The 116,699-nt window shown below is 48.9% G+C and overlaps 3 protein-coding genes and 1 long non-coding RNA gene across 17 annotated transcripts; 2 read left to right on the top strand and 2 right to left on the bottom strand.

Moving 5' to 3' along the window:
• The first annotated feature begins 9,869 nt into the window (after positions 1–9,869).
• SPRYD3 (SPRY domain containing 3) lies at positions 9,870–25,064 on the top strand. The gene is made up of 11 exons (XM_008003367.3): positions 9,870–9,994; positions 12,043–12,189; positions 13,479–13,554; positions 14,072–14,196; positions 14,508–14,643; positions 15,812–15,997; positions 21,035–21,184; positions 21,632–21,689; positions 22,971–23,090; positions 23,177–23,349; positions 23,697–25,064. Exons 1-11 carry the CDS (start codon positions 9,972–9,974, stop codon positions 23,829–23,831), a joined length of 1,329 nt encoding a protein of 442 aa, XP_008001558.2. The 5' UTR covers positions 9,870–9,971; the 3' UTR covers positions 23,832–25,064.
• A 242-nt stretch (positions 25,065–25,306) lies between these two features.
• Positions 25,307–45,080, bottom strand: TNS2 (tensin 2). 11 transcript variants are annotated; one of them, XM_073020769.1, is made up of 29 exons: positions 44,886–45,080; positions 37,533–37,641; positions 37,004–37,041; positions 36,052–36,090; positions 35,694–35,732; positions 35,493–35,542; positions 35,066–35,237; positions 34,550–34,600; positions 34,096–34,218; positions 33,941–34,005; positions 32,688–32,771; positions 32,104–32,216; positions 31,952–32,012; positions 31,682–31,757; positions 31,340–31,469; positions 31,155–31,220; positions 30,965–31,078; positions 29,531–30,742; positions 29,239–29,389; positions 28,530–29,119; positions 28,325–28,414; positions 27,840–27,965; positions 27,534–27,626; positions 27,326–27,403; positions 27,082–27,159; positions 26,492–26,660; positions 26,332–26,400; positions 26,093–26,122; positions 25,307–25,944 (listed from the first exon to the last, which is right to left on the bottom strand). In XM_073020769.1, exons 1-29 carry the CDS (start codon positions 44,958–44,960, stop codon positions 25,806–25,808), a joined length of 4,230 nt encoding a protein of 1,409 aa, XP_072876870.1. In that variant the 5' UTR covers positions 44,961–45,080; the 3' UTR covers positions 25,307–25,805. The 11 variants fall into 11 exon arrangements, with proteins under 11 accessions (XP_072876870.1, XP_008001552.3, XP_072876873.1 ...); XM_008003361.3 differs by lacking the exon at positions 44,886–45,080 and adding an exon at positions 42,471–42,571; XM_073020772.1 differs by lacking the exon at positions 44,886–45,080 and adding an exon at positions 42,121–42,210.
• On the top strand, positions 42,576–48,093 carry LOC103238375 (uncharacterized). 3 transcript variants are annotated; one of them, XR_012094502.1, is made up of 5 exons: positions 42,576–42,683; positions 43,471–43,571; positions 43,890–43,953; positions 44,353–44,474; positions 45,986–48,093. It is a non-coding gene; the product is annotated as an uncharacterized lncRNA (long non-coding RNA). The 3 variants fall into 3 exon arrangements; XR_499172.3 differs by lacking the exon at positions 45,986–48,093 and having other exon boundaries at positions 44,353–44,876; XR_005239980.2 differs by lacking the exon at positions 45,986–48,093 and having other exon boundaries at positions 42,677–42,856; positions 44,353–44,876.
• On the bottom strand, positions 47,309–83,073 carry EIF4B (eukaryotic translation initiation factor 4B). Of its 2 annotated transcripts, none has more exons than XM_008003364.3 (15): positions 82,948–83,073; positions 72,666–72,803; positions 70,201–70,409; positions 69,128–69,244; positions 67,283–67,337; positions 66,516–66,650; positions 61,300–61,437; positions 61,028–61,201; positions 55,100–55,328; positions 54,395–54,507; positions 51,749–51,962; positions 51,106–51,161; positions 50,131–50,236; positions 49,767–49,839; positions 47,309–49,384 (listed from the first exon to the last, which is right to left on the bottom strand). In XM_008003364.3, exons 1-15 carry the CDS (start codon positions 82,958–82,960, stop codon positions 49,304–49,306), a joined length of 1,851 nt encoding a protein of 616 aa, XP_008001555.1. In that variant the 5' UTR covers positions 82,961–83,073; the 3' UTR covers positions 47,309–49,303. The 2 variants fall into 2 exon arrangements, with proteins under 2 accessions (XP_008001555.1, XP_008001556.1); XM_008003365.3 differs by having other exon boundaries at positions 54,410–54,507.
• Between the last annotated feature and the right edge of the window lie 33,626 nt (positions 83,074–116,699).

Below are 116,699 nucleotides of genomic sequence, written 5' to 3'. Positions count from 1 at the left end.
GGTGGGGAGGAGCGGAAGAAGGGGAGGACTGGAGTGCAATCCATTTAGTGTGTTTATGTAGGAAGACGAGGGGCATGCAGGGACCCGGTGGGGAGTGAGAAGATGGGGGCTGAAAGGGAACTGAGAAGAGGTGGTGTGTGTGGATCACGAGGAGTGGGCAAATGTGGAGGGACAGAGAAAAGATGGAGAGGGTGGATAACGGGGTCTTGGGAAATTCTGCTGATGGGAGAAGTAGACCGGGGCAGAGGAGAGGAAGGGCAAAATTGGGAAAGTGGTAAGAGAAAGCACCCCTGAGATGTGACTACGGACAAAAGGGGCCTGAGGGGAGCCAGACTGGGGTAAGCCAACAGGGGTGAGGGCCGGGAGGCAGGGAGGGATACACCTGGAATAAACCGTAGGAGACCCTAGCATTGTGGTGGGCGCATGCGGAGTCTGGAAGAGTTGGAGAGGGCTCTGTGCGGGGTGAAAACTCGCTGGGAGGCAGGGAAAGGGGGAAAATTGGCCGGTTGAAACTAGAGAGGGACAGAAATAGAGGAACTCGTATTCTGGATGCTCTTGGGGACAGTGGCCAGAGAGCAGACCCCACCCCCCTTCCCATCCCCATCCTTCAGGTAAGCTCGCTCCTCCATTCCTCTCCTCTCCCAGAATCCGTCTCCTTCCCTCCCAGTCATCCATGGGGTTTTCTAGATTCATCAGACTGTCTTGTGCCCAGGGGGCTTCGGGGGAGGGACTACTCTGAGCATCTTTGCCTGCCTACTTGTCTACCTTCGCTGCAAGGGTCGGCTTCCACCGCTCCCCACCCACCTTCCCTAGGCAGTGTCCCGCCCATCCCAGGCACTCCTAGCCAGGCCTCACAAGAGAAAGGAAGAGGGACTGTTTCCTTCGGCAACCCACACCCATCCAGTTCTGGGTTATGCAACAGGGACCATCTCATTCTTTCCTAAAACAAGGGCTCTGGGCAGTGACTAAGTTTAAATGCTGGGCCTCAAGCAAGAATGTCAGCAAGGACTTCTTGAACTTTTAGGTAAATACGAAATAATACGGACCTCATTGTCAGCACCGCCCCCTTCCACACATTACCCCGGGACCCTAGGACCTGTGTTTGGAGAATGGTGTTTTCCTGTTGCCCTGAGATACTGATGCAGACTGGAGAGGCAGGGAGGAGAGGGTTGTGGGGCAGCTGATGGGAGAAGCTACTGCTGATGGGAAAAGTAGACCAGGGCAGAGGAGAGGAAGGGCAAAAGTGGGAAAGAGGTAAGAGAAAGCACCCCTTCCACCAAGGCTCTTCAACCCCCTGCCCCAAGCTCTGACCAGGCTCCCTGGAACCAAGGCTGGTCAGAGACGGGTTCCAGGGTACTGGGGTCCTGCCCCACCCCCTTTATCACGATTTATTTTGTCCTACACATGGTTCTGGCTAGGGTCTTAGGGTCTTTCTCCTGGACTTCGGGTTGGTGCTCCTGAATAAGGTGGAAAGCCTGTGGGAAGTTGGGAAGGGGAAAGAGATGGCTGTGCTCTTGCAGGATCCCAGTGTGGCTCTTTCTTAAATTTTAATTTAATTTAATTTTAAGTTCTGGGATACATGTGCAGAATGTGCAGGTTTGTTACATAGGTAAATGTGTGCCATGTGGTTTGCTGCCCATCAACCCAACACCTAGGTATTAAGCCCCACATGCCTTAACTATTTGACCTGATGCTTTCTCTCCCCTCGCCACCCCCGCCCCCACAGGCCCCAGTGTGTGTTGTTCCCCTCCCTGTGTCCATGTGTTCTCATTGTTTTCAGCCCCTACTTATGAGTGAGAATATGTGGTGTTTGGTTTTCTGTTCCTGTGTTAGTCTGCTGAGGATAATGGCTTCCAGCTTCATCCATGTCCCTGCAGAGGACATGATCTCATTCCTTTTACTGGCTGCATAGTATTCCATGTATTTGGGTTGGTTCCATGTCTTTGCTATTGTGAATAGTGCTGCAATAAACATACATGTGCATGTATTTTTATAATAGAATGATTTATATGCCCTTGGGTATATACCCAGTAATGGGATCGCTGGGTCAAATGGTGTTTCTGGTCTGGTTCTAGACTTCTTTTTTTTTTTTTTCTTTTGAGGCAGGGTCTCATTTTATTTCCCAGGCTGGAGTGCAGTGACTCCATCACGGCTCATTGTAACCTTGACCTCCTGGGCTCACAAGATCCTCCCACCTTAGCCTCCCAGGTATCTGGGACTACAGGCACACACCACCACACCTGGCTAATTGTATTTTTAGTAGAGATGGGGTTTCGACATGTTGCCCAGGCGTGAGCCACTGCACCCAGCTTGATGTGGCTCTTTAAAGATGTTTGTCATGGTGGCTCATGCCTGTAATCCCAGCATTCTGGGAGACCAAGGCAGGAGGATCACTTGAGCCCAGGAGTTCCAGACCAGCCTGGCAACATGGCCAAACCCCATTTCTACTAAAAATACAAAATATCAGCCAGGCGTGGTGGTGCATGCCTTAGTCTCAGACACTTAGGAGGCTAAGGCGGGAGGGGTGAGCCAAGATCATGCCACTGCATGCCAACCAGAGTGAGACCCTGTCTCAAAAAAAAAAAAAAAAAAAAAATCTGTGCTCCTCCTTTGTAGGTGATCTTTCAGAAAAAGCCCAACACTTTGCCAGCTTCTAACATCCACCACTCCCTCCTCAATCCTCCTCAATTTCCAGCCCCACCTTCCCACACTGCGACCACCACCTCCTCAGATTCTCCCATCTGCCCAGCTCTGTTAGTTTCTAGATTCTAAGCCCAATTGCACAGTCCAGTTCCACCCAGCACCCCAGCATTACACTTCCCTGTTTCCCCCTCCCCCTCTAGCATGATTCCCAGTTGTATGGCCATCAGTGCTGAGGGTCTAACCAGTCTCTTTGCAGATTGAGCCCCTTGAACTCTGCCTTCCTGCCATTGGGATGCCCTCTGCCTTAGTACCCAGGGCAGAAATCTGAAGCACGTGTTTAGCACTCAGACCAAGAGTGTGGGCCAAGGTACAAAACTCTGGGATTCTGTCTGGCCTTTGTGTGAGAAGGGTTTGCTGAGAAGTTTCTTCCAGGCTGAGGAAAGGCTAAATAGCTTGGGCTATCACTTAAGCTTTTCCATAAATAAACTTTGCTGGAACTTCCTCCTCCTCATCTACATTATACACTGGTCTTCTGGTCGCTCATGCTGTGTCTCTCACACTCAACCTGTCCCTCTAAATTCATGGTTCCCCAAGTGCTGACTTCCTTTTGAGAACAAGGGGTAAAGGAAGGGGCCTGCCTGGACCATATTCAGCTTTAAATTTGAAACAAGAAGCAGTGGCACAGTCCACAGACAGAAAGTCCCAGAGAGGAAGTTCAATGACTACATCACAACATGGCCTAAGGCTGATGTGGGCCTGATGGGAACTACTGTGTAAACCTCAGCTGACCTGCAGCCCCTGTTTTCTGCCATCTCTCCCACACATACCATCCAAACTGGTCCTGCTGAAACGTGCTCCTGATCCCCATAATTCTCTTCTCCTCAAGGACTTCAGGGGCCCTTTACTTTTTATTTCTTATTTTTTAAATTTTACTTTAAGTTCCAGGATGTATGTGCAGAACGTGCAGGTTTGTTACATAGGTAAACATGTGCCACAGTGGTTTGCTGCACCCATCAACCTGTCACTTCTGTATTTATGTTTTTGTTTTTCGGTTTTTTTTGAGACAGAGCATAGCTCTGTCGCCCAGGCTGGAGTGCCGTGGCACGAACTTGGCTCACTGCAACTTCTGCCTCCTGGGTTCAAGCGATTCTCCGGCCTCAGCCTCCTGAGTAGCTGGGATTACAGCCACGTGCCACCATGCCAGGCTAATTTTTGTGTTTTTAGTAGAGATGAGGTTTCACTATGTTGGTCATGCTGGTCTCCAACTCCTGATCTCATGATCTGCCCACCCCGGCCTCCTACAATGCTGGGATCACAGGTATGAGCCACCGCGCCCGGCCATATAGTTATGTATTCAGCCCCACATGCCTCAGCTATCTGACCTGATGCTCTTCCTCCCCTCGCCCCCTGACCCCACAGGCCCCGGTGGATATGTGTTGCTCCTCGATGTCCTCCCCGACCACAGAACCTGTGCTCCGCCTGACATTCAGGGCCCCATGGACAATGACCGTGAAACACACTCTGCTTCAGTTAGCTGACTGAATCACCTGCCCCAGAACCCCCTGGTGGTTTCTCATCTTGGGGATTGACATGGGATAAGGGGAAGTGAGGATGAGGCATAGTTGCTCAGAGATCATTTCTTCCCTTGAACTCCAAGCTTTCAGCTTAGAAGGACCCTCCCTTCACTCCCCTCATCACTAGCCACATTCTTTTTTTTTTTTTTTTTGAAACAGGGTCTCACTCTGTCACCCAGGCTGGAGTGCAGTGGCTCAGTCACAGCTCACTACAGCCTCAACCTCAGGGCTCAAGTGATCCTTCCACTTCAGCCTCCAGAGTAGTTGGGACCACAGTCATGCACCGCCACATCTGGCTAATGTTTTAATTTTTTAGGCCAGGCACGGTGGCTCACGCCTGAAATCCCAACATTTTGGGAGGCTGAGGTGGGCAGATCACCTGAGGTCAGGAATTTGAAACCAGCCTGGTGAAACCAACATAGTGAAACCTCGTCTCGGCCGGGCGCGGTGGCTCAAGCCTGTAATCCCAGCACTTTGGGAGGCCGAGACGGGCGGATCACGAGGTCAGGAGATCGAGTCCATCCTGGCTAACACGGTGAAACCCCGTCTCTACTAAAAAATACAAAAAAATAGCCGGGCGAGGTGGTGGGCGCCTGTAGTCCCAGCTACTCGGGAGACTGAGGCAGGAGAATGGCGTAAACCCGGGAGGCGGAGCTTGCAGTGAGCTGAGATCCGGCCACTGCACTCCAGCCCGGGCGACAGAGCGAGACTCCGTCTCAAAAAAAAAAAAAAAAAAAAAAAAAAGAAACCTCGTCTCTACTAAAAATACAAACAAATTAGCCAGGCGTGATGGCACATGCCTGTAATCCCAGCTACTTGGGAGGCTGAGGAAGGAGAATCTCTTGAACCTAGGAGGCGGAGGTTGCAGTGAGCTGAGATCGCACCATTGTACTCCAGCCTGGGCAACAAGAGCAAAACTCTGCCTCAAAAAAATTTTTTTTTAAAAATATAGACAGGATCTTATTATTATATTGTCCAGGCTGGACAATATAGGAGCTTGAGCTCCTAGACTCAAGTGATCCTCCCACCTCAGCCTCCCAAAGTACTGGGATTACAGGCATGAGACACCACACCTAGCCCATCACTAACCAAATTCTGGCACCTCTTCCTCACCTACTTGGCCAGTTGACACCTAGCCCTCCTTGTAATTCATCCACATTATTGTGTTGCTATTTTATATTTTTGTTCCTTTTTTCCTGTGTCATTTTTCCAGTTAGATTGTGGGTGTTTTGGGAATAGGGCCCTCATACTTTTTTTTTTTTTTTTTGAGACGGAGTCTCACTCTGTCGCCCAGGCTGGAGTGCAGTGGCGCAATCTCGGCTCACTGCAAGCTCCGCCTCCCGGGTTCATGCCATTCTCCTGCCTCAGCCTCCTGAGTAGCTGGGACTACTGGCACCCGCCAGCACGCCTGGCTAATTGTTTTGTATTTGTAGTAGAGACAGGGTTTCACCGTATTAGCCAGGATGGTCTCGATCTCCTGACCTCATGATCCGCCCGCCTTGGCCTCCCAAAGTGCTGGGATTATAGGCGTGAGCTACCGTGCCCGGCCCCCCATACCTTTTTTTTATCTCTGGAACTCTAGCTTCCAGCCCATGGAAGTAGTTTAGAATAGACACCAAGAAATATTGGTGTTTTTGGTGGGAGCAAAGGCAGTCCTGGGGGAGGGACAGAGAGGTGATGGAGACACTGTAACTCTTCTGGAGGCTCAGCCATCCTCCTGGACCTCGGTGCCAGCCCAGCCTACTCCAGGGACTCTCTCGGCCCTCTCACCCCTTCAGCGCCTCTTCTCTCTTTTCTTCATCCTCTCCCTGCTCTCAGGTAAAGGCCAATAGTCTGAGGGGCCCAGAGTGCTGTCAGGAGAGGGAAAACTGCCCCCAGGGTAAATCAAACAGGACTTCCCAGGGAATAGGGCTTTACAAGAGAGTTTGGGAGAAGAGATGGATAGGGATGAAGAGAGGGGATGGTGAAAGCATCCCAAGGAGGAAAGCACATCTTTGTGTAATGGTTGTGAAGGTAAAAGGGCAGGGGGAGCAAAACAGCATATGCGTGTTGATGTGTGTGCGCGCATGTGTGCTCCACCTTGGTCCCCAGTGTCTCGGTACATCAGAGGAAGGAGAGCTGGAAAGGGAGCAAGACTTTTCTAGACTGGGCTGGAGCCAGCCAGATGGTTGAGAGTTGGGAATCATTAGTGAACAAAAAGGAGCAACTAAGGATCTGCGTCTTGCTTTCTTTTAATATATAATTAAATTAATAAAAGTATATTCAGTCATTCAATGGATTCATGGGGCACCTATTTATGCAGATGTAACTGGGAGATATGGACATAAGTAGGAATTGTGCTCCCAGAGAGCTTAGTGCTAATATCTGTTTATCCAACGTACGACAAACAACTGAGAAAATCAGCCAGGATGCCAGGGTATTCTGGGCTAGAATGCAGACTGTGACAAATTCATCTAATTATATTATACATCTATGACACACACACTGAGGAGGGTGAGAAGAAAAGGAGCTGACCTAAGTAACTTTGGAAAACAGTGTTTTCACTGGAAACTCTCAAAGGCTAAAAACAAAAAGAAGGATGCACTCTATAGAAACACTGTACTGTAACCGTTACATCTTTTTTTTTTTTTTTTTTGAGATGGAGTCTCGCTCTGGCGCCCAGGCTGGAGTGCAGTGGCCGGATCTCAGCTCACTGCAAGCTCTGCCTCCCGGGTTCACGCCATTCTCCTGCCTCAGCCTCCCAAGTAGCTGGGACTACAGGCGCCCGCCACCTTGCCCGGCTAGTTTTTTTTTTTTTTAATATTTTTTAGTAGAGACAGGGTTTCACCGTGTTAGCCAGGATGGTCTCGATCTCCTAACCTCGTGCTCCACCAGTCTCGGCCTCCCAAAGTGCTAGTATTACAGGCTTGAGCCACTGTGCCCGGCCTAACCATTACATCTATTTCTCATTGGGCTATGGGTTAAAAATTTTGAAAGTGCTTTACAAAAAACAAACAAACAAACAAAAGAAAATGCTTTACATATATATTGGGGTTGAGCAAATAAGTAATGAATGTTGGGAGCCAGGTTTCTCACTGTCAGAGGGAGAAGTCACACACCCACAAGGAGGAAAGGCTAGAATGAACTCTGTGGTACTGGGGTAGCATGGGAGACAGCAGTGTGAAATTGTATTTAGCTTAGTATATAGTCAGATGAATAGATACGGAAATGATTATAGATACCTATATGCACATGGTTAGTATACATACATGTATTACCTAACTCCGTTGCCCCAGAGGGCCTAGAAGCAATGACACTACAATAATAGTAGCATATCTCACAGCTAGATCTTGGTTTCTAAATACCATTCTCCAATAAAAGGAAGAATGTGGAGAACTGGCTGATTCTGGGGCCGGGGCAGGGAAAATTGATGATTTAGAGCATCTTGCAGTACTAGAAAGTAAGGAAGTACCCACTAAACAAAAGGATGGGGGCATATCAAGGGGACAAGGGAATCAACCTGAAAGAGCTCTCAATGACAGAGGCTGAAACAATTTGAGCAACAAAATAGATTACATAGTATTGGATTATAACTGAAGGTATAAAATAAAGACACATGAATACATATTGATTGCATTAGTTTGCTAGGGCTACTGTAACAAAGACCCATAAATTGGGTGGCTAAGACAGGTATACATTGTCTCAGAGTTCTGGAGGCTAGAAGTCCAAAATCAAGGTGTCAGCAGGACCCTGCTCTCGCTGAGACTCAGGGCAGAATGGGCTTTCTTGCCTCTTCCCAGCTGCTAGTGGTGACTGGCAATTTCTGGCATTTCTTGGCTCACAGTTGTGTCAGTTCAATCTCTGTCTCTGACATCACGTGACTGTCTTCGCAGTGTCTTCCTTCTGTGTCTGTCCAAATTTCCCCTTTTTGGGTTTTCTTTTTTTTCTTTTCTTTTTGAGATGGAGTCTCACTCTGTCGCCCAGGCTGGAGTGCAGTGGCATGATCTCGGCTTACTGCAACCTCTGCCTCCCAGGTTCAAGCGATTCTCCTGCTTCAGTTTCCTGAGTAGCTGGGACTACAGGCGCGTGCCACCATGCCCGGCTTATTTTTTGTATTTTTAGTAGAGATGGAGTTTTACCATGTTAGCCAGGATGGTCTCCCATCTCCTGACCTCTTGATCCACCCTCCTTGGCCTCCCAAGGTGCTGCGATTACAGATGTGAGCCACCGTGCCTGGCCCAAATTTCCCCTTTTTATAAGAACACAAGTTATATTGAATTAGAGTCCACCCTCATGACCTTATCCTAGTTTGGTTAAATCTACAAAGACCCTATTTCCAAATAAGGTCACATTCTGGGGTACGGGGGGTTTAGGACCTCAACATATCTTCTTTTGGAGGATACAACTCAATCTATAACACTGATATAAATAAATATTTGAGTCAATAAATAAATAAATTGAGAAGAGAAAACTTTCTTCTAGAAGATTTCCAAATAATTTATGTAGATACTCTGCCTTCCAGAATGTGGAACTTAACACCCCTCCTGCCTTGAAAGTGGGCTAGACAGACCAGGTGCGGTGGCTCACACCTGTAATCCCAGCACTTTAGGAGGCCGAGGCGGGCGGCTCACGAGGTCAGGAGATCGAGACCATCCTGGCTAACACGGTGAAACCCCGTCTCTACTAAAAATAAAAAAAAAATCAGCCAGGCGTGGTGGCGTGCGCCTGTAGTCCCAGTTATTCGGGAGGCTGAGGCAGGAGAATGGTGTGAACCTGGGAGGTGAGCTTGCAGTGAGCCGAGACTCTGCCACTTGCACTCCAGCCTGGGTGACAGAGTGAGACTACGTCTCAAAAAAAAAAAAAAAAAAACAAAAAAAACAGTGTTATAAATAAGTGTTATAAATGAAGTGTTATAAATCTTTCCGTCCAGAAAAGAGAGATATGGTGATGGGAAGGGAGCAAGGAAGTCCTCATCTAGGAGTCCAATCCCCCAGAATGGCAGGTAGACACTCTTTATTAGGTGCTCAATAAATATTTATGTCTTCCTCCCTTCACATTCTGACCCCAGTCTAACTTTCCTTCAGCCTACCAAATCCCTGTGTTCCTCCACAGAACGCCGCTTCGTGCCACTGTTCCTTCTGCATCCCAAGTTCTCTCCTCCTGGAATGGAATGTTCTTGCCAATAATGAGCGAGCAGTGCCATGAAACGGAGCTCGGGAGGGTATACAGCATACAGTAACAGTTAAGCGCGCAGGCTATCGAGGCCAGCCTGTGGCCCATCCGTAAAAAGGAGATAATAAGATTTATTTCATAAGTCTGCATCGTGGATTAAATGGACATTCCGGTAAAGCTTTTAGTTCGGCGCGGAACAAGGGCTCAAATAATACTCGTAATACTTGCAAGGTTTATGCGAGCTTGGCCACCTTCTCCGCCCGTCCCGTCCCGCCCGGCGCCGCTCAGGAGCCGCCCCCTGTCCGCCACAGCGGCGCCCAGGCACCCAGCAGCGTCCGCGCTGCCACGTCGCCTTGGCTCACCCCAGCGACAGCCGGGTTGACTAGACCCGGCCCTGAGCAGGGTACCCAGGGCACCGGGCCGCGCCCCACACCCGGCCTGAGCCCTCCGATTGGCTCCTGCAGGTGCCCGTCGTCAGAGGCCGTTACTGATTGGCTTAGGTGGGGGACGGGGCGGGCCTCGAGGAGCGAGGAAAGGCGGGGACCCGGATGTGTGTGGTGGCGGCGGCCGAAGAGCTTGTGTGCGGAGCTGAGAGGCCTATGGATGAGGAGGACGCGGCGGCCCCGGTAGGCGGGGATCGGGGGCGGGGTCCCGTAGGCCTCGTATCTCCCCGGAGCCTGAAGTGCAAGGCGGGGGTCCTGGGCGGGGGCTACGGGGCCAGGGGCGGGGCCCTGCGCTGTGGTCACTGGGCTTCCTCTGTCGGCGCACCCTCGGCCCAGTGCAGGGCCTGGGGAGACTGGGCGTAGGCACACGGATAGGCTGGGGCCCCGCTGCTCCCGGGTCTCATCTCAGTGATCAAGCTGTGCCCGGGGAGGAGACGGGGCCCAGTAGGGCCGCCACTCGCCGGTGGCAAGGCTATGCGGTCTGGGCAACCAGCATCTACCTGGGGTCGAGCCCAGGCTGAGTGCCTGGGAGTGGAATCTTAGGGCTGTCTGTCCCACAGGTGCCTACTCTTCTGGGCCACGTGGTGGGTTGTAGCTACTGCATAAGAGTCGTAATTTGCGCATTGGGATCAAATTCAGCCCAGCCAAGGCTTACTAAGCACCTACCCTGTGCAAGGCAATGCCAGGCCTTAAGAAACCCCTGTCCCAGGGTTTGGGGAATGGGAAGAGAAGAGTACTTCACCTCTTTCTCACTTTTGACTCCCAGGAAAAATCATTCATTCATTTATATGTAGAAGGTTGTTTAAATACCTGGATCATTCCACTCCCATCCATCAGCGCTGCTACCAACTCAGTGGATGTCATTTCTCATCCGAACTGCTGCAACAACCTCTGAATTGTTTGCCCACATCTGTTCTTGATCCTCTTGTGATCAGTTCTCCAACCAGCAGCTGGAATGATCTTTAGGAACTGAATAAGATCGTGGCCTTTTTTTTTTTTTTTTTGGAGATGGAGTTTCACCCTGTCTCCGAGGTTGGAGTGCAGTAGGACGATCTCAGCTTACTGCAACCTCCACCTCCCAGGTTCAAGCGATTCTCTTACCTCAGCCTTCTGAGTAGCTGGGATTACAGGCACGCACCACCACGCCTGGCTGATTTTTTGGTATTTTTAGTACAGACCATGTTGGTCAGGCTGGTCTTCAACTCCTGACCTCGTGATCCACCCACCTCAGCCTCCCAAAGTGCTGGGATCACAGGCTTGAGCCACCAGGCCCAGGATCATTGCGTTTTTTTTTTTTTTTTTTCTTTTCTTTTTTGAGACAGGGTCTTGCTCTGTCAGCCATGCTGGAGTGCAGTGGCGCAATCAGAACTCACTGCAGCCTTGACCTACCAGACTCAAGCCATCCTCAGTCTCTTTAGTAGCTGGGACTACAGGTGCACACTGCCACACCTGGCTCATTGTTTTAATTTTTGGTAGAGATGAGGTCTCACTGTGTTGCCCCAGCTGGTCTGGAAGTCCTGGCCTCAAGTGATCCTCCCGCCTCAGCCTCCCAAGGTGCTGGGATTGCAGGCATGAGCCATCATACCTGGCCAATCATGGCATTTCCTTGCTACAACCCTCTAGAGGTTTCCATCTTGGAATAAAATCCAAACTCCTTACTATTGTCTGTAAGGCCTTGATCTGACTCCTGCCTTGTTCTCATCTTGTACATTCTCCCTCATATTCCCTTCACACCAGCTGTCCATGCCTTCTTTCTGTTTCTCTACCATGCCAGCTCTCTTCCACCCAAGGACGTGTGGCTGCTTTTCCTGCCTGGAATATGCCTGGCTTGTCATTTGCCTAGCTCCTTTTCAACTCAAATGTCACCTCCTCAGAGAGACCGCCTCTGTCCACTCTGTCCACTGCCTCCAGATTCTTTATCATATCACCCTGTTCTTTTCTGAGCTGCCTGCAATTATGTCTGTTTATTGCCTGTCATGTCCACCTCCCAGCGTGTGAGAATGGGAATTCTGTCCATCTTGTTCACAGCTCTATCACTAGCATGGAGAAGAGTGCACATAGTAGGAGCTTGGTAAATGTTTGTTGAATGAAAGGAAGAAGATGGGGGTTGTTGAGGTCAATCTGGGCAGCTAGCCTCAAGGCCAGTGCCTTCTCTACATTCTGGGTCACACAGGCTAAGGTGCTTTACTCAGGGCCCTGCCTTCTCCTCAATTCCCTTCTCCCCTTGGCAGGTTTGTTCTCATGAACAAGATGGATGACCTCAACCTGCACTACCGGTTTCTGAATTGGCGCCGGCGGATCCGGGAGATTCGAGAGGTCCGAGCTTTCCGATATCAGGAGAGGTTCAAACATATCCTTGTAGATGGAGATACTTTAAGGTGAGTTTAGGGGAGTGCTTCCACATTTTCTTCTCTGTTCCAGATCTTAGAGAGGAAAGGGAATTTTTTTTTTTTTTTCCAGAGAAGGGGACTGTGCACAGGGAAAGGGGGATGCCCTTGACTCCAGAGGCTTTTCTTTTTCTTTTTTTTTTTTTAAGACAGAGTCTCACTCTGTCACCCAGGCTGCAGTGCAGTGGCGTGATCTTGGCTCACTGCAACCTCCGCCTCATGGGTTCAAGCAATTCTCCTGCCTCAGCCTCCCAAGTAGCTGGGATTACAGGCGTGTACCACCACATACGGCTAATATTTTTTGTAATTTTTGTAGAGACAGGGTTTCACCATATCGGCCAGGCAAGTCTCGAATCCTGACCTCAAGTGATCCACCCGCCCAGAGGCCTTTATGAGTGAAGCCGTGTGTGCTGCCTCACCCTGCACTCACCTCTGCCTCTGTCACTGGGTGGCTCTGTCCTCATCCAGCAAGGAGGGGATCCAGCTGGGTAGGGGAAGGGATCATGTCAGACACAGGAGGCTGCTGGGGTCTCAGGAGCTTCGCAGGTGCTTTGTTAAGACTCCAGTGGGGTACCTGAGTCTCCTGCCTCTGTCTCAGGGATTGGGTCTAGCAAAGACTGGCTGTTTCAAAGGCAGTTGATTTCCTATTTGGGGAAGGGCCATTGTACAGTGTACCCTGTCCACCAACTCCTGTATTTCCAGCCCCTTGGCTTGTGTGTGTGTTTCCTCCCTCTTTTCTGGCTTGAACCCCTTCCCTGACTCCTTCTGAGCCCATGCTCTCACAAAGTTCCACTGAAGAGGGGAGAAAGTAGTGCTGTTTAACTAGAGGCAAGAAAGCTGAGGAATGGGAACTGAATCACTGTCTTCCAGTTGATGAAGGGCTTTGGTAAAGAGGATAGAGACCAGCCATTCTCCAGCTCCACTGAGGACAGAGCTAGAGGAAAAGGGCCGAAGCTGCAGCATGAGAGACTGAGGTTAAACAGGGTTGTGAGACCTCTCTTAGGCAAGTAAAGGAGGCTCTACGTTCTTTTCCTCCTGGAAATGAAGAAACCAGGCTTGCACTGGTCTGGTATGGGTTAGATTCCAGCTGGAGACTGTGAGAGAAGTAGGGTGAGGTGACCTTAAGTATCTGGTTACGATGTCTGCCGATGTACTGAAGTGCGGCCTGATGGATTCTCCTGTGTGCTGGCCCTTGCAGGGTAAGGGTGGGAGATGCTGAGGCCCTCCCCCTACTCTTAGGCTAGACTGTTAATGGAATTTCCCCCTCATTCCTCCTTCAGTTACCATGGAAACTCTGGTGAAGTTGGCTGCTACGTGGCTTCTCGACCCCTGACCAAGGACAGCAATTATTTTGAGGTGATCAGGGCAGTGGTTGGGCAGAGCAGGGGATGAGCTTGGGGGTGAGATCATTAAGCCCCAAGGAGCTTCTTTACTAGATGTATGACCTGGGCCTTTTAATTTTCCATCAGGGCTGTCCTGTTGGCTGGGAAATAGGTGCAGGATAGCATGGCCCCTCATTTGAGAGATAGGTGCCCTGGAGACCTGTCACCCTGTCCCTTCTGCTCTCCTGCCCCTTACCTAGGTAGACTTTGACCCATATCCCAGACCTTGACGCATGTCCCCTAACCCAAACCCACCATACAGGGATATGAGTCCTATCTTTCTCCAAAGCTTGGGAGTAATTTTCTAAGTGAAATAGGCACCCACTCTCACCAGTTCCCCCATCTGAGAATCTTATCTTTTTTCCTGATTCCCATGTCCTTTTTCTCTTTGAGCCTCAGCCCCCTTTCATCTCTAAGTCCCCTTCCCCCACCCCCAGCAATTCATCCCATTTTCCAGCCCTGCTGACTGTGCCCTGCTGTCTTCTCTCCAGGTGTCTATTGTGGACAGTGGAGTCCGGGGCACCATTGCTGTGGGGCTGGTCCCTCAGTACTACAGCTTGGATCACCAGCCTGGCTGGTTGCCTGACTCTGTAGCCTACCATGCTGATGATGGCAAGTGAGTTGCCTCCTGTGCAACCTGGCCCTTTTCCTATGAATTTGGGAATCTTAGATCTGAAGAACTACGTTGGGCTGGCTTTTCCCATTCGGTGTTTCATAGACTTTTCTGGGCAGGACAGGGAAGTGGCCTGGCAGCTACCCTTGGAGGCTTACAGACTAGAGGAGGGTGATGCTCATGCCAGGACATAAGTGGGTACCATCACAGAGTGACCAGGAGCAGCAAGATGAGGATGAGGCCTCTGGTGTCAGTCCTGGGGAGAAGTTGGGAGGCCAGGCTCGGGTCCTGTGTCTGTACTATTCTGTCTGCAGGCTGTACAATGGCCGAGCCAAGGGCCGCCAGTTTGGGTCAAAGTGCAACTCCGGGGACCGGATTGGCTGTGGCATTGAGCCTGTGTCCTTTGATGTGCAGACTGCCCAGATCTTCTTCACCAAAAATGGGAAGCGGGTGAGTGGGAAATCGTGGGTGGGATTTATGTGGCTGAAATCTGCCGAAGGATTTGTGGGGAGTGATTAGGAAGAGTCTGCTGGCTGGGGCTTGCCCAGGGACCCTTGCACTGAGTTCCCATCTCCTCCAGTCCAGCCTCAGATTCTCCTGAAGTCTCCTGTGTGTAAGAGAAGATACTTCCCATGGCCAGAGGAAGCTGGGACATTGCCCAGATGGCAGGCAGAGAGAGGCAAGTTAGTGGAGCAGAGGATGAGCAGGAATTGTGGGGAACAGAATTAGGTGATTTGGGGGAAGGTTTTGAGCAGATAAAAGAGAGGGGAAGGTTATGGCCTGGCCATGTGAGCTGGAGGTCCTCTTTGGGTTTTGACTTGAGTGCTTTTGGGGATATGTCCTTTCTGTGTCCTGTTTTCCTTGTTTCACATCTCTTTCACTATCCTCTTCATAGAGAGACTATGCGTGGTGAGGAGATGGGACAGGAGCCAATAGAAGAGAGAGACACTCAGCTCTCTCCCTTCTATCCAATTCCATCTCCCACATTGGGAAACTGGTTTCTCAGGCCTTGGCCAAGGGGTCCTGCTGCCTTAGCATCTGCGCCTCGGCACTCTCCTATCCAGCACACGTACTGAAAGTATTTGGCAGCAAGTCAGGAGACTTGTGTTTGTCTTCTAGCTCTGTAGATACCTTGCCTAGCCAGGAGTACTTAGCACATTTGTAAACTTTTCTGCACCTCTGGGTTGCTTTTTTTTTTTTTGAGACAGAGTCTTGCTCTGTCGCCCAGGCTGGAGTGCAGTGGCCGGATCTCGGCTCACTGCAAGCTCTGCCTCCCGGGTTCACGCCATTCTCCTGCCTCAGCCTCCCGAGTAGCTGGGACTACAGGTGCCCGCCACCTCGCCCGGCTAGTTTTTTGTATTTTTTAGTAGAGACGGGGTTTCACTGTGTTAGCCAGGATGGTCTCGATCTCCTGACCTCGTGATCCGCCCGTCTCGGCCTCCCAAAGTGCTGGGATTACAAGCCTGAGCCACCGCGCCCGGCCTTTTTTTTTTTTTTTTTTAATCTGTCAGTGTGTGCGATAATTATTGGTGCATCATCTTAAAAGTAACCTTATAAGAATTAGGTGAGCTATGGAAAAGCAGGCCAGGCGGCAGCTCCCTCTTTCCCCCCGCTGCAGGTGGGCTCTACCATCATGCCCATGTCCCCAGATGGACTGTTCCCAGCAGTGGGCATGCACTCCCTCGGTGAGGAGGTGCGGCTGCACCTCAACGCTGAGCTGGGCCGTGAGGACGACAGCGTTATGATGGTGGACAGTTACGAGGACGAATGGGGCCGGCTACATGATGTCAGAGTCTGTGGGACTGTAAGTAGCGGGTGGGAGGGTGGGAGGGGCTGGGTTGGAGGAGGCTGGGCAGAACACCTGTGGGCACATGGTCATGTCTGAATTGCTGGGAATGGGGAGTTGGGACAGTGTCTGTGTGGGGTTCGGCAGGATAGCCTGGGCTCTTGACATGAGTCCTTGAGTCCAGATCTGTGTTTTCTTTAGCACGTATTCCCTTTTCTTCACTTCCTCCTCTTTGGGGAACTCAGGTTCGTAGTTTGACCCTGGGAACAAGTAGTTCTGCTTTGCCTTTTTTGGTTCCTTCAGCTTCTGGTGTCTTCTACAGCCCTGCACACCTGCCTTTGAGGGGCTGGGGGCTGATCTGGAGGCAAAATGCCTGGATCACCCTCTTGGCTTGATCCCAGCTCAGCTGGCCCAGGCTTTTCATTCAAAGTGTTGTGGGGCAGGTGTGGTCAGAAGTCCCACACATGTGGTGGAAGGTTCTTAGCCATCTTTTTTGCGGAAGCGTCAGTGTCAGTCTCTGTTGTCTTATCCCTGCATTTGATAGAGGATTAGAATGGAGGCAGATAAAGATTCAGTGAGCATCCTTGCACCTCCAAAGCTTGCTTCATTTATCTTTTCCTCATACCTGCTTTAGTATGGATTTTAAGCTTCGTTGGGAAGCATGTGGAGCTTGAGAAAGGGAAATTCTTCCTCCCTGGATTTTAAGTTTTGTTGGAAAATTCATGAACCTTGAGGAAGGGAAATTCTTCCTATTGGCCTCAATACACTGTGCTGCATTGGGAGTGAAGGGACGCCAAGTCCAGGATCTGGCCCTGACCTCTAGTGGGCTGCTCAGCCCTCCCACTTTGAATTGTCCCTCTGCTACCCCCTTGCTCCTGGCCTGGCCTTTTTCTCCACCCTCTGGCCTTTCCACCCCAACTCAGGCTGTTTTCAACTCAGTCTTTTATAACAAAACAGAAGCAGTGGGGGGTGGGAGTGGATTAGGAGCCAGGCCTCCCCCTGGTAGAGTGGAACTCAGGAAAAATGACAGGAAGTGTGCTCTCCTGCTGCTTCTGACACTCTGCACCCCCTTCTGGCATCAGGGTCCCAGACTGCAGCGACCGAGAACTAAGAGGCCTCAGATGCCCGCTCCGTGACTCTCATGTCTCCTTTTATTCTCTCAATCTACCATCATTCTGACAGTATCTAGAGTTAAACTTGGGGCTGAGCCAGGGCGATGTTCCAGCTCTCATCTCTGACCTCTCCTCAAGAGTTTTTTCCTGGCATCCTTTCTCTGCCTGGACCTGTCCCCACTCTGCTCTCAGCTCCTCCCAGGCAATCTTTTCTAATTGATGCAGAATCCTGTAGACATTTATAAATAGCCTTCCTTCCTCCCCACCCTCCCCCCAACACCTTCAGGCCACTTATTTAGGAGTTTTTTTCTTTTTTAGACATAAGCTGTTGAATTGGGCCCTTCTCTTAGACCCTCACCCCAGCTTGGGCCAGGTGGCAGGGTGGGAGCACTACTCCTGGGGCACGCGTTCCTCTGGGGCCGACTTGGGCATGAACCTCCTGAGGGACATGTGCCTTCTTCCAGTCATGCCAACTTTCCCTTTTTTTTTTTTTTTTTTTAAGACAGGCTCTCACTCTGTCACACAGACTGGAGTGCTGGCTCACTTCAGCCTCCACCTCCCAGGCTCAAGGGATCCTCCCACCTTGACCTCCCAAATTGCTGGGATTAGAGGCATGAGCCACTGCACTGGGCCTCAACATTTGTTAGATTTGAGTCTTTGGATATAGACAGACCTGGCTCTTTCTTGAGTGGAATTCTTCCCCTGCCTCCTGTGGCCTATTTCCCCTCCTAAAGAGTCCACCCCCCCAGAGCTCTGAGGGGGTTGAGGAATTGCTGGGGCACTTGCTCAGGGGTGGGAGTGTTGCCTCTTGCCTCATCCCTGCCCCCAGGCCTCGCAAAGTGAGGTAATGTGGTGGAGGGGAGCTGGGGGCGGTAGGTAACAGCTGGGGGATTAAACTCATTCTGTGTTTGTGCCCTGTTCACAGCTCCTCTGACAACTCCTTAGCGACAGGGGCAACAGCTTTGGTACACACAGGGTGGTGAATGAGGCCCCACCCTTGCAGGGGTCCTCCCCAGACCCAGCCCAGAGGGAGGCCGTGTTGGGGCCTGCGCTGGCCAGTGGAGAGTGTGTACTTGGTTCCTGTTTCAGTTGCTTCTGGGCCCTCAGGGCACTGAGCCCTTTGTTGCTCCTGTCAAGAGGGATTAGGGTCTCTGCTGGCAAGGGGAGGAGGGCGGATACCAGCAGGGGAGAAGAGGCTGGGAAGGTGCTACTGGTAGAGGGAGGGTGTGGAGTGCACGAGACTGTCCACACTCTGGTCTGCAGCCGCCACTCTGTGGCACTGAGTCACCTCTTTGGCTTCTTGGGGCTTTGGTGGTATGGTGTACTGGGGGGACACCCAAAGAAAGGGCTTCCTCTTCCCCCACCAAAAATGCAGAGAAACATTTCTGTTGATCGGACATTGTTTGAGAGGAGGACACGTAGGCTAGAGTTGTCTGGGGAGTGGTCATCGTCCTGGTTGGCCTAAGGGACCATTGTAGTTGGAAGTAATGGCTAAGATGAAAGATCATTTCCTTGTTTGTGATTGGCAGTTCCAGTGTAACCCCATTTCCTGATTTAGGGAGAGGCAGCAATGTGTATTGGTCATTCATTAAGTCTTCCCCTGTTTTTGGAAATCCAGGTAATTTTATCCTGATTTTACTGTTGAAGAAACCAAGGCTTAAGGAGGTGAATGTCATTTGCCTGAGGTTAGCAGCTGTTAAGTAATAGGAGTTAGGATTTGAACCCAGGTCTGTTGGATTCTGAGGCACAGATTGAGGCACCAGCATCAAGATCCTAACAGTTCAGACTCTAAGGGTTAACCTTAACTCCTCCTCTAGGTTCCCAACAGCTGTAGACCAAGGAGGCAGAGGAATGTGTTCAAGAAAGAATCTGTCAGGGAGGCCAAATATTCCCCCCACTTCCACCCCTCTGAGTTCTCTGGGAAGGCTCAGGAGGGGTCAGGGGAACTTTGTCCAGGAGCAGGAGAGTGGATCAGGAGGTTTCTGATGGCTTTCACTGTGAGGGCTGGGCTGCCCCCTCTGAAGAGGGCACGCTGTACCAGCCTCTCCTGTACACTGCACAGGTGCCTAGTTGTTGTCCAGGACATCAGCATTCTGTCTGAAGTGCTCTGTGGTTGGCAGGTGGAGAGTGGGTTTGAGAGACCCATGTTGGGGTAGTCTGTCCTGGCTTTTAGCGTGAGAAAGCACCTCCACCCTATCCGGAGACAGAAATGCAGCAGCTACCCTCTTCTGAGCTGAGGCAAAGGGAAGGGCTGGGCGGGTATTTCCCAAGGATCAGGATCTGGATCGGCTGTGTTTTGGCTCTGGAAATGGAGAACACTGTGTTTCCTACACCGAGGCCAATTGGATAGAATGGGTCAAAGGCAGCTGTGGGGTCCCCCACCCAGTTCTGCAATGCTGGGTGGAGAGGGTGGGATGGGGGCTGCTCTGCCTGGGTGGAGTCTAAACTAGTTCATGTGGATCAAGCCACACCCCTCCGGGCTTGCTGGGGAGAGAGGCAGAGGAGGAACCCAAGCTGAGCAGAAAATACACCATGAACAGAATTCAAACAGTGTGGCCTTGGGGATGGGCTTAGGTGGTCTCCCGTGCATTCTGCTTTCCCCCTCATCCATCCCCAGTTATCTTTGGAGAGGAGGGAAGGATGGACTTGAGGTGGTGGGGCTTTGGGGATGCAGGGCTGAGAAGGGCACCAAGCCCCTCTAGTCCTACTCTCAGAAGGGGTTAGTAGCACCCCACTCTAAGCACCTGAGCTAAGCAGCCGGCCATCTGAGGCTGGGAGTGGGGATGCAGGAGCAGCCTCTGCTGGAGACACACACAGGCTTCTGTGCTGGTGCAGGTGGGCATAATTCCTTTCCTGTTCAGGCAGGCATCTGTGAGAGGTGAGAGGCCAGCGTCCCAGAGCTTGCCAGGGAGACATGGAGGAGGTCCCCAGGCAGCATGTTTCCTTCAGGGCTGCAGGGGCGGGAGGGTAGAAGAAAGTCTTGAGGGGCAGTTGGACTAATTAAAAGGAGATTAAGGAATCCCAGGTAAGGCTGAGGGTGGGGGAAAGAGGGGATGGGGTTGAGTCATCGCCCCACTATTACCATGACAACTAACAAATAAATCCTCCCAGATTGGGGGTTGCCGCCCCGTCGTGCCCAGGCAGGACCATTGTGGGACTGAAGAGTCCCAAGAACCCATCAGTCATCTCCCCTCTCCTACCTCCTTGCCCCTTGAATGAGCAATGAGGGGCTGGGAACAGCTAAGCCTGCCTCTGTCTTCATTTTGACCTCTCCCCTCCCTCACATGAAATGAGGGAGTAGAGCTGGGCATTCTGGGTCCCTGGGCTCCCCTCAGCACCTCCCTGACCCAGCTAAGAACAGCTGTGTTCACAGCCAAGTAAAACAAGGACCTTGAGAAATTATGTCAGGCCCATCCCAGGCAGAATTGGCTTCTGCACTCACCCCCTTCCTCTGAATATCTGGGGTTGGCACCTAACTTCTGCATCCTCCCTGTCCTCATTAGGCCCGCTGAGAAAGTCATCAAGTTTCCTCTCAGCCTAGTCTTGCTTCTCCTTTCCCCTGTGTTCGGGACCCTGGGTGGACCTTTCCCAGCAGGAAAGGCTGCAGGGTTCTTTACCAGGATGAGGATGTTATCTAGAGCCCCCTGGTGTGCCACTCCCCTAGCTGTGCCGCTTTCCCCGGCCTCCCAGAAAGCGTCGCGGGGAGGTGGGCATTCAGCAAGGGGCTCCCCCTGCTCATGCTCTCCCCTTTGCCTCCCACCCCATCCTGCTCTTCCATGCTGGCCTAGAACTTTGGAGCCACATTGTATCTCTAGGATTCTTTCCCTTTTAGCCAGAAGTTTTTGTCAAACCTGGGAAAGTGGGACCCAGACTGTCTTGGGTCCAGGTTTCCAGGGTGGGTGTCAGCCTGTCCCCTGACCCCTGTCTGGCTTTTCCTCCACAGCTGCTGGAGTACTTAGGGAAGGGCAAAAGCATCGTGGATGTGGGGCTGGCCCAGGCCCGGCACCCACTCAGCACCCGCAGCCACTACTTCGAGGTGGAGATCGTGGACCCTGGAGAGAAATGCTACATTGCCCTGGGGCTGGCACGGAAGGTGGGCACAAGGGCTGAGCTTTTTTGCCCATGGAGCTGCTCAGGTCTGGGGCTGTTGGGGCAGTGCCAGGAAGCTCTTAGAAGAAACCAGGGGAGCCCAGACTTTGGAGGGAGGGTGTTAGCTGAGATGGAACACAGTTGTATGTGTCAGCTGTGTAAGAGTACACACCCCATGTGACCAAGGACCTGAGACAGGTCGTGACTGCACCACACACTAAGGCCTGGGAGGTGGGGGTGGGACATGCCATGGCTCTGGCCTTAAAAGCTTAACTCTTTCCTCACCCTCCCTGGTTCCCCTGAAGTCCCGGTGCCTGCAGGGTATGAGAGTGTGCGGGGTTGGCACTGTCTGGGTCATGGCCTGTTCCAGAGGTTCAGATGCCACTCGCCACTCTCCTGTCTTCTTGTTTATGCGTGGGACCACAGATTTTCTTTTTTCTTCTGGATGCAGGACTATCCCAAGAACAGGCACCCTGGCTGGAGCAGAGGGTCTGTGGCTTATCATGCAGGTGAACAGTGGGCTGCCTGGGAAAGGTGGGATGGTGGGAGATGTGGAGGCATAGGGATATCCACTTTCCCCTCTCATGGCCCCTCGCAAATGGCCTCGCTCTTTGCCCTGCTGCTGGCTGACCTCCCCTTCCCAAATCGCTAGTGCTTCCTCCCATCTGTGTTTTCCTCCCAGCTCTGGAAACCGGGGGAGCAGGACAGGAGAAGGAGATCCGGGCCCAGATGGGACATTCCAGGCCTCTGAGCTGGTCCCCTCTGTGCCCTTCCTGCAGATCCTCATTTTCTTGATTTATTTTTATTTTTTGCTGCTTGGTTTCCTTTAGGACTTTAGGACTTTAGAAGAAAACTGAGCCCAGAGTTCCCCGACTCACCTCCCCTTGCCTGCCCTTCCTGGGTGTTCATTCCTTTCCTAGGGCCCCCTCCTCTGACTCCTTTCCTAAGGGTTTCCCCCTTACCCCTTTGAGCAGATGGATACTACGTCTCTTTTTTTTTTTTTTTTTTTTGAGATGGAGTCTCGCACTCTCGCCCAGGCTGGAGTGCAGTGGTGCGATCTTGGCTCACTACAAGCTCTGCCTCCCGGGTTCACGCCATTCTCCTGCCTCAGCCTCCTGAGTAGCTGGGACTACAGGCGCCCGCCATCAGGCCCAGCTAATTTTTCGTATTTTTAGTAGAGACGGAGTTTCACTGTTTTAGCCAGGTTGGTCTCGATCTCCTGACCTTGTAATCCACCCGCCTTGGCCTCCCAAAGTGCTGGGATTACAGGCGTGAGCCACTGCACCTGGCTGATACTACATCTCTTTATTTTTTTGGTGCCCCCTTCCCACATCTCTCTCTCCATCTTTTTCTTTTTTCTTTTTTTTTTTTTGAGACGGAGTCTCACTCTGTTGCCTAGACTGGAGTGCAGTGGCACGATCTTGGCTCACTGCAACCTCTGCCTCCCAGGCTCAAGTGATCCTCCCACCTCAGCCTCCCAAGTAGGTGGGATTACAGACGAGTGCCACCACGCCTGGCTAATTTTTGTATTTTTAGTAGAGACGTTTCGTCATGCTGGCCATACTGGTCTCAAATTCCCGACTTCAGGTGATCCACCCGCCTCGGCCTCCCAAAGTCCTGGGATTCCAGGCGTGAGCCACTGCGCCCAGCCTTTCTCTCCATCTTTGTTTCCGCCCTGACCCTTCCCTTCCTCTGAGGGATGGGAAGTGTTCAGCTTCATGGGGCCGCTTTGGGGGTGTGTTGTCAGCTCTCCTTCCTCAAGTGTGTGTCCTCTCCCCTCCCTCCAACAGACGATGGGAAGATCTTCCATGGCAGCGGTGTGGGGGACCCCTTTGGGCCACGCTGTTACAAAGGGGACATCATGGGCTGTGGAATCATGTTCCCCCGGGACTACATTTTGGACAGTGAGGGTAAGTGGGGTGGGGGTGGCCAACCAGGCTGCTTGGGGCTGAGGGTGGAAAGGCACCACAGGAGCTCAGGTTTCTTGGTCCCCCAGGGGACAGTGATGACAGTTGTGACACAGTGATCCTGTCTCCAACTGCCCGGGCCGTCCGGAACGTGCGGAATGTCATGTACCTGCACCAGGAAGGGGAAGAGGAAGAGGAGGAAGAGGAAGAGGAAGAGGATGGGGAAGAGATAGAGCCAGAGCATGAGGGCAGGAAGGTGGTGGTGAGTAGGGAGAGTTTGGGGTGGGACCAGGGTTCTTGGGTCTGGGCAAAGGGTGGGTATTAGTGGGGAGTAGAACTCACAACCAGGGTGGGAAAGACAGGAAGCTCTGGCGCTGCCCAAGGGCTGTTCCAAGCTCCAGGGGCTGCTGAGATGGGGAGATGGTCTTGGGAGGCTGTTTCCCAGCCTCAGCATGCCCTCTGGTGGTCACTTCCCATATCACCTTAACTGTCCCTCTCCAGCCCCGCTGCAAGCTGGGGTGATTGGGGTTCAGGCCTGTGGAGCTCCAGCATCCTCAGGGAAGAGGCCACAGCCTGCTTGCTCCATTCCTCTCCCCACCTCCTCCCCAGGTTTTCTTCACTCGGAATGGCAAGATCATTGGGAAAAAGGATGCTGTTGTTCCTTCTGGAGGCTTCTTCCCCACCATTGGAATGCTGAGCTGCGGGGAGAAAGTCAAAGTAGATCTGCACCCCTTGAGTGGCTAGGGCCTCCCCTCCAGACCTGCTTCTTCTCCCTGCCCACCCTCTGCTGGGCCAGACACCCAGTTCCTGACTTCCCAGAGGATTCATTTACCCAGCAGGCCCCTGGAGGTGTGTAGTCACTCTGCCCCCACTGGCTCAGGCCCGTCACGCTTCTCTGTGCCCACGTTTCTGACCTGGTGCTGCCACTGTTGTCAGTCCCTGGGCCTGAGTCCCTGGTTGGACAGGAATGGACCCAAAGAATGGTGTTGGTATGTGGGTGGTCCCACTCGCTTCGGTCAGTGGGCTTCTGGATCCCCCTTTCCTTCACTGGCGCCATGTGGGTGGAGAAGCGTGAGCACCCTATCTCAGCTGCTATTTAGGCATGATGCTTTGTAGAGGGTGGAGTAGACAGCCCCCTCCCCTACTCACCATGGTAGTTCTTCTTGAATTCCTCTTTCTTGTTTTCTTTCCTGGTTGTGTGAACCAGTTGCTGCTGTCATACCCCTGGCAGGGCCAGGGGACCTCTCTTTGGTCATCTCTGTCCTTTCACTAGCTGCTGCCCCAGGAAGACTCCTCTAGGCTCTCCATTCTTTCCCTTGAGAGCTGGCTCTCCACCCCAGCCTGCTCAGGCACCACAGAGAATCTGCATCTCTGGCTCCCCATACCTGGACCCACATGGGTGGGTGCCTGTTGCATGTTTAAGAGAGAGGGGCTGTGAGGTGACAGGGCACTAGGACCTTCGCTCCTTTTCCCCTTCCATCCTTTCTTTACCAGTGCCACCCATGTCCCTAACTCCCAGGTACTGGGGCTGAGGCTCTGGGGCCTGTCTCCCTGTCAGCGTGAGGGCAACACCCCAGAGCCTCAGCCGAGCAAGGCCAGAGGGGCAGCGTGGCCTCTCCCTCCCCTTTTCCTGCCCCGTCCCATGCCTCAGCTTGCTGCTTGTGCCAGTTGCCTGTTTCGCTTCAGTGTTTGATTCTAGCACTTATGTGTGTCGTCCCCACCGAGCCCTCTATCTCCTAATCCCTCAACCCCTGACCCCCTCCCCATAACAGTGACTTCTCCATGGAGGAAGAGGGAGCAGGAGCTGTTGGTCTTGGTTTGCACAGAGCGGGTAGGGCTGTGGGGAAAGCGGGTGAGCTGTTGTGCTGCTGGGCCTCCCTTTGGCCCTCGCTTCCTGCCCTATGATGTATGAAATGTATGTACAGACCAGAGATGTTTATACAGCCAATAAAGATGGAGTTTCCGTATTTATCAGTATGACCGGAACCAGGAGCCTTTCCAGTCCACAGGGCTAGGAACAGGACTGCCGGATGGGGGCAGCCGAGGGCAGCTTGCTCGTGGGGTGATCTAGACCAATGTTGGGCCAGGGATGGGAATCATATGTTCTATGGGCCTGGCTGTAGGCCTGGGCCCTGGGATGCCCCCAGGAAGCACAGATACGTCCCCTGGGAGATGAGGCTTTGACCCTCCTGTGAATAAGGGTTGACTCCAACTTTGGCTAAAGTTTATAGAAATTCTTTATTTCTTTATTATTAGACAAAAATAGACTCTCTCTTTTTCCCCTATTCATGTGATCCTACTCTGAATCTCTGCTCAGAGGAGGCAGTGACTTGCTCCCCACCCCTCTCCCATCCCTGCCATGCTGGGACCTGCAGCTGGGTGGAACTGGCAGGGGCTGATCCCCTGGAGGGCTGACGTTTTCCTGCAGGTGGGGCTGCCTGATCTCCTTTGGGGCTCAACTGCTGATGCCTCCTCACCCCTCACACACCCATCTCTGCCATCTGCTCACATGCAAGGTCATCTCGTGGGCCCATCCACTTAACTTAGCCAGCTGGGGGTGGGGAAGGAGAGCAGTGTCCCAGGCCTGATGCCCACTCCTCATTCCTAGGGGAGGGTGCTTTCTCTTGGGTCTCCTGGGTCCAGGCCAGGGGAAGTGAGGGCTGTGGGGTGCTGGGAGGGGTGCAGTGTTGATGTGGGCTCTGAGCTTGTGGCCTTCCTTCATTTTCTCTGGCCCAGTAGAACTTTGGTGATGAAGGTGACAATGGCGCCAGCAGGCTGATCTGGGTCAAGCTCTGCAAAGAGGTGACACACATTCTCCCAGGGGCTTCCCGGCTTCTTGGCCACGAAACCAAAGATCCTAGGGGGACAAAGGGTGGGGAGGGGGCTTAACATTCCTTCCACAAGGAAATGTAGCTGGCCTTGGTGAGATGAATCAAATGCCAGCGTCGAGAGGACGGCAGCACCCTGGTCCCTTGGAGGGAAGAGGCTGAATTCGCGGGGCTTACTTGGAGGTGGTCCCGTCTGGGTTGGTCCATCTGCAGAAGGAGAAGAAGTGTGAAGATGCACACTTCCAGGGGACAGCTGCTGAAGGGGGGCTGGGGCTGGGGCTGGGGGCTGGGGGCTGGGGCTGGGGCTGGGGCTTGGGCTGGGGTGGGAGCTGGGGCTGGGGCTGGGAGCTGGGGCTGGGGCTGGGACCTGGTGGGACCATGGGGGTTTGAGGCAAAGGGTTTGGAGGGAGGGTCACCTCCGGTCTTGAGGGTCAGTGCTGGAGAAGGTGATACTGTTCACTGGATAATGGCGGCGAAAGAATAGCCTGCAAGGAGGAGGGTGGGGAAGGTCACACTCAAAAACGGGGACCCCTAGGGGCCTTAAGCATGGGGTTTCACAGGGCTGAGTACACATACTTCCTTTGGTTGTCCGTCAGTGTAATGCCCTGGGCGGACACCTTGAAGTGGACAACTGCTGGTGTTGGGCGGGGGCTGCAGCTCAGAGCTGCAGAACTGGCCCGGGCCACGGCTTGGGGGCCTGTCAGTGACTCTGTCTCCACTGAGGTCAAGTAGAGCACGCTGCAGGCTATGGGGGCAGGGAGTGGGTCACAGAGGGAGTGCCCATCCTCTAGCCACCCCCACCAGCTCTTGCACATTCCCCAGCTACTGCTGTCACATGCTTTACAATCACATAGGTAACTTGTTAAAAAGGCAGATTCCACGACTTTACCGGAACTACAGTCAGAAGCGAGGCAGAAAAGCCTGAGAATCTACATTCTAACAAGTTTCTCCCTGCTGCCACCCCATGATCCTCTTTCTTGTTCATGAGACTTTGAGACCCTAGGCTGAGGACCCAATTCCTCATCCCCAACAGGATAGGGCTCCCCTGCCCTCATGGGTTGGCCAGGGCTCACCCACCTCAAGGCCTTTCAGTACCCCATGCCCTGTATCCACAATGCCCCCTTGGTGCCCAGGGAGAGGGAGGGGAGCGGAGGGGAAGTCTCTACCAGCACCCTGACGCAGGAGGTCTGCTGCTGTGCTCATGTTGGTGGGCACTGGAGCCTCTGGGGTCTCTTCCAGAGGATCTGAGGGCAATGAGAACCGACAGAGAAGCTCAGAAGGCAGAGCGTTCCCCAAGCTGGAGCACTCCCTCTGCCTCCCCAAGGGAAGGCGGGGAGCCAAGACCTCTGGATCCTGCTTTGGCTGCAGCTGGTGGGGAGAGGTGGGGAGGACAGATGACCAGACACCCACCTTTGCTGGGAATGTGCAGACAGCAAGGCAGGGAGATGGGGGAGATGGAGTGCTGGGAGACCAAGGCGGACAGGCTGCCTGTGGACGAGGAGGTGGGAAAGTCCTGAGGTGCCCAGGGTGCCCCGCCTTTCCCTTCCACCCTCCTGAGATCCCTTGGCGTCTCCCTAAACCGACCCAACGTAGCCTTCCCCAAGCTCCTGCTTCTCACCAAAGTAGGGCTCACTGGGGCAGCCCTTGATCTTCACCCCTTTGGGCCCAGTCTCGATGAGGAAATGGCGGACCAGCTGTTCCAAGGGGTCCCCTGAGAGGAAGAGAGGGGAAGATTGTGGCTTTAGGATTCCAGGTTCCAGCTTCTTCCCTAATGGGATTCTTTCCCAAGTAGCTGAGGTCTTTTCCTGCCTTTCCCCTCCACAGCAGCATGGCCAGCACATCAGCCCCACCCGCCCTGTTACCTTGCCTCTGGCACCACCCCCCAACTTCGTCCCCACCCCACTCAGGTTTGGGCGTTCTGTACCTTTCCAGGGCTGGGCACTGGGTGGCGGTGTGGCCACCTTGAGGGCCAGCCCATAAGCTCCTTGGAATGAATGACTGTCCCTGATCAGGAAGGCCCCAGGGTCCTTGTCCTTCAGCAGGGCAATGGCTGCAGGGTGAGGGGTAGCGGGCAGCGGGGAGGAGTTTTCACAGGGGTGGACTGAGCCCCATGCAGCCCCCCTCCTCCGCTGACAAGCTCCATGGGTCTCGTTTGGCCTGGCCGCTGTGGTGGCAGTCTGAGGTGGTGGCAGTCTGAGGACAGGGCTCTAGGATTCACAGGGCCTTTGACCATGTTGGATCTCACCGCCTCGGCCCAAAGCCCAGAATCACCTGCTGGCAAACGCTCAGCCAAGAGTAAACACAGCTGAGACAGGAGGAGCCAAGAGCTTCAACAGGATGGGACTTAAAACCAAGACAGACACCCGGGAGGGTGGGATGGAGTGGGGTGGGGGCAGGCTGGCTTCTCACCTTGGTCACGGGACAGGTGTGGCTTGTACCAGAACTTGGATGTATCCTGGACAAACTTGACATTGCTTTGGCTCTCTTGTGTAGGAGGCTCTAGGACAGGGAGGGAGTAGGTTCAGACCGCAGGGTACCTGGGTCCCCATTCATGCTATATCCCAGGAAAAAGGGTTCTTTCAAGGTGACCCCAACCCCCTCAAGGCCTTTATACCTGGGGGTTGGGGGACATTATCCGAGAGCAGAGGTGCGAAAGTGACATGGTGACTGATGCCTCTGGCTGGCGATGATGCCCGCTCTGGGCCCCAGGGTCCTGGCTGTTGCCCTGGCCCGGGCAGGTGGCGTTTCTCAGGAAGTGGGGGCTGGGTAAGGCCATTGGTGTCATAGGAGGCAGCCAGGGGGAAAGCAGGTGTGGGTGAGATCTGAGGCGGCTCTGGGCTGGCTACAAGCCAGGGCATCTGGGAAGGCACAGGAGTGAGGGGAGACCCATCTGGGCTGTCTGGGGGGCCTCGAGGGCCTTGCCAGGGGGCGTGGCGGAGGCCAGGAAGTGTGGTAGGCACAGGGCTCCGAGGACTGGCGCCGTCTGAGAGGCCCCCTGGACTCCTTTCCTGAGGCCAGTCACTGGGCGAGCTGGGAGGAAAGGTTGGAGAGACGGGGCTAGGGGCCGGAGGCTCAGGCTCACTTCCCGAAGGCAGCTCAGGGGCCTTTCCGGTGCCTGCCTGGGAAACAGGGGGCAAGGCCTCGCCAGGACTCAGTCTCTGAGTGGGTGCTGAGGTGGGGGACCTGGTGTCCTGTCGCCGGGTGCTGTAGGGTGGAAGGGCAGATGGTCAGCAGAGCCCCCACTGTGGCTGCTCTCACCCCACCTGCCTTCATCAACTGCTTGGACAAGAAAGCACTCGAGTGTCCCCAGCCCCTCTGCATACCTTTCCTTGCCCTGGACTGGGCTGCTGGTATGCAGGGGCGTGGAGGGACCAGACAACTCTGACGAAGCACTGCCTGGGGCATCTCGGGGAGACCGAGGCAGTGTGCTGTGCCCACTGGGGCCCTCCCTCCAGGACACCGGCTCCAGCGACTCTGCAGTGGAGAGGTGGGCTGTGAGCAGGATGGGGCTCTTCTGTCTGGCTTAGTTGTTTCTCACCCTGTTCCCCCTTGACTTTCCCACCACATTCCAGAACCTCCTCTGCCCTGGGCATTCCGCACTCTGGTGCCCCTCACCTGCAGATGCCAAGGGTCCTGCTGAGGCCAGGTGCCCAGGCAATGGGTACCTGTTCCCTCCCTCCTCCGTAGGGATCTCGTAGCTCAGCTTCCTAGATTGTGGATAGGGCGGGCTGCCCGGGGAAATGGAGCCAGCACGTGGGGAGTGGGCACCAGGGCTGGGATACCCTCTGCCCTCTCCTGGAGAGCCACAGCTATGAGGCACGCGGCCATATGCTGGGCAGTAACTGGGAACTGCTCCTCCATAGCTGTATGTCACCAGGGCAGGGTACCCTGGATGCCCATACCTGCCTTCGGGGCACATAGTGTAGGAGCAGCCCTCGTGCCCTTCCTCGCCTGCCTTGGGTGACTTCAGGCAGCTGTAGTCAGGCATCGGGGCATGGTGATGCCCACAGGCAGGCAAGAGCAGAGGCAGTGGGTGCCCAGGCCGCACTGAGTGCAGGAGAGGCTTGCCAGCCTCACTTGCCCACCCTTCTCCAGCCTCCCTCTCCAGCCGCAGTCCATACAAGGCTGCTGTAGGCAGTGCCAGCTTCTCCTCGCAGGCTGGGCATGGGTATAGGGCAGGCAGCCCAGGGTCCTCCAGGATGACCACCTCCCGGTAGCCTGGGGTGCGGTAGCCAAAGTCCCCAGTGGCTGGTTTCCCCATCTCAGGTGGGCAGGGGTATGGCCCTTCTGACAGCGATCGGCAGAGGCGCCTCTTCTCCATCGAGGCCTCAGCGTAGCCCTGGGGGGATCCCTCATAGCCCCCATAGGCCAGTCGCCTCCTCTCCAGGGTTCCCTCTGGCCGGTAGTAGCCCCCATTGGGGACCCCGCAGGACTCCCGGTAGCCCTGGCGGCAGGAGCAGTGGCGGCTGAGGCCAGGCCTGTGGCCTGGATACACTCCGAGGTGGGGGCCTCCGCCCACAGTGGGCTGCTCTTCGTCATCTAGGATGGCCGTCTCTCGCCCAGCCCCCCGGCCCCCACTGGCCACTCCGCAGCCTCCTAGGAGGCGATCCAACTCCTGCCGTTCAGCAGCCGTAGGGGGTGGCCGGCCAGGGGACTCAGCAGCCGGCTCTGTGGTCAGCGTGGAGGAATGGCCCGAGTCGCTGCTGACAGAGAGCATGGGGGGTGGTGGAGGCTCTGGAGAGGGTGCCGGGGGGGTCTGCCGGGGGGGCCGCTGCACCTGGGCATAAGGACTGCCATCCAGGGGACCCCGGGTGTGGGTCAGGGAGCCTGAGTGGGGAAGAGGATCAGGGAGGGAGGGCAAGCAGGGAATAGGGAGGGAGAGAGAGAGTTCATGAGAGGGGATGGCACTGGAGATAGCCATCGGGCCGGGGGTGTCTCTCGAGAGTGGGCTCTGCCTGGGGAGGAGGGAGTGTTCTTCTCCCTGGCCACCGCCCCTCCAGGGCCCTGCCACAACCCTGTACCTCCCACCCTGCAGGCTGCCCTGCGCACCATCCACACTGTCCTCGTGGTGCTGGTTGAAGTTCTCATAGGAGTCCCAGCGCACAGCCGGCTCAGTAGTGTTGTAGTCGACAGAGACCGAGGGGTCATTCCGTGGAGTGCTGCCTGTGGAAGGCCACTCGGGTGTTGGGGAGCAGGGTAGAGGCAGCCGTCAGTCCCCAGCCCATGTCCCTGCTCTTACCTTTGATCTTCTCGGGGCTGGAGGAGAAGACAAACTCCACGGAGGCTTGAAAGGGGAACCTCTCATCTATGGGGAGTGGACAGTGAAGAGCCAGGCCCCTGGCCCATACCACACTCTCCTGCCTGCCTGCCACCTGCCTGCCTGCCACCTGGGCTCCAGCCCCAGGCCACTTGTCTCAGACTCACCAGTCCAGGCCTCGTCCAGCTGGTCCTTGGGGAAAGTAAGCTGTGGTCCGTGAATGGTGCAGGTGTGAAACTGGACTCGGAACACCAGGGTCCGGTCTGTGCCCCGGCCACCCTTGTGATAGCATGTTACCTGGGGGAAGGGCAGGAGGCTGGGAATCAGGCCTCAAGTCCTCTTCTGTGCTTCCACCCTGGGGACTGCCCAGTCACAGCTTCTGCCCTGCCTCGATCTCAAGGTGATCTCTCTACTCGCCCTCCAATCTGTCTCAAATTGGTGACTGTGTGGCTACACCACCAACCCCTGCCCCATCTCTGGGATTCTCCTTGTTGCCAGGACCCCCTCACCATGACATCGCCTTTGAGGAGGAGGGCTGGCTCCAGGCTGATGCAAAGCTGCTGGGGACCAGGGCCTGCAATGTGACTGTGGGGAGAGAGGAGAAGGCAGAGATGAACCAGAGGCTCCTGCGTGCAGAGGCAGCTATGCAGTCAGGGGGAGCCAGGAGACCAGAGTCTGAGCCCTGCCCAGGTGTCTGGGGAGGCTGGAAAAGCAGGAATGCAGGGAGCAAGCGGGGCCCTGGCCATGAAGTGTCAGGGGCCTGGGAATAGAGCACTCACTAGACTCCAGACGTGTAGACGAGCTGCATGGACTGGTAGATTTTAAGGAAGGGCTGGAAGCCTGGAGGGGCAGAGGAGAAGGCGCGGAGGGGTGCTGAGTGGAGGGGCCTGAAGGTGGCTCTCCCTAGGGAGCACATCTCAGGCAGACTCACCTGTGCCGGGTTCAAAGGCTGGCAGCGTGGGGACGAGCACATAGTGCAGGAAGAGAGGGCTGCTGTTCATTCTGATGGAGCCGGACAGCAGCCCACTGAAGTAGCTGATGTATCTGGCAGAGGGCGTGTCGAGGAGAACATAAGCCTTTTCCTCTGGAGGTCACCTTGTATCATTTCAACCATCCACCCTTAGAAAGCTGGCCCTTCTCCTCAGCACCTTCCTTCCCGTCTACCAGGTCACCAGAAAGTTCTTCCTTGCATCTAATCTCAATCCTTCTTGCTCCCCTCTGCCTCAAAGCTCTTTCCCCAGAGCTCTGCTTCACTTTATAGTGGCAGGCCCCGACTGTCCTTCAGGTTCTCTTTATGATGGACCTCCTCGTCTATTTATTCCCAGGTCTACTGTCTTCCATCCTACTAGCATGAAAGCTCCATGAGAGCAGGGGCTTTGTCTGCTTTGGATTCTCAACACCTGGCACAGCGCCTCGCACACTCAGTGAAGGTGTGCTGCATGGATACGAGAGTCTTGGCCTTGGTAGCCATGAAGGGAGCTGCTCCTCTGGCCCATCCCCACCCAGGCTGCTCACCGACGCTGGGAGGGCTGCAGTTCTGTGGCCACCTTGTCCTCGCAGAATTTCCGCATGGTAAGAGTAGCCAGTGCCTGGTCGGCCCTGGGGACAGCAAGGCCAGTGTTGGGGATTAAGGACTAGTCTTCATCCTGGCCTCCCATCCCTGAGCCCCAGGGGAGGGAGGAGAGATATGATCCCCTGAGTCTAGAGGAAGCCCAGAGTGGTGGTAATGAGAATGAGAAGCACCATGTACAGTCACTTTACTAGTTTTTGGGCCCCAGGCAATTAGTCCCTGAACTTTAGTTTTTTCATCTGTAAAATGGGGCAACAAAACCATCTCATGAGTTGAATTATATCCCCCCGAAAGACATGTACCTCAGAATGTGACCTTATTTGGAAATAGGGCCATTGCAGACATAATTAGTTAAGAAGAGCTCATACTGAAGGAGGGTGGACCCTGAATCCAATATGATTGGTGTCCTTATAAGAAGAGAGGAAGAGACACAGACAGAGATGCACAGGGAGAATACCATGTGATGACAGAAGCAGAGATTACAGTGATGTGTCTGCAAACCGAGGAACGCCAAGGCTTGTTGGCCACCACCAGAAGGTAGAATGAGACAAGGAAGGATTCCATCTCGAGTGTCAGAGGAAGCAAGGGCCTGCCGACAGCTTGATTTGGGGCTTCTAGCCTCCAGAACTGTGAGACAGTATATTTCCACCGGTTTTTGTTTTTGTTTTTGTTTTTGTTTTTTTTTTTTGAGATGGAGTCTCACTCTATTGCCCAGGTTGGAGTCCAGTGGCACCATGTGGTCTCACTGCAACCTCTGCCTCCCTCGTTCAAACGATTCTCCTGCCTCAGCCTCCTGAGTAGCTGGGATTACAGGCACCCACCACCACGCCTGGCTAATTTTTATATTTTTAGTAGAGACAGGGTTTCATCATGTTGGCCAGGCTGGTCTCAAACTCCTGACCTCAGGTGATCCGCCCACCTCGGCCTTCCAAAGTGCTGGGATTACAGGTGTGAGCCACGGCACCTGGCCCATTTCCACTGTTTTTACACCACCCTGTTTGTGGCTGCCCTAGGAAACTTTACAGACCATCTGCTGCAGACTGTGTTGCTGTACTAGTGATAAAACGGAGGTGGAAATACTAACTTGACAGCAAAGGACTCTCAATGAAGAGGTGGGCTCCAGGGGAGATGCTTCCTAAGGGGCCAGCTGGAGAAAGGGCCACTGGGGAAGGGGCTACTCCGGTGCTGGGAGCCTCACCCTGCAGAGATCTTGCTGTAGTGCATGTAGGCAGAAACGATGACCCCGAGCTTGCCCTTGCTTCCCTGAGAGACAGAGAGACAGGGATGAGGGTCTGGGGGCTCCAGGCTGACCTGGAGCCTCCAGGCACCAGGGAACCCGAGGTCCTGGCCCACCTTGCAGTATAGTACGACCACGTGCTGTGGGTCAGCACTGAGCCATGTCTCCATGGCTTTGCAGATGGAGCACAGCTTGTCCAGGGGTGGAGCATGCAGCTCAGGCCAGCCGAAGTCTTGAACCTGGGGAGAGTGCAGGGGTGCAACTGGGGCTGGGGCTCACCAACAGAGAGACACAGGCGGTGTGGAAAGGGGACAGGGCATACGGGTCTGGGGGCAAGGTTGGGGATCTGCTGGTTGTCCATGATAACCTCAGCACTTTCCTTATCTATACAATGGGCTGATACCTGCTGCATCACGTTTTGGGGTGTCTCCAGTAATATGTCATGCGAGAGGGGGAAGGTGCTTAAGAGTGAAGTAGATGCCAATCGCTACTATTAATAACGAGGAAGCTGGGGGCTTCTGGGGTAGGGGTGGCTTGGTTTAATGACTGGGCAGGCCATTTCCTTCATACCTTGGGGTTTAAGCGGGTCAGGTCATGCCTTTTCTCTGAAAGGTTGAAGAGCTGAAATAAAGGGGGAGGGCTTTAGACAGAAGGGACCTCCGGCAATGAGGCACGAGGTGGAGGTGGATCCTAAGAATCTTCCTCTAAAAGTGCAGGCCTGGCGCAGTGGCTCACGCCTGCAACCCCAGCACTTTGGAAGACCGAGGCGGGCGGATCACCTCCTGGGCAACAAAGTGAGACCCATCTCAAAAACAAACAAACAAAAAGTAAATAAATAAAGAAAATAAGAAGGTAGTTAAGGCCCGGCCTAGCCAGTCACAGCCAAGTCGCCAGCGTTCCTGGATTCTCCGCTCCGCTCCAGGCGCCACTGCGGGCCCCGCCCCCGCCCCGCCCCCACACCACCCCCACTCCTCTGGTCCCGCCCACTGGCGGCCTCGCCTCCGCTGGTGACGTCAGTGATTAGCCTCGCCCATCTGGACCCCACACCCCTCTCATTGGCTGACTCCTGATGGCCCCGCCCCTCACCAGGTACTTGTCCCGGTGCTTAGATTGCAGCACGTGGGCCAGCTCGCGCAGGTGGCCCCGGTGCCGCTGTTCATCGGGCCGCGCGGGGAAGGCGGCGGCCAAGATGCGCTCCGTCACGTAGGTGAGGTCTAAGTCCCAGCGCCGCTCCATGAGCGGATCCAGGCTGAAGCTCCTGGGGAGGGCGAGCCTACGCATGAACGCAGGGGCAGGGCACCCGGAGGTGGCTAGTGTGATGGGAAGGCTGTCTGTTGGGCAGCAGGTGAAGCCTGGTGGGTCCTGAGGGTGGGTGGGTCGGTCCGGAGGGAGAATACCGCTTTGGGGGTGGGGGGCTGTCCCCGGGAGCTTTGTTGAGGGGCAGCGCCCTGGGCTGAGGTGTGGGGCCGGCGGAAAGGGGGTCATGTGGGACCACCCCTGCACCCTCACTTACCTGGGCAGAGTGCTCCGCTGCTTTGAGTGGTTCAGAGATTTGGTGGATCCCTGGTGGATAACAGACAGTGTCTGGACATCTCTTTGGGTGCCCCCTACTCTAGACTGCCCACTCCAGAGCCATACACTTTTGTCTTCAGGAAGTCTAGATCCTTACTCCCAAAGCTACCTGCTTCCCCCTCCTCCTCCAGCATCACCTTACCAGGTGCTCTATGCGCCTTACTGGGGCCGTGTTTCGCCGCTAGAGGGAGATGGGGGAGGAAAAGGGAGTGGTTACAGCAGGGGCAACGACCAGTGTGGGCCTGGGAACAGTGGAAGGGAATGTCAGTGTCCTGATGAAGGCTGTACTGGACAAGGGGAGAGGAGTTCTATCCCCAGCAGGCCCAAGGGCACAAGATCAGCAGAGGACTTAGACAGTTTTTTCTTTCCTTGTAGGATGAGCAATACCCACAGCACTACATTCGAGGTCATCTCCTGGGGGCCCTCTCTGGAGCCACCAGACCTCTGGACACCATGGCCAGGTTCCTTGCCCTCCCCACCCCATCCCAGAGCGCACTCACCAACTCCGCGGGAGGCAAGGCCTGACAGGCTGAAGTCACCTGGAAGGGGACCGAGCAAGGAACTGAGCTCCTGGTGAAGGGCTCTCCTGGGCTTGAGGATGGGGTAGCCCCTCAGCTTCAGGAGGAAGGTGGAGGGGCCTTCAGCGGATGGGCACAGGCTCCAGCTGAGGTTGTGCTATTTAAGGGCACCTCCCCTCTGGCCTCTTGGTCCCCCACCCCCCAGGCCCCCCACTTGTTGCTCTTGGCGCTCAGCCCCCAGCCCACACAGACCCCCATTCATCCAGCTGCAGGGCAGGAGTTATATATAGAGCACGCAGGCAGGCCATGGCCAGGGACGGACACTGGCCTCTTTCACCGGGAGACCCCGCCCCTGGGCACACAGCTCCCCCAAGCCAGCTCCAGGGCCCTGGGACCCTCCTTCCCTGCCCTGCAGGAAGACCAGGGAACCTCCTCAGAGATAGGGCTGTCTTGGGTGCCCAGTGGACAGTGGGTGCTATCTACAGCTTATTTCTGGAAAGGCCCAGTTTTTCCAGGGCCCAGGACAAGGCCCGCCCAGGCATTTTGAGGACCCTTCCCCAGAGGGAAGGCACAGCCCATCCGGCTGCCCAGTCTCTGAAATCCTGCTCCCCCACCCCCCACCCACCCCACCCTTCCTCCTCCTCATTCTCCTCCTCTTCCCCACCCCCATCCTCTCGCCAGCTGCAGCCTGGGCACAGCACCAAGACAAACGCTGTCTCGCTGTCCACCCGCCTGGGCCGGCCAGCCCTCCAGAAGGCGGAGTACGGTGGTTCTTAAAGGGCCCAGTCAGCACCCCCTCCCACCCAGGAGGGGTTCCCCAGTGGTGAGAGGGGTGGAGGTGGAGGGTTGATGCCAGTGTGGTTGGAGAAGCCTGTTTGGGAGGAGGAAGGGACTCCAGACCCTCTCCCCCTATCAGGTAGAATCAGATACCCACCTTTGCTTCACATTTTCTGTGCGTCGCCACCTTGCAGACTAGGGGAGGTAGGGGGAGGAGAGGGGTTAGCAGGGGCCTGTGGGACAGTGGAAGGAGTGGCCTTCCCTCATCTCCCAGACCCTGGAACCAGATCCTGGGACTTCCAGGATCCCAGCTGGACTGGGCTGGCTAGGGTGGAGGAGCAGGGCTAGGTTTTGAGGGAAGAGTGTGGCAGTGGGGAACTATTGCCCAGGCCAGGGGTAACGTTCCAGGGTGGGTGGAGGTGAGGAGGAAGGGAGGGAAGGAAGACTACAGTCACAAGTCCGGATGGGAAGATGGTGGAGAATACTGGGTCTCCTGGGTTGTGGGGGGTGTCTGTCATGGGGAGCCAGGGCCATCTGAAGGGGAAGGCAGCTGCCTCTTAGGTCCCATTGTGCCTAATCCAGGAGCAGCATATTACATTTGAGATTGTGTGAGTTGGCCTGCTGGAGTTGTGCAACACAGTGGTACTGGGTGGAGGGTCTCAGAGTCACAGGACAGAGCACCTCACCTCTGCACGAAACGCCTGTCCCATCGATGGTCACCTTACATACTGCACAGACTGGAGGTTTCTTCCGGAAAACCTTCTCCCGGAAGCTATGAGGCTCAGCTTTCCTAGGCTGAGGGTGGAAGGACAAACAGAGGTGTGAGTTCCCAGTGGGCCCATCTCCATCTGTGGGACTGGGCAGGAGCCTTGCCTTAGCACTACACTGGTTTCCTCCATCCAGATCAAGCCCTCAAACTTGTAGGACGCACTTGGCCACAGCTGCTTCAGGGCGGTCATTGGGCCTGTCCTCAACTGTGTATGGAATCTGACCCCTTGCATCACCTTTGCTGGGTCAGCTTCTCCCCAGGGGATCACTTGGGCCCCTCACGTGGCCCTGGTATGTGATGCCCTTGTGGAAAGCCCACATGCTCAGGCTTTCCCCCTGGTGCAGTAGGGGTACTCCCTGACTCTTCCCATCTTGTCCTTCCCGCATGGAGACCTGTGTGCAGAGTGAGCAGGGAGGTTCCAGACAAACGTGTTGTATGTTAGTCCTGCAGCACCAGACTGAGCCAGCAGGAGTGGCCTCAGCCAGTCCTGCTCCTTTAGCTCCTGCTGTCCCCACGCTCCAGGCAGCTGACATGCCCTCCTCCCCCACGGTCAGAACAACATGTTTACTCATTGTGCATTGAGGCAGCAGACAGCAATTGGATAAGGGGGGTGGTCATGCTGGAGGGAAACAGAGGCCTGTCACTGGGGAGAGATGTTTAGCTGGTTTTGGATGCTGTGAGCTCTCCCCCGACCCCCTGGCACTTGGGATTCATTCACACACTGAATGAGGAAGGAGTGGACCAGATTCCCTGTTCAGCCCCTCCTGATCCAGAGGTGCAGTGAAGCAGGAGCCTGGGATGCCCCCTTATGGCCCAGGCCTATCTCAGTCCCTTCCCCTCCCACTGTGGGTTCACTCCTCCTATCCTCTGTCTGGGGACAGCTTGTCTCCTTGCCACCTCTCTGTTTTACCCATATTCCCCCTCCTCTGGAGTTCAGACTCCTGCTGTCCTCCTCCCGGGGACCCATCACAGTAGTCTCTCAGGTTGTCCTGAGCTGCTGCTTTTGGGGCAAGGCTGGGAAGTTGGGAAAGGGAGTGATGGGGATGTGGGCAGCATCTCTGGTTTTTTGACTGTCCCTGCAACACTTCTGGGCTGCACCAACTTTGTGGGACCCACTAGGACACTTGGGAGCATGCAGGCATTAGCAGCAGATATGGATGCTGTCAGTGGAAAGCAAACCTCCAGTTTGAAAGCGCTCCTGACTCCCTCTCCTCTCTCCTTTTCTGCCCTGCCACCCCATTTTCCTCAAACTTCCGCGGGCCAGGGAAGGGGCCTGATGATCTCTGAGTCTGCTCTAGGATACCTAGATAGTGCGTGGCAAAGTCCTACAGTGAGGTACCTGGGGCTTAGATTTTGGGGGGCCAGGACCCCCAGGGTTGACCCAGGCTAGAGCAGGGAAGGTGAGAGGAGCCAAAACAGACAGCGGTACCCACTCTAACCCAAACATCCCCTCACACTACAGCCCTGGCCACTCCGGAGGGGATGCTGGGCCAGGAGAGAAGGCTGAGGAAGCTGAAATTGGGAAGAGGGCCTGGCCTGATTCCAGGTCCCCTCCCCCACTGCCCGCACCTCCACCCCTGCCCCTCTTTTGCCCAGCTGGTGGGCACTCCTACCCTGCTTGTGGCCCGGCTGCTGTCCCTCCTCCCCAGGGCTCTGAGCAGCCTCTCCACAGGGCCGCTGGACTTCATGGTGTTCTGCTGGCTGGGGTGCTGGCCCCAGGGCCTGAACAATGCTGGGGCCTGGCCCGGGGCTTCCTGGAAGCGGCCTGGCGGAGGCAGCCGCTTCCCCTGGGCGGAGGGTAGGCTGTCTGGCTGGTGTGAGGAGAAGCCCGGCCCTGGAAGTGGAGGGAAGTGCAGGCGGGAAGGGGGCAGGTCGCTGCTCCAGGAAGTGGAGGGGGGAGGATGTGGGGGAGGCCAGGAGATCAGATTCCCAGGATCTACCCTGCTGGGAGTGTCAGCCTGTGATCTTTTGCTCCCCCCATTCCCCAACTCTGGAGTTGTCCCACACCTGGGACACCACACTCTCCAGGGATCTGCAGGGATCCATGATCTTGAGATCCTGCCCCCAGTGGGGCCGGGTGAGAATTCTGGTCTCAGGGCAGGGCTAAAGGGCAAGTGGGGAACAGTGTGTCCCAGCCAGGCTCCAGCCAGAACTCTCAAGCTCTTGAGGGACTTCCGCTGGGGAGGGAGTGGAGCTGGGAACTACTACCAGCAGGCAGGCCCAGGATCCTGAGTGTGTCCTGAGAGTCAGGTAAAAATGGGACTGGGGGCCCCCTTCCTGTCTCAGTTTCACTCTGTATGAAGTAGGAAAAGGAAAGCATGCACCGCCCACCTTTACCCTCAATACACCTTGCAAGGCCAAGTTCCAGCCACAAGACTGCTTTGCTCAGGTTTGGGGAGTAATCCATTTTCCTGCCACAGCCTAAGGCATATGAGGCCCTTCTCCTGAAAGCCCCCAGGTTTCTGCTCCTGACAGTGCCCCCCACTCACCCATTCCCTGGCTTTGTTTCAGACATGAGCTCACAGATCCCTAGCCCTCTTTCCAGCCCTGCAACTTGGTCTCTCCACCCAAGGGCTGTACCCTCCCCCTGCTGCAACCCCGAAGCCTGAGTACTACCTTCATGGCTCTCCTGGGTCTGCTCTCCTTCCTCAGCAGCTGTCCCAGGGCCTGAGGACTGGACAGGAGGTCCCCCCTCCCAACACATACTCCACCCCCATCCATGGGCCTCCCGCCTCCCTCCTGGGAACATGGCCAACTTCCCGTCCTGGGAGTCAAGGGAGGGAGGTGGATGGGGCCTTGGAAAAGGGGGAGTAATCTCCCTAAAAGCTAAGGGGTTAATGGCCTGGGAGTCTTCAGCCCCAAGCTGTGGACAGCAGCCCCTGGGACCGGCTGTAGCTGTCACTTGAAAGAATGTGCAAATGTGCCCCTCTCATTTGCATGGTATTTGTTGAATGTCCCAGTACTCAGGCAACTCCCACAGCCCTGGCTTCTCCCACGGGATCCCTTCTATTTGCCTCCTGCTCCTTCATACCCGTCAGGAAGGGTTCTCTGGGATGGAGAATCCTGCATTCTCTGGGGTGAGGCCTGCTGTGGGTGCCCACTTGAGACCCTTGTGAGAACCTGACTGGGCTGGGCCTAGCCTGAGACCTCTCCCTTGAAGCTCCAATTTTCCAGGCCAAGAAGTGTGTCCCCAGGATATCCTGGCCAGAAGGTGGCATCTGTGTGGCAGGCCTGGGCCCCCAGCCTGTAACTGGAGAGGAGCATAGGCTCTGCGACCCACCCCCATCCTGCCAGGCTGGCTGTGTCCCAGCACATTCCAGGCCCCTGGCCAGTGTGGGCAACCGGGCCTGGCCTTGTCCAGCCCCCAGTCCTGCTTGGGGGAGATGAGGCAGTGTGACAAGGTGGGCGGTGGGGGTGGCTTTTTTCTGTCCAGTCCCACCTTCTATGGCACATGGCCCTGACCAGGACTCTACAGGATTTGCTCTCCTGCTGCCTCCATAGGGGCTGAAAGTCCCCTCACCTGGAACAGGTCCCCAGACATCCTCTCACCTTCACTGGTCTCACACTCCCCACCCAGACCCAGCAAGGAGATGCCCAAGCAGTGAGTCCGGTGAGGGGTGGGGTGGTCAGGATCCACTGTGGCTGTGAGTCCCTCCCATCCTGTGGCACTCACACCTCGGAAGGGAGGCAGGGATGGAATCCCTATGAGCCAGTCCCCAGGGGAAAAGTAGCTCACTTGAGGAGGGCTGGGAAGGCATCACTAGACCCACTTGGACCCTCACCCTCCTCCCGCCTGTAACATTCCAGAGCCTGTCAACCTCTCCCCCATCCGGGCCCCCTCTTTCTCCGAAGTCTTGGGTTTGTTTGGAGAACCCCCTCCACCCACACCCCCCTTCCTGGAAATAGCTGTGGTTGGAAGGGAGGCTGGGAGCCCGGCCGCCGCGGAGGAGGGGTAAGGCCCAGGGAAGGAGCGAGGGAGGGCAGCGGCTCTGGGGGTGTGCCCAGAAGGGTCTGGAGGATGGAGGCAGAGAAGGAAGGGGGTCGCAGAGCGGGGCTGGCGAGTCGAAGTAGCCTCGTCTGTGCCCGCTTAGGGCCTCAGTGTCCCACATGTGAAGCAGGAAAGGAAAACGTTCGCCCGCACCCTGCCAGGCCGGGTCCCGGGCGCCGCTCCCCGCTGCTGCCGGGTCCCGGGCCTGCGTGTGTGGCACGGCGCGCGGCCCCGTGCGCCCCAGGTGCTGGAAGGCGTGGCGGCCTGATCGAGTAGGACCGCGGCCGCGCCCCGCCCCCTAGTCACTGTCCGGGCCTCCAGCTGCTCCCAGCTCCACGCGGCCAGCCAGAGTCCCTAGCCCCAGTCCCGGGCCGAGCCCCACGCCCTCTCGACCTCCAGCGGCCCCGCGCCCCCTCAACCTCCGGCGGCCCCGCGCCCCCTGGCGCCCGCCCCTGGCACTGCCCGCGCGGCCGTGACGCAGAGGCCGCCACCCGCGCAGCGCGGCGCGGCCACTCACCTGCGGGGGGCGCCCGGCGGGGCGGGGGCGCGGCGGGGCGGGGCAGCAGCAGGGGGAGCCCCTGGGCCAGCCCATCCCGCCCGTGCCCGCGCGAAGCGGACGCGGACGCGGAGGCGGAGGCGGAGGCGGAGGCGGAGGCGGAGGCGGCGGCGGCGGAGGCGGCGGCGGGAGCGGGCGGCAGCGCTCGGCTGGGCTCCTTCCCGCCCCCGCCGCGCCCCGCGCCCCGCGCCCGCGCCCGTGGCCGCCCGCTCCTCCTCCTCCTCCCTCCCGGCTCCAATCCCCACGTTCCGCCCGCTCCCCGCCCCTCGGCCTCCTCTCCTCCCCACCTTCTCCCGCGAACCCACACTCACAAAGAGCCGAGGGGAAAGAGGGAGCGCAGACGGCCAGCGGGGCCGAGCCAGGCACATACTGGAGACAGGAAGTGGCTGAGACGGGGAGAGAGAGTTGGAGAGAGACGGCCGCGGAGGACACGGGGACGGGAAAGTCTCAGAGACGGGGAGAGCCTGACCCGGCGGGACACAGGCAAAAGGAAACACGCGAGCCAGACAGACGCAGAAGAAACGGTGGGCGTAGGTCCAGAAGAAACTAGGAACAAGGGGACAGGGAACTGCCGCGCAGCCTCAGCCTCTCACCCTCCCGACAGGAGTGTGCCTGGTTGGGCCTGACCTGAGAGTACCACCCGTGGCCTACCCTGGTGGTGCTAGCGTCCCCTACCCCAGGCGGGCGCCTGAATCAGGTGAAGACACCTGGTGTTACTTTTGGCCCAAGTCGCTGGACACCCTTCCCTGGTCCTCTGCCTCACAGGAGACCTCCTGGGCTAGTATTCTGAAAGGATTCACAGCTGAGGACCTCTCCATCAGGCTCATGCCCCCATCTCCACCCGCAAGCAGCTCCAGCCATCCCATCCAGTGCCCTGCTTTGTTTATTCATTGAGACGGAGTCTCTGTCGCCCAGGCTGGAGTGCAGTGGCGCGATCTCGGCTCACTGCAACCTCTGCCTCCCAGGCTTAAGCGATCCTCCCACCTCAGCCTCTCTGGTAGCTCGGACTACAGACGGGCGCCACCACGCCCAGCTAATTTTTTGTAGAGATGGGGTTTCGCTTTGTTGCCCAGGTTGGTCTCCAATTCTTGAGCTCAAGCGATTCCCCTTCCTCGGCCTCCCAAAGTGCTGGGATTACAGACGTGAGCCACCATGCCTGGCCCATTGCCCTGTTTTGAAAGAGCTGGACCGTCATTCCCACTCTGCAGGAGACCTCTGAGAAGGTCTTCCTTACATTTAACTTGAGTCCAGGCTTTCCAAATGGAGATGGAAGTTCTTTCTATGGTCTGACTTCATTCTCTTCTTTTGCAGTGCCTGGTACTGGATAGGAACTTTATGGAATGGAGCTAATGGGCCCTAGGGCAGGTTCGAGTCGTGCCACCCTGGAGGGGAAGGTGGAGGGTAGGCATAAGGTAGGGGATATCTTCCTAGAAGTTCTGAACTTATTGCCATTCCTACATTCCCCATCGTCCTTTAGCAGTGAGCACTTCCTGAAACTTTCTCCCTCCTTCACCCTCCCTGCTGGATTTTCCATGATGAAAAGGGGCGGGGGAAGGGAGGTTGGGATTCTGAGAACCCAGTGCCCAGGGCTCAATGTCCAGTGCCTGCCCAAAGCAGCCAGTACTACTGGCTCTAAGGCCTTCTTTCCCTCCCTGTCTCATCTCAGCTGGGTCCCTTCTGTGCTCATCTTGTCTTTGGCAAAGGCTGAGAGGACTGGTTCTCATTTCCAGGGGGTGGAGCACCTGATTCCAATCTTGCAGCAGGGAAGAAGAGTCTGTGAAGTGCGTGATGACGGTGTGTGCCCCCCACCCAGAAATTGGCATTTGGGAGGGGTGGATATGGTTGGGACTGGGAAGCCTTGATCTTACTGCTCTTGGTTGAGTTGGTGTTCAATAGACAGTTTCAGAGGTTAGAGCAGTGGGAGTCACTGGGCACTGGGGACAGGAGAGGAGGGGTTGGGGGGAGCCAGGCAGGAAGGAGTAGGGAGGCACTGGGAAGAGGGGAGAGGCAAGAGTTAGGGGAATACCGAGGAGAGTGGCAGGGATTGGAGGCTTCTGGAGAAAGGGCAGGGCTGAAGGTTGTCCCATGTATTTTGGCCAGATTTGATTACATAATCGAGATACACGAGATAATTAAATGTGTTCATGTCTTTGGAGCCTTCAACCAGCTCTTTTAACATCTTGCTCTTCCCAGCATTCCTTAGGGTCTTTGGCTGGGCCTTGGGATGGATGCTGTGGCAGTACCTTTACCTAAGCTGTAAAGTTACCAATGGAGAGACTGGGACTCAAAGAGGAACTTGATTGGACCTCAGAGAGGTGAGGGGTAAGGGCTAGAACCTCACACATGCTGGTTTTGCTGCTGCCTGGCAGGCCCATGAGAGGAACTTTAAGGTTCCAAGGAATTGGAAAAGGGTCACAAGATGGGTGGTCCAACTCCCAGCTCTGGCTTGATTCCTACTCTCAAACTGGGGATAGTGGGGAAGGGAGCTGCAGGAAGGAAGCTGATGAGAAAGGCTGAGAATAAGAAGTTATGCAGGAGGTAGCTTGGTGGGAGTGAAACAAAAATGAAAGGTTCATGGGCCAGCCAGGCATCCTGATTTCCAGCTCACAGCAGCAGGAGCTTCAGAGAGGAGGGAGAAGGGGAGGAGGAGAAAGCCAGGTTGATATTAATAAAGGCCAAATAATTTCAGGAACACCTCTGGTCTCCCTCCACACAGGTTTTCTTACCTTGACTATGCAGAGGGTGGTCCATCTTGGCACTGAAGGTGGAACCCCCTCTTCCATGGTCTGGGGTGACCCCATGCCTGTTACTGAATGTGCTCAGATCCTTGGGGTGCAGGGACTGTAGGGGGAGGATTTGAAGGTGTGGGATTGTCCTGGCTGGAGACCACTGGGTCAGGAGAACTCCAGTAGAGGGTTTGGGTGCTGGGAACCAGGAAGAGTGGGGGAAGGGGCAGAGCCAACTCCAGAGGCGGATCTCCTGGCTGAGGACAGAGGGTGTATTGTCCAAGCAGGAGGTTGCTGCAGCTGGGCGGGGAGCAGCTCAGCTCGTCTCTTCCAAATTTCTTTTGGGGGAGGGTAAGGGAAGGCAAGTCCCTCTTTACTTGTGGCCCTGGGGGCTACAATGGTTGCTGAGAAACAAGGCTTATTTGACAAATAATGCTTCCCAGGAGCAGATGTGTAGCTCTTTCACTTCCTGAGAAACCAGATGCTGTGAGCTCGCTTAGCACTTGAGGCGACGCCCTCAGCACGAACTGGGACCCTAGTGCCTTGGGATCCAGAGTATAGTGTTTGATTCTATTGAGAAGAAACTAGGCTAATGTGGACTGGGATACACGTGGGACCTAACCAGCCTCAAGTTAGCCCTTGTGAAGTAGGATGCTGTACCTGCACTTTCCCCCTACTTGTCCAGTAGTTCAAGATTTACAAGAGGTTGGCAATGAGGGCTGACCAGTCCTGGGTCCACTTCTGCAGCTGGGAGGCTTCTGGGTGGACCCACACCTTTTTTTTAAAAATTTTTTTTTTGAGACAGGGTCTTGCTCTGTTGCCCAGGCTGGAGTGTAGTGGTGTGATCACAGCTCACTGCAGCCTTGACCTCCTGGGTTCAAGTGATCCTTCCTCCCGAGTAGCTGCGACTATGGGCATACACCACCATACCTGGATAATTTTTCTATTTTTTGTAGAGAAGGGTCTTGCCATGTCGCCCTGACTGGTCTCAAACTCCTAGGCTCAAGCGATCCTCCTGCCTCATCCTCCCAAACTGCTGGGATTACAGATGTGAGCAACCATGCACGGCTAACACACATCTTTTTTTTTTTTTGAGACAGTCTTGCTCTGTCACCCAGGCTGGAGTGCAGTGGTACGATCCCGGTCCACTGCAGCCTCTACTTCCTGAGTTCAAGTGATTCTTCTGCCTCAGCCTCCTGAGTAGCTGGGACTACAGGTGTGTGCCACTACGCCTGGCTAATTTTCATATTTTTAGTAGAGACAGGGTTTCACCATACTGGCCAGGCTGGTCTAGAACTGACCATGTGATCTGCCCTCCTTGGCCTCCCAGAGTGCTGGGATTACAGCCGTGAGTCACTGCACCTGGCCACACACTTTATGAGGATGTGGCCATACACAGGGCCTTCCTCTATACCCTTTCTGTACACAGCCATCATAAACCTCTTTCAACAAGCCTTTCCTATTTTTGTTCCTTCTTTCCATCATTTACCTAAACCTCAGTATTGCACAGCTAAGAGAGTGGCTTGAAACAAAAGCTTGGAGAATGTGACTGAAACTGATTCCAGTGGTAGAGAGGCAGTGAACAAGCATTACCTTGTAGGTTCCCCAGGCAGCCTGGACGATAGGGGCACCTAAAGCCACATTGAAAAGCCTTCACATCATCACAGCTGAGTCTCATATCCCTCAACTTTGCCAATTTTGGAGAACAGAAAAATGCACTGGCCAGAAACTAGAAGAGCAGCTGCTCCAGTTGGCTGGGAAATGCCATTTGTGTTAACTGGCTCCTCCTCTTGGCTCTTAAATCCCCAAAATTGTTGACTGAGGTTTTCCCGGGCTCCTTTGTATGCTCCACCTCCTTGTGACCTTAGGGATTCTCTGCCACTGTCCTAACCCCTTTCCTGCCTTGCAACAATGACCAGTCTGTCCCTAGCTGTTTGGAAAATTCCCACTGAGTCTGTAAGCCTCTGTTCTGGTAACCTTGACCAGGTTGTCACCAGTATCTCTGGTCCACCAGTGCAGTGCTGACTCAAGGGAGCAGTACCTCTCCAGATTGCTGAAGTAAGGGAGGGAGATTATGAGGGAACTGCCCCAAGGACGCAAGGATTCATTCTTAGAGTTCCCACATCTTGATTAAAATAAACAGTACAGGAAATAGACTGCAAGCACATCCAGGTGATTAAATAATTAACACCAGGCCAAAAAACAAGCAAGAGGGGAGCTGGGATGCAAACTGTATTACTGGGCCTCAATAAACATTGTTAATGGATTACCTTGTAACCCCACCCTCTGACCTTGGACAATATGGTATCTAATGCTAAATGAAAACTTCAGAGATGGTGGGGGAAGGAGGAACAGGCGGTCAACGAATCCAGTAGAAACCACTGGGAGTGAAGAGTATATGTCAAAGAATTTCAGCATTACAATGAACTTTAAAGATCAGATTTATTTGGAGAAAACAAAAAACCCACAACCCAAAGGATGGGATTTTACATCAAGACATCTCCCAGGTAATAAGTCTACAGATTACAAATCATTTTCATAGAAGATATTTTTGTACAAATTTTACATGTATTCAGGAGCGGGACATTAATCCCCATTTCTATTTTAATAGGGGGGACAAGGCAGGGGAGAGGGAAAAACAGTTTTGGATATAACTATTTGGAAGGAGAGTAGACATGAAGAGGGCAAACCCTAGCTTTTCATTATCTACAATCAATGGTTTTTCCTTTTTTTTTTTTTTTTTTTTTAAAAAAAAAAACCTTTCAATCTTCAACACTCTTTAAAAGCCCACTTCTTAGCTACTGGCCAATCCACACCAATTATTTAAATTCACTTGGTACACACCTTTGTCAACTGGGTGAATTATATTATGCCCACTGCTGCAGCACGCATAAACCAACACCCCTGCATGGCTGAACAGGGCCTAATCTAGGACTGATGGGAGACGGGCTTGCAAACCAAGATCAAGGTGTCGTTTCTCTGCTAATACTGTCTACCAAGCCGATCCCTACAAAAATGCACATACAAGCAGGCAAGTTTAGCTACTGTGTTGCAAGAGAAACCAGGACCTTGTTAAATAGTTCTCTCCATTACCATTTATTCTCTCAAGGGAAGCTTTAAAAAATAATAATAAAGAAAAACAACACATTGGTCTGGCTACCTCATGAATCCAACAAGCATTGGTGTAGCATTTCAGTGGAGAAGGAAACGTGGGGGGAAAAAACTCATCAAGGTTGTAAAAAAGGCTCCCAATTTAACTGTCCCTGTCCCTATTTATCCACCATCCAAGACCATCCATTATTCTAGAGCACTCTGATCTATAAAAGGGGTCAAAGCATCAGGAGCAGGCAAGGAGTGAGAACCAAAAGACATCAAGAAACCGATTTGCTTGAGAAAAGCAGCGATTCTTCCTTTCACAGCTCTCCATGGCTGAGAGAGAAAATGCCCAAGACATCATCTATGTGACTTAAGAGACTGCTTTTTGGGAGGTTAAGAGTAGCACGAAGAACTTAAGATGACGACAAGAGTCTAAGTTTTTAGTTTCAAGGTTTCAACAGAATGTGGATATATTCAAACTTTCAAAAAGGACAGTGTTTAGAAAGGGTAAAACTAGGACACAGAAAACACTGGGAATTACCACGACCCCCAAGTGCTTCCGGCTCCAGGAAATAACCATTCATGTGTTTGCTGGAGGTCACACAATTTTCCCCTATTACCTGGTACAAAATGACTCATCACTTCCCAAAAGCTTCTTTTCAAACCACGATTTTCCATTTATTTTGGTCCAATGCAGTCCTATTCTTTATGGCCTATAGTCTCACTCCCAACTACCCCCCTGGGGGGTTAAAAAAAAAAAATTCCCCCTAGGCTGGCCCCCAAAACTCAGAATTAAATAAGAGGAGGGGCTTGCAGCCTCCTGGAGACTAAAACAACTTGAGGCTAAATCTACCTTTCCAAGAGTGGAAAATTTATTCAGATAATGTTTTGAGAATTCATATATGCCACAATAGGATAAAAACTAAAAGGTAGAAATCTCACAATTTTCCTTCTACCTCCCTCCCCTACTGCCCAACCAGGTTCCAGACGTTATATCACTGTCATTACCATTTCTGCTAAATGGAGGCCCCTAGGCACTAATCACACTGGCAACTGTGTGGTGACATAACGCACCACAACTCTTCCTCTAAAAAGCTGTAGTCCCTTTCTCTCTGGCTATATTGGCGATTCTCCAGTTACTTCAATACTTTAAAGGCTGCAGCAGCATGCAAAATAATTTCATTTTTTGTTTTTAAAAAAAGGTAAGAAAGGTCTTCAGGAGATGGTGAGTTTTATTTTGTCTTGTCTGGATAGAGGTTTTGATTTGCTCTCGAATGTTCCAGGGTGGAGAGAAACTAGGAGAAAGCACAGGATGTAGAGGTCTATTCGGCATAATCTTCTCCCTCGTTTTCATCTTCACCATCAACAGAGAGAGCAGCATACTTGCTTGCAGAACTGAACTTCTGTAACACAACGAGAGTGACAGGATAATGAAGGCCTTGAATTATCACATCAAAACCCAAGACACAGAATACTGATCCTTTGGCAATGGGGGATGACAGTCAGATGACACCCACTTGCTTAGTCATCAGCATCGTCCACTGGAGAGGAGCTAGGGAAGAGGGTCAGAGGCACATGTGATCTTACTGTAGTCCCATACCACCTCTACACCTTGCAGAAGGGATGAGAACAAAGGAAGGCAGAAACCAGGAAAAAGCTAAACTTCTTGTGCTATTTCAGATAAAGACCAATGTCTTATTTCCAAACACTTTGTATTCCAAATGGAAAGAAGTCCAACAGCAAAAAGTATTCTACGAAAAATTGGGAGCAGCCTTCAACACTTACCGAAGCTGGATTTTCCTCAGGTTTCTTTGGCTCAGGTGCAGATCTGGAGTCTTGATCCTTTTTGCCATCTTTCCTGCAGAGACGTAAGCATAAAACCACATCTTTAGGAAAGGACTCGCCTAATACAAATATGTGCAAGCATACAGTTTCAAGGCACTGAACAGGCACCTCTAGTCAACAGTCCTTGTTGTCTGGACGATGTATTACTTCTAGATTTTCAGAATCTTAACTGTCTTATGTTGGCTGACTTTAGTTTGCTCACAATGAGAGATCTGACAGTGCTTTGAGAACCAAGAACTTAATTTCTTAATTACACAAACATGTGGATCAGAGGAAAGATGATAATGAGAAAGAACAAGCATACCTATCTGACTCCTTCCAGTGGTCTTTGTTCCCTCCGTCTCCTGGTCCACGGCTAGAGGTCCCAGTTTGGCCTTTTGGGACATTCATCCCATCTACTTTATTTTCATCTGTTTGAGCAGTCATGTAAACAAATTAAAGGCAAGTAAAATTATCAATGTCCTTCTCCTAAGATTTCCCCTAAGCTGAAGAAAACTGTGCCCACATGTACTGAGGGAAACTAACCTCACCCCAACCCAGACTTCCTTCCTGAAGCCTTCTTTCCACATCCTCTATAGCACACAAAAATACAAAAACCAAACAAAATCCACTAAAAAGTTCCATGTAGGGATGTGCAATCATGAAAAGCAAGCTGGAAATAAAGACTATGACGCTCTGTAGTGACCTTGGCCTTGCTGATGGTAACATTTCTAATCTGGACTGAAAGTGTTAATTTCCTTCCGATTTTTTTCTCCTCCTGTCAAAGAAATGTTCTACCAGGAAAGGGCAGGGTTTCATACTTTCTCCAAAGAGGCCATTCCTCCCTCTACTGGCAAGAAAAGGTAGATAACCCAATAATTCTTTTTTTATTTTTTGAGATGGAGTCTTGCTCTGTCGCCCAGGCTGGAGTGCAGTGGGGCCATCTCAGCTCACTGCAACTTCCGTCTCGCGGGTTCAAGCAATTCTCCTGCCTCAGCCTTTCCCCAGTAGCTGGGATTACACGCATGTGCCACCACACCCGGCTACTTTTTTTGTATTTTTAGTAGAGACGGGGTTTCGCCATGTTGGCCAGGCTGGTCTCGAACTCCTGACCTGTGATCTGCCCGCCTCGGCCTCCCAAAGTGCTAGGATTACAGGTGTGAGCCACCACGCCCGGCCAACCCAAGAACTCTTAACACGGTATCAGGTGCAAGACACACTGCTCTTCAAAATCTAATTTTGGAGGCCTTTTTATTTAGGCTTCTAGGTGAAAAACCTATTTCCCATACTATGAGCTCACCTTTCCTTGCTGGTCCTTCCTCAGATGGTTGAGCTGGAGCTACTTTTCCCCCACCACTAGAAGGAAAACAGGTAATCACATTCATCAGTTGTTTCAGGGAGAAAACAGCCAAGAAACTTATAATCATCTTCCAAATGCAGTAGGTAAGCTTTACAGAAAACAGAATCATACTAAACGTTATGGAACATTAAAATATGGGAAAGCAAGCAATGAAAGCAGTAATTTGAACACTAAATGCCATATGCTTTCTAATCATCACATCATGCAAGACTAGTATTGCTATTTTCTTTTCTTTTGGAGTCTTAACTCTGTTGCCCAAGCTGGAGTGCAATGGCACATCTTGGCTCACTGCAACCTCCACCTCCCGGGCTCAAGCCTCTGACTTATATTTGCAGATGTATGTGGCACTAGTACTCCCATCATAGCTGATTTCAAGCTACCAAAGTGATGTCAACTGGCTATCAAAACGCCAGAAAATGGAACTAGGTCTTATGAGCCAATTCCAGCACACTAAGAGACTAAAGCCAGCATAACTTGTAAGGCGCTATACAATGCTGGCATCCTGTAGGGCATCTTCTGTCATTACATCACAGTATTTTAGAATCTGCACAGCTAACCAACTACTGTTTCCAAGCTGACTCACCTTGTGGGGGATTGCTGCTCTGTGTCTGAGCTCTGAGATCGAGCTGGAGGGTTAGAACTTCGCTTCACCCAAGCATTCTCCTTTGGTGGAGGGGCTGGCATTACCTTTAGGGGCTGATCAGGTTTGGGAGGTTTAGAAGTTGGAGAGTGACAATCTTCCTCCTTATTGAGTGTTTCATTTTCTAGAGACTTCTCACTCTCTCTCCTTCGTGCATCTGTGAAGCCAGAGTGAAAAGATCAAATTATCAGGCTGCAGATGCTCATGCATCTACTAGGATCTCAACAGTGTGGAAAATGGTCCACATCCAAGTTTTGGCTCCCAAAGATGGATTTATCCCTAAACCAGTGGTTTACAAGTATTTCCAGAACAATGTCTTACTGATGCACAGAGAAATAGGAAAAATAATGACCACGTATACAACTTAAGGGACACCCAGCCATCTGACCTTTTTAGGAATGAGTATCCTTGACAGCCTTTCTGCATTCTCAATGTTAAAGTGTCTTGACCTGGAGAATGTACATATGTGAAGAGGACCTATGATGAAATCCCAAACTGTAGTAACCACTGCTCAACTTCAACTTAAAACTCAACACACATGGACTATGATGCAATCACATTTATGAAAAACAGCTTACTGGCTGGGTGCAGTGGCTCATGCCTGTAATCTTAGGACACTGGGAAGCTGTGGGAGTGGGGGGAATCGTTTCAGCCTAGGAGTTTCAGACCAGCCTGGACAACATGGTGAAACCCCAGCTCTACAAAAAATAGAAAAATTAGCTGAGTGTGGCATGTGCCTGTAGTCCCAGCTACTAGGGATGATGAGGTGAGCTGTGATCGTATCGCTGCACTCCAGCCTGGCTGACAAGAGTGAGACCCCATCTCAAAAAACAAAACAACAACCTACACATGTGTGTTTTTTTAAAAAGGTAATACGTGTCTTCTCAAAACAAGGAGCCTCCTTTGGGAGGCTGAGGCAGGACTGCTTGAAGCCAGGAGTTTGAGACCAGCCTGGGGAGTGTAGTTGAGACCCCCATCTCTAAAAAAAAAATTTTTTTAAATTTAGCCAGATATGGTTGCATGCACCCGTCGTTCACAGCTACTTGGGATACTGGGGCAAGAGGATTGCTTGAGGCCAGGAGTTGGAGGCTGCAGTGAGCTATGATCGCACCACTGCACTCCAGCCTGGGTGAGAATGAGACCCTGTCTTAAAAATAAAAAACTAGGCCGGGAACGGTGGCTCATGCCTGTAATCTCAGCACTTTGGGAGGCCAGGGAGGGCAGAGCATGAGGCCAAGAGATGGAGACAATCCTGGCCAACATGGCGAAACCCCATCTTTACTAAAAATACAAAAAATTAGCTGAGCATGGTGGCGCTCACCTGTAATCCCAGCTACTCAGGAGGCTGAGACAGGAGAACTGCTTGAACCAGGGAGTCAGAAGTTGCAGTGAGCCAAAATTGTGCCACTGCACTCCAGCCTGGTGACAGAGCAAAACTCCATCTCAATAAACAAACAAATAAATAAATAAAAGAAATGCAAGTACAAATCAATTTAGAGGTGGGAGAAAAGACCTTAAAAAACATCGTAGTGGCTGGCACTTTATGAGGCTGAGAGCAGCCTGGGCAACATGGGAAACCATCTCTACAAAAATTTAACTGGGTATAGGCCGGGCGCGGTGACTCACACCTGTAATCCCAGCACTTTGGGAGGCCGAGGTGGGCAGATCATGAGGTCAGGAGATCGAGACCATCCTGGCTAACATGGTGAAACTCTGTCTCTACTAAAAACACAAAAAATTAGCTGTACGTGGTGGCGGGCACCTGTAGTCCCAGTTACTTGGGAGGCTGAGGCAGGAGAATGGCATGAATCTGGGAGGCAGAGCTTGCAGTGAGCCGAGATCGCGCCACTGCACTCCAGCCTGGGAGACAGAGCAAGACTCCATCTCAAAAATAAATAAATATATAAATAAATAAATAAAATTTAGCTCGGTGTAGTGGTGCATGCCTACAGTCCCAGCTACTAGGGAGGCTGAGGTGGGAGGATCACTTGAGTCCAGGAGGTGAGGCTGCAGTGAGCCATCATAATGCCACTGCACTCCAGCCTGTGTGACAGAGTAAGACCCTATCTCAAAACAAAACAAAACAAAACACATCATGGTAAGGGAAGGAGGTATTATAATTGAACCACTGAGGTTTCTAAAACACTAAAAGTGCTTGATCAACCAGTAATAACACTGCTTGAGAACACTGCTCTGGTGATAACATCAAAAAAGGTTGGTCTTGGGACAGCTCATATGAAACTCCAAGCCTTTGACTGTTCTGAATAGACAACATTCTAAGATGTCACGACATAAAATGAAAATACACCAAAAAAAAAAAAAAAAAAAAAAAAAAAAAAAAAAAAAGAGGACATAAATGAAGAGACAAGCCTAACAGTCAAGTATCCGCTTCAGTGGTAGATTATTAAGCAGATCATCTAGGTCTACTCTGGTACCCATTCCTCAAATTCTTTGGAGCAGAAGACATGAAACTCCAATCGGCCCATGCAACTCATATAAAGAGTTCATGACTGAATTTAAATACTACAAAGTCTCTGCATAATTTGGTTATGGACAGTTTACGGAAAACGGCAATAACACAATACCCACCCTGGTCTGACTTACTTCTGCCAGATGTGGCGGAGGTCCCAGTCTGTGATGACTCACTTCCTGTCCTCGACCGTTCCCGTTCCTGAGTTTCTTCACTTCGCCAGCTTGGGTGTCTGTACAAGAGATTTCACAAAACACACATTATGCCTGGCTCAATTTGAAGGCCACCTTAGACCCATGCTGACCCCTCAAGAACCACCATTTATTAATATTCTACCACACTTGCTTCATCTATAGGTGTATGTGCATATAAATTTATCTTTCCCTCAAACTATTTGAAAGCTACAGACATTAAGACACACTTTGGCCCTAATTACTTCAGCAAGAATCAACTAATACGGTTAAGAACACTATCCTACATAATCTACAATACTGCCCTTCTTTAACACGGTTCTACAAGCCACTCACTACCAAGCCTAGTTTTTCAGGGCAATTACTTATTATAGGAGGTCTCTAGCCTTTTAGATGCAATACCAGCTTTTAACAGTAAACACTTTTGTGATGGACAGGAAACAACTCTTCATTGTGTAAAACTGTCCCTAACACTGCATACTAACACCCCCAGCCACAGCCCACTAAATGCTCATCAGTGACAACCAGTGATATGATAATGACACAAATTTCCCAAATGCCCCTGGGGATGTAATGCCCCCATTAAGAACCACTGGATTCCTAGATGGGATATCCATCAAGAAGACAACCTACCTCTCCCGAGGCCGTCGTTCTAGTTTTGGCTCATCCAGCTGACGCTGCAACTTCTCTTGTTCCTTCTGTAGCCGTTCTTCTACTTCTCTTTCTCTAGCAGCTGTGTCAACAGGCTTTGCCCCTCCAAAGATAGAAGCAGCTCGACTGGACTGGGAGGTACTAGCAGAGGAATCATCTTCCTTAGGAGTACTCCGAGGCTTTAGATTCAGTTTGGGTCTTTGAGGGGGACCTAAGTTAAATGAAACTTTAAGTAATAGTTTTCCAAATTGTCAGAAGCTGATGGCTGAAAGCCAGATTCCCAGATACAACTCCTATGAAATGCTATATGAGATTCAAGTTAGTGGCCTAACCAATCCGCAGAAGTCAAATAGGACATCATTAGAAAATGGGTAGCTTAGTCCGGGCGCAGTGGCTCACGCCTGTAATCCCAGCACTTTGGGAGGCTGAGGCGAGTGGATCACGAGGTCAGGAGATCGAGACCATCCTGGCTAACAAGGTGAAACCCCGTCTCTACTAAAACTACAAAAAATTAGCTGGGCGTGGTGGCGGGCACCTGTAGTCCCAGCTACTCAGGAGGCTGAGGCAGGAGAATGGCGTGAACCCAGGAGGCAGAGTTTGCAGTGAGCCGAGATTACGCCACTGCACTCCAGCCTGGTCGATAGAGCGAGACTCTGTCTCAAAAAAAAAAAAAAAAGGTAGCTTAGGCCGGGTGTGGTGGCTCACACCTGTAATCCCGACACTTTGGGAGGCTGAGGCGGACAGATCACCTAGGGTTGGGAGTTCGAGACCAACCTGACCAACATGGAGAAACCCCATCTCTACTAAAAATAAAAAATTAGCCTGGCATGGTGGCGCGTGCCTGTAATCCCAGCTAGTCAGGAGGCTGAGGCAGGAGAATCACTTGAACCTGGGAGGCAGAGTTTGCAGTGAACTGAGATCGCACCCCTGCACTCCAGCCCTCCAGGCTGGGCAACAAAAGCAAAACTCTGCCTAAAATAAATAAATAAATAAAAATAAAAATAGGTGGCATAAATAACCAAGTTCTGGCTGGGCGTGATGGCTCACGCCTGTAAACCCAACACTTTGGGAGGCCGAGGCGGGCAGATCACCTGAGGTTGGGAGTTCGAAACCAGCCTGACCAATATGGAGAAACCCAGTCTCTACTAAAAATACAAAATTAGCCGGGAGTGGTGGCACATGCCTGTAATCCCAGCTACTCGGGAGGCTGAGGCAAGATAATTGCCCGAACCCAGGAGGCAGAGGTTGCAGTGAGCCGAGATTGGTGCCACTGCACTCTAGACTGGGCAACAAAAGCCAAACTCCATCTCAAAAAACAAAACAAACAAACAAAAAACCAATCAACTTCAATTACTCTTGTACCACATCCATGATGTAGTTCAAGACCACAGGAAAGACTAAACATGGTAAACATTAAAGTGATAAATTAAAAAAAAAAAAAAAAAAGAAAAAAATAAGCGAAAGCCGGGCGCGGTGACTCATGCCTGTAATCCCAGCTCTCAGGGAGGCAGAGGCGGGAGGATAGCTTAAGCCCAGGAGTTCGAGACCTGCCTGGGTAATATAGCGAGATCCTGTTCTCCACAAAAAAAAAAAAAAAAAAAAAGACAAAAAAAAAAAGTGATAAATAATCCATTAAGATTTCTTTTATATGGGAAAAAATTTTTGACCATCATTAAACTCCTGGATGAAAGTATCTTGCTCTGAAATCTGTGTGTTAAGAACTAATACAATATGATATGGAAGACTCTAGTTCTTTTTTTATCTTTATTTTTTGAGACAGTCTCGCTCTGTCACCCAGGCGGGAGCGCAGGGGTGTGATCTCAACTCACTGCAACCTCTGCCTCCCTGATTTCCCTGCGTCAGCCACCAGAGTAGCTGGGAGTACAGGCATGTGGCACCACGCCCAGCTAAATTTTGTACGTTTAGTAGAGATGGGGTTTCACCAAGTTGGCCAGGCTGGTCTTGAACTCCTGACCTCAAGTGATTCGCTTGCCTCGGCTTCCCAAAGTGCTGTTACAGGTGTAAGCCACCACGCCCAGCCAGGAAGACTCTTAAATCTTATACCCTTGTCTCTGTGTATAATATAAATTTGGCAGGTGGTTCATGGGGCAAAGCATGTAACATTGAACAAATAAACTCTTAAGGCAGCCTGATTTATTCCTTGATTCAAGTTGTCAGAATACTTTAAAGAGAAACCTAAGTGTTTCAAGGAAGTTAAATTACTAAAAATCATTGTTTGTCCTAAATATTTTGGATATACCAAAGATACAAAGAAAGCCTATCTATACAATCACCTGACTTAAGTAATGTAACCTTAACGAAGAGATAAAACCTCCTGATGACATGACCAGCTGCACTCTGTCCTCTAAATAACCACTAGATGGTGACTTTATCATGCCCACACTTGACTTTATACTTTTACTACGTATGCACATAGTACCTGTAGATAGAGGGTACTGTTTAACAAGATCTAAATTTTCTATGAGGGCTTAAAGTCGACAGTTTATATATGTTCCTAGACGTATTTTAAATCTGTATTATAGCCCTGTCACTTTTATAAGATAAAATGGGGGCTCAGAAAAAGTAGCTCACTTCAGATATTTAAGATATTAATAAAATAATACAGCCGGGCACAGTGGCTCACGCCTGTAACCCCAGCACTTTGGGAGGCCGAGGGCAAGTGGATCACTTGAACTTGAAAGTTTAAAACCAGCCTTGGCAACATGGAGAAACCCCATCTCTATAAAAAATATCAAAATTAGCCAGGCATATGGCATGCACCTATAGTCCCAGTTACTGGGGAGGATGAGGTAGGAGGATCACTTGAGCTCAGAAGGCTGAGGCTACAGTTAGCCATGATTATGTCACTGCACTTTTAGCCTAGGCAACAGAATGAGATCCTGTCTCAAGAAGAAAAAAAAAAAGTAAATGGTGGGCAAACAGTAAAGGCCTGTGTATGTCAGAGGTATAGAGAAAGGGCTATCTTCCAGGTCCTGGGGAAACTAGAAAGATCTAAACAGAGGAGAATAAGGTAATTAGATCTTATGCCAGAAAGACAACTGACAACTGGGGCCAATGTGAAGAACAGAGCAAGGAAGGGAACTCTGTTAGGAGGCAATGGCCAGTAATGTGGGTGCAGCAATGAGGCTTCAACAAAGGTAGCAGCAGCGACTAGAGACAAGACAGCAGATCATAGAGGGAATTGGGGGTAAGAGCAAGAAGAGAAAAAGAAAAAAAATCAGGTATGCAGCTTCTGGTGGGGAGGTAAGGGACAGTGTGAGACAGGAAAAGGTCAGAAGTCAAGGAGAACATGAAGCCCACATCTGAGCCTCCACTTTTCTAACTTGTAATTTTACCTATACCACATAGAAGTCAGAATTAAACAATACTTGTACAAGCACTCAGCTCACAGATGGAACAGAGTAGTTAATAAATGTTAGTTATTATTTTTAGGTTTCTTGCTTGAGGAAATAGCTTTTAAGAATGTAGTTTTTTTGGCCAGGCGCGGTAGCACACACCTGTAATCCCAGCACTTTGGGGAGGCCAAGGCAGGCGGATCACGAGGTCGAGAGATCGAGACCATTCTGGCCAACACGGTGAAACCCCATCTCTACTAAAAATACAAAAATTAGCTGGGCGTGCCGGCACGCCCAGCTATTCAGGAAGCTGAGGCATGAGAATCACTTGAACCTGGGAGGCAGAGGCTGCAGTGAGCCAAGATTGCGCCACTGCACTCTAGCCTCGGCAAGAGAGAGGCTCCGTCTCAAAAAAAAAAAAAAAAAAAAAAGGTAGTTTTTTAAAACCTTTTTTATTATTTATTAGATAGGGTCTCACTATGTTGCCCAAGCTGAAATGAGACCTTGGCTCACTGCAGCTTTGACCTCCCAGGCTCAAGCAACCCTCCCACCTCAGCCTCCTAAGACACTGGGACTACAGGCACATGCTACCACACTCAGCTAACTTTTATATTTTTTGCAGAGATGGGGTCTCACTATATTGCCAGGGCTTGTCTTGAACTCCTCGGCTCCAGTGATCCTCTTGCCTTGGCCTCCCAAAGTGATGGAATCACAAATGTAAGCCACCACCCCGGCCTAAGTTTTTTTTTTTTTTTAAAAAAACAAACAAACATTGAATTATTATTATTATTATTATTTTGAGGAAGGGGTAAAGACTTCACCATTTTTTGAGGGAGGAGGAAAGACTTCACCACAACAGAATTGCCATATGGCTCTGATGAATTTTGTCATCTCACTGTGTTTTATTAGTTGTCCAGATCGATTTTACTTTCTTGGGGAATCACAGGAGATGATGGATATAAAGCCATTGGCACAAAGTTTAGGACTAATACAAAGATGTTAAAGATAGAAAAAATTCAGCCGGGCACGGTGGCTCACACCTGTAATCCCAACACTTTGGGAGGCCAAGACAGGTGGATCATGAGGTCAAGAGATCGAGACCATCCTGGCCAACATGGTGAAACTGCATCTCTACTAGTGACGGTGAAACTCCATGCGCCTGTAGTCCCAGCTACTCGGGGGGCTGAGGCAAGAGAATTGGTTGAACCTAGGAGGCAGAGGTTGCAGTGAGCTGAGATCGTGCCACTGCACTCCAGCCTGGCAACAAACAGAGCGAGACTCTGTCTCAAAAAAAAAAAAAAAAAAAAAAAAAAAAAGAAAAAGAAAAAGAAAAAATTCTGGGTCACATGCCATAACCTTTTATATGACATCACTGAAGTTGGAATGCAAATGGTGGCCATTTATTAGTATTTTCTAACAGGTTAGATTTGTAACAGTTTACATTTTATATCTTATAGTATTAGGGCATGATTTTAGAATAGATGTACCAAAATCTCACCTTTATAATTAATGAACATCAATTATTATGGTATAATGGTACTGAAATCAGCAATGCTTTTTTTTGGAGACAGTCTCACTCTGTCGCGAGGCTGGAGTGCAGTGGTGCGATCTCAGCTCACTGCAACCTCCGCCTCTGGGCTCAAGCAATTCTCCTGCCTCAGCCTCCGGAGTAGCTGGGATGATAGGTGTGTGCCGCTCCGGCCACCTAATTTTTGTATTTTTAGTAGAAACGGGGTTTCACCATGTTGGCCAGGCTGTTCTTGAACTCTTGACCTCAAATGATCTGCCCACCTTGGCCTCCCAAAACGCTGAGATTACAAGTGTGAGTCACTGCACCTACCCTTAATGCTTAGTTTTCAACCCCATAGTACCAGTGATGCGCTACAGGACTACGTTTAATCTGAGTTTCATTTCCCTCACTTGAAAAATGTAGCTAAAACCATCTGCTTTAAGTGTAATTTACTGAGATCACAACATAACAGTATCTGGCAATTTTTTTTTCCATTTCTACTGTTTATTCAATAAATTTTAACTGAAAAAATATATCTGTGAAGGCATATGAGATGAAAGGAATTCGACTGCTGTATTTCCACTGATGTCATCCTTAGCCAATGCTTATTTTTTTTTTCTTTGAGACAGAGTCTCACTCTGTCATCCAGGCTGGAGTGCAGTGGCGTAATCTCCGCTCACTGCAAGCTCCGCTTCCCGAGTTCACGCCATTCTCCTGCCTCAGCCTCCCGAGTAGCTGGGACTATAAGCGCCTGCCACTACGCCTGGCTAACTTTTTCTATTTTTAGTAGAGACGGGCTTTCACCATTAGCCAGGATGCTCTCTATCTCCTGACCTCGTGATGCGCCCGCGTCGGCCTCCCAAATTGCTGGGATTACAGGCGTGAGCCACTGTGCCTGGCCAGCCAATGCTCTACTATGCTTTGCTGCTTCCTGTACAATGTGCAAATTATATCTGTGCCCAACTCAGTGGTTTGTAACACAATCACAAATTTTCCGTAGTTTTCCCAGTTTCTGCTCCATGTAAGTAAAAAGAAAACTATTACCTCTGTCATCGCGCCTATAATCATCCCGAGAGTAATCATCTCTGGAGCTCCATGACCGATCATCCCGTCTGTCGTATCGGTCTTCATAGCGGTCCCCGCCTCCTCTGTAGTCATCATCCCTGCGATACCCACTGCCAAATGCTCTTCTGCCACTGCCTATCCGGGAATCATAGCCTGTAAACATATCCCAAATTATAATCACCACAGCAGAGAGAGAAAAAGCAGCAAAAAGTTACTGAAAGAACAATTCAACATAAACATTTTACAATTACCTCTATCATAGTCTCTGCTGCCTCGGTCATCATAGCGATCCCGGCCACCATATCGATCCATATCCCGGCGTGGGCCATCCCGATACCCATCCCGATACCCATCCCGATACCGGTCTGAATCATAACGATCTCGATACTCTAGAGAAAAGAGACAAGTAACACCATCCCCTTTTCTCTGACACCATTAATAGAAACACGGTAAGCTATCAGACCAGTTTGGAAGAATTTGTGTTTATTTAAATTTTCTATCTGATTTCTTCAAAAAGTTTCTCAGGTGAAATAAATGTTGCTCAGCTAATAATCTGGGAAGGGTGGGTTGGAAATAAAAAAAAATCCCTAAATATTCCATAATGAATTTCCAGAAGGAGAAGAGGTTTATATGCAAAAACAAAAAACAAAACAAACAAACAAAAAAACCAAAGTAAGCACAAGACACTAAAACAACACAGTTGGAATCTTCCATGTGTGATCCCAAAGACCACCTATTTTTTAATTAAAAAAATTGTTTTAGCCGGGCGTGGTGGCTCACGCCTGTAATCCCAGCACTTTGGGAGGCTAAGGTTGGCGGATCACGAGGTCAAGAGATTGAGACCATCCTGGCCAACATGGTGAAACCCCGTCTCTACTAAAAATACAAAAATTAGCTGGGCGTGGTAACGCGCACCTGTAGTCCCGGCTACTTGGGAGGCTGAGACAGGAGAATGTGTGAACACGGGAGGCGGCGGCTGAGCTGAGATCACACCACTGCACTCCAGCCTGGCGACAGAGTGAGACTACGTCTCAAAAAAAAAAAAAAAAAAAAAAAAAAAAAAAAAAAAAAAAAATTTTTTTTTTTTTTGAGAGTCTCTCTATGCTGCCCAGGCTGGTCTTGGACTGCTGGGCTTAAGTAATCCTCCAGCCTTGGCCTCCCAAAGTGCTGGGATTACAGGCCTGAGCCATAACAACCAGCCACAAAGACTACTTTATTTAAGAGGCAAACAAAATGAGAAACAATATATGCAACATATAACAGGACATAATTTTCTATTGAAGTTTAGGAGCTTTAATCAATTTCTGCACTGCTGATCATAATTTTAAACAGTACAAATACACTTTGGGAGGCTGAGGTTGGTGGATCGTCTGAGCTCAGGGGTTTGAGACCAGCCTGGGCAACGTGGCGAAACCACAACTCTATCAAAAATACAAAAAATCAGCCGGGCATGGTGGTGCAGGCCTGTGGTCCCAGCTACTTGGGAGGACGAGGTGGAAGGATCACTTGAGCCAGGGAGGCAGAGGTTGCATTGATCCAAGATTGTGCCAAAGGCACTCCAGCCTGGGCAACAGAGTGAGATTTCTTCTCAAAATAAATAAGTAAATCAATAAATTAGTATAAATACTGAAAGTTGTATTAGAACTATGCATGAAAAGCTTTGAAGTCATGTATACCCTTCTTGGCCAACAATTTAATTTCTTGAAATTCATCCTGAGGAAATAACTGGATGTGTGATAAAGATACATGTACAAAGACATTCGTTGCATTGTTTGTTATAAACTATATTTTACACACACATGTGCATTTCAGTATCAGAGGAATCTAAATACTAGAAATCTGTATAAAGAAATGTAGTAACTCAGATAGCAAACTGGGTAGCATTAAGTTGTCTGTAAAAGGGATAGCTGCTATTTAGCTCCAGTTGACTGTTGCTAGGATCTTCCAATTTTCTGAGAAGCTAGCAGCCCAGATTTTTATGTTAAAAAAAAAAAATCTGAATTTCTAAATATAAATTAACTAACTAAAAAAACCTACAAATATTTTATAAGGCTGATTAATTTACATACAGGGGCCAAACAGGGATCTTTTTCTTTTTTCTTTTTTTTGAGACGGAGTCTCCCTCTGTTGCCCAGGCTAGAGTGCAGTCGCATAATCGTGGGCTCACTGCAACCTCTGCCTTCCGGGTCCAAGTGATTCTCCTGCCTCAGCCTCCCGAGTAGCTGGGGTTACAGACACCTGGCACCACGCCCGGCTAATTTTTTTTTTTTTGTATTTTTAGTAGAGACGGGTTTCACCGTGTTAGCCAGGATGGTCTCAATCTCCTGACTTCATGATCCGCCCACCTCGGCCTCCCAAAGTGCTAGGATTACAGGCGTGAGCCACCGTGCCAGGCCAGGGATCTTTTTCTTGTGGCTACTGTCTTTTAAATATAAATAATGATTTCATTTTGGAAACCACATACTTTTTACTGACCAGACATAACATTTCCCAGTATTATAAACTTTATATATTAAAGAACATGCTAATGTTAGTAAAATGATTATAGAAATGATCTAAAACGGACACAAGAAAATCAGCCCTGTGTTTATTTTGAAATGTGGTTTAATTTCTGCAGATGCGATTTACACTTGATTTTATTTGGATAATACTGAAATTATGATAAGCTTGCATTTATTGAGAAAGCACAGATCCACATTGGAGAAAAACAGCACATGCTATTACTGACATTTCATAGGAATACTTAGTGTAATACCCCCCAACACCCCTCAGGGTTCTGTTTTTGGCCTAATGCTTGGGATAGGAGTCTCTGGATCTTTCATTCAGGTTAACTAAGTTGACTTTGGGGCAGCTTTGGATAACAACAGCACACTCACTCATTATCCATCCTGCTTGCTCTAAATTCAAGGTTTCAGGTGAGAAAAGTCATGCCCCTGGACTCAAAACAGGACCCTTGGTCTGACTGTCTGCTTTTTCTTTCAAGAGCCATTTCTTCCTGTTAACAATAGAATCTCTTGCATAAATGCTGAAGTTAATCACCTCAGGTAGTTCTCCCCAACGCTTTGTTGTGTCAAAGTCATGTAAGAAGTCAGATATAAACTTGCTGATTTACCCTTCTTTCAGACCTATGACCCATTCTTCTTCCTTCTACATCTTAAAAGGTTAAAGACTCTCCTCTAATAGGAATTATATCCCTTATTGCTTCCTCAATTATATTTAGTACAAAGCTCAAAAGGTACCTCACAAAATTAAAATGCTTGTGGCTGGGAGCGCTAGCTCACACCTGTAATCCCAGCATTTTGGGAGGTCAAGTTGGGCAGATCATCTGAGGTAAGGAGTTACAGACCAGCCTGGCCAAGTGAAACCCCATCTCTACTTAAAAATACAAAAATTAGCCAGGTGTGGTGGCACGCATCTGTAATCCCAGCTACTCAGGAGGCTGAGGCACAAGGAACACCCTGAACCTCGCAGGCCCACTGCACTCCAGTCCGGGCAACAGAGCGAGACTCTGTCTCAAAAAAACAAAACAAAGAGCTTGTAAATTTAAGTTTTTCTGTTTTTACTTAAACTATTTCAAACATATAGAAAAGTAAAGAAGCCATTATAACAAACTTATGAACTTATTACTTAGGTTTAGTGAATGTCATATTTTGCCATGTTTATTTCAGTTTTTTGTTTAAAAGAAATATGTTACAGATGTAACATCAGAATTTTCCCTAACCCCACCAACAATCACAAGGGTGGTTAAAATTACCATGCACAGCTTTATATTTTTTACAACTTATGCATTAATACTACATGGTATTGTTTTCAAATTTATACACAATTTTTTTCCCCTTAACGTAACAGATTTTGAATTTTATCCCTGTTGTTATGCTATTAAATATTTGATTACAGACAAAACACTAATTTATTTTTATTAGCTAGTAGCTTCTTTCCATTTTAAAAATAGTGTCGTCTATTTTTGTGTATTTTAATAAAGTTGCATAATTTTCCCAATAAAGGTTTTTGTTAAAGTGATGTATATAATTAATCTCTACTCCTACCCCATATTTCCCACTCTCCTATCTTTCTGCACCCCAACTATTTAATTACTCACACACTCTCTTCCCTCCACTATAATAACATATGCCCAATAAAGACAGGATTTTCTTGTTTTTGTTCACTGCTGTATCTTGAGCATTTAAGTGAATCAATTTTTATTAGAAAAAAATTACACTGCTATATCCTTGTTCACTGCTGTATCTTGAGTATTTTTAACGTGAATCAATATTTTTATTTTAAAAACTTACATTTTAGGCCAGGCGTGGTGGCTCATGCCTGTAATCCTAGCACTTTGGGAGGCTGAGGCAGGAGGATCACCTGAGGTCAGGAGTCCGAGACCAGCCTGACCAACATGGAGAAACTCCATCTCTACTAAAAATACAAATTTAGCCAGGCGTGGCGGTACATGCCTGTAACCCCAGCTACTCGGGAGGCTGAGGCAGAAGAATCACTTGAACCTAGAAGGCGGAGGTTGCGGTGACCTGAGATCATGCCATTGCACTCCAGCCTGGGTAACAAGAGCAAAACTCCGTCTCGGGTAAAAAAAAAAAAAAAAAAAAGTATTTTAATTGTTTGCTACAAGCATATAGTAATGCAACTGATCGGCTGGGCACAGTGGCTCACCTCTGTAATGCCAGCACTTTGGGAGGCCAAGGCAAGCGGATTATGAGGTCAAGAGATTGAGACCATCCTGGTCAACATCGTGAAACCCTCATCTCTACTAAAAATACAAAAATTAGCTGGGTGTGGTGGTGCACGCCTGTGGTTCCAGCTACTTGGGAGGCTGAGGCAGGAGAAATGCTTGAACCCAGGAGGTTGTAGTGAGCCAAGGTCGTGCCACTGCACTACAGCCTGGGCGACAGAGCAAGACTCTGTCTCTTTCTGATTTCAAATAGCTCACTTTGTAGAATGTGTTGGGTTTTTTTTTTTTTTGGAGACAGGGTCTCGCTCTGTCACCCAGTCTAGACCTCCTGGGCTCAAGGAGTCCTCTTGCCTCAGCTTGCTGAATAGCTAGGACTGCAGGTGCGCACTACCACGTCAGCTGTTTTTTTTTTTGGTAGATAGGGTTTTGTCACCCAGGCTGCTCTCAAACTCCTGGCCTCAAGCAATCCACCTGCCTTGACCTCCCAAAGTGTTGGGATTAATAGGTGTGAGACACCATGCCCAGGTTGGGTTTCTTTATAAACAATTGTCTCCAAAAAAAGAGAAATGTCTGTCCCTTTCTTTGGTTAAGTTTCTAAAAAAAATTATTAATTTGTCAAATTCGCTTTCTGCATCTATCAATTCTTTCAGATATTATCCAAAATTTTTCTTAATCTGCTTTCCCCCTCTATCTGTTAATGTGATCATCTGTAACACATTTGGCCTATTACTAAATAGCCTCCCAAAGCACAGAAGAAACTAACTTCATAAAAACACTTACTGTCTCCAAAGCTATCATCACCTCTTCTAGGGGGGTAGTCATCAAAGCTGTCTGTAGCAGGACGAGCCCTCCAGTCTGTATCTGTTTTGTCAGAATCCCGATTTCTATCACGGCCAAAAGAACGATCATCCCTGTCTACAGATACATTAAAACAAAAACCATAAGTTAGCTCATAAAAACTTTGCCCGATGTTTCTCACACATAGAAAAACCCCACTTGACCCTATTTTTCACTTTCACATCACACTGTCATCCCAGTTACCTCAGGCCCCATAAGTACATGCTCCAATTCAACCCGGGTGGTTCTTTTCCTCCCATTTTTTCCTATTGATTTAATGCTTAGCTATCTCAAATTCTGCATAGGCCAGGAGTCCCTGAAACATATACAAATTAGGTCCCCTTTGTGACCAATGTTCTGTTAGGCAGATAATCTATTTATCATCTATTTAATGTTCATCTAGATCAATCAGGCTTCTCAATCTTGACATGCATTTTGGGCTGCATAATTCTTTGTTGATGGGGACTGTCCTATCCCCTACAGAATTAACCCCTGGATTCTACTTATGTCAGCAGCACTCCCTCCAATTGTGACAACCTACATTGTCTTAAAACATTGCCAGAAATCCCCTGTGGGGCAAAACTGATTGAAAACTATTACTGTAGATTCAGGCAGGCCCACCACTACCCCTATTAAAATTTTCTGGGAAAGGATGGTTTGTTGTCATCCTAGGACCATTACCAGTCAGAAATCTCTACCAGTTTCCTTACCTTTATCCTGTGCTTGATCAGCAACGTCCACTCGAATTCTCCTGTTACCTAGAGACTGAGAGCATAGGACCATATTAACCAACCTTTTGCCCCATTATGCACAAATCCCTTGATTGACCTTGAACGTCTGGGCATAGCAGAAGCACTAGGGGAAGGAAGATAAAGGAGAACACTGTAATCTAGCTAACACTCCAATCTGTGGGCTAAAGAGTCCTTTATAAAGACTTAAAAATTCAACAAATTTAAGCTGGCTTTGAATATTAGGTCAATTATCATACTACTTTTACAAAGCTTAATTTCACAGAACAGAATTAACTTTATAACGATCCAAGGTAATTTGTCAAGTGTAGTAAATTCAAAATAATCCTCACATAACTAGCTGAATAAAAGGAATATTTGGTGCCACAGCAATTATTTATCAAAATTTATAGAAGCCAGGTGCAGTGGCATGTACCTACAGTCTCAGCTATTTGGGAGGCTGAAGCGGGAGATCACTTAAGCCCAGGAGTTCAAGTCCAGCCTAGGCAATATAGCGAGACCCTGTCTCCTAAAAATAAAACACCCAACACATTTATAGAGCCCCTACTAGTACTATACACCAGCAAAATTGCATAAAGCATGCTTTGTCTACAATCTTAGGTTCTTTCACTCAGTATTACCTTTGGATAAATCAGTTCTTCCAGAGATACCCTCTGACTTCCCTTTCCCACATCATTATTTACATACTTTGAACCCAATTAATTCTACTGCTGATTTTTCCTCATTTCATAGTAGAATCTACAGTTGAAGAAGGATAACAATGATTTTTAGTTAAAAATACCCAAAACTATATTAAACACCACTATAATGAAATCTTTAGTAACAAAGTAACTCTTAAATATGCACCACAACAATATATTAAGTAATAGTTCATCTAGTAAGCATCAAATAGTTAACAACTGCATGGTATTCTTTTTCTTATCCAGACTGAGTAAGGTTAGAGACCACTGAAGTTAATAAAATCTATAATCCAATAAGAGAAACTCTGGAACAACATTAGACCTTCATATGCTTTAAATTTAACTAAGTACATTAATTTTTATCTCTATTTCACACTGATGACAGATTACGATGATGGTAATTATGAGGCAGCAAAAACTATTTCTAAGAGGTGTTGATTTCAATCATGTCATATGGCAAATTGGGACTTATGGCACGAATTATGGCACAAATGGCACTAGAAATTGCCTTATCAATAAACAATAAGGTGTTTTTGGAGTTAAAGGAGGAAAAAAGTCTTTTTTCTTCTGAGATATAAGCCTCTCAAGTTCTGGGACAGGAAAATATTTTGTAGGCAGTGTTGATAAGCAGGAAGGATTGGATATTTGTCTCTCTCCTATAATATATTCCTTTGTAGGAAATGTTTCCAAATCCTCTTAAATGAACAAACAATACCATCACAACACTTCCCTGAAAATGAGATATGCCTTTCAATACTAAACAAATTTGATTTTTCTATTTGCCTTTATCAGGTCAGATTACTCTGAAAAAGTCATAGGAGTTGAGGCAACACTATGGGTAAACCAATGTGAGACTTTTTTAGAGACATGGTGTGTGGTGCGTTTCTTCCACAATTTTCCACCTAAGTACCTCTCTAAATTATTGGGGCCTACTGAATTTGCTGAAGTGTGACTTGCTAAATGTTGAATGTTAAGTGATATACTGTTAAATAATGCAGGCCTTTATTTGTAGATATGGGAATCTTTGAAGTGAGCCACTCACTCAACCTAAAAAATATCAGTTTGATAAATAAACACGAGATTTGTGAACTTACACCCCTCATATCCCCACTCTTATTTTCTTTACCTCTTCATTGAGACTCAGGGCACTGAGCAGGGAATCCAGGTCCTCAAATTCAGCATAACCAAAACCTTTCAACCTCTCTGGATTGCTGGGTTCACGTGGTAAACGCACTGCACTGATCTGAAGGAATAAGAAACAATAACAAAGTTTCCCAACGTTCTTCATTTGCCATTTTTTGAGAGGAGTACGAAAGCATTACTGTATGTGCATGAATTTTTATGACTACACAAGAACATGGTTGTCTCAGGAGGAAAACTGATACAGAGGGATAGTAGAAACTTTACTAAATGCCCTATTATACCTTCTGAATTTTGAACTATATGAATTTAACCCTTAAAAGAAATATGAATTCAGGCCCGGTGCAGAGGCTCATGCCTGTAGTCCCAGTACTGTGGGAGGCCGAAGCAGGTGGATCATCTGACGTCAGGAGTTCAAGACCAGCCTGACCAACATGGTGAAACCCCATCTCTACTAAATATAAAAAATTAGCTGGGCATGGTGGCACATGCCTGTTATCCCAGCTACTTGGGAGGCTGAGGCAGAACTGCTTGAACCTGGGAGATGGAGGTTGCAGTGAGCTGAGATTGCACCGTTGCACTCCAGCCTGGGCAACAAGAGCGAAACTCCATCTCCAAAAAAAAAAAAAAAAAAAAAAAAAAAAATCTAAATTATATATATATATATATATTTTTTTTGAGACAGAGTCTTATTCTGTCACCCAGGCTGGAGTACAGTGGCGCAATGTCAGCTCACTGCAACCTCTCCCTCTCAGGTTCAAGCAATTCTCCTACCTCAGCCTCCTGAATAGCTGGGATTACAGACGTGTGCCACCATGCCCAGCTAATTTCTGTATTCTTAGTAGAAGAAAACAACATTAGCCAGGCTGGACTCGAACTCCTGACCTCAAATGATCCACCCACCTCTGACTCCCAAAATGCAGGGATTACAGGTGTGAGCCACCATGCCCAGCCTTAAATTGTATTTTTAGTTGTTTAAGAGCAACTGCGATTCCACAATTAGTCTTTTTTAGACACTATCCTCAATATCTAGTTAATTATTACAACTTTTACACTTACATTTAATCCTCTAAAGAATTCCTTAATTGACTCTTCTGTCACATCATAGGGTAGGTTCCCTAGAAAAGCAGTGTAGGGTGGCGATTTGGGAAGACGGCTCCGGTCGATATTGGGTTCCCGAGCAGCCCGTGGAGCAGTGGGAAGGATGGAACGGTCAATTGGAGGCGCCCTGTACACATCGTCGTCATTACTGTGCCACGTTGTTGAAACTAGGATAGAGGAATGAATACAAGAATTAGAAGAAACGTCTCTCACTACTGTCATAGAATAAGAGGACCCATGTTAACTGCCAAATATTAAACATGCTATACAAGGAAACAGACAAAAAAAAAAAGTGGGGGTTCAGTAATAAGGGCACTTTACAAAAAGAAGATGCTTCTGAGATTAATTATGACACCTTAATCCTTATGTAGCAAAGAAATACTATTCCATAAATGTATGGAATTATTCCATAAATACAACTGTTCATGGAATATTACTGTGTGCCAGCTACTTTATATTAATTATATCCCATCTTATGTTTCTAACAGTCCTGAGGTTGTCCCCCATTGTACAGAAAAGCAAACTCAGATTTCACACAGTAATTTGCCCAAGGTCACAGATGGTAAAGCTAGGATTCAAACCTGGGTCCCTCTTACTCCTGGTGTATAACGACTACTGACAACTCTCGTACTCCTAGTGGAGAGGCTGAAGTGAGTATTTTTCTGCATGGTCTATCCTCCCTTAAAAACAACAGGCCCAGCTCGGTGGCTCACGCCTGTAATCCCAGCACTTTGGGAGGCCAAGGTGGGTGGATCTGACGTCAGGAGTTTGAGACCAGCCTGACCAATATGGTGAAACCCTGTCTCTACTAAAAATACAAAAATTAGCCAAGCATGGTGGCGCGTGCCGGTAATCCCAGCTACTTGGGAGGCTGAGACAGGAGAATCGCTTGAACCGGGAGGCGGAGGTTGCAGTGAGCCAAGAGACTGCGCCACTGCACTACAGTGTGGACGACAGAGACTCCGTCTGAAAACAAACAAAAAATACAACAACAACAACAACAACAACAACAACAACAATCTTTCCCTACAGCACTGTCCATGAATTTGTACTTCAGATACCAACACTTATGGGAAGTACAACCTATATAAAATTTCCTGTTTTGGCTGGGTGCGGTGGCTCATGCCTATAATCCCAGCACTTTGGGAGGCTGAGGCAGGTGGATCATGAGGTCAGGAGTTCAAGACCAGCCTGGCCAAAATGGTAAAACCCCAACTCTACTAAAAATACAAAAATTAGCTGGCACGGTGGCAGGCACCTGTAATCCCAGCTACCCAGGTGGCTGAGGTAGGAGAATCGCTTGAACCCCAGGAGCAGAGGTTGTGCTGAGCCGAGAGCGCGCCACTACACTCCAGCCTGGGCGATAAGAGTGAGACTCTGTATCCAAAAAAAAAAAAAAAAAAAAAAATTCCCATTTTTAGGAATTATGAGAACAGGTCACAAGAAAAATTATTCTTTCAGCATGCAATAAAAGATTTTCAGGAAGAAAACAATGGTAATGAGATTTATGTCATACCTGATAATTATAAAAAATAGCTCCTGATTATTTCTGGTGACTCCCTGAAGGTACAGAACTTGTCCAAATGACACTCAATGACTCTTCTTTATTTTCCCACCATAATTAGTGTTCTCATTCCTTTTCCTCAGACCATTTTTGTTTACCCAAGGACACTGATTTTATACTAGTAACTCCTAGAACTAATTATTCCTTGGCTCTGAGTAAACATAGCTGACTCCCAAAATGCAGGGATTACAGCTAACAGATAACATAGCTAACAGATTACACTGAAACATCACTTTTTGTTTTTAATTTTTTTGAGATGGAGTCTCGTTCTGTCACCCACGCTGGAGTACAGTGGCATGATCTCGGCTCACTGCAACCTCCACCTCCTGGGTTCAGCAATTCTCCTGCCCCAGCCTCCCGAGTAGCTGAAATTACAGGCACATGCTACCACACCCAGCTAATTTTTGTATTTTCAGTAGAGACAGGTTTTCACCATGTTGGTCAGGTTAGTCTTGAACTTCTGATCTCACGTGATCTGTCTACCTCGGCCTCCCGAAGTGCTGGGATTACAGGTGTGAGCCATCGTGAGCAGCCTGAAACATCACTTTATGAGGACCCCATAGAATTGCTTACTTTTAAAATGAAGAAAATGAGGCCCAAAAGAATAGTAACTTAAGAAGTCTGTTAATGCAAGAGCAAGAACTAGCAAAGCTCTCTTAAATGACCACTTCAGTCTTCACTGCAAAGTCTGATAGCCCAAACCTCAGAATAAACCTTAGATTCTACAAAATATGTAAGATTTCAGGTGCTAAAAAATGAGTAAGTTCTTTTCAGATTACAAATGATGTGAATTATTATGTAATAGGTTTTCTCTAGAAAATAATAAATATTCCAAACATGATGACAAAAGAAAAATTACCATCTCCTTCCAGGTCATCCGTTTCATCAGCCCAGCTGACTGGTTTGGAAACATAGGTGCTTCCTCCACCAGTACCCCCATCCTCAGCCAGAAAGTCTGTTAGGGAGATAGTCTTCCCCTTCTTATTCTTCTTTTTTGCTGTTTTAAAAGGCAAGAAAAAGATTATTCATCAATACCCAGATATTTACAGAGCTGTACAATGCAATATTATAAAACATTATTTTCAAAGAAAGTAACATGGACACTCCTCAAATGGTTAAATTATGGCATTTCCATGAAGGGGTACTATACAGACATAAATAAGGAGAAAGCACAATATAATGGTACAAAAAGAAGAACCGAACAATAAGAAATTTAAAAGTTGCAGAATATCTATTATGTGTAAACACATGTTTACGTATGGAAAAGGGTCTGGGTGTATGAGATACCCCCTGGAGAGTATGTTTGGAGTGTGGGGGCAACCTTTTATTTTCTACTATATTCACTTATCATCTGAGATCTTTAATTTTGTAAGTACTTCTATTCAGTTACTACTTTCACTGCTCCTTGGATAAAAAAGATGAATAAAAATTCGTATCTCACATAACATATTCTGTATGGCAGTTCTGAAGATTGTTTGACACTTGTAAACAAACCATAGGAGGAAGGAATCACAACTATCCTTTTTCTTTTTTTTGAGACAGAGTCTTGCTCTTGTATCCCAGGCTGGAGTACAATGGTGCCATCTCGGCTCACTGCAACCTCTGCCTCCTGGGTTGAAGAAATTCTCCTGCCTCAGCCTCCTGAGTAGCTGGGATTACAGCATCCGCCACCACGCCCAGCTAACTTTTTTGTGTTTTTAGTAGAGACGGGGTTTCACCACATTGGCCAGGCTGGTCTCAAACTCCTAACCTCAGGTGATCCACCTGCCTCAGCCTCCCAAAGTGCTGGGATTATAGGTGTGAACCACCACACCCAGCCCCATTTTTTTTTTTCTTTTTTGGGACAGGGTCTTGCTCTGTTGTCCAGGCTGTAGTGCAGTGGTGTGGCCATGGCTATCTGCAGCCTCAACCCTCCCAGGCTCGTGTGATCCTCCCACCTCAGCCTCCTCAATAGCTGGGACCACAGAGGTACACCACCATGTCCAGCTGATTTTTAATTTTTTTTTTTTAATTCCCTATGTTGCCTAGGCTGGTCTCAAGTATCCTGGAGGATCCTAGGCTCAAGTGATCCTCCTGCCTCAGTCTCCCAAAATGCTGGGATTACAGGTATGAGTCATGGTGCCTGGCCACAACTATCAATTTATAGAAAAGGAAACTAAGTCTCAGAGAGGTTAAGTGAAACACTAAATGTCTGTAAAGTTAAGAGACATTAGATGGCTAGGCTGAAGATAAAACCCAAGTTTTTTTCATATGAAGTCCAAGGTTCTTTCTATATACCAAAGTATCCTTGCCTCTCAGCAGCTTATTCTATGTCAGATTATCAAAACCATGGTAAAACGTACTGCTATTTGTAGTGTTCAAATGGTAAAAGTCATATTCCCTAGATCTCTCTGCCCTCTAGAAAAAATGTCCTTCTCTACTATAACAACACTGCATATGAGGATATAATGCTAAAAGGAAAACACAAGAAAACCCTAATAACCAACACATTTAAGTGTTTCCCACCATTATGGAATACTTAGTAATCTCCAAATGGTTCAGCTTAGCGAACTGACACTGCTCTTTCTTTTTGGTCCTCAGAATTTCTGATAAGTTACCACCAATCAAGAACTAATTCAGAAGAGCAGAAGGGACTCAGTAAAGTTCCAGAACTGGCCTGATAGCAGACACTACATGATTAAGAAAAAAGCAAGCAGCTTTGTTGTAAAAAAGATTGGCTTCATGGTTTTTATAATCATGAATTTCTCCTCCATGTTCCAACTGTCACCTGATTTTTAATCCAAGAATATCAAACTTGATGTACCCCTTTGTTTAACTGAAGGTTGCTTTCTCAGTTGGTATCTGCCTTTCTTTCAAAATTCAACTTTCAGGAAATAAAGGTAACCAGTTTGCTATGAATGTTAACACACAGCCTTCCAGACACAATCAGAACCTGAAGTATTACGGTCTCAACGTGCAAACCAGATGAACCCGGCTAAAATAATCAAAGTTGACCACGAACATGGTATTTTCCATATCTCTCAAGTGACTTAACATTAATCCAGCTCCGAAAGTATTGTTTATGATCAACCAGATCACATTTTGAATCCATCCTACTTTTTTTTTTTGAGACGGCTGGAGTGCAGTGGTGTGATCTCAGCTCACTGCAACCTCCGCCTCCCGGGTTCAAGTGATTTCTCCTGCCTCAGCCTCCCAAGTAGCTGGGACTACAGGTGCGTGCCACCATGCCAGGCTAATTTTTTTTTTTTTTAGTTTTAGTAGAGACAGGGTTTCACAGTGTTAGCCAGGATGGTCTCGAGCTCCTGACCTTGTGATCGGCCTCCCAAAGTGCTGAAATTATAGATGTGAGCCAATGCGCCCGGCCTGCTATCTTTTTCTTTTCTATTTTTTTTTTTTTGCAGTAGTGCAATCATGGCTCACTGCGGCTTTGACCTTTTGGGCTCAAGCGGTCCTCCCACTATAGCCTCTTGAGTAGCTGGGACTATAGGCATGCACCACCACACCCAGTTAATTTTAAAATTTTTTGTAGAGGCGGGGGTCTTGCTACACTGCCCAGATTGGTCTTCAACTCCTGGCCTCAAGTGGTCCACCCGTCTCAGCCTTCCAAAGTGCTGGGATGAGATGTGAGCCACTGCACTTGGCCTTATTCCATAGCTTTCAAAGAATACAGTTATGTAGATGTTGGGTCTCATAGCACTTTTATTGCTGCAGCTCATATGCAAAAGTTTTTTTTTTTTGAGAGGGAGTCTCACTCTGTTGCCCAGGCTGGAGTGCAGTGGCACCATCTTGACTCACTGCAACCTCTGTCTCCCAAGTTCAAGTGATTCTCCTGCCTCAGTCTCCCGAGTAGCTGGGATTACAGGCACGTGCCACCAAGCCTGGCTAATTTTTGTTATTTTTAGCAGAGACAGGGTTTCACCATGTTGGCCAGGCTAGTCTCGAACTCCTGACCTCAAAGGATCCACCCACCTCGACCTCCCAAAATGCTGGGATTACAGGAATGAGCCACTGTGCGCCCAGCCTCATATGCAAAGATCTACGGGAGAGTTTAATAAGCTAACATGAATAAGACATGAGGTAAACCACTTATAGTGCCTGGGCTTATTTTAGACTTTTTCATATCATTTAATTCAAAAATAGAGCCTGGGATTAACATGATGCTAGCTAGATATCCTTACCCTCATGGGGCTTAATCTGGTATCATCAGCTAATATCCAATTATTAACCTGTCCTTCCACTGGGAGGATAAAAATAGAACTGGTGGTCAGTACAATGAGGTCAAGTTCAACAAAAGAACATAACAATCTGAATAAGGTATCCCTTTCCTCTTTGTTCTATATACGTATCTTCTACCAAAACAGCAGAATGTGGAATTAATCTGCCCTTTAGTCCGATTTGGCTTAAATCAACTTTGTAGATCAGTTTCTCAACTCTTATCCCTTGACTCCTTTGACAAACAAGTTTCTTCTTTAATGTTATTTGAAATTTCCAAACAAATTAAATATCATGACTAAAAAATATTAAAAGCACTTTTAAATCTTAGAATGTCTTTTCAAATCACAAGTCTCCCCCTCATCTGATTGCCACCCACTCCCAGGCCCTCTGGTTAAGAAATTACTGTTGGACGAGTCTTTTTTTTTTTTTTTGAGACAGAGTTTTGCTCTTGTTGCCTAGGCTGCAGTGCAATGGTGCAATCTTGGCTCACCAAAACCTCCATGTCCCAGGGTCAAGCGATTCTCCTGCCTTGGCCTCCCGAGTAGCTGGGATTACAGGCATGCGCCACCACACCTAATTTTGTATTTTTAATAGAGACGGGGTTTCTCCATGTTGGTCAGGCTGGTCTCCAACTCCTGACCCCAGGTGATCCTCCCGCCTCCGTCTCCCAAAGTGCTGGGATTACAGGCGTGAGCCACTGCGCCCCAGCTGTTAGATGAGTCTTTAAAAAAAAAAAAAAAGGCTAAAATTCCGTACAAGATCTTTAACTTATTTAACTGCAGCAGCAGCACTGACTCAGTCACAACATAAGCAGCAGGTTTAAAGGAATTAGCCCTTGAAAAGCAAAATCAATAAGCCTAAAGTAGATGCCTGTGCTTGTTCCACTCCATTTCATTCCAATAACTGAGAAAAGATGTTATCTAAATCCTCCATGCCCTTTGCTCCCCCAATACCTAGGCCCATTACATGTTTAGATATCAACAGTGTTCCCTCTGCCTTATAAGTAAAGCACTGTTTAATGCTCCAGGTTTATCAATCCTTTGCAATTCGACAATGAACTGTCCAATTCTTTAATTTTCTCTAAATCTTATGTGAACTTGTTAAAAAGGTAACAAATCAATTACCTCGCAAAACAAAACGTGTCCCAATTATTTATACATGGTCTACAGTGGGGAAAAGACACCACCAGCTCTTTATATATCCATACAGGTTTAATAGAAGATCTTAAAAACAGAAATATTGCTAAGTCCAGAAGCCCTTAAACAAGAGACAACACATTTATGGTTTTCTTAATAAACAGAATTTGTTATAATAGACACTAAAATAAATACAACCTACTTCTTAACTCAGAGTTTCTCTATTTCAGCACTACTGATATTTTAGCTTAGGTAATTTCTTGTCATGGGGCGATCTTTAGCAGTATCTCTGACTCTGCTCATTAGATGCCAATAGCAACCCCCGAACCCCATTCCACTGTGACAACCAAAAGTGTCTCTGGACACTGCCAAATGCTCTATGGTGGGATGGGGGTTTGGGATGAAAAGACTGTCCCTTAGTTGAGAACCATGTTCTAAGTGATGTTTCACTTCAATGAATAAAAAGATAAATGAAAAGGAAATGTCAGTCCTATACAAAGGACTTTTCTTTGGGGGTGATAAAAAGGTTCTGAAATTAGATAATAATGATGGTTGTACATCTCTGAATACACTAAACCCCACCAAATTGTATAGGGCCTTGCTGTGTCACCCAGGCTGGAGTATAGTAGTGAGATCATGGCTCACTACAGCCTTGACCTCCAGGGCTTAAGCAATCCTCCCACCATAGCCTCCCAAGTAGCTAGGACCACAGGTACATGCCACCATCCCTGGCTAATTTTTAAAAAATTTTTTGTAGAGATGTGGTCTAACCATGTTACTGAGGCTGGTCTTGAATTCCTGGGCCTAAGCGATTCTCCTGCCTTGGCACCCCAAAGTGCTGGGATTACAGGTGTGAGCTACTGCACACAGTCCACACTGTATACTTTAAAAGGGTAAATTTTATGGTATACAAATTACATTGAATAAAGCTGTTATTAAAAGTGAGTTCTGCCAAATTCTCCATAATTAAAGGCTACTTTAGGCCATGCGTGGTGGCTCATGCCTGTAATCCCAGCACTTTGGGAGGCCAAGGTGGGAGGATCACCTGAGGTCAGGAGCTCGAGACCAGCCTGGCTAACACGGTGAAACTCCATCTCTACAAGAACTGCTTGAGCCCAGGAGGTGGAGATTGCAGTGAGCCGAGACCATGCCACTGTACTCCAGCCTGAGCCATAGAGTGAGACTCTGTCTCAAAACAAAAACAAAAACAACAAAACAACAAAAAAAGCTACTTTAAATAATGAATTAATGATTAACAAATGTTTCCCTAAATCAACAACATTGTATAAACACAATCTACCCAAATAGAGTGTCTAGAATTAGACTAATTACATTGGTGTTTAAAGCCCAGCCATGAAAAGACATTTCATGCAATGTAATATCGTAATATTCCACCTTCACCTTTACTGCACTATATAGATGCTCCCCAACTTATGATAAGACTATCAGGATAAACCCATCTCAAGTAAAAAAAAGCATTTACTATCCAGATAAACCCATTGTAAAGTTGAAAAGATCCCAATGCAAACCACCCTTTGATTTAGTTGGGGATTGGGTAAGTTTAGCATAGTAGAGATAAAGACTAAGTCAGAACTCATAAGCTCCACCATCTTGACTCACGTACAGATTCAGTTTCATGACCTCTCTGTGCTCAATTACTTCATTTTGACACAAGAAGAAAGATGCCATACTATCTTTTCCTTATCCCTCCAGGGATACTGAATTTGATCATTTACATAATCAAAGTAAGTGCCCAATGCATGCCATACTAACCATTACACAAAATGGGAGACAGGAGCTACACAAATTCAAATTAAACTTCTTGATTTGAGTACTTTCCTACTATTGGGACCATAGCAGTATCTATTACAAATTTAAGAAACTGGCTCATAAATGTACATAAGGCAAATCTAATTACAAATATGCACTTAAAATACTGTACTCGTCAGTTATTTCCTCTACCATTATGAAAAGAGAATTCCAGAATGTTTTGAGATGAAACATACCTCTTTTTTCAATGACATTACTTAGAAACACTGCTTTATCTTAACTGACAGTATTCTGTATTAGTATTTAAACTTTCAAAAAGAGTTTTAGTTTTGGCCTTCTGGGTATCTTACTCCCAGAATAACATATACATGATGGAGAATGGAATTTGAAACTGGGTAATCTATAAGCAATATATAATGGCAACCCTTAAAACCATTTTACTGTGAGAGTTAGCAGTGTATGAAAACAACCACTGCAGAGCATCTTCTCCCTATAAAAATAATCAAATGAGATGTCACACAGGATGGCATTTTGAAGCATTATGGAAATGAAAGGCCTGTGCACGAGCTTATGTATGTTATTTCCAATTTTAAATTTTTTTTTTTTTTTGAGATGGAGTCTTGCTCTGTCACCCAGGCTGGAGGGCAGTGGTGCAATCTCAATTTACTGCAATCTCTGCCTCCTGGATTATAGGCGTGAGCCATCGTGCCCAGCCCAATACCCCGCTAATTTTTGTATTTTTAGTGGAGACTGGGTTTCACCATGTTGGCCAGGCTGGTCTCGAACTCCTGTTCTCAGGTGTTTTGCCCACCTCGGCTTCCCAAAGTGCTGGGATTACAGGCATGAGCTACTGCACCCTGCCCAATTTGAAAGCATTTTAAATGTTAAACTGTATCAAACACATCTGATTCCCTCTAGGTAAGGGGAGAACAGACAAATAATGACCACTTTCCAGATAAAGAAACTGAGATTCAAGAGGTAACTGGCTTGTAACAAGTCTACTAAAGTAGTCACAATGAAAATTTAAGAGAAATGAAAAACTTCGTATTTTTAAGACTTTTTTTTTTTTTTTTTTTGAGATGGAGTCTTGCTCTTTTGCCCAGGCTGGAGTGCAGTGGCACAATCTCGATTCACTGCAACCTCCGCCTCCCAGATTGAAGTGATTCTCCTGCCTCAGCTTCCTGAGTAGCTGGGATTACAGGCACGTGACACCACACCCAGCTAATTTTTGTATTTTTAATAGAGACAGAGTTTCACCATGTTGGTCAGGTTGGTCTCCAACTCCTGACCTAGTGATCTGCCCGCCTCAGCCTCCCAAAGTGCTGGGATTACAGGTGTGAGCCACCGTGCCAGGCCTTGAAGAATTCTTTCTAAGAAGCAAAGCAAGAAATTAAGTGTACTGGCTCAATGTATCAAGTTTCTAGGAATTCAAACTATCCTCATTCTATAGTTAGTTCTGAGACCTACCTTAGTTCTTGAAGGTCAATAATGGATCACACTGGAAACTGGTATTGCTGCAAAGAATTTTTTGGTCTCATTTAACAGTAAAAGAGGCATATGAAGTTGTTTTATGTATTTTCACACAGAATACATAACATCCATTTCCCTCATTAGGGAATACTGGTTACTTCACAAAGCCAATGTGACTGGAAAAGAGGAGCGGGGAAACCATCCGATAAAACCGATTCCTCAAGGGTAGACTGAAAGACGTGACTTGTGCTCAGATACCAGTACCAGCTAAAAAGATTTACTGAAGTGAATTAAAGGAGATGAGGGTTTTCAAGGGAGTGGAGTAAATATGGAAGAACAAGAAAATGGGACGGCACTGAGTAAATCCCTTTAATCAGTCTGGATTTCCCTCAACTTGGTAAAACAAAGGACATGAATTGCTGTCACGTCTTCCGCCTCTAAAAAAAAAAAAAAACAAAAGTTAAGAAAACACAAATTTTCTTCACTAAATTACTATACTAAACTGTTAAGGTGGCAAATCCAGACCAAGTAAGTACTTTAAGCAATGGTTAGTTTAAAATATATTTAGGCCGGGCGCGGTGGCTCAAGCCTGTAATCCCAGCACTTTGGGAGGCCGAGACGGGCGGATCACGAGGTCAGGAGATCGAGACCATCCTGGTTAACACGGTGAAACCCCGTCTCTACTAAAAAATACAAAAAACTAGCCAGGCGAGGTGGCGGGCGCCTGTAGTCCCAGCTACTCGGGAGGCTGAGGCAGGAGAATGGCGTGAACCCGGGAGGCGGAGCTTGCAGTGAGCTGAGATCTGGCCACTGCACTCCAGCCTGGGCGACAGAGCTAGACTTCGTCTCAAAAAAAAAAAATAAATAAAAAATAAAATAAAATAAAATAAAATATATTTAGGACTTGTACTAGCCCACTGAAGAAAAAAATTTGAACATTTTTGTAAACTTCAGATGCTTTAGGGCAGCGTCCTAAACTGATGATGACACCTTGATACTTTTAAGCTGCTGAGGAGTCTCAAAGATTATGAGCTTGCTCTGCCAGCTGAGAGCAGTGTGGCCTTAAATAATATTCCTCAGCTGGGAAATACCACCAGCTCTCTGCAGTACCTCAGGATCGAAGGAGACAACAATGCACAAAAGTGCTTGGTCAACTGTCAAGTGTTACACCAATGAAAGATCTTCAAACGCACCTCAAATTTCTCAACATTTTCCAAAGCCAACCATAACCCTTAGCTTCTTTGTAACAGAGATGATGAATTACCGGGTAAGAAATGAGCACCCAGAGATAGAAGTTCAAATAATGTTTTGAAGAATGCAAGGTCATGCCAGAGAAAACAAACTATATTCCCCAAACTAAAATCAATGCTACAAGATGTTGGGTCATCACTGCTCTTACAGGCCCATTAGATATATAAGTAGACTTGCAAGGCAACCTCCAAGGTTGTCTAAAGTAGTAAGCAACTCCAGTCACTAGTAATACATAAAGTAAGCAACTCCAGCCACTAGTAATACATAAAGTAAGCAACTCCAATCACTAGTAATACATAAAGCAAGCAACTCCAGCCACTAGTAAGCACTATCTTAAAGTACCTGCTGGTAGTTGTACAGTTACCTTAACAAAAAAAAAAAAAAAAAAAAGCTGAAATCTACCATTGGAGCTATCCAAATTCAACCAACATGGAAGCGCCAGAAGAGAAACCTGATCCTTGCATATAGCTGCGCTGAGTAAAAACGCCTCCAACTGAGTATGAGAAAAAAGCCTAGAAGGAAATCCAGGTGCACACCCGTGCTTCTCAACACGTGGGTGCACCACACTGGGTTCCCCAACCCCCAACAGCACCAACCTCCAAGCCTAACACACATACCCTTGGAAGAATACAGGCACAGGGCCACACTCTAGAAAGGGAAGAGACAACCTAAAAGGACATAAAAAGAGCGCAACACAGGCGCGTTAAAAGCTTCCCATCTGGGTTCTAGCGCAAGGACTGAAGGCGCGCCCGTCTCCACTACCCTCGTGTCTCCCACCGCGCACGCGCACCACTGCCTTCCCCCGCCCCTCCACCGACTCGCGCTCGCATTCCAACTGCTCCCCCCCCACTTATTCCCCTGCCCCCGACTCTGGTCCGCTACAGCCTCGCGCCTTGGAGACGTAGCCTAATGTGCACTCGTCCGCGCAGCAACCGCCTCCTTCCTTCCTCCACGCCTTCACGTGGGCACGGTGCTTCACGTCTACGAAAAGGCCTCGCACCACCCGCACACCTTTCTGCGCCTCCTTCTCCAGTTCAAGCCAGAGTCCACCATTACTGCCTATTCCAATCTCGCGCAGAAAGGGTGAAAAGAGTGTGAGGGGGAGGGGAAGGTGTCCTTCCCCTCCCCCCCAAACATCCCGGGGTAGTAACCTAACATGGCTACGCCGCCAGCCTGCCGCAGCCCTCAATTCAGAAAGGAACCGGTGCCAGCAGTTCCCCGACTTCAGGAAATCAGTGGATCACACTCGGAGGGGGGTTTCCGAGCCCAGTCCTTGGCCGCGCTCGGCTGCTCGCTCACCTGAGGCCGCCATGTTGGGAGAGGGAAAGAGAACGCAAAGGACCCGGATGAGGCAATCACGTGACTATAGCGGGCGCGTCGGGCTAGGAGACGCGAAGCTGGGAGGGGGCGGGGAGGTGAGGACGGAGACAGGAGGCGGGGCGGCGCTGCTCTAGGTTCGTAAAGCTGCGCGGCGAGGTGGCACGGCTTCCGACGGGAAGACATGCGCGACATGTGGCCAAAGGGGTGGGGCCTGGGTTGTCGCGAAACCCCTCACGCTTTACGTAGGGCTACACGCGGGCGCGGGGCTGGGGTTGAGCACTGGCCGGCCTCGTGATGCATAGACTTCCTGCCGGAAGAGTGACGGGAAGGGTGGGGCTTCGCTGCTGGTTCCGCTTACTCTGCACGGAGCCGGTGATGGGTGTGGCGAAATGGATGTTCTGAAAGGGAAGAGTCTGAGTTTAACGTACTTTTTTTTTTGAGACGGAGTTTCGCTCTTGTTGCCCAGGCTGGAGTGCAATGGCGCGCGCGACCTTGGCTCACTGCAACCCCCGCCTCTCAGGTTCAAGCGATTCTCCTGCCTCAGCCTCCGGAGTAGCTGGGATTACAGGCGCCCGCCACTATTCGCTGCTAGTTTTTTGTATTTTTAGTAGAAACGGTATTTCACCATGTTGGCCATGCTGGTCTTGAACTCCTGACCTCAGGCTGTCCACCGCCTCGGCCTCCCAAAATGCTGGAATTACAGGCGTGAGCCACCGCGACCGGCCTAGTTTTTAAAAGCCACATCAGAAATTACTGTTTATTTTTATTTATTTTTATTTTTTGAGACAGGGTCTCGCCTTGTCGCCCAAGCTGGAATGTAGTGGCGCGATCTCGGTTCACTGCAGCCTCAACCTCCGGGGCTCAAATGGTCCTTCCACTTCAGCCTCCCGAGCAGCTGGGACCACAGGCGAGCGCCTCCAGGACCAGCTAATAAAAAAAAAGTTTTTGTGTGGAGACACAGTGGCGGGCGTGGGGGTGGGGGGGTGGGGGCGCTGTATCTCCCTATGTCGCCCGGACTGGTCTCGAACTCCTGGGCTCAAACATTCCTCCCTCTGTGGCCTCCCACAGTGCCGGGATTACAGGCGTGAGTCACTGCTCCCGGCCAGAGTTTGTTTTCAAATTACTTTTTGTAAAGGCAAAACAAATCGAGCGTCTTGTGTAAGAATGGCTTTAATGAGGCATGTTCAGACGGAATAAGAAGGTAACAAATGCTGAAGACTTAATTCCCATGGGCTTTTACCTCATTTAATGCTCCAATTTACTGACTAGGTTTAGTCAAATTTAGGCCTTCAGGATTTCTGAGACTAGGGCTATTCATGCTTCCCCTAGCTGATGTTCCATTTCATTCATTCAATGAAAATTTTTGTTGCTCACCGTGTGCCAGGCACAGGCATTTGTGGGTACAACATGGAATAGAACTGTCCCAAAAGGGGTTATATTCTAGTGGGGGAAGGACAGATATATAAGCAACTAATAAATAAAATATTACAACAAGTATTCTGTGAGTACTTAAAACAAGGTGGTGTAATGAAAAGTGATTGGGTGCAACTTTAGATTGCCTGTCAGAGGAGACCTCTGAGGAAGTGACATTCAGACGGAGATCTAAATTATAAGCTGCCAGCACTGGGAATGTCTTCTGAAGAGGTTTAGGAGAAGACAGGATGCGCAGATGGGATTGCTGCAATATGGTGAGGGTAGAGGAGGGAAGGGTGGTACAGGATGAATCCTGAGAGATAGGGGCTGGATCATGTGAGACTGTGTAACCAGGTTTAGGAGGTGTTTGGATTTTGTCTCAAGGGGATTGGGAAAGTATGGAATGATTTAAAGCAGAGAAATGTCATGACTTGAAATAAAATTTTAAAAAGGATTATTTAGTATCCTGATGTGAGTGGTGGTTACATGGGTGTATATCTAGAATTCATTTACTTAAGATTTGTGTACTTTATGTAAGTCACGCGTTAATTAGAAAAAAAGAGATTACTCAGGCTACTGAATGGAGAGTGCAGTTGTCAGAGGCATTTGAACCAGAGCAACTCCTTGAATAGGGCTGGGTAAAATAAGTCTGAGACCTACTGGACTGCATTCCCAGAAGGTTAGGCATTCTTAATCACGGGATGAGATAGGAGGTCAACACAAGTTATAGGTCACAAAGACCTTGCTGATAAAACAGCATGCAGCAAAGAAGCCGGCCAAATCCCATTAAAACCAAGATGGCGACTAAAGTGACCTCTCCTCACTGCTCGTTATATGCTAAATATAATGCGTTAGCCTGCTCAAAGATACTCCCACCAGGCCTTGACAGTTTACAGATGCCATGGCAATGTGAGGAAGTTACTCTATATGGTCTAAAAGGGGGAGGAACCCTCAGTATGGGAATCGCCCTCCTCTTTCCGGGGAAGGCATGAATAATCCACCCCTTGTTTCACATAAAATCAAGAAATAATTATAAGTATTCTTAGTCAAGCAGCCCGTGCTGCTGCTCTCTGCCTATGGAGTAGCCATTCTTTTATTCCTCTTTCTTTTCTTTTTTTTTGAGACAGGGTCTCACTTTGTTACCCAGGCTGGAGTGTAGTGGCGAGATCATGGCTTGCTGCAACCTCCCGGCCTAAAGTGGTCCTCCTACCTTAGCCTCCCAAGAAGCTTGGACCACAGGCACGTGCCATCATGCCCAGCTAATTTTTGTATTTTTTTTTTGTAGAGATGGGGTTTCCCCATGTTGCCCAGGCTGGTCTTGAACTCCTGAGCTCAAGTGATCCACCTGCCCCAGCCACCCAAATTGGTGGGATTATGGGTGTGAGCCACCACCACGCCTGGCCAATTCTTTTTTTTTTTTTTTTTTGAGACGGAGTTTCACTCTTGTTTCCCAGGCTGGAGTGCAATGGCATGATCTTGGCTCACTGCAACCTCTGCCTCCCAGGTTCAAGCCATTATTGTACCTCAGCCTCCCAGGTATCTGGGATTCCAGGCTGCTGCCACCACGCCCAGCTAATTGTTGTATTTTTGCTAGAGATGAGGTCTTACCATGTTGGCCATGCTGGTCTCAAACTCCTGACCTCCAGAGATCCACCCACCCTGGCCTCCTGAAGTGCTGGGGTTACAGGCGTGAGCCACCATGCCCAGGCAACGAAATAGGTTTCAAGACAAAAACTGAAAGAGACAAAGAGCGTCATGATATAATGATAACGGTCAATTCAGCAAGAGAATATAACAATTGTAACTATATATACACCCAACACTAGATCACCCAGATATGTAAAGCAAATATTATAATAAAGAAAGAATAGACCCCAATACAATAATAGCTGGAGACTTCAACACCCCACTTTTAGCATTGGACAGATCTTCCAGATAGAAAAATCAACAAAGAAACATCGGACTTAATCTGCATTATAGACCAAATGAACCTAATAGGTATTTACAAAACATTTCATCAAATGGCTGCAGAATACACATTCTTTCCTTCAGCACATGGATTATTCTCAAGGATAGACCATATGTTAAGTTACAAAACAAGTCTTTTGTTTGCTTTTTTTTTTTTTTTTTTGAGACAGAGTCTCGCTCTGCCGCCCAGGCTGGAGTGCAGTGGCCGGATCTCAGCTCACTGCAAGCTCCGCCTTCCGGGTTTACGCCATTCTCCTGCCTCAGCCTCCCAAGTAGCTGGGACTACAGGCGCCCGCCACCACGCCCGGCTAGTTTTTTGTATTTTTTAGTAGAGACGGGGTTTCACCGGGTTAGCCAGGATGGTCTCGATCTCCTGACCTCGTGATCCGCCCGTCTTGGCCTCCCAAAGTGCTGGGATTACAGGCTTGAGCCACCGCGCCCGGCCTTGTTTGCTTTTTGAGTCGGAGTCTCACTCTGTCACCCAGGCTGGAGGGCAGTGACACGATCTTGGCTCACTGCAAGCTCCACCTCCTGGATTCACGCCATTCTCCCGCCTCAGCCTCCCAAGTAGCTGGAACTACAGGCGGCTGCCACCATGCCTGGCTAATTTTGTTTTATATTTTTAGTAGAGATGGGGTTTCACCGTGTTAGCCAGGATGGTCTTGAGTCCCCGACCTCGTGATCCACCTGCCTTGGCCTTCCAAAGTGCTGGGATTACAGGCGTGAGCCACCGTGCCCGGCCAATAAGTCTTAAAACATTCAAAAAATTGAAATAATATCAAGCATCTTCTCTGATCACAATGGAATAAAACTAGAAGTCAATAACAAGAGGAACTGTGGAAACTATACAGACACGCAGAAATTACCCAGTATGCTCCTGAATGACCAGTGGCAAAATGAAGACGTTAAGAAGAATGTCTTGAAAAATTTCTTGAAACAAATAGTAATGAAAACACGAAATACCAAAACCTATGGGATACAGTGAAAGCAGTACTAAGAAGGAAGTTTATAGCTATAAGTGTCTATATAAAAAAACAAAGTAAAACTTCAAATAAACAACCTAACGAGGCATCTTAAAGAACTACAAAGTTGGCTGGGTGCAGTGGCTCACACCTGTAATCCCAGAACTTTGGGAGGCTGAGGTGGGCACATCACGAGGTCAGGAGTTCAAGACCATCCAGGCCAACATGGCGAAACCCTGTCTCCACTAAAAATACAAAAATTAGCTGGGTGTGGTGGCACGCACCTGTAATCCCAACTACTGGGGAGGCTGAGGCAGGAGAATCGAACTGGGAGGTGGAAGATGCAGTGAGCTAAGATCGCGTCACTGCACTCCAGCCTGGGCAACAGAGCGAGACTCCATCTCAAATAAATAAATACATAGATACATAAAAAGAAATAATGGGGCTGCGTGCAGTGATTCATGCCTGTAATCCCAGCACTTTGGGAGGCCGAGGCGGACGGATCACCTGAGGTCATGAGTTCGGAGCAGCCTGGCCAACGTGGTGAAACCTTGTCTCTAGTGAAAATAACAAAAATTAGCCAGGCATGCTAGTGCATGCCTGTAATCCCAGCTACTCAGGAGGCTGAGGCAGGAGAATCACTTTAACCTGGGAGCTAGCGGTTGCAGTGAGCCAAGATCATGCCATTCCAGCCTGGGCCACAAGCAAGACTCCGTCTCAAAAAAAAAAAAAGGAAATAGTGAAAGTTGGTGGTAAACAGGCCTAAAATGGTTGTAAGGTTTTCATATTCTACATGAAGAAGTAGAATATTAACCTATCCCTAGGCTATGAAAAGTTATGGATGTGTTTTCTAAGGCCTAGAGCAAGAATTTAAAAAGTAATGTAATTAGGTATAGCTAGCCGGGCACGGTGGCTCCCACCTGTAATCCCAGCACTTTGGGAGGCCGAGGCAGGGGGATCACGAGGTCAGGGATTCAAGACCATCCTGGCCAATGTGATGAAACCCAACATGGTGAAACCCTGTCTCTACTAAAAATACAAAAAATTAGCTGGGCGTGGTGGTGGGCACCTGTAATCCCAGCAACTTGGGAGTCTGAGGAAGGAGAATCGCTTGAACCCAGGAGGCAGGGGTTGCAGTGAGTGTAGATTGCGCCACTGCACTCCAGCCTGGGTGACAGAGTGAGACTCAGTCTCAAAAAAAAAAAAAAAAAAAAAGAAACCATAAATATCAGAGTAGAGATAAATTAAATTGAAATGAAAACAATACAAAAGGTCAACAAAACAAAAAATTTTTTTGAAAAGATGAATGAGATTGAGAAACTTTTTCTTTTTTTTTTTCTTTTTTTTTTTTTTGAGGCGGAGTCTTGCTCTGTCGCCCAGGCTGGAGTGCAGTGGCACTATCTCGGCTCACTGCAAGCTCCACCTCCTGGGTTCACGCCATTCTCCTGCCTCAGCCTCCCGAGTAGCTGGGACTACAGGCGCCTGCCACCACGCCCGGCTAATTTTTTTGTATTTTTAGTAGAGATGGGGCTTCACCGTGTTAGCCAGGATGGTCTCGATCTCCTGACCTCGTGATCCAGCCATCTCGGCCTCCCAAAGTGCTGGGATTACAGGCTTGAGCCACCGCGCCCGGCCGTGATTGAGAAACTTTTAACCAGACTAAGGAAAAAAAAAAAGGGAAAACCTGGCTGGGTGCGGTGGCTCACGCCTGTAATCCCAGCACTTTGGGAGGCTGAGGTGGGCGGATCACGAGGTCAGGAGATCGAGACCATCCTGGTTAACATGGTGAAACCCTGTCTCTACTAAAAATATAAAAAAAATTAGCCAGACGTGGTGGCGGGCGCCTGTAGTCCCAGCTACTCAGGAGGCTGAGGCAGGAGAATGGCATGAACCTGGGGGGGCGGAGCTTACAGTGAGCAGAGATCGCGCCACTTCACTCCAGCCTGGGCGACAGAGCAAGACTCCATCTCCAAAAAAAAAAGAAAAAGTAAAAACCTAAATAAATCAGAAATGAAAAAGACATTACAACCGGTACTGCAGAAATTCAAATGATCATTAGTGGCTACTGTGAGCAACTGTATGCCAATAATTTGGGAAATCTAGAAGAAATGGATAAATTCCTAGACACAGAAAGTGGGTTAGTGGCTGTCTAAGGTTGGGAGGATGGAAGAAGTAGGGGCAGGGGAGTGGTAACTGCTAAAGGGATGGGTTTTCTTTTTCAGGGTAATGAAAATACTCTAAAATTGATTGTAATGATAGCTGCATCACTCTGTGAACATACTAAAAACCACTTAATTATATATTTTATTTTTATTTTTATTTATTTATTTTTGAGATGAAGTTTCACTCTTGTTGCCCAGGCTGGAGTGCAATGGTACGATCTTGACTCACTGCAATCTCTGCCTCCTAGGTTCAAGCGATTCTTCTGCCACAGCCCTCCCGAGCAGCTGGGATTACAGGCGTACGCCACCACACCTGGCTAATTTTTGTATTTTTGGTAGAGACTGGATTTCACCATGTTGGCCAGGCTGGTCTTGAACTCCTGATCTCAGGTGATCTGCCCGCCTCAGCCTCCCAAAGTGCTGGGATTACAGGCATGAGCCACCACGCCTGGCCAATTGTATACTTTAAATGGGTGGATTGTTTGGTTTGTTAACTGTATTTCAAAGCTGTTTTTAAAAAAACTAAGGCAAAATAAACACATATTCAGAAACAAGAAAACTAAGAATTCATTGCCAATAGACTGTATTAATAGACTGTATTAAAGCCAGCTGGGCAAGGTGGCGCGTGCCTGTAATCCTATCACTTTGGGAGGCCGAGATGGGCAGACTGCCTGAGCTCAGGAGTTTGAGACCAGCCTGGGCAATAGGCAACCCCTTCCCTACTGAAAATACAAAAAATTATCTGAGTGTGGTGGTGTGCACCTGTAGTCCCAGCTACTCAGGAGAATCACTTGAACCTGGGAGGCAGAGGTTGCAGTGAACTAAGATCACACCACTGCACTCAAGCCTGGGCAACAGAATGAGACTCTGTCTCAAAAAAATAAAAAATAAAAAAAAAGAAAGAACTGTATTACAGCCAAACTAAGGGAAGTTCTTCAAACTGAGGGGAAATGATACCAGAGAGAAATGCATATATTTAGGAAGGAATAAAGAGTATTTATATATTAGGCTACCAGGTAAGTGTAAAAGGCATGTTTTTGTCTTAATTTCTTTTTCAAAATTATTTTTATTTATGATTTATTTATTGAAACTACTATAGGCTGGGCACAGTGGCTCACGCCTGTAATCTCAGCACTTTAGGAGGCCATGGCAGGTGGATCACCCAAGGTCAGAAGTTCAAGATCAGCCTGACCAACATGGAGAAACCCCATCTCTACTAGAAATACAAAATTAGCTGGGTGTAGTGGCAGGTGCCGTAATCCCAGCTACTCAGGAAGCTGAGGCAGGAGAATCACTTTGAACCTGGGAGGCGGAGGTTGTGGTGAGCCAAGATCGCACCATTGCACTCCAGCCTGGGCAACAAGAGTGAAACTCTGTCTCAAAAAAAAAAAATATATATATATATATATGTGTATATATATATAATATACACATACACACACACACACACATATATATAAAAAATACATGTTTGCTTTTCTGTGAGTTGTTTTTTTTTTTGAGTTGTAATCTCATTCTGTCGTCCAGGCTGGAGTGCAGTGGTGCAATCTTGGCTCACCACAACCTCCACTTCCTAGGTTCAAGTGATTCTCCTGCCACAGACTCCAGAGTAGCTGGGATCACAGGCACACATCACCACACTCAGCTTATTTTTAGTAGAGATAGGGTTTCACCATGTTGGCCAGGCTGGTCAGGAACTCCTGACCTCGAGTGATCAAGCCTCGGCCTCCCAAAGTGCTGGGATTACAGGCGTGAGTCACCGCGCTTGGCCCTGTGTGTCTTTTGTTAAGAGACAAAGTCTCACTCTGTCACCCAGGCTGGAGTGCAGTGGCCTTCAATCTCTGTGCTCAAGCAATCCTCCTACCTTAGCCTCCCAAGCAGCTGGGACTACAGGTGTGTGCCACCACACTCAGCTTATTTTTATTTTTTATGTGTTTTTGGTAGAGACCAGGGTCTCACTATGTTGCCCAGGCTGGTCTCGAACTCGTGGCCTTAAGCAGTTCTCTTGTCTCGGCCTCCCAAAGTGTTGGGATTACAGAGGCATGAACCACCATGCCCTGCCCCTCTAAATTTATTTAAAATACACTTGACTGCCAAAAGCAAATATTAAAACATGGTCTTGGGGAATTATAATGTATTTAAATGTAATATATACAACTACAGCTAAAACAGTGGGAATTGGGCCAGGTGTGGTGGCTCATGCCTGTAATCCCAGCACTTTGGGAGGCCGAGGCAGGGTGATCCCTTGAACACAGGAGTTGGAGATGAGCCATGGGTAACATGGTGAAACCCCATCTCTGCAAAAAAAAAAAAAAAAAAAAAAAAAAAAAAAAAAAAGCTGGGCATGGTGCTATGTGCCTGTAGTCCCAGCTACTCAGAAAGCTGAAGTAGGTGAGTCACTTGAGCCCGAGAGGTCGAGATTGCAGTAAGCTGTGATTGACACTGCACTCCAGCCTGGGTGACAGCAAGACCCTGTCTCAAAAATAAACAAATGAACGAATGAAAAGAAGGCTGGGCGCGGTGGCTCACACCTGTAATCCCAGCACTTTGGGAGGCCAAGGTGGGCGGGTCACAAGATTAGGATTTTGAGACTAGCCTGACCAACATGGTGAAACCCCGTCTCTACTGAAAAAATACAAAAATTAGCCGGGCGTGGTGGCAGGTACCTGTAATCCCAGTTACTCAGGAGGCTGAGGCAGGAGAATCACTTGAACTCAGGGGGTGGAGGTTGCAGTGAGCTGAGATTCCTCCACTGCACTCCAGCCTGGGCGACAGAGTAAGACTCCATCTCAAAAAAAATAAATAAGTTAAAAAATAAATAAATTAAAAAGAAGGCCGGGTGCGGTGGCTCACGCCTGTAATCCCAGCACTTTGGGAGGCGAAGGTGGGTGGATCATGAGGTCAGGTGTTCGAGCCCAGCCTGGCCAATATGGTGAAACCCCATCTCTACTAAAAAATACAAAAATTAGCCAGGCATGGTGATGCTCCTGGCTACTCGGGAGGCTGAGGCAGGAGAATCTCTTAAACCCGGGAGGTGGAGGTTGCAGTGAGCCAAGATTGCACCACTGCACACCAGCCTGGGCGACAGAGCGAGAGTCTGTCTCAAATAAATAAATAAGAAATAGTGGGGCCAGGTGCAGTGGCTCACGCCTGTAATCCCAGCACTTTGGGAGGCCGAGGCAGATGGATCACCTGAGGTCAGGAGTTCAGAGCAGCCTGGCCAACATGGTGAAACCCCGTCTCTATTAAAAATACAAAAATTAGCCAGGCACGCTGGTGCGTGCCTGTAATCCCAGCTACTCAAGAGGCTCAGGCAGGAGAATTGCTTGAACTTGGGAGCTAGCGGTTGCAGTGAGCCAAGATCATGCCATTGCATTCCAGCCTGGGCGACAAGAGCTAGACTCCGTCTCAAAAAAAAAAAAAAGGAAATAGTGGGTGTTGGTGGTAAACGGACCTAAAATGGTTGTAAGATTTTCATATTTCACACGAAGAAGTACAATATTAATATAACCCTAGGCTGTGAAAAGTTATGGATGTATTTTCTAAGCCCTAGAGCAAGAATTTTAAAAGTAATGTAAAGAAGTATAGCTGACTGGGTGTGGTGGCCCACGCCTGTAATCCCAGCACTTTGGGAGGCCAAGGCAGGCAGATCACGAGGTCGGGAGTTCAAGACCATCCTGGCCAAAGTGATGAAACCCCATCTCTACTAAAAATACAAAAATTAGCCGGGCATGATGGTGCATGCCTGTAGTCCCAGCTACTCAGGAGGCTGAGGCAGGGGAATCACTTGAACCCAGGAAGCAGAGATTGAAGTGAGCCGAGTTTATGCCACTGCACTCCAGCCTGGTGACAGAGCGACACTCCGTATCATAAAAAAAAAAAAAAGTATAGCAAAAAATTCAATAAATAATGTGGAATTCTAAACAATGTGTAATTCAAACAAAGGCAGAAAAGGAGAAACAGGTGAAAAAATAAAACTGGGACAAATAAAATTATTTAAAACAAACACTTTTCAGGAAAAAACACATAAATTGGTCTTCCTGAACATTTTACATGGGAACCGGTACTATCCAGAGCCTAGTGTGTAGGTTTTTGCTCCAGTTCAGTCTTTAGGCAGCTATGCAGAACAAGACTAAAGAGAAGAAATGCAATATAGGGGGAAGGAAAGTAGGTAGAATTCAGAAGAGTCTTTTTGACTATAAGGAATTTGAAATATGCAAAGGTTGTAACGTGAGAACATTTTGAATCTTCATCTGTGGAGAAGCAGCAGGCACCCCCTCAGCACTGTGACCAGGAGATAGGAAAGATACAGCCAGGTCACCTCCCAGGGGTAGGTTCTGCCACTTACAGACAGAGAACACTGGCAGGAAACACTGGGCTAGTGTAGGGTTCTGTTGTGATGGCTGCTCCCTGGTAGCATTCCACAAGGTTCTCTCCTCAGCACTCCTCTCTTTTTGTACCAAAGGCTGCAAATGCCACTGTCTCCAGGAGCCAGGTAGATCATGTGAATGATTTAAGCAGCCTGGCAGGCATGTGGCAAACTGCATAGCACATGTTCCATGTGGCAGAGACATTCACTGCTCACCCAATATCCATGAGCTGCCCCACATGTCTCAGGCCCCTAATGAGGGTCCTGGGACTAGTTTTGGCAAATGGACGGTTAGTTCAAGTACCATTTCACTTTGTGTTGGAAGCATGTAAGCGCCACAAAGCAGCCCTCCAGCTCCTGGAGGGATCCCCTGATGGGATCATCTAGAGTGTAAGTTGGAATAGCAGATTCATAAGATATGTGCAACCTGGATCCCTGAGTCATTACAAGGAAGAAAGCTACCCTGGAGAGTTGCCTGATTCACCCTGAAGTTTGCTTGAACAAGAAACAAATCTTCATCATGTTAAGTGCCTGGTATTTTGTTACTGTGGCCTAGCCTACCCTATGTACTTTCTTTAAAGGTGACAGGCACAACTCAACCCTGACTCTCATTGTCAAGTGAAATGGGGCCCAGCGTTACCAGATCTTCCAGTTTTTCAAGATAAACTAGATATACAGATTTTTTGGTGAAATAGTCCAACATTTAAAAGTGGATAATTAATTCAAAAAATTACGACCCTGGGTAGCCCAAATAAAGTACACTTGGGCCCAATTTAGCCCATGGGCCACGAGTTGCAACTTGCGCCCTGCACTGTTTTCCTTAGTAACTCATCAATTCCCAAAGCTTTTGTTGTCACTCGTGTTCAGATGGGGGCAAAGACCCTATCTTTGTGTCAAAGCTCCTGTTGAGCCGGGCGCGGTGGCTCAAGCCTGTAATCCCAGCACTTTGGGAGGCCGAGACAGATGGATCACGAGGGTAGGCTAACACGGTGAAACCCCATCTCTACTAAAAAAATACAAAAAACTAGCCAGGCGAGGTGGCGGGCGCCTGTAGTCCCAGCTACTCGGGAGGCTGAGGCAGGAGAATGGCGTGAACCTGGGAGGCCGAGCTTGTAGTGAGCTGAGATCCGGCCACTGCACTCCAGCCTGGGTGACAGAGCCAGACTCCGTCTCAAAAAAAAAAAAAAAAAAAAAAAAAAGAGCTCCTGTTGAGCTTCTGGTGAGCTCAGTGGATGCCTTCAACCTTTTAACCCTGTATTTCTAGCTTTAGCTTAAATGCTGGAGTGTAACCCTAGCATGTTCTTTTTCTTTTTTTTTTGAGACAGAGTCTCACTCTATCTCCCAGGCTGGAGTGCAGTGGCGTGATCTCGGCTCACTGCAACCTCCATCTCCCAGGTTCAAGTGATTCTCATACCTCAGCCTCCCCCAGGCAGCTGGCATTACAGGCGCCCACCACCAGGCCTGGCTAATTTTTGTATTTTTAGTAGAGACAGACAGGGTTTTGCCATGTTGACCAGGCTGGTCTCAAACTCCTAACCTCAGGTGATCTGCCTGCCTTGGCCTCCCAAAGCGCTGAGATTACAGGCATGAGCCACCATGCCCAGCCTCAGAATGTTCTTTAAGCTTTCAGTCCTACTTGTTCCCCGACAGCATAAGTGCACACTGTTAGGGGCTTAATGGCTCCTTCTTTCCTCCTTTCTTTCTTTCTTTCTTTTTTTTTTTTTTCTTTTTTTTTTTTTTGAGACGAAGTCTCACTCTGTCGCCAGGCTGGAGTGCAGTGGCATGATCTCAGCTCACTGTAACCTCCGCCTCCTGGGTTCAAGCGATTCTCCTGCCTCAGCCTCCCGAGTAGCTGGAACTACAGGGTGTACCACTATGCCCAGCTAATTTTTGTATTTTTGGTGGAGATGGGGTTTCACCATGTTGGCCAGGATGGTCTTGATCTCTTGACCTCATGATCCATCTGCCTCGGCCTCCCAAAGTGCTCGCATTACAGGCATGAGCCACCACGCCTGGCCGTTTTTGTTTTTGTTTTTGTTTTCTAATGAAGATTTGTGCTTGGGGAGTTCACGTGGGGCTTTTCTTGAGTAAATCCAACCACCTCTACCAAGGAGGTTCCCAGTTCCTGGGTTGGATATTGTTAGTCAAAGGAGGAACTGGTAAGGACTTTGGCTAGAGATCTGCCATGTGGTATTGAGAGGTGAAGCCACTGGGCTTCTGGGTCTGGTGGGGACTTGGGTAACTTTTCTGTCTAGCTAAGGGATTGTAAATGCACCAATCAGTGCTCTGTGTCTAGCTAAAGGTTTGTAAACGCACCAATAAGTGCTCTGTGTCTTCCTAATAGGGTGGGGACTTGGAGAACTTTTCTGTTGAGCTAAAGGATTGTAAATGCACCAATCAGCAGCACTCTGTGTCTAGCTAAACGTTTCTAAACACAACAATCAGTGCTCTGTGTCTAGCTAATCGGGTAGGGTACTTAGAGAACTTTTCTGTCTAGCGAAAGGATTGTAAATGCACCAATCAATGCTCTGTGTCTAGCTAAAGGTTTGTAAATGCACAAATCAGCACTCTGTAAAACGGACCAATCAACACTCTGTAAAATGGACCAATCAGCAGGATGTGGGTGGGGCCAAATAAGGGAATAAAAGCAGGCCACCTGCACCAGGAGCAGTAACCTGCTTGGGTTGCTTTTCATGCTGTGGAGGGTTTGTTCTTTTGCTCTTTACAATAAATCTTCTTGTTGCTCACTCTGGGCTCGCACTACTTTTATGAGCTGTAAACACTCACCGTGAAGGTCTGCAGGTTCACTCCTGAAGCCAGTGAGACCAAAAACGAACAACTCTGGATGCGCCGCCTTTAAAAGCTATGAAACTCTCTGCGAAGGTCTGCAGCTTCACTCCTGAAGTCAGCGAGACCACGAACCCACCAGAAGGAACAAACTCTGGACACGTCCAAACATCAGAAGGAACAAACTCCGGACACACCATCTCTAAGAACTGTAACACTCACCGCGAGGGTCCGTGGCTTCATGAAGTCATTGAGACCAAGATTCCACCAATTCCGGACACAGTATTTCATAAACCAAACCCAATTCTGGACCCAGACAGGAGAGCAGTTTGGGATTGCTTATTAGAACAAGCTTGTTTGACACTAGCGTGCTAAAGTTCTCCTTTTCCTTACTTTCCAGTTCAGACTTTTGAATGCTGGGGTGTGTTTGAGAAGCAACTAATAAACCCAACCTCTGCCCCTTGCGAATTTATTACAAATTTATAGTCAGTTTTCTTGGCAGGTATTGGTGAGAAAGTAATTCACCTGATTAATGTTTTTATTGTATATCTGGATAAATGAGTGATGAATATATAAAGAATGGAGTATTCTCTAATAGAGAAAGGTAAATGTAATAGAGGAAGGAGCTAGGGATAATCTCATCACAGAGCTGGGTCAACTTACACTTTTTCCCACCTTGATCTTGTGTCTGTCTGAGTTCTGCTGTAACGAATTACTATAGATTGGGTGGCTTAAACAACAAACATTTCTCTCTTGTTTTTGGCATGGAGTCTCGCTCTGTCGCCCAGGCTGGAGTGCAGTGGCTGGTGCAATCTCGACTCACTGCAACCTCCACTTCCCGTGTTCAAGCAATTCTCCTGCCTCAGCCCTCTGGAGTAGCTGGGACTACAGGGACCCACCACCACACCTGGCTAATTTTTATATTTTTAGATGGGGTTACACCGGGTTAGCCAGGCTAGTCTTGAACTCCTGACCTCAAGTGATCTCAGGTGATCCACCCACCTTCGCCTCCCAAAGTGCTGGGATTACAGGCATGAGCCCCCGCGCCCGGCCAACAATGAACATTTCTTTTCTTTTCTTTCTTTCTGTTTTTTTTTTTTTTGAGACAAGAGATTCACTCTTGTCACCCAGGCTGGAGCGCAATGGTGTGATCTCAGCTCACTGCAACCTCTGCCTCCTGGGTTCAAGTAATTCTCCTGTCTCAGTCTCCCAAGCAGCTGGGATTACAGGTGTGTACCACCATGCTCAGCTAATTTTTGTATTTTTAGTAGAGACAGGGTTTCACCATGTTGGCCAGGCCGGTCTCGAACTCCTGACTTCAGATGACCCACCGACCTCGGCCTCCCAAAGTGTTAGGATTACAGGCGTGAGCCACCGCCCCCGAGCTACATTTATTTTTCTTTTCTTCCCTCCCTTCCTCCCTCCCTCTCTTTCTTCTCTTTCTTTTCTTTTCTTTTCTTTTTTCTGAGATGGAGTCTCACTCTGTCACCCAGGCTGGAGTGAGGGGCGCGATCTCAGCTCACTGCAACCTCTGCCTCCCAGGTTCAAGCAACTCTCCTACTTCAGCCTCCCGAGTAGCTGGGATTACAGGCGCCTGCCCCCATGCCTGGCTTTTTTTTTTTCTTTTTTTTTTTTTAATTTGAGACAGAGTCTTGCTCTGTCGCCCAGGCTGGAGTGCAGTGGTGCAATCTTGGCTCACTGCACCCTCTGCCTACCGGGTTCAAGTGATTCTACTGCCTCAGCCTCCTGAGTAACTGGGGTTACAGCTGAGCATCACCACACCCAGCTAATTTTTGTATTTTTAGTAGAGACGGGGTTTCGCCATGTTGGCCAGGCTGGTCTTGAACTCCTGACCTCAGGTGATCCACCCGCCTCAGTCTCCCAAAGCGCTGGGGATTACAGGCATGAGCCACTGCACCTGGCCTACTATCAGTTTTTTTTTTTTTTTTTTTTTTTTAAACTTACAGAGCTGTAAGAGTCTAGTCAAAAGCAGTCAAAAATTATATTGAGCACATTGATTATCTTCTTGGTATTGAGGAGAGATGTTGGTATTGAGGAGAGAAGCCATTTCTCTTACTATCTCCTGTCTCTGAAGAGGAGGAGGAAGTAAAAGTTGAAAAACAACAGGAATGAAGTCATTGGCAAGACCAGCCGGTGCCACTGATGACCAGGCCTGAGGTAAAAAGATTAACCCCCCCACTCTAACCAGATGTGCTCTCAATCTATCACGACCCTTTCATGTGGAACCCTTTAGAGTTGTAAGCCCTTAAAAGGGCCAGGAACTCTGTCTTCGGAGAGCTTGACTCTTGAGACGTGAGTCTGCTGACGCTCCCGGCCAAATAAACCTCTTCCTTTTTTAATCCGGTATCTGAGGAGTTTTGTCTCTGGCTTGTCCTACTACATTATAGTATATCCAAAAATAAGAAGTTGAAAGGGCTGGATGCAGTGGCTCACGCCTGTAATCCTAGCACTTTGGGAGGCCGAGATGAGCAGATCACCTGAGATCAGGAGTTCGAGACCAGCCTGGCCAACATGGTGAAACCCCATCTCTACTAAAAATATAAAAATTAGCCGGGCGTGGTGGTGGGCGCCTATAATCCCAGCTACTTGGGAGGCTGACGCAGGAGAATTGCTTGAAACTGGGAGGCAGAGGTTGCAGTGAGCCTAGACCACGCCATTGCACTGCAGCCTGGGTAACAAGAGTAAAACTCCATCTCAAAAAGAAAAAAAAAAAAAAAAGAAGACTATTGAGTCTTTGAAATAAACTATTTTTATAAAATTAAAAAGAAATAACAAACACAAAGACACAGACCACTACATAATCAAATAACACTGAAAGTTCTCTATACAAAGGCCAGCATTCCATCAAAAAGGTACCCAGTAATCTTTAGCTCATTTAACATCTTCTACATTTTTTCCAGCAAAGACTTGGTCTTAGTGTTCTTTTTATTTTGCCATCTAGCACAATATTTAGGTATTAGCTATGTTAGGTATGCAATAAGTACAGGCTGGTTGATTGGAGAATTATTGAATGATGGATTAGAAAGAGTGTGATAGATTGAAAAACATGACCAAAATATTTTGCAGTGCCTTCATCAAAAGGTAGTCTGTTTCCTACTTTCTGAATTTGGCATTGCCTTGTGACTTGCTTTGGCTAACAAATGTGTGAGAAGTGACAATATGTGACTTCTGGAGCCTAGACTTTGGAAGATCTTGTGACTTCCACTTTTACTCTCTTGGGACCTGTTGATACCGGGCAAGGAACCCAGGCTATTCTGCTGGAGAGCAACATGCAGGAGAACTGAGGTGCTTTGGCTGATAATCCCAGCTAACTGCCAGTTATGTGAGGCCATCGTAGACCATTCTGGTCCATATGCTGCAGTCGCAGCCACTTAAGCAACTCAAAGTGAGATGAACAGAAGAACTGCTCAGCTGAGCCCAGCTAAAATTGCAGAGTTGTGAGCTAATTATTGTTTCAAGCCTCTAAGTCTTGGGGTGGTTTGTTATGTAGTAATAGCTAAACTGACAAAGTGCTATTTGTGCAGTCACAGAATGTCAGCTGGAGGCAGAAGACAAGTGTTTCTTCTTTGGAGAGATAACGCTGTCTACCATGATTGAATTTTCTGTCTCAGTTGTCCTGCATCCCAACTGGGTTGGGAGCCCTGTGCTGCTCCCTGAAAGAAGTGTCACTACTTGCGTATGTGGCTTGGCCCCAAACCTTCTAGATGGCTGTGCAGCCAATTTGATGGGCTTATTATCTGTACTGGGCTTGAAGTTTGTAGAGAAATGGAAGTCAACCCTCTTCCAAAGAGAGGCAGAAGGCCAGGCACGGTGGTTCACATCTGTAATCCCAGCACTTTGGGAGGCTGAGGCGGGTGGATCACCTGAGGTCAGGAGTTCGAGACCAGCCTGGCCAACATGGTGAAACTCTGTCTCTACTAAAAATACAAAATTAGCCAGGCCTAGTGGTGCATGCCTGTAATCCCAGCTACTTGGGAGACTGAGTCAGGGAATCGTTTGAACCTGGGAGGCGAGGTTGCAGTAAGCTGAGATCACACCATTGCCCTCCAGCTTGGGCAACAAGAGCGAAACCCCGTCTGACACACACAAAAAAGAAGAGAGGCAGAAGGCCAGGCACAGTGGTTCACGCCTGTTGTCCCAGTGCTTTTGGAGGCCAAGGCAGGAGTATGGTTTGAACTCAGGAGTTTGAGACCAGGCATAGTGAGATCCCAATTACTACAGAAACCAACCAACCAACAAAAACAGATTAGGTAGGCATGGTGGCATGTGTCTGTGGTCCCAGTGCTTTGGGAGGCCAAGGGGGAGGATCCCTTGAGCCCAGGAGTTTGAGATCAGCCTGGGAAATATGGTGAGACCCCATGTCTACAACAAATAAAAAATTAGTTTGGCATGCGATGCACACCTGTAGTCTCAGCTACTCAGGAGGCTGAGGTGGGAGGATCACTTGGCTCTGGGATGTCAAGTGTGCAGTGAGTGGTGATTGTGCCACTGCACCCCAGCCAGGGTGACAAAGTGAGACCCTGTCTAAAAAAAAGAAGAAAGGCAGTGAACAAGCAACACTTTTGAAGGAACTGAACAAGGACACATGTGCTCAAGTTAAAGTATTTGTAAAGTATCTGAACATGGACACGTGTGCTCCAAGGAAAGTACAAAGTTAACCCTATACTAAATATCTGTCTTCACCCTTCCTTGAATCTGTATGATATCTTTACTTTCCAATCATCTTTCTACTTGGTTTGTTCAAGTCTCAATATAGCCCAGTGAGTAAGAAAGGCAAGTGAGGAAATCAAGAGATTTGCTCACCATCACACAGCAGCTCAATCATGGCACAGATTCCAGGTCTCCTGCTAAATCACCCAGTGGCCCAGTGCTGACTACTGCCCCAGCAGGTTCCATGGGCAACCTTTGCCCTCTGAGGACTCTCAGTCCAGGATGCATACCCAGGATGTACGTGGGAAGCAGGATGATGTCAGGGTGGCAATGCAGCGTCAAGGACAAGATCTGATATCATCTCTGTTAGCTCCATCAGATGTGTGATCTCAGGTCAGCCACTCAACCTTTCTAAGCCTCAGTTTCCTCATTTGTAAAATGAGGTTAACATGATATCTACCTATACATTAAAAAACTGTAAATAATGGTTGCCTCTGTAGTGGGTTTGTGGGGTTGGGTGCTGGGTAGGAGGAAGATTTTCCTTTCATTGTATATCTTTATACCGTTCAAGTTTATAATCATAGGGCAGATATTATTAATTCACTAATATTACTAATTAAAATACAAAAATTGCCTGTGCAGTGGTTCATGCCTGTATTCCTAGCACTTTGGGAGCTGAGGCAGGTGGATCACTTGAGGTTGGGAGTTCAAGACCAGCCTGACCAACATGGACAAACCCTGTCTCTACTAAAAATACAAAATTAGCTGGGCGTGGTGGCACATGCCTGTAATCCCAGCTACTCGGGAGGCTGAGGCAGGAGAATCGCTTGAACCCGGGAGGCAGAGGTTGTGGTGAGCCGAGATCGTGCCATTGCACTCCAACCTGGGCAACAAGAGTGAAACTCCGTCTCAAAAAAAAAAAAAAAACAAACCAAATTAGCCAGGCACGGTGGCATGCACCTGTAATCCCAGCTACTCAGGAGGCTGAGTCAGGAGAATCACTTGAACCAAGGAGGTGGAGGTTGCAGTGAGCTGAGATTGCGCCACTGCACTCCAGCCTGGGTGACAAAGGGAGACTCTGCCTCAAAAAATAAAATAAAATAAAATAAATAAAATAGAAAATAAAATAAAATTCATTATGGACTAAACATCCGTTCTTGCCTGACTCAGGATGGAATCCTCCTACCCTCCTACCTTTGTTATGCTACTGCCTTCCTTACAAAGCCCTTGTTAAAGATCAAATGGAGTTGGGCGCAGTGGCTCACTCCTGTAATCCCAGCACTTTGGGAGACCAAGGCGGGCGGATCACGAGGTCAGGAGATCAAGACCATCCTGGCTAACACGGTGAAACCCCGTCTCTACGAAAAATACAAAAAATTAGCCGGACATGGTGGCAGGCGCCTGTAGTTCCAGCTACTTGGGAGGCTGAGGCAGGAGAATGGCATGAATTCAGGAGGTGGAGCTTGCAGTGAGCTGAGATGGTGCCACTGCACTCCAGCCTGGGCGACAGAGCAAGACTCCATCTCAAAAAAAAAAAAAAAAAAAAAAAAGATCAAATGGAATATTTTCAAGGGTCTCAAATTCAAATACTGTCAGAGTTCAGATAGGCAAGTGTGCGAAGTGGTTTAGGTCACTGGAAGTGGTGTAGACTGTGGAAGATTGAGGAGTGCATGCCCTGGCTAGAGGTGTTCACACGCAATTTTTATCCATGGAGTGAAATGACATTTTGTGATGCTCACAACAAATAAATAATTCAAACTTGGGTCTGGTCTGACTTCAAAGCTTTTTCTACTATGTCATTTGGTCTTGTCCAAAACCCCAGTTTCCTTTTTCTTTTTTTTTGAGACAGAGTCTCACTTGGTTGCCCAGGCTGGAGTGCAGTGGCGTGATCTCGGCTCACTGCAACCTCTGCCTCCTGGGTTCAAGCGATTCTCCTGCCTCAGTCTCCTGGGTAGCTGGGACTACAGGCATGCTCCACTATGCCTGGCAAATTTTTGCATTTTGAGTAGAGATGGGGTTTTGCCATGTTGGCCAGGCTGGTCTTGAACTCCTGACCTCGTGATCCACCCCCCTCGGCCTCCCAAAGTACTGGGATTACAGGCCTTGGCTACCGTGCCCAGCCTCTTTTTTTTTTCCCCTTGAGATGGAGTTTCACTCTATCACCCAAGCTGGAACGCAGTGATGCAATCTCGGCTCACTGCAATCTCCATCTCCTGGGTTCAAGCAATTCTCCTGCCTCAACCTCCCGAGAAGCTGGGATTACAGGCACCTGCCACCACGCCCAGCTAATTTTTGTATTTTTTTAGTAGAGATAGGGTTTCGCCATGTTGGCCAGGCTGGTCTTCAACTCCTGATCTCAGGTGATCCGCCTGCCTCAGCCTCCCAAAGCGCTGTATTACAGGCATGAGCCACCACACCTGGCAGTTTCCTTTTTCATAACACAGGACCACTTACACTTACCTATCTTGGAAAGCTTAGGAATCATTTATTGCAAATTCTTAGCACAGTAGCTGGCACACAGTAAGCACTCAAAGAGTGGTAGTTCTGTATAAAATAGTTCATAGGCCGGGGGTGGTGGCTCATGCCTGTAATCCCAGCACTTTGGGAGGCTGAGGCAGGCAGATCACGAGGTCAGGAGATCGAGACCATCCTGGCTAACATGGTGAAACCCCGTCTCTACTAAAAATACAAAAAATTAGCCGGGCGTGGTGGAATGTGCCTGTAGTCCCAGATACTTGGGAGGCTAAGGCAGGAGAATCACTTGAACCCGGGAGGTGGAGGTTGCAGTGAGCCAAGATCATGCCACTGCACTCCAGCCTGGGTGACAGAGTGGGGATCTGTCTCAAAAAAATAAAAATAAAAAATAAAATAAAATAGTTCATAAACTTCAAAGCATTATACAAATATTAGGTATTATTATAAAGACATAGGTTGGGCACAGTGGCTCATACCTGTAATCTCAGCACTTTGGGAGGCTGAGGCGGGCGGATCACAAGGTCAGGAGTTCGAGAACAGTCTAAAAAAAAAAAAAAGACATAAACAACACCAGGGTAAAAATATCATTCACTTCTAAACGAATACATTGATGGATACTAACTTAGGTGCTAGGTAAGAAGAGAATAAAGGGCTGGGCACTGTGGCTCAAGCCTGTAATCCCAGTACTTTGTGAGGCCAGACAGGACGATCGCCTGAGGCCAAGAGTTCCAGACTAGTCTGGGTAACAGCTAGACCCTGTCTCTATAAAAAATTGCAAAAAAAGAAAAGAAGTTGGCAAGATCTTGTCTCTTCAAAAAGTAAAACATAAAATTAAAAAAGAGAAAAGAGTAAGAACCTTAGGAGCCCCGGCGAAGTTGAGAGCCGAGGTGGGTGAGATTTAGATAAGCATCCACTGTGCTGATACAGGGGCAGTACTGTGCCGACTGGAGTCTGCAAGTGTGCCTCTGCATGAGGGGAGAGGGGCACCAGGCAGTTCCTAGCAGGTCCTCACAGTTTAACGGGCTAAGCATGCCATTTATGGGAACATTCACAATGCAAAATTACTTTTCAAATGACCAGAGGGATGTTTGTTGGAGTTCAGTTTATGATAGCAGAAAACTAAAAACAAAGTAAATATCCCAAACTAGGGGACTGGTTAAATAAATTATGCCATATCCATTCGTTGAGGGGACACTATTCAATCCTTGAAAATAATATTATTATGATCTATGTAAGATGAGTATTTATTTATTTATTTATTTTCGAGACAGAGTTTCACCCTTGTTGCCCAGGCTGGAGCGCAATGGAGGTGATCTTGGCTCACCACAACCTCCGCCTCCCAGGTTCAAGTGATTCTCCTGCCTCAGCCTCGGGAGTAGCTGGGATTACAGACATGTGCCACCACGCCCGGCTAATTTTGTGTTTTTAGTAGAGATAGGGTTTCTCCATGTTGGTCAGGCCAGTTTCGAACTCCCGACCTCAGGTGATCTGCTCACCTCAGCCTCCCAAAGTGCTGGGATTACAGGCGTGAGCCACTGCGCCCGGTCGTATAATGAGTATTTAGTGATAGGAAAAGATGTTCCTATTATATATGTTATATGTAAAGAGGAGGTTGCAAAACAGTGAGCACAAGTCAATTCACTTTTGTGAAACCAAAAAAAATATATATGTTAAAAGATATTGAAGGATACATATCAAGATATTAACAATAGTTTCCCCTAGGTGGTAGTATTCTTATGGTTTTAAAATTTTCTTATTTTTCCCCATCTTTGTTTCCTTTTTTTTTTTTCTTTCCCTTTCTTTTTTTTTGTTGAGATGGAGTCTCGCTCTGTCGCCCAGGCTGGAGTGCAGTGACCGGATCTCAGCTCACTGCAAGCTCCGCCTCCCGAGTTTACGCCATTCTCCTGCCTCAGCCTCCCAAGTAGCTGGGACTACAGGCGCCCGCCACCTCGCCCGGCTAGTTTTTTGCATTTTTTTAGTAGAGACGGGGTTTCACCGTGTTAGCCAGGATGGTCTCCATCTCCTGACCTCGTGATCCGCCCGTCTCGGCCTCCCAAAGTGCTGGGATTACAGGCTTGAGCCACCGCGCCCGGCCCCTATTTTTTTTTTTTCAAGATGGAGTCTTGCTCTGTCGCCCCGGCTGGAGTGCAGCGGCACGATCTCGGCTAACTGCAAACTCTGCCTCCCGGGTTCAAGCAATTCTCCTGTCTCAGCCTCCCTAGTAGCTGGGACTACAGGCACATGCCACCACACCCAGTTAATTTTTGTATTTTTAGTAGAGACAGGGTTTCACCATATTGGTCAGGCTAGTCTCGAACTCCTGACCTCAGGTGATACACCTGCCTCAGCCTCCCAAAGTGTTAGGATTACAGGTGTGAGTCACCGAACCCAGCCCATTTCCTAATTTTTTACTATGAATGTGATGTGCTGGCCGGGCGCGGTGGCTCACGCCTGTAATCCCAGCACTTTGGGAGTCCGAGGAGGGTGGGTCACAAGGTCAGGAGATCGAGACCATCCTGGCGAACACGGTGAAACCCCGTCTCTACTGAAAATACAAAAAAAATTAGCCGGGCGTGGTGGTGGGCGCCTGTAGTCCCAGCTTCTAGGGAGGCTGAAGCAGGAGAATGGCATTAACCCAGGAGGCAGTGGAGCTTGCAGTGAGCGGAGATTGCGCCACTGCACTCCAGCCTGGGCGACAGAGCGAAACTCCGTCTCAAAAAAAAAAAAAAAAAAAAGGAATGTGACCTGCTTTTGGAATAAGGAAAAATGAAAACATTTATTTTTTAAAGTGTGGTGAAAATCAGAAGGGCAGAGATCAAAGACTGTGTAAATAGGACTGAGCCAATCTGGAGAAGCGTTGTGTAGGAAGCAGCATGAAGGAGGATGAGAGGTGTGTCAGGGCGACGGCAAATAAGGAAGGACGAGGAAACTCAGGGGGACACATACCTGACATTCTCTGTGCCAGTTCCTCAACTCCTGCACCGTGGATCACTGCCATTCTGTCTACGCCTCTAGTATGGCCCTCCAGAATGAACTGCAAGCTTGCTTGAGGCTCTGGAGAGCACTTACATCTATCTATTGAGGTTGTTTAAGCTCCAAGAGGCTCCGATTCCATGAACTCTGCCCATGAGAAAGTTGAAAGGAAATTGGAGGTGAATGTGGATGGAGCAGCCGCCTATTAGCAAATTTGGTCAAATGGTGGTGCTATAAGCCAGAAAATCAAAGTACATTCTGGTAGCCAGGATTATACTGGAACAATGGTCTCTGCACCTAGAAGGCCACCAGGGGGCAGAGGGAACCTAGACTGCGATTTTTTTTTTTTTTTTTTTTTTTTTTTTTGAGACAGAGTCTCGCCCAGGCTGGAGTGCAGTGGCCGGATCTTAGCTCACTGCAACCTCCGCCTCCTGGGTTTACGCCATTCTCCTGCCTCAGCCTCCCGAGTAGCTGGGACTACAGGCGCCCCCCACCACCACACCCAGCTAATTTTTTGTATTTTTAGTAGAGACCGGGTTTCACCGTGTTTGCCAAGATGGTCTTGATTTCCTGACCTCGTGATCCACCTGTTTCGGCCTCCCAAAGTGCTGGGATTACAGGCGTGAGCCACCATGCCCGGACACAGGACTGCTTTTCTCAGGGCCAGCTGCAGTCACCATTCAAAAATGCCATCAGTGCCGGACACAGTGGCTCACACCTGTAATCTCAGCACTTTGGGAGGCCGAGGCTTGAGGTCAGGAGTTCAAGACCAGCCTGGCCAACATGGCGAAAGCCTGCCTCTACTAAAAATACAAGAAATCAGTCGGGCTTGGTGGTGCGTACCTTGGGGGGTAAGGTGGGAGAATAGCTTCAATCCAGGAAGCGGAGGTTGCGGTGAGCTGAGATCGAGCCATTGCACTCCAGTTTGGGTGACAGATCGAGGAAAAAAGCCATCAGCGTCATTTAATAAAACCGATGGCTGTAATGATGCAGTGCCAGAAATAAAACAGAGTAACTCAAACAGGTGCAGATCTTGATATGAAATGCTTAAAGGGATAGGATTTGTTATAAAATGCTTAAAGGGATAGTTCAAGGGAGCTCTACAGCCTCATCCCTTAACCCGCCCCCCTCACGATACAACTTGTTGCTTTAAGCGTCACCCTGTCACCATGGCTTTTCCTCCCTTCCTCTGTCCTCGTACTTTCCTCATACTCATCAAGCTCCTTCTGTATACCAGAGCATTTAGCCAGAGCCTCGGAAGGTGAGGGAGAGATCAGATCAGGTGATGAGGAGGTGGGAGGGAGCTAAGGGAGGAGTGTGTGTGTGGAGTGGATGGTGTGGCTGGAGGCTGGTCAGCAGCGGAGACTGCAAAAGGAGGAGCTGGAGGGAGCCAGGGCACTGGCCATGGAGTCTGGACGCTTCCTAGGTCACTGAAGGGTTTTAAGTAGGTGAAGAATATTATGAGATCTAGTTTTATCCATTTATTTGTTATTTATTTATATATTTTTTAGAGGTGGTCTTGCTATGTTGCCCAAGCTTGCTATGTTGCCCAGTATTCTGGGCTCAAGTGATTCTCCCACCTCAGCCTCCTAAGTAGCTGGGACCACTGGGCCTGGCAGAGATTTATTTTTATTTTAATTTTATTTATTTATTTTTTTGAGACAGAGTCTTGCTCTGTTGCTCAGCCTGGAGTGTAGTGGCACCATCTCGGTTCACTGTACCCTCCACCTCTTGGGTTCAAGTGATTCTCCTGCCTCAGCCTCCTGAGTAGCTGGGACTATGGGTGCCTGCCATCATGCCTGGCTTTGTTTTGTTTTGTTTGTATTTTTGGTAGAGATGGGGTTTTGCCATGTTGGCCAGGCTGATTTCAAACTCCTGACCTCAGGTGATTACCCACTTCGGCCTCCCAAAGTGCTGAGATTACAGGCGTGAGCCACCAAGCCCTGCCGAGATTTATTTTTAAAGAAGACCATGTTGGCTGGTGTGTGGAGGAAGGCTGAGTGGTTACTGGTGACTATGAGAAGACCTTCTGTTAGGAAGATGTTGCAGCAATAGTACAGAGGACAGTTGCCTACAGCCTGGATGCGGGGTGTGGATGGGGAGAAAGGAATAGATTTGGACATGTTGTGGAAGCAGGATTATTAATTTATTAGATCCATAGGGTAGACCAAGAGAGAAGGAGGTGTCAAATATGATTCCCAGGTTTCTGGCACAAGCAATTAGATGGATGGTGTGTCATTTACTAAGATGAACAAGATTTATGAAGCAGCTGGTGGGAGCTAAGATCAATAATCCAGTTTTGAACAGGTTAAATTTGAGATGCCTAACAGTCGTCTAAAAGGAGGCATTAGTAGAATGTTCCATAGGCTGCTCTGGAGCTCATAAGAAAGGTCTGGTTGGACATCACAGTCTGGAAGTCTTTGGTGTATGGAAGATGCAATTAAAACCAGGATAAGGTATGAGATGACTCAGGAAAATAGTCGCTAGTGATAAGAGAAGAGGGTCCAGGACCCAGCCCTGAGGAACATCAACTTTATATCAGGTCAATTTATAGATCAGAAACATCAAGTTACAGACCATGTCAAGGAGGATGAGTGGGGAAAAGGGACCCAGAAGCTATAACTAGAGACAAGCCTGGCACGAGGTGTCTAGGAGACTAGGAAGGAGAGTGTTTCAAGAAGGAGGGAGAGGCCAGGCGCGGTGGCTCAAGCCTGTAATCCCAGCACTTTGGGAGGCCAAGGCAGGCGGATCACCTGAGGTCAGGAGTTCGAGACCAGCCTGGCTAACATGGTGAAGCCCCGTCTCTACTAAAAATACAAAAAATTAGCCAGGCATGGTGGCACATGCCTGTAATCCCAGCTACTCAGAAGACTGAGGCAAGAGAATCGCTTGAACCTGGGAGGTGGATGTTGCAGTGAGTCAGGATGGTGCCATTGGACTCCAGCTTGGGCAACAAGAGTGAAACTCCGTCATAAATAAATAAATAAATAAATAAGAAGGAGGGAGCATGCAGCTGCTGGAAGCTAAGTGGTCAAGGAACAAAAGGAATGTCAGGTGTCCATCGATTTCAACAACATGGAGGTCTCTGGGAACTTCAGCTAGTGTAGCTTCTGAAGAGCCATGGGAGCTGAGCCAGCCTGGAGGGGCTGAAGAGTGAATTGGGTGAGGAAGGAGAGAGCCTGTGAGTAGATCTCTTTTGAAAATAATGTAAGGCTGGAAGCAGCCACTCATACCTGTAATCCCAACACTTTGGGAAGCCGAGGCAGGTGGATCACCTGAGGTCAGGAGTTCGAGACTAGTCTGACAAACCTGATAAAACCCCGTCTTTACTAAAAACACAAAATTAGCCAGGCATGGTGGCGCATACCTATAATCCCAGCTACTTGGGAGACTGAGGCAGGATAATCACTAGAACCCAGGAGGTGGAGGTTGCAGTGAGCCGAGATCACGCCACTGCACTCCAGCCTGGGCAACAAGAGTGACACTCTGTCTCAAACAACAACAACAGCGAAAACAACAACAAAACAAGAAGAACAAAATGAGAGAGAATGATGTAAGATGCTTAGCCGTGAGAAGGAACAGAGAGCTGGTCGGGCACAGTGGCTCATGCCTCTAATCCCAGCACTTTGGAAAGCTGAGGCGGGTGGATCACCTGAGATCAGGAGTTCGAGACCAGCCTGACCAACACGGTGAAACCCCACCTCTACTAAAAATACAAAAATTAGCTGAGCGTGGTGGTGGGCGCCTGTAATCCAGCTACTCGTGAGGCTGAGGTAGGAGAATCACTTGAACCCAGGAGGCAGAGGTTGCAGTGAGTGAGCTGAGATCGCGCCATTACACTCTAGCCTGGGTGACAGAGCAAGACTCTGTCTCAAAAAAGAAAAAAAAAAAGAGAGAGAGAAGGAACAGAGAGCTGCAGGGGATGGTGGTTCAGGGAGCTTGTTTTCAGGTAGGCAACCCTGGAATTGTTGAGGGAAAGAAGAGAGAAAAGAGGGAGAGAAATCTGTTGTGGTGGGGCGGGGGGGGAAAGGGTCAGCTGGTAGCATGAAGAGGGGCTGGGGTCCAGACCTCTGCCCATGCTTTTTCCTCTGCCTGTGATGCCCTTCTTGACCTCACTGCCTGCTCACCCTACAAGACAAGACTTTGTTTCTACCTACTCGCAGCATGTTTAATAGCGGACCCTGGCTCTTACCATATACTACTGAGGACAGAGACTATGACAGAAGTATGAGTCCCCCAGCACTGTGTCTGACCCACATTTGGAGGACAGCCTGGGCCGGGGTGGGTGGTGAATGGCGAAGTGTCAGTACCCTGCCTGGACATTATGGTGGTGGGGTGAGTGAGGGCGATGGTTGCGGGGGTGGGTGGCAGACTGACTGAGAGAATCTCAGCTGTTCCTCTTAGCGGCTCTTTCTAATACTTTTTAAGTTTTGTTTGTTTGTTTTTTTCCTGCAGGACTGGAGCCCTGACAGTTCCCAGACTCTCTCACATAATCTCTCAAGGAATCCAGCTTAATGGATCAATCCACTGTAGACAAAAACAGAAAACAGAAAATGAATCCAGAACCCAGGCTCCCATCAGGGAGCCAGCAGGACAGGGGTGAGGCGGGCAGGCCAGGGTGGTAGGGACCTGCATTCCTTTCTCCCTGCACGGTGCAGGGTTTCCCAGGTATTCTCTAATTAAAATTAGAAGCAGAACCAGGGGCTCTCTGGAATGTAAACAACAGATAAGGTCAGGCACCGTCCTCCCCAGGAAACTTCCATTTTCCTTCTTTTAGGATGGACACTGCATTCTTTCTCTGCTGCAGTCTTTGGCTCCCTAGTTCTTTCCATCCCCCCTCCCTCAGCCCTTGTCTCTGTCTTTGGGTCTCTCTCTGCATCCCTTATGGCTTCCTCATCTGGTACGGGGCCTGTGCATGGGAACCCAGAGGGGAACCTGTCATTTCATCAGTATATGGACATCTCCCGGGTTCAGGCTGGGAGTTTTTGACCCTTGCTATTGGCTTCTCTCTCCTGTCTCTTCTAGGAGGGTAGAGCAGTCTCCATCATTGTACCAAGGCAATGTTCATTCAAATAAACAATGACAGCCAACATGTGGGGCCAGGCACCCCAAGTACTTAAAGGGACCATCTTGATGAGTGGTGCTCATAAGAGACGTCAGAGGAGGAGACAGCATTGGCAGGCAGCCGGAGGGTGGCGGCCGAGTTACGGGGAAGGATTCAGGGAGGAGGTGTGATTTGCACTGAGCCTTGGGGAAAGCATGGGATGCAGGACATGGAAGGGTGGGAAGAACTCCTGGCAGGAGGCAGTTTGAGAAACGTTGCTTGAGATCAGTTCAGGTGGAACAGTAGGTTTAGCGAAAGGGAGATGGGGCACTTGAGTAGGAAGGTGGATATGGGAGATGGAATGCAGTGGGAAGATCAGATTTTATGCTTTCAACAATGAGAGGCCATCACAGGTGTTTCAGGGGGAGTCATGATAGGGGAACAATGTGGGTTTAAAGATAATTTTGGAAGCAAATTAGAGAGGTGCACGGTAGAGACTCTGCAGGTCCTAGAGTGCAGGTCTCACACTCTCTTATCCCCCGACTCCTCTCCTTCAGCTGCTGCCACTGTCCCAAGGGGCCCAGAAGTACCTTGATGAAGATGCAGGATGGGTGGGACGGGGGAGCCATAAGACACCCTCCCTCTCCTGGGATTCTTAGGGCTCTGTGTCTATGCTTGGCCAGGGGCTCTGTCTGCGGTGGGGCTTGGACCTCAGTCCCTCCCTGCCTCCCAGGTAGCACAGAACAGGATGAACCTTTCTGGGCCAGAGGGCCTGGCACAGTCCAGGGAAGGATTCCACACACTGTGTGCCATGTGGCTTCTCCATGCTGTCACCTCAGCCCAACCAGGGACAGTGGGTGTGGAGAATGGAGAAGCGGGTGGGCCAAAGTTCAAGAGCAAGGGGGCTGGTCTGAAGCTTATGGGCCCAAGGGAACATCCCAGAGGTTCAGTCCACCCACAGAGGTTCCCCAGAGTGTCTTCTCTCTCTCCTGTGACCCCCAGTCCCAGGCCTCACTGCCTTGGTCCCTCTCCCCCACAGAAGTCATGTCCTGGGAAGATAAAAGCACCAGAGTGCAGTCCTGCACTGCTTCCTGGGGGTCTCAGAGAACGCAGACAGAAGGATGGAGGCAGTGACCTCTCTGGGATTATTCCACAGTGGCTGTTCGACTGCTGTCCAGGGATATCCCGGCCATTGGAGCGGCTATTAAAGGAGGGGAGATAAAATTCAGCAGGAGTGTTAGGATCCCAGCCCCTGGAGCTTTTTTCACCCCTCTCTGCCCGCAGGCAGGCTACGTGCCTTTCTTCATGTCCTGGATCCCCACCCACCCCGTTTCTCCTGGACAGGACTGGAAAGGTGGAGGATGCTGGTCGCATCTCTGAGCTTGCTGCAGGAGTGCTACCTGAACCCATTCAGTCTTGAGGGGGGTCATCTGACCCCTCTGCAGCTCAGGAACAGTCCACTCATTCTTGTCTATCAGTGTTACGTCCACTCCTCCAGGAAGCCCCTCTCCCTGTTCCTTCTCCTCCCAGCCAGCCAGCCTGGCTCCTTCTCTGTAATCCTTGGAACAATCCTTTGTCTCTGGTGCCAAAACACAGAGGACTCTGCTGGGCCTTGGCCCTGCGGGGTTTCCTGTGGATGGGTCGGCCTGGTGTTTGCCTAGCCGCACCTTACACCTTTCAAGGACAGGGGCTGTGTCTCCTCCTTGGTGCCATCTGGCCATGGTTGAGGAGGGTGGGAGCCAGTGTAAGGAGTGAGAAAGAGGAAGAGAGAGAGAGAAACAGAGAAAGACACACACACACACACACACACACACACACACATACACAGAGACAGGGAGAGAAAGGGAGGGAGGGAGGGAGGGAGAGAGAGAGAGAGAGAACAGGGGCAGGGGCAGAAATACCCAGATGGAGAGAGAGGGGAGGGCAGAGTGAGAACACAAACTCCTCCCACAGCCACTGCCAGCCCTTGTTGTCACTAACCCCATACTGATTATATTCTGCTATTTGGTATATAATTTGCATTTTGTGTATTATATGCATAGATGACTATAAGTCCTCCCCCACAGTTTTGTTTTTGAGATAGAGTCTTGCTCTGTCACCCAGGCTGGAGTGCAGTGGCTGGATCTTGGCTCATTGTAACCTCTGCCTCCCAGGTTCCGGCCTCAGCCTCCTGAGTAGCTGAGACTACAGGCAACTGCAAACATGCCTGGCTAATTTTTTTTTATTTTTAGTAGAGATGGGGTTTCTTTCTTTTTCTTTCTTTTTTTTTTTTTTTTCCCTGAGATGGAGTCTCATAATGTCGCCTTGGCTGGAGCGCAATGGCGCAATCTCGGCTCACTGCAACCTCCACCTCCTGGATTCACGGAATTCTCCTGCTTCAGCCTCCTGAGTAGCTGGGATTACAGGCTCACACCAGCACACCCAGCTAATTTTTTTATTTTTAATTGTTTCACTATGTTGGTCAGACTGATCTTGAACTCCTGACCTCTTGATCCACCTGCCTGGGCCTCCCGAAGTGCTGGGATTACAGGTGTGAGCCACCATGCCCAGCCTAGAGATGGGGTTTCACCATGTTGGCCAGGCTGAACTCCTGACCTTAGGTGATCTACTTACCTAGGCCTCCCAAAGTGCTGGGATTGCAGGCATGAACCAACATCTCCCTTAATGTGTAACTCACATCATATCCAGGTGCTATTCCCTTGCCCATTCCCAGGGTCCTCATCCCCCATGTCTCCTTGAGGGCTCCTTGAGTTCCTGCCCTGCTGTCCTTTAGATCTGCTGCCAGGATGAAATCAGACTTGCTTGGTGAATTGGCAAATGCTCTGCAAACTTAAATTGGCAAATGTTCTTGAGGTTGAGTTTATGGACTTGTGGAGGGAGAGGACTGTGCGGCCCCCTACTCTGACTCTCTACCTAATTTACAAACCCTAGGCTGCTGCACTGGGGTGAGGAGGAGGCGGCCTCCTGAGTGCAGGAGAGCACCTCAGGAAGTCCTTCATCTCAGCAAGCCTGCCACCTTTGGCTTCCACACTTTTGTCTGGTTGTACCCCTGGGAATCACAGAGAGTAGATATAATTTATCTTCTAAATGACAGACCTTCCAATATTTGGCATCATGGAAGGGAGGCCAGGCTCAGTGGCTCACGCCTGTAATCCCAGCACTTTGAGAGGCCAAGGCAGGAGGATCGCTTGAGCTCAGGAGTTTGAGACCAACCTGGGCAACATGGTAAGACCTAGTCTCTACTAAAAACTAAAAAAAAATTAACTGGGTGTGGTGGTGCGTGTCTGTAGTCCCAGCTACTTGGGAAGTTGAAGCAGGAGATTGCTTGAACCTGGGAGGTCAAGGTTGCAGTGAGCCATGATCAAGCAAGACTCTGTCTCAAACAAAACAAAACAAAACAAAACAAAACAAAACAAAACAAAAGCCAGGCGTAGTGGCTCATGCCTGTAATCCCAGCACTTTGGGAGGCTGAGGTCGGCGGATCACCTGAGACCAGGAGTTTGAGACTAACCTAACCAACTTGGAGAAACCCCATCTCTACTAAAAATACAAAAATTAGCTGGGCGTGGTGGCATGCACCTGTAATCCCAGCTACTCGGGAGGATGAGGCAGGAAAATCGCTTGAACCCAGGAGGCAGAGGTTTCGGTGAGCCTAGATTGCGCCACTGCACTCGAGCCTGGGCAAAAAGAGTGAAACTCTGTCTCAAAAAAAAAAAAAAAAAAAAAAAGAAAGAAAGAAAGAAAATGAAAGGAATCTTAGAGGAGATCTAAGGCTAAATCTATATTTTGCTGATGAGGAAAACAGCCCAGAGAAGAACCTTGTGAAAGTCACAGAATGAGTCAGCCTCACCTAACCCAGGGCTCCTGATGCCCCAGGCAGCATTCTTTCCTCCCAAGCTTCTTTTCTCCAGGCCAAACTCTCTTCTGAAATCTCACTTTAATCTGCTCCGTTCAATTTTGCTTTTAATTATTTGTGTGCTTTCTGTCTGTCCTTGAGTTCACACGGTAATTTATACATTGTCTTGCCCACAGGGGTCTACCATGGTACAAGGTAGTCACGAAACACTGAATAAAGGAACAATCACTGAATAAAGGAACAATCAAAATAGCCGACTCCCACTGAGTTCCTTAAGTGTGCTGCATGCCTCAGTTCCTTTCCCCACCCAGGGCTCCCTGGTGGGTTCCTTGCAATGATGAAGAAACCCAGGTGGGGAGATAAGTTGTTGCTCAAGTTCTCGCTGATGGAAGAGGTGGAGTCACCGTGGTGAGCAGCAGGCACACCCTGGGCTGCTGCGTGGTTGTGAAAGCCTAGAAACACTGCACTTGTGCACCAGCTGGTGAAGAGGCACTGCCCTGAGCTGTCCAAGTCCCCTACCCTGTCTTGTCTTCTCCTCCTGGGAGCCCTTCCACCATCAGCTCTAAGGCCCTGTCTGTTCTGCCTGGCAGGGGCCTGTGCATCTCTTGGGGGAGTAGTAGGCATTTCAGCTTGGAATTCTTTCTTTTTTTTTTTTTTTTTTTTTTTTTTTTTTTTTTTTTTTGAGACGGAGTCTTGCTCTGTAGCCCGGGCTGGACTGCAGTGGCCGGATCTCAGCTCACTGCAATCAGCTTGGAATTCTTTCACTGTATACTTGGGCTTATGCTGCAGGCCCACAATCACTTAACCTGTAGGTCCAGATGACTCTCAGGATTCAGAATCTTTCAGATTTTACAAAGGAAATGTGGTACATAAAATGTATACTAAGGAAAACCACAGTGGGGAGGGGGAATCTGTGGCACCTGTAATCATAGACTCAGTCATATTAATATCGCTGCAGTGAAACGTATGAATATTCACACTAAATGGAATATATAAAAATTATAAACAGGCTGAGCGCGGTGGCTCACACCTGTAATCCCAGCACTTTGGG

Source organism: Chlorocebus sabaeus, chromosome 11 (assembly GCF_047675955.1).
Source record: "Chlorocebus sabaeus isolate Y175 chromosome 11, mChlSab1.0.hap1, whole genome shotgun sequence".
Classification (NCBI taxonomy): Eukaryota; Metazoa; Chordata; class Mammalia; order Primates; family Cercopithecidae; genus Chlorocebus; species Chlorocebus sabaeus.
Note: the sequence above shows the minus strand (reverse complement) of the source record. Positions and strands in the feature narration are given on the sequence as shown.

Coding starts and splice junctions, on each gene's coding strand:
- EIF4B (XM_008003364.3), bottom strand. Junction 70,410..72,665: donor GGATGACCTGGAAGGAGATG/GTAATTTTTCTT, acceptor CCTCTATCCTAG/TTTCAACAACGTGGCACAGT. Junction 54,508..55,099: donor GAACGACGGCCTCGGGAGAG/GTAGGTTGTCTT, acceptor TCTCTTGTACAG/ACACCCAAGCTGGCGAAGTG.
- SPRYD3 (XM_008003367.3), top strand. CDS start 9,972: ATGAGGAGGACGCGGCGGCCCCG. Junction 14,197..14,507: donor TACCATGCTGATGATGGCAA/GTGAGTTGCCTC, acceptor TTCTGTCTGCAG/GCTGTACAATGGCCGAGCCA. Junction 14,644..15,811: donor TCACCAAAAATGGGAAGCGG/GTGAGTGGGAAA, acceptor CCCCCGCTGCAG/GTGGGCTCTACCATCATGCC.
- TNS2 (XM_073020769.1), bottom strand. CDS start 44,960: ATGGGGTCACCCCAGACCATGGAAGAGGGGGTTCCACCTTCAGTGCCA. Junction 27,627..27,839: donor CAGTGCCCAGCCCTGGAAAG/GTACAGAACGCC, acceptor TCTTCCTCTCAG/GGGACCCCTTGGAACAGCTG. Junction 27,160..27,325: donor TCTGCACATTCCCAGCAAAG/GTGGGTGTCTGG, acceptor CATTGCCCTCAG/ATCCTCTGGAAGAGACCCCA.